We start from the raw sequence: 132,712 nt of genomic DNA, 5'->3' as shown, positions 1-132,712 counted from the left end.
TGATTATGCTTTGTTTTAACCATTTCAAAGTGTTAACGTAATGTCATGCATATGTACTTCTGCACCATTTTTGAATAATGGGAATGTATTTTTTTAATATGATCTCGTATGTTATTAAATTGCATCAGTGTCTTGTGTTTGTTAAAATGCAGCTCGTATACATCGACATTTTCAGAGTATGTGAACCCCTGTCTTCTGATATAGTAGTTGAGTAAAATGGGCAACAGCGCCGCCCTGTGGTTGCCCACCGTTCAGACTTGCTTTTCCCTCGGATCAACACGTAAATATAGATTCCCCTTCATGGATACTAGTTTGTTACACAAAATAGGGCAAAATATCAAGATAAAGAAAAATAAAGTGACAGCTATTTATTATCTTTGTCAAGATAATATTAATTGGGGAGCTTACTATATATCACTATCACTATACATGTATATATATAGAGAGAGGCATAGATATATCACTCAAAATCATGTAAACGTGTTCAAAATCATGTAAAAGTTTCCATGAATTTGTAATGGCGCAAATAGCTTAATATTCTGTTGTGTACATTTCAATAATTTGTCAGTAACTTTTATACAAATACCATATATATATATATATATATATATATATATATATATATGTGTGTGTGTGTGTGTGCGCTATATATAATATATATATATATATATGTGTGTGTGTGTGTGTGCGCTATATATAATATATATTGATATGATATGTATATTATATGTTCTCTTCGATGTAAGTTAGTAGATGTATTTTTTTACATTTTAAGTGTAATACAAGGAAATGACACCCATAATGTAAAATGTCTTCAAGGGAACCATCAAGGGATACTTAATGTAAAGTGAAGTAGTTAATAAATACAAAAATCCATGAATAAAGCAAGCAACCAATGAACAGTGGTGCTGTATTTCCATTACTAACCCCCGTCTCTTGGTTCTTATCTTCCAGTCCAGGCAGCACAAGACGCTGTGCACCAGGTGGCAGACTCATCCAAAGAAACAACCAAACTAGGTACACAGCTCTTCATACCACACTGCCATTACATATATGCATTTGGTAGAATTGGCATTGTACATTAAAACCGTAACACAATGTTTGATGTTCATGTTCTGTACCAGATTGCTTTCATTTGATCTGTAAAGCAAGAAAACCTGCCCAGGTGCATCTTAGTTCTCAGAAAAGCAGGATATTTCACTGTACTGTACATTAGTAATGCTCTCATTAGACCTCCTTTAGACCTAGGCGGGTGAGGGGAATATTCTGGGATGGATTCAGAAAGGGTGGTGGTTAAATGAAATGGAATTGGATGTGTGCTTTTTTTCTTTTTCTTGTTTGTTTTTTTGGGGTGGTTGTTGGTGTTTTAAGTGGAAATCCATTTCAAAGTAATTTGGATGAACATTCCCTCTGCAAAGGGCAGAAACTGAGGGAGTGGCCGTGCTCACGCTTATGTAACAGTCCAAATGAGTCATCATTGTTAAAACACTATAACCATAGAGACTGATTTGGTTTTTGGGTCGAGCACTCACACTATCAGAAGCCGCGAGTGTTGCCCAGCAGTAGGAAATGAGGTGACACTTATTTTACATTCGCTAATGCAGTTATTAGTTGTTCTCCTTCTGCGTTACCCCTGTGGGTTAACATGTTAGACTGATAGTGGTTAACCAAGACTTGTAACCTGCTCTGTTTCTATTTGCAGCTGCAGATGAGGCCGCCATACAGACTCAGAGTGCTATAGGCACAGCTGCCAGCAAAGCAACAGATGCCATCAAGGAATTTGGTCAAAAACTGGGACCTAAATGAGGAGGAGAGGAAAATGCCCCATAGTCGATTTTAATGGTACGACAAATCAAAATGGACTTGAACACAAAAAAAAAACAAAATGAGATTGAGTTTTTCTTTGTTTTGTATTTTTCTTAATTAATAAATATTTAGTAAACAAACCAGGCTAAGGATGTAACGGCATTGTTATTTTGCAACTGGACCAAGATGGGCGCGACTATAGCAGATTGATCCAGGTGACCTGAGAAACACGTAGAAAGCACTAAGTTTGAACATAGCTCTATAATCAGTGGAAAATATCCTCCTTAATACAGTGCTTGCTACACAGGATCATTAAAACAGGGAAAGAAAATCTGAGGAAACAATATCTGTGCTATTGCAATGATACATCTTTTATTAGGAAAATAAGCGAAGCAGAGAATATAGTGAAGAGGAAATCAATGATAACTAATTTGGTCTTTATATTTATATTTTCCGCATTTAACATTTAGATACACTTGATTTCCCCTGTCTGTAATATTTCAGTTTCAGTTTCTCATTTTTCAGACACGGTATTGGATTAAAAACCAAGTAGCGTGAAATAACTAAATCAGATCTATACATTGAGACTGTTGTGATGTCTTCTAAAGGCAACCAATCTTTAAATGTTTTTTTTTAAATCATTTGATGGAAATATGATTCCTTTATTTTGCATATTTGTTTCTACACACATATTAAGAGCTTTGACAATGAAAACAATACATATTTTAATACAAGCATGTGATTTCTCAGACAGCCATACAAGTTGTCATCCTGAATTTCAGGAGAGAAGTTGTAAAGAAACAACAGAAAAGCTTGGCAATAAGATTTTTGTGGCCAGGACATCAAAACCATTTTATGATACCCACATATTGGTGAGATATGTGTTAGTAAAACTAGCTGATCTTCTTAAAACTGTCTTGAAATGCATTACAACAGACCTAGTCAGTGAGAATGATCTCCTTCTGTCTGTTAAATCTCAAATTTCATTAATACCACAACTGTTTGCTTAAGACATGCCTTATTACAATTACTGAAATGGGAGCTGAAAGCTTGCAAACAAATAATTAAACTGATGCTGTTGTAGCATTATAGTGGAACATTAAATAGCTTTTATGTCTTTATTGCTTAAGGAAGGGAGGCTATCAACAGCCTTTCTTATGAAATTGGAAATCGCAAAGAGTGTCCATAAACAGTAAAGAGAGAGCATAGCTGTTCAATGCCAATTCAACTGGTAAATGGTATCTAACCATTGAAGAACCAAAATGTCACAAACATAATCATAATATAGTGTCTTTATCTGGGTTTATGATTGATAAAACTTGTGCTTACATTTGTACCTACCCAACCACCTAAAGCTGGGGAAACAGTTCCTCCAAAAAGGTGCTTAGGATGTTTGCTGGCAAGTGGACACACCCCAAAGCATGATGCAGTGCTGATACACTGCCTCGAGGTGTTTCCTTTCATTCCCCTTTTAGCAATCTCTTCGGAGAGCTTGAATACCAATTCCAAATTGCAAAGCAGAGCTCCTGAGCAGCAAGTACAACTCCGACCCACCACAAAGATAGAAAGAAGTAGGCGTAGACCTCCTTCTCCCTCATGAATGGTCTAGTTCATATGTACAAAAAAAAATATATAAAAAAAAAATCACTTGAGACCAAACACTACTGAAACACACCCACACATCTCCCCACGCACTCATACACTGAGAACTGAATAGTGCTGCATGTCGCTGCAGCATCGAGCTCCATTTTCACAGGTTAAACAGTGAGAACAAGATGGCTCGTGTGTGAGGTTTTTGCAAAATCCGTCTGTGTAAATCTGTACTGTAGGCTAAGGGAGACAGAATCATTGCTTTAGGTATCCATTAATGTATGTATTTGTTTGTTTAGCTAGCATTTTTCCCGGCGTATCTTACCATAATACTATTGCTATCTCCACTCATCCCCACCCAACACTCGATCATATCTCTACATCGCATTATATAGTGTATATTACACTAGAATACTAATTTATTTTGATTTGCAAGACGTGTACATGTTGTATACAGAGTTCATGGGATACTAAGTAAGGCAGATCTATAGAAACCTACACCCATACAATCCAGGAAACATCAAAGCTATCACAAATGCAACTTCAAAATGCTACTGAAAAGGACTGTAGTAGAAAGAACAAGTCACATACACCCTGGTTTAGATTTAGACTTGTGTTGTGCGTTGCTTTTTTATTTTTCTCTACTGTGTAGCTTATGTCATTGCAGTAAATATTTATCCATATCTACATTCTACAGTAACAGACGTATAAGCCATTATTTTAGCTTTGCTCTTGCTGACAGAATTTATTTCCTTTCGAAATGTTTCTGTGTTTTATTAGGTTGTTTTTTTTAAGATGCATATCAAACCTGCTACACAAGAGAAGGTAATTAATACTTCAAACATGTCACCTTCAAAATACACAAAAGGGAAGACTTAATTATAAAGTAAAGCCAACTGGAATGACACCTATGTAAAACCACAATAATTTCCACAATATAAACTTCAGTAAATACTCCTGCTTTTCATTGTTTAAACAGAGGATTACATTTTCCATATGAGATAAAATGGTAGATCTATTCCTACACATAAATAAGAAGGAATTTGAATTTACTGGTTGTACAGGCAGAAGTTAGATTAATTCACAGCTAATTAACATAACCCTCACTCCAGTGTGCATTACATATGTGTGTGTGTGTATAATTATATATATATGTGGTGTGTGTGTGTGTGTGTATGATAAATGGAAAATGTTGTAGTGGGAGTAACATTTGGCTTGAAAGTGTTTTTCTTTAATCAAGGAAAATCAGCGTTTGAGATCTGTTAAAAAACGCATATTAATTTAGACGTAATGTAAAAATTTAGTATTTGTTTTAATCTGAATTTATATTGCTGATTGAAAAGGGAATGGGTTTCAAATAACATCTAAAGTGACTAATGACTGTGACTAGTGGAAGTAGTGGAAAGGGTTTGTGCCCCTGAACCCTTGCTGTATTTCCTGAATTTCAAGCATGGAATAATTTCTGCATCAACATACTAAAACAATCCTTTGCAGACAAAGGGCCTCCAGTAAAGTATCTGAATGTTGTGAAACAGTCTGTTGATAGTACTTCAATATTGTTTAATGATTTTCCTGCACCATCTGCATTACAATTCTCATGCCTATAAACTGATCACCTCCTCGTGCCTCTAAGTTTCAGCTAACAAGTGCACTGGTTAGATGTCTGTATTTTCATTGGTCTGTCAATAGATCTATAGATAGGTAATTATGAACTTGGCTCCATATTGTTAGGTTTCAGATTCAACTACACTCCCAAATGTTGTAAGTGAACTGTAGGTCATCTCTGCAAGGTGGGAGACATTGAGCAATCCCTTACTGTTTTACCTTTTTATAATAAGCTTCTTAAAAAATGCACGACAGATACTCTAAAATGAATTGCATTGAGGTCTTTGTCAGTTGTGATTGTCTTTCTTTCAGAAATCGGTAATAAAAAAATATAGCCTGCTGCAATTCCTGCTCACATTAAATTGGAATTTCATAACAGACTGGAATTCATATGTAAATATATTTTTAAGTAGAAAACAGATTTGTCAGTAACTGTAAATGCTTTAGCCCTTTTGCAACATTGATTTGCTGCATTCAAATGTTACTATGTAAAGCCAATCAGATTACGAAATTAATAATTTTGCTCAGAATTTACCAGTTGATGTATTGAACCATAAATCGGCTGATTTTTTGTTGATTTATTCTCAAATATACTGTAATCCCCCTACTAGATTCCAAGTAGATGATACAAATTAATACAGTTTTGCACAGGATGTCCATAATTATTTGGACAGTGACACAATTGTCATCATGTTGTCTTTGTACGCCACTACAATGGATTTGAAAGGAAACAACGACTTCAAATCACTTGCTGAAGGTAAAACTGAAGACAAAATGCCCCAAGAACAAGCAGGATCTAAAGACAGCTTGCAGTGCAGGCCTGGCAGAGCATCACCAGGGAAGAAACCCAACATCTGCTGATGTCTATGGGTTCCAGACTTCAGGCAGTCATTGACTGCAAAGGATTTGCAACCAAGTACTGAAACTCACAATTATGTTAGTTTGTCCAAATACTTTTGAGCCCCTAAAACTGGGGGAGACCACATATAAAAATGGGTGTAATTCCTACACTGTTCACCCAATTTGGATGTAACTACCCTCAAATTAAAGATGAAAGTCTACGCTTAAAGCACATCTTGATTGTTTCCTTTCAAATCCATTGTGGTGGCATACAGAGCCAAAATGATGACAATTGTGTCACTGTCCAAATATTTATGGACCTAACTGTATATTCTGTCCGTTGCTTTTCTGTATAATGTAAATAGGAGATCAAACATCATATTAATATACAGTACTTATATTACTCTTGTCAAGAGCTATAATGTGCAACTACTTTTGATGTTAATGCATAGAAGAATCCCCCACATGTAACCACTGATGCTTTTAAAACAGGGAAAGTGAATCCAAAACAGATGTATTATTCACTTTGGGATGGATTTTAAAGCACACTCTTGGAAAATAAAGGTTCAAATGAATGAATTCACGCATTTACAGGGACCAGACATGAGGTTTCGTTATCCAGTGTTACCCTGATCCAAACCCCTTCCATTACAAAGACCAAGTAGGAACAGTAACAGAAACGATCTCTGGTTATTCCAAGTAAATCCACAATATCATACAAATGTGCTGTACCATTGATAATGAGCTTAATGCATCATAGTAATTACATATTACTATGAATAAATATGAAATGCTAATTTTAAGTTCCTTGTTTATTTAGTTGTCTTTATTTGATTGTGTTGGTTTGTTTGTCTAAACTCTCGCAGGACATTGAGTTGAGTTACAAACATGGAGGAGCCAATGCTTAAATGTAGATTCACTTCTCATCTACAGGAAGATTCACAATCCTTTGAAATGTAATTCCTCGCCGGTTATTGGCTAGTCGGGAATGAGACTCCGCCCCTCGGATGTAGACGCGCTGTTTGGCCCCGCCCCCTCGCAGGTGTGCCGGGAGCAGTGGCGGCTGCAGGGGCTTCCTGTGTTTGTTAAAATGGTAAATACACCGTCTACTTTAACAATTTGTAGATGGAGCATTGTTTTATACAAATAGCGAATTTAACTAATTGTTGAGAAAATATTATAGGTACGGGTTGTATCTCTGTCCTATTGACTTTGTTGTCCTCTAATTGCAGTGTTATGATGTAGCTGTACGCCTCTCTTCTTCAGATACAAACCCCAGTGCATAAATGCAAGTATTGCAAGTACTGTGGTTGATGTCGAAAATGCTGTGAAAGGTGGGGGTTTGGGGGTTTATTTTCTGTCGTTTGGTTATACTTAATGCTTAATGCGTTGAAACTAGAAGTTGTGGCGCATATACAAGGCATTTCAAATGTTTTAAGAATGACCTTTTTGTTGCTGTGCTCTTTTCTTTGTGTCGGGTGTATATGTGTGTGTTGGTATGTGTTTGATTTCCCTGTGTATCTGAAGCTCTGGTGTGCTGGTGTGGCTTTCTCTCTAGTTTACCCGCTCTTGATTCATTGCCTCGTTGGAAATCTCACTTCGCAAGGCTTACTGGGGTTCATGATTTCATGGTAGGTTAAAAACGTATAAACCTAAATATTTGAATCTGGTGTACAATGTCTAATTTGTAATTTGCATGGTTTTAGTTGTGCTGAATTTCGACTAGCCTGACAGGACGTGCTGTCTGGTGATGAAGAGTGTGGTCAGGCTGTGTTGGGTCCACTTGCATCGCATATTTTACATTTGTTTTAGCTGTGACTGAATTAAACATGGAGTTGATATTGTTTTTGTATTATTAAAAAAAAGCAGCCCATGTGGTTTTCCCCTGCGATCTGGACTCTCCTCAATGGCTGTTGGTATGACTTGGTGTAAAATTATGCATTCGGATGTATTTATTTTTCATACTCATCTTTCTGATGTATAATCTAATGCTAAATCGCTGCTAATTAAATGAATTTAATGTGCGTTTGAATGTCATGATTATGTTCTGCTCTTGCCTTAATAAACGCATGTTGAGTTTTAAACCTCTTGTTTAGGGGGCTGTACTGGCAGTTTTTTCTTTTGGCTGGAGAGTCTTTGAGCTGTTTAAGATGGGAGGTGTGTTTTTTTTTTTTTGCCCTGTGCTACCCCCTTTATAAGTGTCTCCATGTTTTCCCGCCAAAACACTTAGTATAGAAGGGGTTTAAGGGGCGTGGCTTCAATGTGTTTACTATAACCAGCAGCCCACTTCTCAGCTGAGCCACACTGGGTGCATCATTGGTAACTACGGCCAGTCTGTCTGGCTGTTCCCAATTTGGATGGCAGACCAGTAATTTACAAGACCCCTCCCAACCCTCCAGTTACACACCATTTCCATCACCATAGACACTGGACCTCCGTGCCCACCGTAGGCCACATGTGCTGTACCCTGCATTGCTAGAAAGGAGGCAGGTGGGGTATAGGCCTTGGGGTCCCACTGGCTACTCAGACCGGTACATGGGGGAATGGGTGGGGCTTGTTTTGATTGATGTATTGAAACCCCACCCCTTACTCACCCTCTATACTAAGTTTTTTGGCGGGAAAATCTAGAGCCACTTAAAAAGGGTGCAGCCTGTGACGTTTCCAAGAAACAAAGCGATGGAGCCCCTTTGCCGCAATATGGCAAAAACAGCGCACATCGCAAAGTCTCTTACACACGAGTCGCCACAGTTCAAGATCCCCATCGCAAAAACAGCACAACACTGGAAATAAAACTCAAAAACATTTGCAAAGCTTTATTGCAAAATGACAAATAAATACGATGTTAGGACTTTAATGCAGGGACAGTTTTGACAGCTCTAGTACAACCACAGAGTACAATGCATTTCAAATGAGCAGTGACTTGCCAAAATATCATCCCTGGACTTGATCACTTGCGGAGATCTGGAGCAGCTGGACTGCGCTGGGAGGAAATCTCAATAAACTGCGCATCCCCATCTGCAAAAACATCACCCAGTATGAAGCAAACATGCAAAGCTATACTGATCCAGAAAAACAGACCATATACACCATCATAAAACCATAAGATAGTTACAAAAGAATGGGTCATGAAAGCCACAAAAAAGTATAAACCTAACACTTCATACTATAAACGTGTATAGTTATTACTATACTGGCATGAATATTAATAAATACACGCGTTTACAATAAAGCTATATGAGACTATTAACCCAAATACTAAGACTGGCCAATGCTTTATTTATACCAGGACTGAACAATGCTGTGTTTATAGTTCAATTTACTGGAGAAAGGGTAACATCTTACATTTTACATTGGTCCTCATAGAAACAGTTTAAATGCAACATCTTTATTTCCATTATAGTAACAATATACAATGAAAAAGGTTACTTACTATCCCTCCGTATGCGCTTCCTCTCCCACAGGTCCTTCTCTGAAACGTGCTGAATAAAATAACAGTTTGACGGTTTTGCATATTTTAAATCTAATTTGCAATAGCTGCTGTACTGCTTTGTATTAAAATGTGTTATTTTAACACTTAATTTTAGATGTCCTTTAATCATTGTGCGCTTTCAAAATGTTCCAAAAGGGCTTTCATTTGTTAGGCACAACATGTTTAACATGTTAAAATATGCAATAAAATAATTCTCTCTAACGCATTTACTCGTGGCATTACCGTCTTATTTAATCAAGTCAACCATGCAAAAACAGAAATATAGCAATATAATGAAATGCTTGTAAGTTTAACAAATGTGTAATCTGATTGCAATGTAAAAATACAGCATATTAGTTAAACGATATTTTTCAACCACATATAACGGGCAAACTTAAGCACAAAATTAACAAGTAAAAGAAACAAAGGAACTCTCCTAAAAGTAATTAAATACAGCGTCTGCTGAATTGTTTGCATCAATAAAACAGGACTTTACCTCTTATTATTATTAGTAAATGTGTTACACTTTACTATCAGCTAATCTTCCCATATATAGCACTAAAATAACTAAATATAAAAAACAAAATAGTAAAACTGGGAAAAGAACAAGAGCAGCTTCATACCAGTGCAAACCTGCGCCATCTTCCCCGTTACCTGTCTGGGGGCGGGGCTCCAGGTGTGCGTTACATTCGGGGGCGGGGCCTCAGACGGATAGACACGCCTGCTAATTAAATTTTAACTTATGAAGGTCTTATAGTTTAATGAAAAGGCGCCTAAAATGAAAACTGTAATTGGTTTTTACTGAATAAAACGCCCAAAAAATAAAATCCACATCATTACAAGCCCTGAGCATTTAATCTACAAATTAAATTAGAGTGACATGCCTAGAAAACCGACCCCTTTTCCTTCATATAAATACTGCAATCCGGCCTCATATAACACATGGGGGTTAAATCAGTTCCATAGTTCGTTGTTACCATGTCAAACTGAATCACTGTAGATGTTAAGCTGGTCTTAAAAATCTGACACAGCTGATGACATAGCTTTAGTTTTAAAATCAGCCTGAATCCAAACATTGAGTTAAGTAGTTTGCATTTGTATTCTAATGTTGTACGACATTCCTTAATCGTGTTAATATCACAGAAAATGTTTTGAAATCTTCTCTGTCTAGAAAGTGTATACACTAAACCAAGAAAGCCTAGTGTAAACTAAAATATATCAGGTCAGCTGTCATATGAAATGTATTGTGATTTGCATCCTTCAGATCCCTGTTTAAATATGGTGCAAAGTTTTCTCAGCTCACTGCTGTAGCCTACGCAACATACCCAGCAAACACCTTAACTGATTCACAGGGTTTCAAGTGGGATTTTGTGACATAGTGGCATATGCAAAGGGTCTTGGATGAGCTGTGCAAATTAAGCACATCACTAGATTATTTGTTAATTAACATGAAGTTATTTTACAGATTATAACACAGGTGCCATGTTTCAGTATTTATGAGATTTTAAAGATACAGCGCCTCATGGCATGAACCTGGGAGCATAACACAGTGGTTTAAAGAGAATCATTGACTGTTTGAATTATTGGCCTCGGTTCCATGGAACAGAGGTTCCCAAACCATTTCACACTGCGGTATGGCTATTTGTCATATTAAAGTATCGTGCAACACCACAATACAAACTATACAGCAATTTGCATTTTATTGCATTTAAAACACACACGCACTCATGCAAAGGGGGCAAATTACCATTAGAAATGCAATACCAATACTGAACACTTGTACCATTTTTAATTATTCCCTTTATGTTTTGATGGATGTTTTTATTTGGATTTGAGATTACTGTGATAGAGTGCAGGATGAGATGTGCTACAGACCGGCACCAAATGTGCCAGCAACAGTCCACAGATCGGTGGTCTGGAACCACTGCCCTAAATAACCTCTGAGATGCAGCTGAATGGGGAATTGAATATATATACAGTATATGAAATATATGTTTATGTGTAGCAAAGGTTTTGCAGCAGGCATTATGACCCCATTAAATAATTTGTGAACAAGCACATTGTGTTATTTGTCTGTCATACCTATAAGTGTGTAAATTAATATGCTGTACAAATATATTAGGCTTCTACATGTGCTGCTTAGGACACACCTGCCAGGAGTTGGTGCGAAGTCTCTACTTCACTCTGAGCTCCAACTGAAAGACTGCAGGCTGAGTGATCAATAAAACCACATTCTCCAGTTAATATGGTGCAGGCACATCTGTGGCCAACACTAGGGGTCACTGGTTACCTGATGTGGGAGAAAGTATTAGAGGTCGTTCAAGCCAAATCTACAGCTTTTTGAACATGACACATGTTGAAATGGATGACACCATGATGAAATGGCAATGAAATGGATGACTTGGTAAATTGGCTGTGACATATGGTGAAGAGACTATCAACCAGGGGCCCACAAGTCTGCAAGGAAGTTTCACATGGGACTGACTGCAGCACAGAGTTCATCTCATTTAAGCTTTCCCCTCTAGGTTAATCGGCAAAGTAATTTGTAGCAGCAGGTCTTTGAACTGTTCTTCTAAACAGGATGCTACACATATCGGAAATATATACCTACATATATAAGTACTTATGGGCTGGGTAAAGGAATGTTCTAACACATGCATTGTTCAGCAAAGCAAATGTGTCAGGCAGCATTACTTGACCATGGCAAAGGCTATTCATCACAAAGACTGTCATTGCTTTCTTCCCCAAGGCCAGGTGCTTCTATTATATCTGCCCAGTGGCATTGCTGTGTTACCAAGGATCCTCCCTTGAAACACCCTCACACTTCCTGCACAGTGTAAGCCGGTCTGTAGATTCTCAGCGATCTGCTTCTTCCATCCTGCCATTAAATCCCTAATGAGAATGGGAACTGCTGCTGATAAAAAGCCCAGAAATGCATATATATATATATATATATATATATATATATATATATATATATATATATATATACATACTGCTCTTGTTTCGTGAGAGGATTTCACTTCATTAATCAATCCAGGTGTCCTGCAAAGGGACTGGTACATTAACACTCAGTTCACTGTAGAAAAACTAAAATAAACTTTCAGAATTGTCTTCTTCGAGTAGGGAAAAGAGCTACAGGGAAATGGTTGGATAGTTAGTTCACTAACTGCCTGGCAGTGCTGGAGAGTAATTTGCTCAAGGTATCTATGCTACTGTACGATCTATCACTACTTTTTCAGTAGCTTTGCATTAGGGAGCTACTTTTATTTTATTGTAGCTTTTAATGGTAGCTACTTCTAATCCATTTATTTAATTAATTTGTTTGTGAAAAAGCTCAAATAAAGCTTTTTTGGTGGTGGCGTCTGAAATAACTGACCTGACTGATAATTGCTGGGCTTTCAATTGATATGATTGAGAGGTGTGTAAGAGAAAATACATTTTTTGGAATGAAGGTAGCAGCGGACACCCAGCTCTGGTGCGGTAGTTGTAAATATGCAAGGATCTAAATTCAAATATATTTTTAAAATTAAATTCTCGGATTCCCAGTTTAAAATGTTGTTATGTTGCATTAATAATCGTTTTGAATCTCTGTACAGTTGAAGCTGTGAGATGAGGAACTATATGTTAGCATTTAAGCATCTTCGACATTTCTCCAGCGTCTTCAGGGATGGAATATTATAAAGTCAAAGCCCCTGCAAATGCACGTCATTCTTTGTGTGAAGATTCGATGACCTATGGAGATGTATATATTCAAAAGTGAAAAGCAGCTTCTGAAAGTAGCAAGCTACTTTTCAAAAGCAGCTTTAGCTTTAGCTAGCTCCTTTTCCCCCCAAAGTAGCTTGTAGTGTAGCTTTTTTGTTTTAGGAGTAGCTTGTAGCTTTATCCAACACTGCTGCCTGGTCTAAGAAAGTATCACCTCTCATCTCAGAAAGCTGAGTTGGTTGTGGTTTCTGATAAGCATGCAATCTCAGTAGAGTATATATATATACTATACTATATATAAATACTTAATTATTCTGCAGAAGGGCAATTATTTTAATTATCATTACCCCTCCCTGTCTGTTCGAATGTCATTAGACAGGACGAGAGAAGAGAATTGTATCTCAGCAGCTACCTGAGCCTGGCAGCTATTAATAAACAGACTGCTGAATTTCCAGCCCAGTAAAGGTGACCAGGAAAGTGAGCTATGACAACTACTTAATTGTTATTTCTGATTAATAATACATACCAAATCTGTGCATCAGAGAGACAAAAAGAAAAGCAAGAAGGAATAGAGAAGGATCCAGAGATTATGTGGGATATTTATATAGTGTGGTCTACTTGAATAAATTTTTAATGAGGTTTATAGATCCGTTTTTCCATTGATCCTTTCTTCCTGTTTCTGGAAACTGAGTGTCTTTGTGAGGCCTCAAAGACCAAGACGTGTGTTTAATTAACTCTTTTGGCCTCATGTGATAGTCTGGGGAGAATTGTTTTCCTCCAGAGGACTCCCTAGGAAGTCAGTTAGGAAGAGACCTAGCTAAGAAAAACAAGGAAATACATTGTGTGGATACATATAACAGAAATAATTGATGAGCTTAATACTAGACCATGAGTTAGTGATATAAAAAAAATATATATATATATATATATATATATATATATATATAGCCAAATTATAGATACGTAATCAAAAACACAGCTGTCAATACCTTCTAGGAAAGTTTAAATCCCACTTTCGTGTAATGTCTGAAAGAATGAGGAGCCCTGACTTCTTCCCTTTTGTTGTATGACCTACAAGGACATGTGTATGCGCCTAGGGAAAGAGTCTTTGTTTCACCAAATGCCATTTCTCCTTGTGTTTCAGCAGGAAAACCCATTTCAGTTCTGTAAAGACTATTTTAGCCCCAGTTCCCTTGAGGAAATGAGGAAATGGAAGAGCCTTGTCAGTCAGCACATTGTTCTGTTTTTAGATGCATTGCCACACCAGAATGAGTCCCTGGCTCTCATTACAGGACAGGAAGAAGGAAGTGAACTACCACTATGAAGAAGGGGTGGGAAGCGATAAAGCAATGTAATCATGATAATTATCCCTTTACTGTATTGATTGGTAGAATCCTGTGTAATTATTATGTTGACGAGTTTGCTTCAGTGTATACATTAGTCTAATAACTACTCACTCATTCAAATCCGCTCCTATGGCCTAAACACTAATAATACCCATTCTGGAAGAATAGAGTCTATTGTGATGTATTTTATTTAATTGTTTACTTCACAGATACATTTAAAATGACTAGTGACTTTTGGAAATGGGACACTATTTCTTGGCCTGACCTGACTATGTCACAGCGGCAACCCGGCCCCAAAAACAGTTACAAATGTGTAAACACGCATTTGCCAAACAAGTCCCCTGCTTCTTTTCTTTTAAAAATACAATTCTAGAATAATGAATTAAACAACTCGAAGACAAACTCATATCTGCAATGTATAATAAAACAAAGCCCAGTATTTTATAGTGGAGGAATAATGACTCCGCTATTCCTGTAATATTGAAATATATGTGAGTCATGCCGTGTATCTGCAAATGCCTATCAAAGCTGTTTTCACAATACAAATACACAAAAGTTTAAATTAAGCTCATATTTCAGTCATCATAACAGAAAAGGCTCAGAAATGATTGACAACTGCAATATCTGCAGGGTTCTGGGCTGTACAAGTGATACAACTTAATGCTTTTGAAAAGGGAGTGTAAAATAAAATCTACTTATAAAAATATATAAATCTAGCTGTTAACCTCATGGAAAGCAGGGAAAAAATAAAACTGACCAGAGATACCGATGTGTTCTGAAAGCTGTACATCCAGCATTTAAGCCTAGGCAACAAATTAATGCAAGCACATTGCACTCAAGCCTCCTAAAGTGCTTGTTGCTTGGAAATGATTAATCCTTTTCTGTGTCATTTTGTTTAATTCTGATGAGGAGAGTGGTTAAAAAAAGGCATTGAAATGTGCTGGTAGTCCAATCGAGCAGGAGAGATGTCCTAATGAATGCTTAATGAATGTATAGCTGAAATCAAACCACGGTGATGTCATTTCTGCAGTGTGGGGAGGGTGAACAATGTCAAGGCATGCTGGGTACATTCTGCCTGCCTGCGAACTGTCTATTTGCATATACAGACTGAGTATGTCACTTTACAGCTGTGTCATAAGGGGGTCCACAGTGGGGAAACTCGTGCTAATTACAAAATACAATCATTATCATACATTGTAGAACTGAACAAACTAAACAAAACAAAAACAAAAAGCATTGTGAGTCACTGTGGGATTCTGCTGTATGACAAATGTTTACAAGTGTAGACAAAGTACCAGTGTCATGATTTTGTTTGTAGCATAATGTTTTTTGTTTATATTAGGCTTAGGGCTATGCTAGGGTTTTAATCTAACTTTATATCCTTCCTTTCCTCATAAACCATAACAGCACAATAGGTTATTTTCAAAAATAGACATCCACACTGCGAGTACATCCACAAAAACCTGTTTGGCAGTCAATTTTATGTGGCGTAACCTTTGCTCATTACATGCAAGGCTCAGTTTGCGAGTCCATACTGCTGCTATAACTATTAATAGCAGTCTGTCACCAACACATTTGAAAGATGCAGAATAATCCCCAGAACCCATATAACCTTTGCAAAGCAACCGTCTCCACATAAATACTGATAAAAACACCAGTGGTTTAAATGCATCCTATGTGGACATGTCACCGTGGTCTCACACATTGAAGATTGCACATATGGCTTATGCAGTTATGTCCATTTGGCGGCTTTTAAAATAGGTACTATTAAGCCATGTAATACTCCTTCTAATGTTGGAAGTCCTATAAACAATATTCTCTTTGGATCTCAATGACTTTTAGATTGCAGTTATGGGACCCAGCACCTTGTTTGTTTTTCTGTATTTTGTAAAGTGCTTCCTGCTTTACAAAGTGCAGATAATGGACGGGTCAGAGGAACATGATCTATAGGCAACCGCTGTCTGCATAATTGTCAGAAAGTGTAAGCTTCATGAAAGTTACACTGTAACCGAGAACCGATTCCCATCTGCTTGAGATTTTCGGGATGAATAACATCTCTCTCTTTCTTTTATTTTTAGATACTTTTATCACTGCTGTTTACTCACCAGGCTCTCGCAAGGAAACATCCTCCAGTCCACAAGCCTGGTTGCTAGGGAACCGGTTTCTGAGGCAGCTCTGATTGGCTGAGGCAGGCCGTGTTGATGATGAAAATACAGCTGACAAAAAAAAACTGAGCGTTCGGGTCAGACTTGCGGCTCATGAAAATTGATCTGAGTCACAGAAACCCAGTGTCTTATTCAGCTGTCTTCATAACTAAGAAAAGAAACCAAAAAGTCTCAACTGATAGACATGTTTAAATATAAAGTAAAACAACAGATGCACAACTTTCGAGATTGCTAATGTACACAGTTTTAGCAGTGCAGTCTCTCTACACACAGGCTGCTTTTCGTCCTTGTACCCATTTCGTGTGGGGTACAGTTGAGCTAAACCTGAACCAATCATTCCTATATAATATTTGCTCTGGAGTATTTCTTCTGTTGCTGTTCTATAAGTCCTGCTTGGAGATAGCTTTTGCATGCTTAAATGAACTGCAGGTGAATAGTAGATTCTCCCATTGTTAGAAAAAAAAAAAAAAAAACATCTAACAGACCTTCTTTTGAGATTTCTATATAATGGGTAATATTGTGGTGACTCATTGCCTTTGTATAGCTGGCACCAGAAAGCCATTTGCACATTGGAAGAGTTATGTTCCTGTCATTGAGTTATTCATCAGAAGATGTACAATCAAGTAACCCAAGAAAAAAATATATATATACAAACCATCTATAAGAAGCATTAGCAAGCATAAGCTTTTGAAGAGATTACGAGGCTTGCAGAATAGCAAATCCATAATAAAAGATTTATCTAACAAGTGTTACGCATGGGTGCTTATTACCGACTTCATTAATTATGAACCATTAAAAAGGCTCATATTTGTGCCCACTCATTTTTGCAGCTTTACTTCACTCTTTGAATATAAAACCGCAATAAAAAGGGTATTTCATTCCCCAAATTCATGATGATGACTAAAGGTAAATTCAAGCTCCTTGGAAATATTCCATTCACACAGTTCATGAGGAACAATGCATAGAATTAAACCACATTTAATTCCACATTCTTTGTAAGACTGTAATCATCTAACACCAGGCAGGTCAGAACACAGTTGGGCCCTAGCTCTCTCTGTGTGTTAATTAAATGGTGACTGAAAGGAACATCTAAAATGTGACCCACTATAATAGGAGTTAGCCATTACGGGCCTACAGGATTCCCAGTTGACTGAAACTAAATCCCCATCTGCAATGAACCTGCAAGAGACCCAGGTTATGCTTGCAGTTTTCTTTTGAACTGCCATTATAGAACCTTTTGTTCAAATATATTGGTCAAGCAACCAATTTTTTGAGGTAAAGTTAACTTGCAAAATGGCAGAAAATGATCTGAGAAGCAATGACTTGACATGCATGTGTCTTCCATGGCACAATGGACTAAAACAAAATACACCAACACTACCACGGTTGAGTGTAATAACAATTGGCACTGCAAGTATGATGTGAGCTGGATCTCTCCAACGATGTTTCCCAGGACCTTGTCTTTTCATTATTTATTTATGCTGCATTTCCAATTTCAAATGTGCCGGACAGGCCACACATCAAAGTCTAAGAATATAGAGGGGTTGCACCGCAGCTCAAATACTACAGCTGCAGGGTGCATCAGCGGCAGTTGTGAATTGTGTAATGGGACTAACACAACATGTCTTGATTCACAGCAGATGGAGTGAGGTTTAGCCTCTCAACCTGCCTTGGTCAATAAAACGTACATTAATCTGGAATGATACTTAACAAATTCCAGGAATCTCCACTAACACAGAAGAACTGTTAATTGGAAAACAGCTGGGCTAAAATCTCAATCTGAGTTTTGTTATTTACATTCTGAGTGAATGTACACAGTATGTTCCCTGTAGTGACGGGAAACACCTCCTTCCACCTGTAACAGACTTTACCAGAGGAAAAGTGCAGCGTAAGGTTGTTTTTTGTAAAGGGCACCAAGATCCCCAGTACATACTGTTATATATCTGTGAGAACAATGACAAACTACCATTGATTTAATTATATGGTAAAGATTTGTACATCTACCAACACAGTGATGCATCATTTCATAATGAAGGGAGGACAGTAGTTCATGGAGTATATAATTGAAAGTATTAAATTGGCTTGTTCGTAGTCCCTTTCAATCCCACAGAACACCTCTGGGATGAACTGTAATAATGAATAAGGAAGAGACTTTCGAGATCAAATAATTTGGGTGCACTAGAAATTGCCATGGATTTACCCTATAGCTTCAGTTAATCGAATAAGCTTAGCTCAATCAACTGTGAACCTATGTACAATTCATACAAGCCATTCAATTGTAAATGTTTCCCGCTACCACCCTTTTTCATGTGGATAATATATCAATGCATTCAAAAAATATATAACTACTTTTAAAAGAGGTGGATGCATATTATGAACAGCAGAACATTGTAAAAGACTAAAACCGTGTAATTATGATTAGTCTGTCAGCAAGTATGATGGTATATATTTAGCTAGGTTATACTTCTGAACATTTATGGAGACAGAAATTGTTTCTTCGTATAGTGTAACAGCTATGCCAGTGCATGAGCAAATTATATATCAGTATGTCCAAATAAATCAAATGATATTCATCTTTAATAACCTTCTTAAAAGTTCTTCCAGAGTTCTGTTAATGGATCTGGTGATCATCTCATCTGTGCTGTCAACGAAAAAACACTCGATACTGCAAGACCTGTAATACTCTACTACCTATTCCTGAAAGTGTAACTCATATTTTATTTAGAGATGCTTTATATTCATCTTTTGAATGGATAAACAAGGATTATGGTGAAAGAAACCCAGCTATTATATCCCTCATTATTACTTAATATGGGAAATACATACTGTGTGTATGTATATGTATATGTGTGTGTATATATATATAATGCACTTCTTCGTATGTTTTACTGTAATAAAAATGGCATACTACCCACAGTCCCTGCCTGTGCTCATGTGAAAAAGTTAAACTAATGTTTCATTAAATGTTGTTCTGATTGCTTTCCTTGGTTTGTTCCTGTACCACATGCACTAATTAGACAATTAGACCCTATGTATTGACCATAAAACATCACCCAAGTTGGGGAGCATAATTCTTGCACATCCTGCATATGCTACACAACACTTCGAAAGGGGAGTACAAAGAGGCCGAAATATAAGGGTCTTATCCTCTGCCTGGATTGAGATGATGTAACATGAGCACATGCTGAGAGGTGGTTTGAAGGAAGAAAGGGTTTCATTGCCAGCTCAAAGTGCTTAGCTGTCGGCTACAAGAGGATCAAACTCGAGTTGCTTTGAAAATCTCAGTGCCATGGCTGAACAAAATGAGCAAGGCCATTCACTCTAAAAACAACATGAACCTGTATCTGTCAGTTAGATCCTGTTCAATTCCTGTTTGATTGGGTGCCTCGCAAGGGGTTTACTACTAAAGGTATGGGTAAGGATTTTTTTTTTAACATATTATTAATTAGTTTTCTTCTACCACCTCTTCTCCTCTTTAGGGTCCAAATGATTTCCCTGGCGATGTTGTTTGTAAGGAGTAGATTATAATTAGTCTCATACCCAATTTCTCATGCTCGCGCTGTTGAATGGAACAGCTTTCTAGTTACATAACGTAGGCAGAGTGCAAGTACAACATGTGGGGGTGGGTCTGGGGGTGGCTGCATTGTATTGTTTCATAATGTAGAGATGCATCATGTGAAACCACTGCAATCCAAAGCTAGAGATGCATTACTAGTATGTATGTATGTATGTTTTATATATATATATATATATATATATATATATATATATATATATATATATATATATATATATATATATATACATATACACACATACACACATAGTCTGCTTGTAATAAACATATAGTAGTGATGTAGTAATTTTATATATATATATATATATATATATATATAAATGCATGCTTACCTCTTAATGTAGTTCCAAATGGAACATACATGGGAGCAGCTTGATGTGTGCTGTGGTTTCATTTTGTAACCTCCTTAACAATAATGTATTAGGAGATAAATACATGTATGTTTCACCATCTACTACTTCTTACAACTTTCTATCATTTAGTGCTTTAGGAAAGAAAATATGGGGCTTCCACAGTTTGCTAATTACCACCCCAACGTCCAATTCAGTTTTCTTTGTTAAAGTTCCCCTAAAACATTCATCACATCTATTACACAACAATGCAATATCCATATGCACACAATCTTGCACTAAGTCTGTTCACTGTTTCCTGGCGAAAAGCATTGCTGGTGTAAATAATAGGACTATCTGTATGACAGCGCTGAACGACTGACCTGCAGATGGAGCACACAGGGAAATCTCGCCTCCATTCTTCCTTCGGCAGCAAACAGGCATCATCTGTACCTTTCACAGCTTCTCGGGGAGCAAATTCCACATTAGCAACTTTAAAATCAAGGTAATGCAACAGAGTTTTCTTGTATTTTATTGAAAACACTTTGCCTCTTCGATTGCCTCAATGCACTGGAGCTAGGAAATGTGTTTTCCACTCCACGCTTACGTTTCTCCATTATTTGTATGTAGCTTATTCATGTTCATTGCATTAGCATCTTGCTTTGCACCATCGCTTTGGTTTCGCAACTCGCCAGGTTTTGAAGTTGGACGCTGTAATTGTGTGCATGTCGCGCCTTTTGCCTTAATGTGTTATCATTCATTATTATAGTGTCTTACTGTGTAGCTCGGCATTGTAAGTGCCATTGCAGAACTAAAAGAGCAAGGCTGTGACTCATGCAACTCAGCGGAACTTGTTGATCTCTGGATGATACCGAAGAATTGCTGTTTGGGATTTTTTTTACCCTTATCGTTCTTAGAAATAGGTGAGACAAATGATTTTTAACTTTTGTCTCCGTATTTGCTTCCCCTGCCTCCTCCAGCAATTATATAGCTCCTGTTATACACTTTGTGCGTGTTTTAAAACAATTACAATAATAATAATCGCAATACTGTTAATATCAACTGCAACTAATAATAATAATAATAATAATAATAATAATAATAATAATAATAACCGTCATGACACATGCTTATTACATCTTCCCCTTTCGAAGAGCGAGCAGGATGTCACTGGTTTTACTATGTGTTTTTGGTAGCAGCTGCAGGAGTAGTAGTAGTAGCGTGTGCGCAGTGTGTGAGTAGCGCAGACGCTCTGGACCCTGTGCTTGGATGTCAGGCTCTAGAACCGCTGGATGTGGTTTCCAGGGAGACGCGGCCGCAGGCAGGGCTGCTCTGACCCTGTTACACGCCAGCTCTGCATACCTACTGCTCATACAAACGACAAACAGGGTAGAAATGCCCCGGATGATCAGGATCCCAGATCTGGACCCCCCCCCCCCCCAACCTCCCGACCTCCCAACCTGCTTTTGGTTTTTTTTTTTTCCTTCGGCTGATGGCTTAAGAGTTTTTTCTTAACTTACGAAAGAATACATAGGATTAAGTATATGTCAAATTCAACTGCAAATTACGAAATACAGACATATTCATTCATATATTATTCTGAAGACATTGCTTTTATTGGCAGTTTTGTGACTGGGGGAAGTGCGAACATGGTTTGATTTTCCTATAGTTTTATTGATGTTAACCTTTCGGAGGATTGGTGAAATCTTTCTTATCAGTTTGTACAGTGTATTATTATTATTATTATTATTATTATTATTATTATTATTATTATTATTATTATTGAATAACTTGAGGAAACCATTTTAATTGTCAAGTTAAAACATGCGTTTCTATAATGAATCTCTTTTCTGACGTGGGTACTTTTCATAGTTTATTTTAATGCTATGCTACAGACCCACCTATTTAGCATCATTGCAATTTTCAAGTAGATGGAGACTCTGCGTTTTGTACGTCGACTGTAGCTTCTAGAAAACATCTTTATTGTTTTGTAGTATAGATTACAAAAATACAGAATGGCTAAAATTATTAATATATGTCTAACTAGACATGTATTATACAAAGTATAATCATGAGTAGAAATGTATGAAGTGGGTTGGGAAATATCTCCATCTTGATTGGCTAGTTAAATTATGGTTACGTACAAGTAGCGCTTGCCACAAAAATATATCCCTATAAATATAAATATAAAAGAACATGATTTTTGAATTGTTATTTTGCCAAACTGCCATGTCTTGCTTGTTTCCATTAAATTGTTTAATTATATGCTAATTTGAGTGATTTCACCCGCTTTTTATTTACATAGCATTACATCCATATAGGGACTTATCATGCATATTACAAAAACATATGTAGATTGTTTGCATGATCAGTAATATATTGATAATTAAGTAATTCCTTTTAAATTTAAACAACTATTTCTGAAGGGAGTCTACATGACATATGGCACCAGTCCCAGCACAACCAACACCCTGTCCTGTCTTGTCCTATTGCTTGCATAATGTAATTAACAACCATATGGCTTTTTCTGTGGGAAGCTTAAGAGAGATATACCAAGACAGAGAATGAAATCATGTTATAAATCGGCAGGCCTGCATGGATATGGAATGCAAGTTTGTTTTACAGAAAATGGCCTACATTTTTGTGTTTTTGTTAACTGAAATATGAAGTTCATGTTTATCATACTTCAATCAACTACTTCAATTAATTTCTTAAATGAAACAAATCTGATAAAACACAAATACACTAAAGCCATCACATACTGAGTGATCAAAATCTTCTTTTTGTTTTCTTCAAATTACTGGCATTTGTCATGCTTTACATCTTTCAATGTCACTAAATTTAAGAGTTTAAGGACATTGATGTTCTGTATTATTGTATGCAATATAATTATTGTCTGTAATGTTTAGTAGATAACTTGTTTTGAATAAAGATAGATTAATAATAAAATGTTCTGCAAGTCGTTTGAAAAGAAAATAACAGAAAAAGCAATGTATATATACACACATGTATGTAAATGTGCATTATGTTTGTGTGTTCACAGGTTCTAGCCTTCTGAGAGACCATGAGAAGCAGTGTCGAGTGAGATGGGCAGTGTCAAAGATCTGACCAGCAACCTTCAGGTGTCACTCAACACTGGGGAGGGGATGGAGAGTCTCCTTGTGGCAGAAACTGGACCAAATCTAAGTTCCCATTCTTCCGAAGGAGGTGTGAGCTGTGAAATAAATTCAAGGGCAGAATCGCCTCACTTGATTGCCAGCTCTGAAGACAAAAACGCAGAAGACAGCAGTTCCTGTCAGCCTCAGAAAACCGGTAATAACTTCAGAGAAAACAGCGAAAACATGGAAAAGGCCTCCAGGCACCTGGAGCAAACCTCTAATGCACATACACAGGAGTCTAATGGGAAGCAATCTGGGCAGCCATGTCTTAATGAAGAGGCAGTACAAAAAGACACACCTGGTAACGCAGAAGTGACAAAGGTTGAGGCAGAAAATACCAGTTCATCTGCTGTACCAGTTAACAACCACACAGTCAATGACACCTTGAATACGTCCAGTTCTTTGCTTCCTAGGCAAACCAGGAGTACAGCAATAAAGGACAGTAAACTGAATCAACAAGTCATGGGAATAAATCAGGATCCAGCCATAAAAGTGACCAATAATGCCCCCGGATATTTAATAAAAGAAGAAAATATTCAAGAGAAAACATCCGAGAGAGATTCTCTGAATGAGCAGGAGAAAGTGAAGGGGAATGTCACTGTTTTGTTGGATGGTTCCACTGTGATTACAAATTCAAAAGCAATTGAACATGCTGAAAGAGCTGCTCTTGGCACACTGCACTCAGAGACCCGAAAACAAAACACAAAATGTACAACTAAGGCCCAGATGAGTTTGCAAGAAAACAACCAGGAAGCTACACTGAACAAGGTGCAGTCCCCAAAGACACCAGTCAATCAGGAGGTGGCTGTGAAGCCAGTCACTCCGAAGGATGAAACTATGCAGCCAGACATTAAAAGTGCCAGTAATACATGTCCCAAGAAAAACGCGAACGGAGATAAGCTGTCGGGACCCTTGAACGTGCCAACAAACTCTGGTCTGAAAGAATCCAGTCCCACACAAAAAACTAACCCAGTATTGCAGGTTAGTGTAGCTGATGAGAAAACCACAGACCCCTCGCACAACAAGGGGCAAACTGAGCAGAAACAATCAGGGGGGAATAAATTAAAAGCCCGATGTCTTAGTGAGTCTGACGCCAAGACCAAAGCCCTTGATAACTCCTTTAAGGAATCCAAAGGTTTAGCAGTGCCGCAGCCTTCTTTTATGTCTCCTCAGACTTTGGCTACCAGTACACAGCATGCTGAGATTCAGGTCAGCCTTGAGGTGCTCTGTATATCGGCAGCTACCAGCCCTATGACTCCTCCCGAGGGATGCGCAGCTTTCTTTTTCCCTTATTCAAGCGCCAAGGCAGCCCTGGCTGCTGCCGAACTGGGGAATATCAGCAAGAAAGACGCAGAACTACAGGTGGGTGAACAAATAGAGTCACGTTCAGTGGCCACTGCCCCCATGAGCCCACTGAGCTTGACAGCTGAAGCATCCTACCCAGAAATCCAGATAAAAGGCGTGACAGAGGATGACCAGCCAGAGCCAGTGAGAGAGGTGCGGTGGGATGAGAAGGGGATGACCTGGGAGGTGTACGGAGCCTCCATGGAGGTGGAAGTCCTGGGAATGGCCATCCAAAAGCACCTGGAGAAGCAGATTGAAGAGCATGGGAAGTCTCCCGCCCCTCAGGCCGGCCCTCCAAACTCGGTCGTCACCAGAACAAGTTCACTCAAGGGCCCGGTCAAGGCTGCCGCCGGGCAGGAGCTGAAGAGACGCCACCGAAACCCGTTCCGCGTGATGCTGCAGAGTGTACGGCGACCACGCTGCTGCTCCCGGGCCAACACCATCGAGTGACGCGGGAGGAATGCATCGCCTGCCGCCCTGGGTTTTCTCAGGACATGTTTTAGTCATCAGACTTTACCAGAAAGACTTATAGCAAAAGACAAAAAGGATATTTAGCGATAGTGTAATATACTTTGTCCTCAGTGGCAAAAGGATTGTGGTTTAGATTACAATCATCAACCAGGACATTTTATATGGCATTTTTTTCACAGTTGCAAAGAATATACATGTGAAATACATGTGGGATCAAGGAGGGCAGACTCTCGCACATTAATGCCGGTTTTCATAAAGTACGTATTTGAATACTTTGTGGTTTTGACCATTTTGGTTGTTTTGTTTTTGTTGTTGCTTTTTTATTTTTCTAAGTATTTTGGATGTCCAGTGCATTTAAGGTATACATGAACCTGCAGAAGCAGTATTAACATTTAACCTTTTGGACAGAGAATCTCATACAGTTAATGTCCTTCCATTTCAGCATACTTTCAAGTTCTAGCGCTGTGTTGACCTATAAGACGCGGAATGAACACTATTTTATTTGAAGGTAGCTTTACAAAACGGAGAAGAACAACGGACATTTTAGTTTGCTGACTTTAGGTATTCAGATTTTCATTTTTAACAGATCACTTGAGTTGAATATGATGTACTCTTCATGTACAGTTTCTGTGGTTTTTCAAGTTAAGTAGACAGCTTTAGTGGTTTGTTTTTACTATATATTCATGTTAAAGGTGTTAAGATTCCATGGAGATGAAGCCAGAGCTTGAGTTGCATCGTTTAGACTACGTAGCCCTCCGAGTTACTATAGATACTATTGTAAGTGGACTCAATTTTCATTTTAATTACACTGGACAAACCAGTCAATTCCTGACAGAAATAAACATGCTCACCATTATATAGGATCTTGTATATAGGAAAGCGAGGCAATCCTATGCGTTTATCACTGTGCTCGTGTTCCATGAAAATAGCCAATACTGTCTTACCTGTCCGCTTCGTTAATGGGTTTGGACCATTCGTTAGGAACATTCCTTGGAATCCCCAAATATCTGAAAGGAAGTTGCTGTAAACCTGGTCATTCCATGTGTTAATTACAGCAAGGACATTTTTAAAAATAGAATTACGTAGTTTCTATATATATGAAAAGGAAGAATCACTGCACTGTACTGCTTTGTCTGAGACAGCACCGTGGAGAATCGTCTTTATAACCGAGGGTCAGTTTCTGCTGACAAAAGACTGACAATAAAACTTACTGATACTCGCAGTAAGTGGCTTCACTAAGCAATTAAAGCTTGAAGAGCCATTCACAAGCATTACGTGAGTGACGGAGAGTCATGTTGGATAGCGCATTTCACACGGATGCATCAGAGCGGAAGAGGATACCTTTTGTGTTTGGTGACACAAGCTCTGTCGTAAGTGAACTCTCAATGTGAATTGTATTGAATTATTTTTGTTTGTTTTTCTTTTTCTCTCCTAATTTCTGTTTAAGGCGCACCTTTTTTCTTATTTACCACATGATTCAATCGGGAGTCTTCATTAGTCTTGACAGATTGAATTCTCCTTTTTTACTTACCGCTTAGTCTATTAACAGGTCTCTTCATGCAAAATATGTGGTGAGCTCTCTTTTGTGTTTGAAACCATTATCTGAATTTTACTGCTCTTGCACTTGTTTTGTTGTATCTGCTTAAGAAAGGCTCTGTCTTAAAAGCCTGGTAATGTGACCTCTGATCTTTTCCTTTTTAGATAAAGTCTTAAGTTTATCTTAGCTGTTAAATATCAGTCTCCCTGGACTATTGAAGAAAAAGTTGAATTAATTATTGTTTTGTATCGTTTTCTGCTTACATTTTTATAACCTGAAATAATCGCTGCCATCCAGGATAACTGAAACCCTCACTTGCCTAAATTAAATCTTATTAAAACCCAGGATGCCTGTAAGTGTATATATTCATTGGAAGGTTTTCATTTGTTTGAATTGAGGTGACATCAAATCATGTTTATTTAGACAAACATGAGATGTAAGTGGGATGATGACGGCAAAAAACTAGATTAATCCTGTTGTTAATCCTCAATCTCCCACTTTACCACGCCCCTGTATGTTTTTCTACTAATTTGAATGCTGTTTGCTGTTTGGAGATGTTAGAGGAAGCATTTGTTTTTCTGCAGATATCTTTGTCTTACATATATTTAAGTGACTTCTCCTGGTAAATAAACAAATAAGCACACATATTTCTTTTCGTTGTGATTGTTTGAGACGGACAAATGAAACAAGAGATTGCGGGGAATGACCGCCATACTTCTCAGTCGTTGGAGAGGGAAATCTTTCAGGGAATGGGAATCTAAAAAGAGATTGAGCTAACTGTCCCCTTTAAGTGACTCCCCGATCATCTGTAAAGTAATTAGGCTGATCAAATAGGTGAAAGTGGAGGGGTAAAATGTGATAACTGGAATGGAGAGGGGGATGCAAAACAAACTGAAAGACAGTGTCACAGTGTCTGGGTACTTTTAATTGTAACTCTAGCAAAACAGTTGGTTGAAAAAAAAAGGCTAGATATTTTGTATCTCTAATGTGTGGTGCATCACTGTAATGCATATTATAAAAGTGCACATGCTTGCGATGTAGAGATTTATATTTTACTCCCATCGACAAATCCTTGCGCAGGTTTGTGAAAAAATAATTCTTTAAATTCAGAAACTGTTGTGTGTACATTATGTGACACGTGGTTGCTATCCAGTGCAGAATGAAACAAATATACTTTAGATGCTCCAATCAAATGACAAGACTGAAGTTCAGAGAGGGATGACGTCACCATAACGAGCTCGTACACTACGGGCCCTGTTACCCAGTGAAACTGTATAAACCCCTGATATACTGCCTTTTCCATTAAGCATCTTCACTGCTGTCTATAGCATAAATAAATGCATGTATCAAAATATTTTCAAGTGATTTTATTAATAAGGACAATAAATGCACACTGATCTCATTCTCACAGAAATTGAACCATAAGATTAAGACAAATAATTAAAATACAATAGCAGAAGAAAAAAAATATCTAAAAAAACAAACCAAACCAAAAGAAAGAAAAAAAAGGATTGCACTTAACATACATTCATCAAGATATGCCAGGATTCCATTTAATCCATTCTGTATTTGTCTTTTTAACACATTTCTCAATTAACACATAGCAGCCAATGCTAGTAATAGGCGGGACTATCATACAATGCCTAGTCTAGTTTATCTAAAACGAAAAAGCAATAATCCCTGAGGTTTAAATGTCCACGTGCCCTTCCTTTGTGACCATCGGCAGCACTCCCAGTGCTTCCCTTCATCACAACACATTTGAAAGCTGAATTCCTAATATATTCCCTTAATTCAGTGCACAAAAGTCTGTAATCGCTCCTACGTGGATCTCAAAATCTATCAAGTCCCCTGTTGATTTGTACAGTCCATATTCCTTCTAACTCAGATTTGTTTGCCACGCAATTCTGCAGAACATACATGTATATCCATGAACATAATAAGTATAAATCCCTTTCCCAATTAATAAACAAGAGGTTTGGGAATTGAGTACCCCCCTCCTCTCATCCTACTATACAAGGTTTGTTAGGATAGAAAAATAACAGTTTGTTGCTAATGTTTATATATAAGATTAAAACATATATATATATATATATATATATATATAAGTATATAGGTAGATGTATATATATTGCAGATCTGAAAACTGTGATTGTATTTTTATATTATTTAATCTCATAAATAATGTTAAGTTCTGCAAAGTGGTCACAATATCTGCTTTTCTTCCTTAAGGTGTTTCACACTGCAAGGGTGACTATTTTGGCATGCTGCACTTATAGAGCACATTCAAAGTGTCCTCAAAGATGGAAGATTATTCTTTTTATAAATCTACGCAATGTGAAATGCCCCCGTTCACAGTGGCTGCACCTCAAACAATGAAACAATCAAGTACAGCGGGCATTAGTTCCTCAGAAATCAAACGCTTTCTATGCAGCTTCCAGGTCCAGCCACAATAAAATAAATGCATCAGTGTACCAAACAGAGATATAGTTAATGAGACACTAATTTACTCAAATCAGTATGTATCAGATGCTTCACATCATTGGCATGTTAATTGTGTGTAGCAGATTCTATGCAGTTAAAAAGTTACCTGGTGTGGTTTTTCAAAATGGAACAGGATATTAACAAAACACTATCCATGCCCAGCTGGAGTTTTTTTTTTTTTTTTTTTTTTACAAATAGACATTTGATCATCAAGAAAACAGGATATAAAAAGCCAGAATCTAAGACATGCTGCTAAAGGAAGTTTTTCATTTCTCAGAAAAAAAGCAAACGCACCTTTCATTTAAATAAACATTTTGCTTTGAAGGAAAGACATGTATACATACACAAATGTACACAGAAACAGACATTGTAGGTCATTCGATTATTTTGGTGAAATGAAAAAGCTTCACAAGTGGTATGATTTCCTTTTAGAAGTCAGGAATTAGCAGTTGGATGCTTCATTTGTAGGAGCTTTATATTTATAGGAACTGTAAGGATGCAGATATAACTGAAGGTGTTACTTAAGGGACCGCTTTGGTGCTCCATCTGCTCTGTGGTGGGAGTTACCTGCCTTTATCACCAGCTACCTCACAGATCAGTGGTGTCAAGTGTGGGGTTGGTGAAGGAGTGGGTCTCCTCAGAATCCCTCTTCTTGGTGAGGTGAGCCAGTGCGGCGCCAAGAGGCTCGATGTAGTGAGGTTCATTTGGATGCTCTTCATCCTCTTCCTCTTCGATCATCTGGTGGGAGACAACAGGTGCATTTACACCTCCACTGTGTTTGAGAATGGTGCGTTTACAATTCTGTCAGAAACAGATTTACACCCCAAGATAAAAAAAGACCCGCTAACTAATATTGTGTCTGTATTGTGTGGTGAAACAAGAAACCTCTGCACAACTATCTAGCAAAGCCATAAAAATAACCTCACAGTTCCCCCTCGTGGACCCCAGATTGGTTTTCCTTTGCTAGGTGTTTATACGTGACTTCAGCTTTACGAAGTACAAAAGTTTCTTAAAGTACGATGGTCTTATTACACATACAGGAGGCCTTTTTTTGCCAATAACTGTATTCAAATCTTGGTTTACCATCATAGGCATGGTGTCTTTTTCAGTCATGTTCATGTCGATGTTGTAGTCCAAGGAGTTCATGCTAAAAAATAAAATCAGTAAAATAATAAATATATATATATATATATATATATATATATATATATATATATATATATATATATATATATATAATTTTTCAAGAAAACACACTGGCTGAATAGTTAATTTGTGACATTGTTAAGAAATGACTTAATGACCAGACATGGTCCAGTTAAAGTATTTCAGATGTGTGCAATCTATTACTGTACCGTGAATTTTCAATTATGCCACTGTTAATGACAAAAGCATCACAAAATGGACAACATTTTCAATGCACTATAAATTGCATGTTACCATCTTTCAGAGTTTGTTGGGAAAAGATTATTGACATGATTTATATTTATATATATAAAAGGACAGTGGGGTGATTAAATGAAAAAGAATATCACCTTACCTTACTCTGTCAGCATTTGAACCTTCCTCATCAAATCCCAGGTCTGTAGCCGTGTCGATATTTAAATTTAACACAGGGTTAGCCCTAGAAAATAAAGCAAAGCAAGAGACTGAAATGCACTGAAATGTAACTAGAATATCTGTGCTCAGTACAAAATCTATTCCATATGACTTGTCCTGTAAATGAGAATTGTGAAAAAAGAAAAAAAAAATATATATATGTTAGATTCAGTAATTTCAGAGGCAGGATTTGTTAAATTTACAGTAGCCAAAACTAAATAAAAACAAACACTGATTGGTTTGCTTTAGAGAATGAAGAAAACAAGACATTGAGATTTAAATTACTGTTATACATTCATATGCACACCTCCACACACTTAAACGCATGCATACGTGACTGTTAACTGGAAACCAAATGGTCCATTTCATATCTTGAGGCCTAGAGCTCACCCTTCCATGTTGTACTTGTTGGTCCCAGGGACTACCTGTCCTGAGTGATGGTTGTTCGTTCCAATAAATGCTGTGGACTTCATTGCATTTGCTGCCTTCAATTTTCTTTTATAGCTGTGATTACAAACATCAGACATACATAAATATCATAGACTCACATGTTGTTTAAAACAAAAAAACAACATCAATTCATCAATCTGTTGAAGGCATGAAAATGACATGTAAGATGAACACTGGCAGGCTCTCCTTATGCTGTACAAGATTTTTATTTCCTGTGGTTTTGAAATAAAGCTCAATTTTCAATCCCATAACATTCAAAAGCATTGCTATAGTATATACTGGTCTGCATCTCCTAGTATTACCAGTAACCCACTGTTAAGCCCTAGACTAGTGTTTTATACCAGTATACAAGGGCATTAATCAGCTTGACTTTGAAACGCATCTGTAGTTCATACAGTCAATATTTTAGCTAAAACAAATATCTTGCTCGTCTTGACTTTGCAAACACCCTTTTCATATTTGTGTTATTTAAATACTAGTTAGTAGTCTTCTCTCCATCCCTCCCCCCACTCTTCATTTCTTTCAATCTCAGGCAACCCAGCTCTGAAAATTATTTTTTTCAGCTGCTAGTTACCATAGTGATGGAAAAGGCTTAGTTCCACCTACAGCAATAAACAGCATGGTAGCTTCATGTCAATGCTTGCACTGAAATGTTAAATACCTACTTGGATTTTTGCAGAAAATTAACAAAGAGGACATTTTATTTAATGTGCACAACATAAGTTATATTTGATCAAAAGGGAATCACCTGAGAGTTATTCTAAGGCACAACTGGCAGTATTTTCTAAAACTACAAGCTGGTTTGACAAATCTGAGTAAAAAGCATGGCTAGCTAAAAGAAAAATAGTAAATACATATAATTCTTACAAATGTATGTTACTGCTACACATAAACAGATACTCTGTACAGGTCACATATTCCTTACATTAAAGCAGGTTTAGTACAATGCAAGATTCTGTTTGTTTGGTTTTTCTAGCTTTTTTATTTGCTTACCTTTTCTGAGTGCAAACAAGAGATGTAATCATGATAATCAGCAATATAATGAAGCCTGCTGCCAAGCCAGCCAAGCCATAGAACATAGGATCAACCTCGGTCACTGTCTCCCCTGAATCCTGAAAAACAACAACATAAAGTATGAAATATTGTTCCTAACAGAAACATCACTTTTTTCATTCTACGGAAATCACATGATGTCATGCAGCAGGTTCATAAAGATGTCACACGATTATTAACTATGTAGTGAATACTGAACATCCCTCAGGAGTTATAGAGTTACACAGTAGACTTACTAACTGTCAGGCGTAATGAAAATCTGTAATTTACAGCTACAAAGAAATGCATTGAAGCAGATCACAAGGGTGCCATGGAGTATCAAGGCAATTAAATAATTAAAAGCCCCCCAAAAAACAATGGATAAAGAATTAAAGTAAAACTGTTTTTATTAATTGAATAGCCCAACCGCAAATCTAGAAGTCTCCCCATGCTTAACTCAGATCCATCTGATCTCTCTAGTATAACAGGTAATGCTGACTGAAATCCTATCAAAATAGTCTTGGACAAAACATACATACAGATATCTGGGGTTAGGTTAACCATTCTCACCAAAACTGAAATACACAGTCTTCACTCCCTTTGGATATTTTCATATTTTATTGTTACAATCTGACATTTTGATGCATTTATTACTTTGTTTTCCCTTTCATTTACACAAGCTACTCAACATGTTGAAGAGGCACGTCATTCTAGTGGTGAAACAACAGTTAATGGGGGAAAAAAATTAATGTCTTGGTTTAGGAAGTATTCGCCTCACCCCAGTTAATAGTTGGGTGAACCACCTTGGTCTCTACCAGGTTTGCACATCTGGGTCTTAAAATATTCAACAGTTCTATTTGGAAACAATTGTTCAAGCTCTGTCAAGTTGGATGGGGATCATTGGTGGACAGCAATCCAGTCTTTCCACAGATTCTCAATCGGATTCAAGTCTGGACTTTAACTGGGCCACTCTAGGACATTCACTTCCTTGTTCTTAAGCCACTCCAGTGTCGCTTTGGCTGTGTGCTCGGGGTCATTGTCAAATAATAAGCCAAATAATTCAATTTTTGTTACATCAGACCACGAATCATTTAGGACACATTTTCAGAGTCTCCCATATGCCTTCGCAAGTGAGATTTTACATGGACTTTATTCCGGAAATGGCTTCCTTCTTGCCACTCTTCCATACAGGCCAGATTTGTGGAGAACCTGAGCTATTGTTGACACATGGACAGGTTCTCCCATCTCAGACATGGAGTGAAGGAGGTCTTTCATAGTTGTCATTGACCCCTTGGTGGCTTCTCTGACCAACGCCGTTCTTACTCAACTGCTCAGTTTGGGAGGACGGCTGCTCTAAGCAGATTCTGGGTGGTGCTGTATACCTTCCACTTCTTAATGATCTATTGGACTGTGCTCCAAGGGATAAGAAATCCCTTTGAAATCTTTTTATACCCCTCCACTGATCTGTGAACTTTATGCTGGAGTTGCTGTGAAAGCTCCTTGTACTTCATTGTAGCATCTTTGCTTTGAATGCACAACCCAACTGTGGGACTTTACAGAGACATGTGCATTTAATCTGTAATCATGTGGACCACTTTTATTGCACACAGATGAACCCCATTCAACTTATTGTGTGAATTCTGAAGGGAATTGATGGAGTGTCATAGCAAAGAGTTTGAATACTTATCTAATTTTCAGGTTTTTAATTTGTATTAAATGCATCTTCATTTCAGGTTGTAAAGTAACTAAATGTGGAAAAGTCCCAGGGGAGTGAATACTTCCTATAAGGATTGTAAATAAATAAAATAAAATAAAACTCACAGGTCCTTAATTAGCTAGACACAGAAAGAAAGATTAAACGTTTCTATACTTACAATGTACTGTAGGCCAAATTGTTTAATGAGTACATTAACAGCCTGTGGATCTTCCTGAAGAATCCTTAACAAAGAAATGGAAATACTTTATATTAAGTGGGCAGAAAACACTTAACTATATATTTGAATCTATGTCATTTTGATATAAAAGGAAATAGAAGGAGATAAACCTACTCAACCTAATCACAAATATTAAAGCTAATATTCCAAGAATGTAATGAATTCTAATACATAAGGATTTAAGCAAATCATCCTAAAACAGCAAATGTTTAACAGCAATTCATGTTTGAAGTAATTCAGAGCAGAATATGTAGCTTGGGTAACTTACACAATAATGTCTTTGGGGCTGATAGCAGTCCCGTTTTGGTACACAAAATACGCCACCAGAACAGCATATCCTGAGTTTCTGTAAAACAAGAATTCAAAATAAATTATGTAGAAACATATACTCTTTTTATTTTCTATCTCCAGTGTTTATGGCGTTAAAGAAAAAAAAACCTCACTGACACTTTATTATATTGTAAAATAAACATTGAAATTAAGAAATACTGAACATTGCTGTGTTTTATACACATTCACCAGTATATTTAGTTTCTTAGGAAATAAAGTTGGATACATTGATCAAACTGCCCTTGTTCATTTTATTGGTCTCCTTTGCTAAATACAGATTGCAATATTGAAATTGAGATCTTTCTGTTGTAAATGTAAACGGAAAGGACTACATCTTTAACTTTGAATATAATCGTCCTACAATACAGCACAGAAATTAATTGAATTCAATCGCTTCCTGCCTTAACTTACCTTACGTCTTTAGTTTTGTCTAAAATATCCACAATATGAACTGTTGCTCCTGTGGCTGACATCAAAGTCCTAGAAACCAAAAAAGGGATTGAAAATGTCATATTAAGTTGCTGGCAAATACCTGGTAGGTCTTAAAGGGGAACATTCATTTTACACAATCCTGGCAAAGAAAATGTCTACATGTATATTCAAATATCAAAATAAAATAAATAACATGCATAATAAATATATCATGATAATGATGTATTCCAAACTTGGATATATACTATTGCATAACAACAACTCAGACCAAAAAGAGAAAATTTAAATAAATGAAAAATATGGAACTTGTAAGTGTAGTTTACACTTAATCCACTAGAGGGCTCTATTACTGCTTTCAAGTCAATCTGAAAACAGCATGGCTAGTAAAATTGTAATTCAGATTCTGCTCAAAGAAATGGCACAAACTGGAACAATGCAAGACAGTCAGAGCGAGTTTGTTTGTACCGTTTAATTGTATCTTCGTTGACCTTCATATCTGTAACCGTTGATTTAAACTCAAGCTGAACACGGAATGAACTGTCCACAGTATATACCTACAAAATACAAGTTTGATTTGTTTTGTAAATGGATATTTGTTTGTATAAAGTATTACATGTCAAAATGGAGACATGGAAAACATCCTTCAAATTGTTTACGTTACATATTTCCTGTAGCTGAGAACAGTGTTATCAGATCTGGGCTGTTATCTAAGCATCAGATGTCTGCTACATTTTTAAGATACTTAGATTATATTAATTATTAAGTTTCACCCTAGAAAATGATGTGTGTTGTGTGTTTTTGGGGCAACAGAATCAATCAGAGTCCCTATATTTATGAATTAATGTTAAAGTTCTAACTCGACAATCCAATCATTATGCAATTTTCCTATATATGAGAGAGTGTAAAAGAAATGTATACTATCGAATACTCATGCTATGATAATGTTGGTATATAACTTCTAAACACTATCTAAGGTCAGAAAATACATTAGTAAAACAAGTCACCTACATCAAGTTTAATTGTTGTGCTGTGAGATGGAGCCCCCTGGTCTTTTGCCTCCACAGTTATGAAATACCTTCCTTTTAAATTAATGTCCAGGGTTTTTGTCGTCCTAAAAATACATTGTATTTAGAGGCAAAGGTTACTTTTAAAAGTTACAAAACTGTAAGTACATTGGCAAAATGTTATACAAAAAACTATTTCTTCCCTTCCCTACATGATACAGCTTTAGCATTATTATTATTATTATTTGTATTATTATTATATTATGATCATCAACACACATCGAGACACATTCTTGAATTATAACGATATTGTAAAGCATTATATATTTAGATAAGCATCAATAAGCATGGAGCATTCAAAATAATCTTCACCAACTCTCCTGAACTTCCCTCTGCATTGAAGTGAAATAATTGTCAATTAATTTACTGTATTTGGTCATATTATGATGGTTTGTAATGATAAAGAAAATAAACTTGTGTAAACTTTAGGTCGCTCTGGATAAGGGCACCTACTATGAAATAAATTATACAAATGATTACTTTATTTTGTACAACTTCCTCTTTTATACATAAATGTTGACTTATTGACTTAATACATCATCGGTTGGCCTAGCCTTCTGCTACTTCCTGCACAATTTCTCTAACACAACCAAGGGAGAATGAAGAAAATCAGTTGACTTACTTTATGCTTCCTGTGTAGATCATATTGTCCTTATCTGCTGTCGTCTCAGCTTCAAAATAGCCGGCCATATCTTGAGGTCTTCCACTGACATCGTGGATGAACTCAGATTTGACAACACGAAATGTAATTGCTCGATTTACCCCAGAATCCCGGTCTGTTGCCTATCCAAACATTAAAACATAACAGATAGTGGTTAAGTCTTTGTATAGGGTGATGTTGCGTCATTCAATACACTGGGATGCAGCATTAGGCAATAAGCAATTGGCTTATTTTCTCCTTATAAGCTGTGGACAGGCCTTAATAAGAAGCAGAAGGCTGAAGAAGATAATGCCATATTTATATTTAAGTTTGTAATCTTTTTCATATCCTAGTTAGGATCATTTCCAAAATAAAATATACAAAAAAATAAACAAACAAATACATAAATACATCTTAACCCTAACTCCAAAACACAATTGGTGTGTGTAGACTGCATTTTGTACTCATACAATATGACGTTCTTTTGGTTGTTTTAAATAGATAAGCAAGCTGGTATCCAAATGGTGTGAATAATGAAGAATATAAGAGAAAAAAAAACATATGCAATGTGACATGCTGCATGCACAAAGTAAATAAAAGGGTTAATCAAGAACATTGCTTAAGAAAAGATAAATCAATAGAAAAGAAAATGCTTATGAAACATTAAGTCACTTACAGAAACTTTTGCAACTTCACTTTGCCTGGCAGCAAGTTCAGGCACCACAACTGAAGGGGAAAAAACATGATGCACTTTACTGTAAAATGACAGGTCATAGGTCGGAAATACATAAATCAATACACAGTCATCTGATAAGGTGAAGACAAAAAAAAACTATTACCAAAGAGACGTTACTGATATGATAAGAGAGGCAACATGTTTTTACAAGACAATATAAATCGTGGACCTTGCACACCTCTTAAGTGTTTCTTCTTTTATTATTATAATTATGATGGAAATTGTCTCCATTGATGGAGGTTATAAATGCTACAAGTGGTATATACTTGCTGTGGACATTTCTATACTTAATTCAAAGCAGACAGATATTAGTCTAAAAAACACACACATATAGAGCTCTGAAAAAAATTAAGAGACCACTCCAAGTTCAGAAATCAATGTTAAGTGGTCTCTTAATTATTTCAAGAGCTGTATATGCAATTTATAAACTATTTTAACATGCATGAAGAATACTGGCAGCATACCAAACAATGTGCCCGCTGGAATGAATTCAGGAACATTGTCATTGATGTCCATAATGTTGATTTTGAGTGTTCCTGTAACAAATAATAAAACGCTTATGGATCAACAGGTGCAATGGACCCTCACTGTCTGTTCCTTCAAGAACCAGATGGATGAAAATTGGGGGTTGAGAATCTACTAGACACCAGCAAGGAAGGATGAAGGCCTTCTCACAACACTTTAGTTAATTATGTGTTGCCAAATGTCTAAACAGTTCACAAATATTTGGAATATGGTCACTATCAAGACATGAATGCTTTGACTTGTAAATATATATAACATATCAAGCTTGATTAGAGATGTATGGTATTCAATCATAATCCAACCAGGTGCATGAAAATAAAACCCTGTCCTCAAACATCTCATTGCCTGTACTAATCACTCCAAATACTGAAACAAATTTCATACATTATGTTCACAGCCATTATTTACAATTATGATTTTACTTCTAAAGTAAATAGACCTGCTCTTACCTGGACTGCTGTGGTTTTTCCCTTTCTGCGTGAATTCATCCACCACCTGTATTGTCATCGTTGCTTCATGGCACATTTCATAATCAATCACAGATTTGTCGTTCACTATTACTTCTCCGTTGGGCATTAAGATGAACCAGGACTTCTCACAGGCTTCCAGCGTGAAGTTAACACAATTACAGGACACTGAGAGCAGCTCATAAACCAGAGAGTGCTTGGTGTCCATGTCAGTTCCCTTGATTTTCCTCAGCACCCCAAGTCCAGTCGTATTCTCTTTCACATTCAAGGGCTGCAAATCCTGGGGTGTGAACTGGGGGGGTTCATCGTTCACATCAAGCACGTACACTTTCACCTTCACGTTGTAGTTCTTCCGATCCATGTCAGCCGCCTGAATGGTGAGAGTGTAGTTCTTCACCGTTTCATAATCTAACTCGGTGTCAGGGTCCACGGAGATGCTCCCCCCGAACACTGTGGTGTTTTCCTGAAACGTGCGGATGATGAAACTTCTGAAACCTCCGTCTAGGATGCTGAAGGAGATTCGGTTGTAGTTTTCCATTTGATCAGAGTCTGAGGCAGACACGTTCCCCACATGGGCATCTAACAAAGAGACAAATACAAGTTAGTGATAACAAATCCTCACATTTATCCATTTGCCTTCATTCTTTATCACATGTCAATTTAAAATTGGTCTTCATTTCAGTATGATTTTTCTGCTGAATGATTATTACAAAAAAAAAAGTTTAAAGTCACTGAAATCATGTAATAATTGTCATCATCAACATTAATTATTTCTTAGCAACCATCCTTATCCAGGGCGACAGTTTACACAAGAAGCATTTTTAAGCATTACAAAAGTGCAGTAATACCATCAATCCTAAATAAAATTTAAAGCATTACAAAAGTGCAGCACTACAATCAATACAGAATACTATAAGCATACAGTGAGGGAAAAAAGTATTTGATCCCCTGCTGATTTTGTACGTTTGCCCACTGACAAAGAAATGATCAGTCTATAATTTTAATGGTAGGTGTATTTTAACAGTGAGAGACAGAATAACAACAAAAAAATCCAGAAAAACGCATTTCAAAAAAGTTATACATTGATTTGCATGTTAATGAGGGAAATAAGTATTTGACCCCTTCGACTTAGTACTTGGTGGCAAAACCCTTGTTGGCAATCACAGAGGTCAGACGTTTCTTGTAGTTGGCCACCAGGTTTGCACACATCTCAGGAGGGATTTTGTCCCACTCCTCTTTGCAGATCCTCTCCAAGTCATTAAGGTTTCGAGGCTGACGTTTGGCAACTCGAACCTTCAGCTCCCTCCACAGATTTTCTATGGGATTAAGGTCTGGAGACTGGCTAGGCCACTCCAGGACCTTAATGTGCTTCTTCTTGAGCCACTCCTTTGTTGCCTTGGCTGTGTGTTTTGGGTCATTGTCATGCTGGAATACCCATCCACGACCCATTTTCAATGCCCTGGCTGAGGGAAGGAGGTTCTCACCCAAGATTTGACGGTACATGGCCCCGTCCATCGTCCCTTTGATGCGCTGCAGTTGTCCTGTCCCCTTAGCAGAAAAACACCCCCAAAGCATAATGTTTCCACCTCCATGTTTGACGGTGGGGATGGTGTTCTTGGGGTCATAGGCAGCATTCCTCCTCCTCCAAACAGGGCGAGTTGAGTTGATGCCAAAGAGCTCGATTTTGGTCTCATCTGACCACAACACTTTCACCCAGTTCTCCTCTGAATCATTCAGATGTTCATTGGCAAACTTCAGACGGGCCTGTACATGTGCTTTCTTGAACAGGGGGGCCTTGCGAGCGCTGCAGGATTTCAGTCCTTCACGGCGTAGTGTGTAACCAATTGTTTTCTTGGTGACTGTGGTCCCAGCTGCCTTGAGATCATTAACAAGATCCTCCCGTGTAGTTCTGGGCTGATTCCTCACCGTTCTCATGATCATTGAAACTCCATGTAGCTGAGTAACTCTGAGGGAGACTGACAGTTATTTTGTGTTTCTTCCATTTGCGAATAATCTCACCAAGCTGCTTGGCAATGGTCTTGTAGCCCATTCCAGCCTTGTGTAGGTCTACAATCTTGTCCCTGACATCCTTGGACAGCTCTTTGGTCTTGGCCGTGGTGGAGAGTTTGGAATCTGATTGATTGATTGATTGCTTCTGTGGACAGGTGTCTTTTATACAGGTAACGAGCTGAGTTTAGGTGCACTCCCTTTAAGAGAGTGCCCCTAATCTCAGCTCGTTACCTGTATAAAAGACACCTGGGAGCCAGAAATCTTGCTGATTGATAGGGGATCAAATACTTATTTCCCTCATTAACATGCAAATCAATTTATAACTTTTTTGAAATGTGTTTTTCTGGATTTTGTTGTTGTTATTCTGTCTCTCACTGTTAAAATACACCTACCATTAAAATTATAGACTGATAATTTCTTTGTCAGTGGGCAAACGTACAAAATCAGCAGGGGATCAAATACATTTTTCCCTCACTGTACATCCTAGTTCAATGAGGTAACAGGTGCAGATATAATACAGTGGAGAGTCCAAGGAAAGTTAAAGGGAGGGGGCATAAAAAATGTCACAGTAAAACAATAAAAGTACTAAAAGTACATAAGTACATGGCAACATAAGGAGATATACTTAAATAAAGTGCATTGTAGCAAAAGTGTGAAAAACAGCTCAGGAGAATAAATTGCTGTATTACAGGTAAAGTCAGAACAGATGTGTGTTGAGTAAAAATCAATAATTTGTTTTGGCAAACAACACATTAAGTCTGCTTAAAAGGTATAAGTTATTGACCTAAAGAGAACATCAATCCACAGCTAAACTAGTCCAGCAGGAAAAATTCTCTGAAAAAATAAATTTGTTAATAGCTAGATTGTTCCATGAAAATAATATAAAGCCCACTGTTTATTATGACACACCATTCAATATATAGAAGTAAAAACATTATCTTAAAACTAAGGTGAATGTTATAGCACAATAGAAATATAATCAATAGTAACTCACCACTCTCACTTTCATTTACATAGAAAGTATATTTGCTTGATGTAAATATTGGTCCATTGTCATTAATATCCTAGAAGGGAAGAATACAAATACATACAAATTAAAAAATGTAACTAAATAAAAGCAATGTGTTAAAAAGTTAATATTGTCATATTATTTTATTACAACACATCCATTCATTTTCCAAACCACTTATCCTGGTGAGTGGAGCCGATCCCGGCAGGCATAGGGCACAAGGCAGGAATACACACACATACACACATATACCTACGGGGCAATTTAGCATGGCCAATTAACCTAACCTGCATGTCTTTGGATGGTGGGAGGAAACCAGAGTGCCCGGAGGAAACCCACACAGACACAGGGAGAACATGCAAACTCCACAAAGACAGCCACCCCGAGCTGGGACTCGAACCCGGGACCCCTGGAGCATCACCGCGTACAACACATTATGAATGGAATTCCATAAAGAAAGACCATTTAGTCATACATGCTGGTAAAGTGACTGATGTTACAGTGATACATTTATTTACTTTACCTCAACATTAATAGTCACGTTAACCAACGAAGAAAGAGATGGAGTTCCTAAATCATATGCGGTCACAATCAGATGAATTGCTCCATTCAGTGATGGTTTAATGTGCTCTCGGTCTAAAGGACCTTTGTTTTCCAACATTCCTGTGTTACTGTTGATGGTGAAGTTGTTACTGTACTCGCTCGGTTCGATTCTGTATCGAATGGCACTGTTGTTCGTATCTGGTTTGTCATCATCGACAGCCTATAGACGACAGAATACAAAAGGGTAAATTGCATTTAGCCAGCTTAGTAGGACTGATGTTCTTTTCCTTATACCAGCTTACTACAGCAGGGGTTTCTACACTGCATGATACACTAGCACACTTCTTTATGGATTAAGTATACTGTAGTGCATAGAGACAAAATGTGGCTTGAAAATAATATTGTTTGAGTTTACTTTGCTCTTATACAACATAATTTCAGTTAAGTCAAATCTACTAAATTAATGTGGTATATTACTGTGAATGCTTTACAAGGGAACTCAGCTCCACAGAGATCCCTAGTGGTCCGGATTTTGTAGTCAGCTAACACCTACTCCTATACTGCTTTACATGAATGAAACACTTCCATCTAAGAGAGATTCATAGGCAGCATACATTTTTAAAATACATTCGGAGTTGCTGCTGAAATCAAAAACTTGGACTACTTCTCAATTAAACTATTTCATTTCAGTGTGTCTTGTTTTGTTTATGTTTAAGTTGTTGAAGGTGTGAACCAATATTGCAGGTGTAACAGAGAGTTTTGGAAAACAAGTAACACCAAAAACAATAGAGGTTGCTGACCTGGATCGAAAGATGAAGATCGCTTCCTTCCTTAACATAGTCAATGTAAGCATCTCTGGTAATTTTGGGGGGGTTATCATTAATGTCAATGATACTGATTTCCAACACTGTCGTCCCTGTGTTATTTGCGTAGTCGGTTGCTTGCAAAGTGGGAGCCAAATTATCAATCTTTTCTCGGTCAAGCAATTGGTAATTCTTCACGTAAATAGTGCCATTGGTTTTCCCAACTTCAAAATATTGTAACCTGAGTAGAACAAGAATCAGTTATTGTTTTCAGGTACAATCCAGGGATGTCTGAAAATAGACAATCATCCATTTTGTTTATCATTTTGTAACGAGGGAAAGGAAATTATAAAAAATAAAACAGCACTTTACAAATGATTAAAGACAGCTTTTAGAAAATTGTACAATACAGCACCCTCACACGTTAGGGTTTATAGGATATGGTATTAACAACTGTAATTATATAAATATGATTATTATTATTATTATTATTATTATTATTAATAATAATAATAATAATAATAATAATAATAATAATAATAATAATAATAATAATAATGACACACTTACCCAGAGCAACTTACAGTTGTAAAAAATATACATATTTCAAGAACATAATATTGCATTAGACAGATTTAGATTGTACTTACATGCGTTCTGGCAGAAGTTTGTACGTTATTTGGTTCTTATCTTCTGTGTCTGGATCTGTAGCCTTTAACCATAAATAAATACATTTACTTGAAGCAAAAATTACTAGTATTTGAAAGAGCACATCAAATGTATAATTGTTTGACTACAGTTCAGCCCTTCTTGTGAAAAAGTGTTACTCTATGATATGTTTACTTTGATAACTATTGTTCTTGAATAGATTCATGTTCTAAATAAAAACTAATTTGATCGATTGAATTAAGCCAGCACATCTGTTTACAATACTCTGCACCATCAAAAAGAGCTCAAATTATGCAAAATCCAAATCTAATCACATTGCAAACAAAACCTACCGTGATGGTCGCAAGCATCATTCCATTTTTAGTGTCTTCCTTCACATCCAAATAATAGGTTTCTTTTGCGAATTCTGGACTGTTATCATTTATGTCTTTGACAGCTATAGTCACTGTGGCAGTGGAGCAGAAATTGGCAACTACGGCGTCACAGACAACAATCTACAAAATAAATCCACACTACATTAGCAAGAGTATTGAGACACAGCCATATAATATACAACTCCTCTGTAGTTACTTGCATGTAGTAATGCCTGTGGAAATCTTTTTGAGAGTTGCCAAGATCAAAACCACACCACACTTCCAGCAGTGTCTACTTCCTGTTAGAGGTGTTCTATGGGATTAATGTCAGAACTCTGAGGAGGCCTGATTCAATTATCTATTGATGATTAGGTTTTATAATCACTTGTAAAGTAATTGATCGTAAGTGGGTTTACCTGTCTTATCTATACAGTCATTCTGTCTTAAAGCCGTCTTTCAGCTAAACTGGGATAATTCTGGCACTGGATAAAATCCCAGACCTGTTAGATAATGGAGTTTGAACCCAATTTTGCACACGGAAACATCATATTAAAGTACGGTACCTGCACTTTCATCGTTGTTTTCTTCTCATAGTCAACTGAATTGCTGCTCTTGACTAGAATCTGCACTGCTGCCTGTTGCATAGCTGTGGTGGGTGAAACAGTGAAAGCGTCTTTGTCCTCTCCTTTCAGGCAAAAGTTGAATTTGGCATGGTTTCCCTAAACAGGAGATTAAAAGTAGATTCAATCAGAAAACCAATATCATTATAAAAAAGCATTATTCTTTACCACTTCAGCAATGTGAGCAGTTCTAATAAACAAAAGGGGGCACAGCAGAAGAGATTTCCACTCCTCCCTAACCTCCATATTACAAATGCGGTGCTTCAGAGTCTACTGCTTAAAAAGAGAAGTGAGCTGGATGCGTTTACAGCGAATCTGTAAGTCAGAGAATCACGGCAGGGAACAGGGGAAGTCTAATGCTATATTACTTTCTCAACCACGCGGTTTCCTACTTAATTCACAACATTTTATACATCCTTAAAATCACTTTCAAAATCAAGAATTGAAAGGAAGAAAAAGAAAAAAAAACTGACCATATCGAGGTCTCTGACCAGTATATGCATGTTTTCAACTGGGACACCTCTAGAGGAATGCTCTGTTATATCACCGGTGAAGCTGTTCACTTCAGAGATGCAGTCACTGTCGCTCTCTGTGCAGTTGTAGAACACAGGCTTGTTGTCGTTAATATCTACAATATTGATGATGACATTCTCAGTTGCTGTAGCTTTATTTCCGTGGATATTAAGGTTTTTCTCTTCAGCCTGAAAGGTACAATATTATTCAGTATGTAGAAATAACCCCATGTATCTTCCTTTGCCCATAACTTTATTTCAGCCAGATATGTACTTTTCACTTACCATCACTGTCAGATTGACAACAGCGTGTATATGTAACAGTGACTCCCGATCAATGATTTCATTCACAAATATAACCCCAGATGATGGATCAATTCTGAAAAATCCAGGTGCGTTTGTATCTGTAAATAAAAGGGGGGGGGGGCACTATTAGTTCAACACTTAGAGTATTGTGCAAAAGTTTAGGAAGACAGAGTAATTCAAATTTTAATAACCAAATCGGCTCGGCGTTAATAGATTATATTTATCAATTAACAAAATGCAAAGTGAGTGAACAGAAGAAAAATCTACATCAAGTCAATACTTGGTGTGACCACCCTTTGCCTTCAAAACAGCATCAATTCTTCTAGGTACACTTGCACACAGTTTTTGAAGGAACTCGGCAGGTAGGTCGGCCCAAACATCTTGGAGAACTAACCCCAGTTCTTCTGTGGATTTAGGCAGCCTCAGTTGCTTCTCTCTCTTCATGTAATCCCAGACAGACTCGATGATGTTGAGATCAGGGCTCTGTGGGGGCCATACCATCACTTCCAGGACTCCTTGTTCTTCTTTACACTGAAAATAGTTCTTAATGACGTTTGCTGTATGTTTGGGGTCATTGTCATGCTGCAGAATAAAGTTGGGGCCAATCAGATGCCTTCCTGATGGTACTGCATGATGGATAAGTATCTGCCTGTACTTCTCAACATTGAAGAGACCATTAATTCTGACCAAATCCCCAACTCCATTTGCAGAAATGCAGCCCCAAACTTGCAAGGAACCTCCACCACGCTTCACTGTTGCCTGCAGACACTCATTTGTGTACCGCTCTCCAGCCCTTCGGCAACAAACTGCCTTCTGCTACAGCCAAATATTTAAAATTTTGACTCATCGGTCCAGAGCACCTGCTGCCATTTTTCTGCACCCCAGTTCCTGTGTTTTCATGCATAGTTGAGTCGCTTGGCCTTGTTGCCACGTCGGAGGTATGGCTTTTTGGCCGCAAGTCTTCCATGAAGGCCACTTCTGACCAGACTGGTGTACCAGGGTCCCACTGTTTTCTGCCAATCCTGAGCTGATGGCACTGCTGGACATCTTCCGATTGTGAAGGGAAGTAAGCATGATGTGTCTTTCATCTGCTGCAGTAAGTTCCTTGACCAACTACTATGTCTACGGTCCTCAACGTTGCCTGTTTCTTTGTGCTTCTTCAAAAGAGCTTGGGCAGCACATCTGGAAACCCGTCTGCCTTGAAATGTCTGCCGGGGAGAGACCTAGCTGATGCAGTATCATCAGTGCCTTGTGTCTTGTTGCTGTGCTCAGTCTTGCCATGGTGTGTGACTTTTGACAGTAAACGGTCTTCAGCAACCTCACCTTGTTAGCTGAGTTTGGCTGTTCCTCACCCAGTTTTATTCCTCCTACACAGCTGTTTCTGTTTCAGTTAATGATTTTGTTTCAACCTACATATTGAATTGATGATCATTAGCACCTGTCTGGTATAATTGTTTAATCATACACCTGACTATATGCCTACAAAATCCCTGACTGTGTGCAAGTGTACCTAGAAGAACTGATGCTGTTTTGAAGGCAAAGTGTGGTCACACCAAATATGGATTTGATGTAGATTTTTCTTCTGTTCACTCACTTTCATTTAGTTAATTGATAAATATAATTAACATGTCTATTTTTGAAATCATTCTTACTTTACAGCATTTTTTCATACCTGCCTAAAACTTTTGCTCAGTACTGTACATCGGGTAAAAATAAATTACACTGAAATACACACATAAAAACTAAATTTTGTTATTTGTTTTTTTAGAACAGATTTTACCCTCTTTTCCATTTATCTTTGCATTCATCTTGTTAAATCAAGACATTGGAGGTAAGGTTCAGACAGGTCTGCACAGTAGATAGAAGAAAGGATCACTTACTCTGAATGCTAAAAATGATGTTGTCATTGATTCCTCTGTCACCATCAATGGCTTTCACATGAAACACAGAAGTGTCCTGAAATATAAAGAAAATAAAAACTCTCTCAAGTTGAGTTTTAATAAATGTCTAAGAATGTAGCCAGTAACGTTACATATCTTAGTCTTATCTGCTATAAATGCATTCCAATAAGACATTTATTTATAACCACTAATATCTCTAATTATTTTGCAGATTAAAAAACAGAATGTGTCTGTGGAAAGCATCTTTCACAGTAAGGACATTTCAGCAAAAACAACTCAGTTTGTCAAGTAACATTTTGTTTTGTAGATGCCCTGCATCAGATTCAATAGCTAGGGTTTGCTTCTTTTGTAGAAGACTTGTAATGGGCACAAGATGGACACAGGATAGATAGGTTAGGTTACAGGTACATTTATATATTTATAACATTTTAAAAATATTAACTATACAAATAATCCATCTGCCTTGTGTTATGAATAATACACAATTAGAGCACATGTAATCTCTGTCCTCTATGAATCAACACCCATCTCTATTACTAGTAACAATTGCACCCTGAGAATTCAGAATAACTGCTTCTGAAAGCTTGTTCAGTCTACTCTGAACTTCCCCCAAAAAGTAACCATTTCTTCCCAAGAGTCTTATATTCACCCTAAAATAATCTGATACTAAAACCAACGATAGCCAGGTGCTCAAGATCCTTATTATCAACTTTCTTTAGCATGCATCTCCCTTTATATTGAATAGTTTTATTTGTTTAAGAGTTTAAATGTGGCACTTACAACAGCAGCATGTTCATTAACCGAGGTCTGAAAAACTACATTTAGAAATTGTGGATCAATATCAGGGACGTCATCAACTGCAATGAAGGCAAATGTAGAGGAGTTCTGAAAAACTTCTTCCCCATCCAGCTGCCCACCACCATCCTTTTAAAAGAGAAAACAAGTTATGAGCAGTGAACTTGGAAATGCTTCTGTCTCCAGAAAAGACTCACACAAAGAAAATTAAATTGCCTTTTATTTCCAGAAAATATAACACAAACATATTGGACTAATAACACTACATGACAGCTAATAAAATGTTGCTTTTTATTTTAATGTCATCTTCCATTAAATTACTCTAATGACAGAGCACATAAGACACAAATTTATTAAACTCATGGTCAAAATTTGTGGTTGCCATAATTAGAACATTTTTAATTTTACATAACATGTCACAGTTATTTACTTACACTATTTTAACATAAACTGCCTGTATGGAGTATAGACTTACTTTTGCAGTGATCTTTAGTTGATAGAAAGTGCTTTTGCTAGTGTAGTTGAAAGGTGCAGTTAGTCGAACCTCGCCGGTTCTTGCAATTTCAAAAAGATCGGGGTCATTTGGGACAACCTAGGAAAAACAATTTAAAAAGAAATACATTTATAGATTATACAAAAAAAGCCGGTGTTTACTTTAACGATTTACTATAAATAAAAGATATAGACATACTATTAGCCATGCAAACATGAATAAAAAAAATGTAAAACCTGCATCAGGTCTCTCCATGTCAAACAAAACAGTCACAAGACATCCCGAACAAGATATTACATGTAACTCAAAAACTATTGGGATGGTAAAGGCATTTCCATTAGATTACCAGTTTGTCTTTTCTCTGTCATTGTGCATGTATGTATGCTTGTATGTATTCATACCTGCTCAATACTGTAATTTACAACAGCTGCTAATTGTTGGTCTTTATCTGTGGCTGACACTGTAAACAGAACAGTGCCTACAGGTGTATTCTGAAAAAAAACAACAACATGAAAATAGCTTTAGTTTTTGTAGCTAATTAAATATACATACAGAATAGACTAGACTGATAGATAGATACATCAATAGACAGAGCAATAGATAGGTAGATAGATAGACAGACATATACAACACCAATTCCGAAAAAGTTGGGACAGGATGGAAAATGCAAAAAAAAAAAAAAAAAGAGTCATTTGAAAATTCAATTCACCCTGTAATATATTGAAAACACATTATTAACACATTATTTGACATTTTACTTTGTGAATTTAATGTATTTTTTTTAAATATACACTCATTTCACATCTGATGACTGCAACACAGTCAACTGTTTACCACTGTGTAACATCACTTTTTTTTTTAATAACACTTATTAAGCGTTTGGGCACTGAAGACACCAGCTGATTAAGTTTAACAAGCGGAATTTTCCCCCATTCATCCATTATGCATTTCTTCAGTTGCGCAACTGTACGGGGCCTTCGCTGCCTTATTTTGCGCTCCATAATGCGTCACACATTGTCAATCGGAGACAGGTCAGGACTGCAGGCAGGCCATGCTAGCAATCGCACCCTCTGCTTACGCAACCAAGCGCTTGTAATCTAGGCAGAATGTGGTTTGACGTTGTCCTGCTGGAAAATGCAGGGACGTCCCTGGAAAAGACAACGTCTGGATGGCAGCATATGTTGCTCCAAAATGTGTACATATCTTTCTGCATTAATGGTGCGCTCACAGATGTGCAAGTTACCCATGCCATGGGCACTGACACACCCACATACCATGACAGATGCTGGCTTTTGGACCTGATATTAATAACAGTTTGGATGGTCCTTTTCCTCTTTGGCCCAGAGAACATGACGGCTGTTTTGTTCAAAAATTATTTGAAATGTTGACTCGTTGCACCACAAAACACGATTCCACTGTGCTACTGTCCATCTCAGATGAGACCGAGCCCAGAGAAGTCGGCGGCGCTTCTGGACAGTGTTGATGTATGGCTTCTGCTTTGCATAGTAAAGCCTTAACTTGCATCTGTAGATGCAGCGGCAAATGGTGTTGACTGACAAAGGTTTACCAAAGTATTCCTGAGCCCATGTCAGGATTTCCATTACAGACTCATGACGGTTTAAGACAGTGACATCTGAGGGATCGGAGATCACGTGCATTAAGAAGTGGTTTCCGGCCTTGCCCTTTACGCACTGAGAGATGACAGGATTCCTTGATTCTTTTAATTATATTGTGCACTGCAGAAGGTGAAATGCCCAAAATCCTACCGATTGGTCTTTGGGGAATGTTGTTCTCAAAGTGTTGGATTATTCGCCGATGCATCTGTTGGCAGATTGGCGAGCCTCAACCCATCCTTGCTCTTGAAGGACTAGGCCTTTTTGAAAGGCACCTTATATACTATGATTACACGATTGCCTCACATCACCTTCTTATTTCAACTTGTCACATTGCTATTAGTCCTAAACTGCCCCTGTACCAACTTTTATGGAATGTGCTGCATGCATCATTTTCAAAATAAACATTTACCTTAAAAAAAACTATGCAGTTGATTAAGTAAAACATCAAATACCTTGTCTTTATATGTTTTTGGTTTAAATACAAGTCAAAGTACATTTACAAATCACTCCTCTTTGTTTTTATTAGCATTTTCCATACTGTCCCATCTTTTTCAGAATTGGGGTTGTATATTATGTTAAGAAACTAAATTAATACAGAATTTGAAAACCATTGAGGAAAGTGATACTATTTCATGATATTAACCTAACAACATGAAGATCTCTTGTCACTAACAGTTATAGACAAGAGCTCTTTTAAGGGAAACACCCCTAGGTCAGAGTGCTCATGTGTACTTGAGGGTGGGGGTGTCATGTATATTGAATGTGTCAGTACCTGGAATTGTCAGTGGGATGTGAATTTGATAAAGAGCACACAATAAACATTGTTCAGCCTTCATCTTGCATACATTACAGGGAGGAAAGCTGAATTGTGCTAATGTCTTTTCACTCCAGACAAAACTATGGTCTCATCCTCAGATATTTTTTGCAAGCTTCCTTGTTTAAATAATGTTTTTCCATAAAACAAAAGACTAGGCATCACAATGGATCTAAATCTAGAGTACACATCTCTTGGATTAGTTTAAATCTGAACACTTAAGTGTAGCTCACCTCAGGAAATTTTTCATCATATGTGGCAGGATTAAAGATGGGTCGATTGTCGTTAGCATCCTCTACAATTATAAAGAGCTCTTTGCTCGCCTATGTAAAGAACAAAACAATTAGAGCAATGATAGATAGATAGATATATAGATAGATATATGTATACTTGGAATAACAAGAAAAGATAAGAAAAATACATGAATGGATTACAGAACAAACAACATATGTGACAAGAAAAACAATCAAAGTAAGTTATAGAATGGATATTGATGGGGAGGAACATTCTCCCTCAATAGGAAGACAGAAAAGGAAAACATGGCCTGAGTTAAGTAGAATAATAGCAAACACAGTTTATTGAGCTCTAACGAAGTGCTCTGGAGACAGCCAGGCAGGAAGACACATCTGAAGTTTTTCTAAAGAACATGCTAACCTATAGGAGAGTTCTCCCTCTGGTTGCAGGGCAACCCCATGATGTCAGTGAGGTGCCCCAAAACTTATCACATTCTTCTTGGTAATTTGACCTCTATATGACCTTAAAATAAATGTATGTTTATTCTAATACTAGCTACACAGACTCTAAACTGAGCATGGTCTACCTGGAACAATACAAAAAGCTGAAATGCACATACAGTGAGGGAAAAAAATATTTGATCCCCTGATGATTTTGTACGTTTGCCCACTGACAAAGAAATGATCAGTCTATAATTTTAATGGTAGGTGTATTTTAACAGCGAAAGACAGAATAACAACAAAAAAATCCAGAAAAACGCATTTCAAAAAAGTTTTACATTGATTTGCATGTTAATGAGGGAAATAAGTATTTGATCCCCTATCAATCAGCAAGATTTCTGGCTCCCAGGTGTCTTTTATACAGGTAACGAGCTGAGATTAGGAGGACTCTCTTAAAGGGAGTGCTCCTAATCTCAGCTCGTTACCTGTATAAAAGACACCTGTCCACAGAAGCAATCAATCAATCAGATTCCAAACTCTCCACCATGGCCAAGACCAAAGAGCTGTCCAAGGATGTCAGGGACAAGATTGTAGACCTACACAAGGCTGGAATGGGCTACAAGACCATCGCCAAACAGCTTGGTGAGAAGGTGACAACAGTTGGTGCGATTATTCGCAAATGGAAGAAACACAAAATAACTGTCAGTCTCCCTCAGTCTGGGGCTACACGGAGTTTCAATGATCATGAGAACGGTGAGGAATCAGCCCAGAACTACACGGGAGGATCTTGTTAATGATCTCAAGGCAGCTGGGACCACAGTCACAAAGAAAACAATTGGTAACACACTACGCCGTGAAGGACTGAAATCCTGCAGCGCCCGCAAGGCCCCCCTGTTCAAGAAAGCACATGTACAGGCCCGTCTGAAGTTTGCCAATGAACATCTGAATGATTCAGAGGAGAACTGGGTGAAAGTGTTGTGGTCAGATGAGACCAAAATCAAGCTCTTTGGCATCAACTCAACTCACCGTGTTTGGAGGAGGAGGAATGACCCCAAGAACACCATCCCCACCGTCAAACATGGAGGTGGAAACATTATGCTTTGGGGGTGTTTTTCTGCTAAGGGGACAGGACAACTGCACCGCATTCAAAGGGACGATGGACGGGGGCATGTACCGTCAAATCTTGGGTGAGAACCTCCTTCCCTCAGCCAGGGCATTGAAAATGGGTCATGGATGGGTATTCCAGCATGACAATGACCCAAAACACACAGCCAAGGCAACAAAGGAGTGGCTCAAGAAGAAGCACATTAAGGTCCTGGAGTGGCCTAGCCAGTCTCCAGACCTTAATCCCATAGAAAATCTGTGGAGGGAGCTGAAGGTTCGAGTTGCCAAATGTCAGCCTCGAAACCTTAATGACTTGGAGAGGATCTGCAAAGAGGAGTGGGACAAAATCCCTCCTGAGATGTGTGCAAACCTGGTGGCCAACTACAAGAAACGTCTGACCTCTGTGATTGCCAACAAGGGTTTTGCCACCAAGTACTAAGTCGAAGGGGTCAAATACTTATTTCCCTCATTAACATGCAAATCAATGTATAACTTTTTTGAAATGCATTTTTCTGGATTTTTTTGTTGTTATTCTGTATCTCACTGTTAAAATACACCTACCATTAAAATTATAGACTGATCATTTCTTTGTCAGTGGGCAAACATACAAAATCAGCAGGGGATCAAATACTTTTTTCCCCCACTGTATGGGTTACACAGTCTTGCTGCAACAGTAATACAAAAAATATATATTTGCCATTTAGAGAGGGCACTGTCTCTCATCAGATACCAAGATAAGGAAAAAGACCTAGAAGATGACCACATAGAAGATGGGAAGATGAAATCATACACTTTGCAGGTGTGACATGGAAAAGAGAAGCTGTAGATTGAAGAAAGTGGAAACATCCTGGGGAGGCCTTCAGCCAGCAGTGGATCGATATATACATATATAAACACACACACCTGCACACATAGGATTATGAATGTTTGTACATGGACAAATATAATTGTACATAGTATATAGACTTCACTATTTTAAAACAGTTACTTACCGTGTAAGCTTCATCAGAAACCTCCATCATTAAGGGTAATGTTTCCTTGTCCTTGAGGAGAAACACAAATTCATAATCACTTTCTGAGAACAGATCAAGTGTTTGCTCATTAAACATTAATGGAAAATTATGTATGTAAGTAACAGAGATATTACAATTCGTATTACACTATTAAGCATGTAACTAATTTATGCTTTAAAAATCGTTATACCAAGTAATATGTACCAAGTATGTGAGTGTAACAATTTACGTTTGCACTAAAGATTTTATATAATACTTCATAATAATATAATACAATATTTTAGGGAGATTTTTTATTTGTTTGTGGCATCACATACAAATCTTTAAGTGAATGAATACAGTAATCTAAACCTATACTGTGGTACCATTTTTTTTTTGTATGTATATATTTTTTTAAATATTCAATAGAGATCTCTGAAAAACACTAAAAGGTAATGAAGGCCTTGACATTAGATTCTATTACTCTGACCAGTTTATAACCAGTAACACTTACTTCCCTGTCCAGGAGAGACTTCAGTGTAACATCTCCTGTGTCTGGATTGACAGTAAAGTACATTGCGTTGACTCCAGAAATCCTGTATGTTAAAGCTCTATTTTCTGGGTCTATCGCACATATCTTGAAGGCATAGTCACCTAATGTGCAAAAGAAAACTTGTATTATTTTATATTTCTGTGACAGAGATTTCTTTAAGAACAAAAGAGGTGTAAAAATGTGGGTAAAGAAAAACAGATCGTCAAGAGAAGTAATTTTTGCTCAATTCTTAGTTATACTAAATGCTGGCTTTGCAAGTGGTGTGTTTCGTTTGGTGGAAAAGGTGTTTGACAGTAGCCATGCTGAAAGTTGCATTCTTCCCCAGTATGGATTGTTGAACCTTTGACTATATTGCATCTATGAGAAGCAATACATCTTTCAGACATTGAGATATCCTTCTTGCATAGACTCTGTTCAGAACTTGGACTATGGCCTGCTTACTGGAACCTTCTTTTAATAGGTTATGAGAAAACCAACAATCAAGGCCTTATGATAAAATAACAGAGGGGTTCAAAACAACAATGTTGCAAAATATATGATTTAAGCAGTAGCCTTGACTACACAAAACTCCTATGGAAAATGTGCTTCTAATAGCAACTTTCCTAAAATAAGTTAAACTCAATAATTAACAGTAACATAATAACATAATTCATATTTTATCTGAATCAATTTATGAGGAGATATGAGAAAACAGGCACAATGAAATGAAAGCAGATAATTATTTGATTTAAAGGGAACCTGATATTGAAAAATGTATTTTATTATTATTGAGTGTGTGTTCTTATGTGTGTGTGTGTGTGGGGGGGGGTATTATATATATATATATATATATATATATATATATATATATAGATATATCTACACACACACCCCCACACACATTTATTAGGCTGTATGTGGAACGGGACTCCAAAACTAGATAAAGAAAATTAGACATACCAATCTTTAGGTCTTCGCGTAAGAATTTTGTGCTCATGTCATTGCAGAAAGTTGGCATCAAATTCCCAGCAGCTAAAACATTTTAATGAGAATAAAAACATGAGATAAAATGCAAACTGAACTTTTCCTAGTGGATCCAAAAATGTCACAGGAACTTGCATGTATTGCTGAACAAGTTTATATAATCTGCAATTTCCTGACATTTTATGTATACACCCTTTTAAAATTGTCTACATCATGTTGCTTATGTTTAGATGATTAGAATTCACCTCACTGTATTTTCCAGCAAAAATGGCTTATAAGAGGACTTCTAAAAACCTGAATATAGTTGATGGTGTGAGCAAAGTTCCCTATTTCTGTTCTCTGTTCATTTGAGTTTTTAAAAGCCCATTGAAAATTGATTGGACATTTATAACTGTGTAAATAATTTCTCACTGCAAAATTCCTTTATATCTATCTAGAGTAATACTCCTTAAAAACGGGTCTGCTAGATGACAGTTCCCTTACACACCCTTTGTATTGGGTATAGAAACGTTTATATAATTTGTCCCAGTGTGCAGCACTGACCATCCCTATGTAAGCTGAGACTCATCAGTTACAATAGTTCAGATTAATACATTTTTTAGATGTGAATATTTCCATCTTTCTTCTTTAATGTTATGAAGTAAATCACAGTTCTGCTGAAAGTTTTGGGACAAAGCGACCAAACAAATCAAATTGGTGGAAGTTTCACTTTATTCTTAAAGCACATTAAATTAATTTTTCTTTGGAGAATAAAAAATATGTAATTATAAATTATTATGGTCACTATATAAGTAGATAAAGGAGGATATGTTCTTGTATTCTGTTTAAAATTATTTGGATAATATACACAAATGCACATACCCAAATTCATTTTGATTCTGATACAAACCCCCCACCCCCGATTCCTTCAGTAATAATACAATACAACAATACTCTTGTTTAGCATTTTGGTTGAGTTTTGTGATTCTATTGGCTTTCTACACAACCACAGTAATACTTTATGATTCCAGTATAGAGCAGGTACAACTGTAAGAGAAAACAATAAACCTTTAACACAATTCAAGTTACAATATTGTGCTGTTTTCTTAATTGGGAATACATATTTGGCTGCATTAAAATGGTCATGTTTCCATCTTTTTCCAATTCTTCTTATTAGTAGTATTATATCAGTATACAATTAATGTAATTTACATTTTAATTGCATACTTATAAATCAGCAAAACCCTATTTGCTAGACTATAATTATTAAATCCTTTAAGACAGCTGTTAACCATATTTAAAGATTCTTGGTATTGTTACAATAATAACAGAAAGCATCTAAAATAAATAATTTTACTCACCTTGACTGAAATATGGTAGAATGAGCAATACAGTGCTCATTATCCTGAAAAAGGACGCCATGCAGGCTAAAACAAACCAAATAAACTGCCATTAGAGGCCAAATACAGCATGATATGCCTTTCTTTAGCCAAGCACATCTGTCACTCTGTATTTTTACTGTAGCTTTTGACAAAAAGCCTAATTATAAAAACATAAATATTGACAAAAGCCTAAATATAAAAACCTAACACATTATGAATTTTGTACACAGGAATTTCTTGAATATTTAGACATGGCACATGCACCTTCATCTTTATGGAGGTTTATTGTCCTTCCGCCATTTCCTTAGCTATATCATTCAGTGTTTTAACTGCACTGGTCTAAAATGTCCACACCACTCAAGGCCAACAAGACCCTTGTCTTAAGGGTGCGTCTGGAAGAAAACCCTTCCTTTTCAAAAGCACAAAGTACTGCTGTACAATGCATGTACTTTTGGGGAATGGGATGTTATTTTAGTAGTTATTTAACTCTCAACTGTTCATGTCCTCATAAATCAGAATTCTGATCATACACATCATCTGCCGTTGACCTTTTCCAAAGTATGTAGTGCTCATGGCCCAGTTTTGTTCTATGGAATATTGTTGTGTTTGCTTTTGGCATAAAAGTATGCTACAGTTGATAAACTATCAACAAGACATCAAAACATATTTATAAATCTCTGAACACCAGATGAAGACATGGCACTATACAAAACAAATTTCTCAAAGACAGTTTGGGGGATCTTTTACTTTAACAGGTTCTACTTTCCAAAAAGCAACTGTTACTCTACTGGGATACAGTGAATGCTGTTGCTTTAATCAATTTGTAAAACTTTATAAACACAACCTTTTCAACATTGGTGTATTTAAGGATCAGGCCATAAATAAGCTGACGTTAATTCCTAGAGACTTGTCACTCCTAGTGGCTGATCCCACTGTACAATTAACAGATTTGTTGTTAAAATCTCATTACATCTGAAAGTGTAGTGACACCTCCATGGGAAGCTTAATGTCTTAAGGGTTTGTTTATTTGCTTTTCACTAAAAAAAAGGTCTGCGGGTACTAGAAATAATAATCAAGACTGAAATATACCTACGCAAATGTACACCTTTGATCATATCTGTTAATACTTTTTTGTAAAATACAACTTTTTAAAATAATTTTATGTATAAAGTAATTATCATATTTATAGAAAATAAAATGTTTGTCTCCTTTGTTTCTTTAATACACCTTATCCCTCCTCTTCACATCAGAAAATGACATATACATATAAAGAAACAGCACACTGTTGAAAGGGAATCTACCCACCTGCCTGAAGAGAAATGTATTTGGATCGATATAGGCTGATGGTGATTATATATATATATATATATATATATATATATATATATATATATGTATGTATGTGTGTGTGTGTGTGTGTGTATATATAAAATTTAATTAAATAAAATATTAACACAATAATATTCAAAAAACAGTGTCAACACTGTGTAATTATCTAACAATAGTTTATGCCAGCAATTTGGGATACAGAGAGAAGCAAATTTTTTGCACAGTGATGTGAAAAACAAAAAACGCATTTACATATAATTATTTTGATTACTAACAATATACTACAAGTAGATAAACCAAAGTTTAGACATCAAAAGCACAGAAAAGGGTCCACTCACATAAGCGACAAGTTCTTCTTGCAGTGGATTCCTGGGTGTGCTCCTCTCAATGATGGGAGAGAGGATTGAGACAGACCTTTGCCTTCTTCAACGGTAATTAAAAGCTTTGGCGATTATCGTCGCCTGGCTGTAAATGTGAATCATTAACAAACAGTGTGCAGGACAGTCCTTGATCTAATCTGAAAGAGAAAAACCCTGTTCACTTTCCCGTAACACGATAACTATTAGCAGTTGTGGTAGTAGTCAAATAATCTATATTTCCATATTTCCACAAACCACTAAACAAACACTATAGACAATTATAACTTTTTCTTGGTCACATGGAATTATATCTCTTCATGGTACTGACTGTCCCTTACATTTGAATCAGGCACAGTTAGACAGGTTGCACAGTTAGAGATGGCTGCGTGTGCCATGACAGCACTTTCAGTCTTTACATCTGGAAGACACAGAACCGTTCAATATCCCCTTAGTACTGGTAAGACAATAATCATAGGCCCTTGAGCATGGTGGTAAATAAAGAGACAATCACTACATGTTTGACTTTAAGTAGCAGCAGGTTTCTGTTGATCTCTTCCAGCAGGCCCACCTGTAGTCATTACTGCTCTGTCTGATGTATAGCACTAAATGAAAAAAACTCGTACCTACAGGCAAGATGTTTTCTTCTGTTTCTTTCCTTTAAACTCCCATCTGGCCTTCTTCAACAATGTAACTGAAGCACACTGTGATTTTCTGTATCACCAAGTGAATTCTTAAAAACCCTCTACCAGCGCAGAACCCTCCCACTCCCTCAAATGGACACTAACGAGCTGTTCCAATTATAACCCCCCACCAGGCACTCCTTGTAATTATCATAATCCAGACAAAGGATAATCTACTCTGGACTGTTTTTCTTTTTTAAATAACTTTAATAAACACAGGGCGGGCACACAAAATGACTGCCCTACATCCAAGTTCTTACTGAAACAAAGGGGGCTGTTGTGTTCCCCTATTCGGGCTTAATTAGGGAAAGTGCAGTCATCTGGAATGTGGACTAATTAATACATTCAGACCAATAAATCCTCAATGTCTGGAAAATCGATATGATTTTTTAAAGTCTTTTCAACAGCTCTGGACTTTGTTGAAGTTAGCTTAACCTATCTTAACTGTTTTATTAGACCCTTGTTTACATCCTCAAATATTTTCAACAAAACTGATAAACATTGTACTGAGACTCCCAAGATACGGTTTAGTGTGTGAACACTTATACAAGGAAATATGTACACATTAAAAAAATGGCCACAGAACTTTGGACTTTTTATTTTTCTTATTGCTTCTTCTTAATCAAGATAAACACGCAGGCACAAAAATATTTTCATCACTTCTAGGTGGAGTCAAATATTATGTGCTGAGATTAAATCTGGAAATTGTTAGTGCTGTAATTGAGTTTATGCTGTGGCTAAAGGGCAATCTCAATCGCAAGCAATGTTGTATTAGTGACAGTACAGATTCAAAAGCAATGACAACTGGAAATTACGTAAATGCTTCTATCAAGACTATAATATTAATCTCAGCAAGTTGAAGGGACAGTGCAACAGCATATTGGCAAACAGAGCAAAGTATATACTTGATTATTACTCATTTATTATGGAGTTGTTACACATACAATGCACTTAGTAAAACAGGAAGTTTATTTGTTTTGTTTGTTTGTCCTATCTTCACTTATTGCTTTTTAATGTATACTTCCAGGCATTCTTTTGATGTTATGGATTCAATTAAAAAAAAAAAAAAATCAAACAAACAGAAAGAAACATGGTCAATTAAGAAAAGGACACATTTCTATTAAAACAACTTCTGCAATCATGACAGTAAAACCAGTATCATGTATTGAACTTCCACTTCCATTTTCTGCAAGGGTCCTCACTTTACATAAAGCCCACAGTCAAAAATATATACATAAATCAAGTCATAAACTTCATGCCACAATTATTGTGTTGATAAAAGAGACTTTGAGTTAGATCAAATCAAAATGTTGACCTACCTGCAAAGAGAAAACTTGTCAGAAGCCGCTTTCTCCTACCTATACATCAAAATACAGGTACATGTTTGTAATTTGCCACTTTTGGGTAGAGTCAAGTTTTGTCAAAGCCTTCATTTCATAGTCCATAAAAGAGGACTGTAAAAAATAAATAAAAAAGAACAGTGAGGACTTCAATGTGTGTGAAAAGTGTTCCCAGACTAAATTAACGAAGGAGTTTAGTTTGAAGGCATAAACCACAGAAATTGTCATTTTGAAAATATATTGTTGCAATACTATTACAGATAGACACTAATATTTATTTATTTAAAATCAACCTCCTGAGGTATTAAACTAAAATTACAATTTAAATATTTATCTCACACGCACAGGCAACTATCTTACTCATTGCTTACAAATTATACATGACTAATTATATGAATTTAATCTTTCAATGTGTTTATCTAAATAGAGCTGAAGTATTTTTCCAAGATTTCCCATATTGTTTTATGAGTCATGACACTACATGATGAATTACCTGTATTTTGTTCGATGTAATGTGCTGAACTTGTGATAGTGGTGATGCAGTATCTGAACTCTGTACCTGTTCTTTATTGTGCACCGTCATTTAATTGCTTTCACAAAACAAATAATGTATTTCTTTCCTGAAAGGATGGGAATCTGAGGTTTTGCTCAGCAATGGACTCTAATTCACAGACCATGTTATACGGCACAGAGATTTGGGATTTCCCAAGGTTTATGAACATATAAACAGAGTATCTGAAATGTGTCTTTTATTTGAGGAATATAAATCAGTTCAGTCTGTTTCGATTGTTATTATTATTTCTTTATTAACAGACGCTTTTATCAAGGGCGACTTACAGTTTACACAAGAATGTATTTTAAAGCATTGTTGACCCACATTTTATATTCCACACAAAGCTTAATTAGTCACCTCATGCCAAGTCTGAAATTCCTACTGCCCTTCTATGCTGATTTTAACAGACTCTTGAAGTTCAAATCTGGATTGCATCTTTGATAATGCCTGGGAAGCAAACACATTTTTTTCATTGCTCTAATTTCAGCACAGTAAGGCCAAAACACCCAAAGTATTAAACTGTCCTAGCTGTGACAACACTCAGAATGCATATTCATTTCAATAGTGGAATAAAAATAATATGAATAAAGCTTAAACTAAAGAGATCTATTGCTGCTAACGACTTATTTTACAAAATAAATAAACATAGCATTCAATATGGTACTGAAAGCTTATTTTACGAAAATGTAACTGAAAATGTCATTTGCACATGATGTGGCACATTGTCTTAATATATTAGGAGCAGCGCTTCACTTTTTCCACATTTTGTTATGTTACAGCCTTATTCCAAAATGGATTAAATTCATTATTTTCCTCAAAATTCTACAAACAATACCCCATAATGACAACGTGAAAGAAGTTTGTTTGAAATCTTTGCAAATTTATTAAAAATAAAAAACAAAAAAAAGCACATGTACATAAATATTCACAGCCTTTGCTCAATACTTTGTTGAAGCACTTTTGGCACCAATTACAGCCTCAAGTCTCTTTGAGTATGATGCTACAAGCTTGGCACACCTATTTTTGGGCAGTTTCTCCCATTCTTCTTTGCAGGACCTCTCAAGCTCCATCAGGTTGGATGGGGAGCATCAGTGCACAGCCATTTTCAGATCTCTCCAGAGATGTTCAATCGGGTTCAAGTCTGGGCTCTGGCTGGGCAGAGTTGTCCTGTAGCCACTCCTTTGTTATCTTGGCTGTGTGCTTAGGGTCATTGTCCTGTTGGAAGATGAACCATCGCCCCAGTCTGAAGTCCAGAGAGCTCTGGAGCAGGTTTTCATCAAGGATATCTCTGTACATTGCTGCATTCATCTTTCCCTCGATCCTGAATAGTCTCCCAGTTCCTGCTGCTGAAAAACATCTCCACAGCATGATGCTGTCACCACCATGCTTCACTGTAGGGATGGTATTGGCCAGGTGATGAGCGGTGTCTGGTTTCCTCCAGACATGACGCTTGCCATTCAGGCCAAAGAGTTCAATCTTTGTTTCATCAGACCAGAGAATTTTGTTTCTCATGGTCTGAGAGTCCTTCAGGTGCCTTTTGGCAAACTCCAGGCAGGCCGTCATGTGCCTTTTACTGAGGAGTGGCTTCCGTCTGGCCACTCTACCATACAGGACTGATTGGTGGAGTGCTGCAGAGATGGTTGTTCTTCTGGAAGGTTCTGCTCTCTCAACAGAGACATGCTGGAGCTCTGTCAAAGTGACTATCTGGTTCTTGGTCACCTCTCTGACTAAGGCCCTTCTCCCCCGATCACCCAGTTTGGCCGGGGGCGGCCAGCTCTAGCAAGAGTCCTGGTGGTTCCAAACTTCTTCCATTTACGGATGATGGAGGCCACTGTGCTCATTGGGACCTTCAATGCTGCAGACATTTTTCTGTACCCTTCCCCAGATCTGTGTCTCAATACAATCCTGTCTTGGAGGTCTTCAGACAATTCCTTGGACTTCATGGCTTGGTTTGTGCTCTGACATGCACTGTTAACTGAGGGACCTTATATAGACAGGTGTGTGCCTTTCCAAATCATGTCCAATCAACTGAATTTACCACAGGTGGACTCCAATCAAGTCTCAAGGATGATCAGTGGAAACAGGATGCACCTGAGCTCAATTTTTAGTGTCATGGCAAAGGCTGTGAATACTTATGTACATGTGCTTTTTTTGTTTTTTATTTTTAATACATTTGCAAAGATTTCAAACAAACTTCTTTCACGTTGTCATTATGTGATATTGTTTGTAGAATTTTTAGGAAAATAATGAATTGAATCCATTTTGGAATAAGGCTATAACATAATAAAATGTGGAAAAAGTGAAGCGTACTTTCTGGATGCACTGTATGTGCGTGGGAAATACTACTTTGTTGTGTTTGTGCTGCCCCCTTGTGAAATTAATTTGAATTACATAAGAAACATTTACATTTTGATTATTTATTCCTGCAATGACCTCCAAACATTCTTCAGTAGCGCTAAAGACTTTGTGTTTGATCAGAGGTGAAATATAACATTAACCTTGACTTATTTAGACAATACTTTTTTTTTATTAATAAGCACATACTTGACTGGAATGAAAACAGAAGACTTACTCTCCAGGACCAGGTATAGAGCACCAGCATAATACATTTAAAAAATCCCCAAATAAACAAAACATAATTACAAATTCTGACATGTAGGTTATGTTTGTCTGTAAGAACATTGTGCATCCTGTCATTTAAGTTAGCTAAACATCAACTACTATTTATATTTAGTAATTGATGATTACAATGAATTTTTATCATCTTTTTTAAATTACTAAAATCTTTAGATAATTGAAATGTTATAATCTAGTGTCATACTTCTGGCATTAATGTAATACCTTTAAAATAATATTCCTTGATAATACTTTGGATGGTGACTTCAGTAGAGTTACAATTTCCCTCCATATTGTGATTTCTTGGACTGAGATTGTATATATTGAATCAAATGCATTCTCATAGTCGATAAAGCCCAGGCTGGAGTACACTTGGAAGAAATGGAACACCATTGCAAGGAAGTCTAACCGTTTGCCTGTAAGTATTTGACCAATGCATCTTACCAGGGTTCACTTATGGCTCCGAAACCTGTTCACAAAATGTAAACATAAACCAGAAACTGGAAACAACACAAAGAAGCATGGAAAGATGTATACCTGGAAAAACAAGAAGAGACAGGAAAACAAATAAATGGATCTGAGAACAAAAAAAAGTAATTGAAAGAGTGAAAATGTTAAAATGCCATAGGGCTGTAGACACTGAAAGAAGCCCAAAGACGGACAAGAGATGCTATAGAATGGATCCCATTATTTAAAAAAACACAGAAGAAGACCACATAAGTTTTGCTGGCAGGACCTGATAAATAGACGCTTCTAATGAAAACAAGTGGAATATAATCCAGTGCTGATTATAAATATATTCTATTAAGACCAATTTACAAACAATAATGCCTAAATTACACTCCTTTAGCAGTAATATGCACACATAACCAGTTTCCTTCTGTTTTGAGTCCATTGTTGAATATGTAGGTGTATGTGCTGCCCCCTTGTGGACGAAATATTTTTAAATCCCATAAATGACTGACTCATCTGTACCTGGACCAAAATGGTAACAGCAGCAAATCAGTCAGAGACGAACTTATTTCACTGTACTAGAAACAATGCTGCCTGAGGAATAGTAAAGTTTTCCATTGGCCATCAATGAGAATGATTGTTATTTACAGTTATCACATGACAGTTACTAAATGCCAAGGCTGGGTCTTGGCTCGAATTCATGCAATGTGCACAGCTGTCTTCCAATATCTGCCCATTGCCCCAGTATTTTTATAGAGAGAGTACAGCTGATCTGGGGCTAAACAGAATGTAGATAGTGATCTGGGTTCTTTAGGGAGGGAACTGCATAATTCTTAAGTGAGCAATCTCACCTGCCTATGATAACCATCTTCAAGGCAAGGCTTTATTTTATCTTTTTCCCCCCACTTAGGACAGAGCTACCAAACAGCTCGTCCTCTAGTGCTGCAATGCTTCAATGTTTTCTCCACCCTGATTTCTCAAGTCCTCGTTTTACCTAATTACACATGTGACTGCCCACAATTAACTATCACTCTTGGGTCTTTATAAATCTAACACATCTTTAGTGCATAGATGTTCACAACTAGACATGTCTCTGTCCTAGGCACTGTACATAACAAGCTGTACAATTAAGGGGGAAATATTGAGTTGGAAGAGACATTTTTCAGTTCAAAGGGAGCTAAAAGTGACAACTATTTAGATCCATCTAAGAGACCCTCAATTGTTATTCTTTGTCTTCATCTTTCATCATCTTTAGTAATGTGTAGCGATTCCATGGCATACAATATTTCAAAAGCGGAAAACCCATGCAGTAGCCTTCCACAGTAATACCTGAATACCCAGTCAAATACTTCTCTTTCATGTCTTCAGCTGTGCTTTCTGTCTCCTCTGGTTCTGCACATCCCATTACCTCCCACAGTCAGTACTGAAACCGTGACAGAGCATCCCCAAGGGACCCTGCATAGTTGTCAGAAGCCATAGACCCGAAATTACACACAGCCTTAACACACCACACAAACTATTACAGAGCCCAAGAACAACGGACATAAGTCGTGGGCCAGATGACCTGACATTCTCCCATTGGATTGAGAGGTTCCACAACGTCAACTGCTTACCTTGACTGAAAAACAGGTTGAACCAGGTGAAGACCATCTGTGCTGAACTTTCTCCTCCTGGATTTAGTCGCTCACCATGTTCCAGGCCCTCATCAGGCAGGTAAAATCAGGTGAACTAGTTGACAGGCAGCCAGAAGGATGACTCAAGCTGATGGTCAGGGTATTTGGCCTGACGCATAAACAAAGCTGTGCAAACCAGGCTGAAATGGATCTAAGATAGGATATTTGTTTGTTTACTATTACATAATGTTGTGTTTTGTTTTTCAGAATGGGAAGTTATTTGTGAGATGCACCAGGACTCCATTTTGGGTTCAGTTCAAATTGGCATATATATCATATATTACCGCACCATGTTGCAGACATTGATAATGAAGTTGACATTCACTAGGACCTTTCCAGACACGGATCAATATGTTGCCAACAATAGCAGCAGCAGCAGCAGCGTGAGCCCGAGACCCTCCTTCCACCTGGGTGGGCTTTTTATCTGTCTCCTCCAGGGACAAAAACACTGTACAATCTGATATGATTTACCACTGCTCTGCCAAATGATCCTAAGTTAATTTGGCTGAGATTTGGCACGAATAGCTGACACCTGCTAACTTGACTTAAAAAGATAAAATCATAACAGATAAAAGACTAACAAAACAACAACGTCATTTTCCGGGTTTTTGGGTGAAAATTAACCCTGGAAACGTGTGCTGCCTGTGAGAAACTTTGGGAAGCAAGGGTCAACTTCTCTTCTACATCTTAAGTGAATATCCTTTTTTTATAGGCTAGAGATAGTAGACATTTACCATTGCAGAAAGGGTTAAAGATGTCATTATAGACGAATGAAGTCAAGACGTGTTGGTTTCTTTGTTCTATACAAGTGGATGTGTGGAGGATGGCAAGCCGAAGCATGTGAAGGTCTTTTCCATGTTTGCTTTCTAACGCAAGCCAAAATCACCTTATTTTTCATTTGGATTAAATCCACATACATTACTCAATCCCTGCACAGCTCAATGACCTTGCCACTACCTACAAGAGGTGCTGGTCGCCTCAAAACGATGACGTAATACATTTCGTTTGTTCCCAGATTACGCCAATAAAAAAACAATTTCACGTGAAGCAACGACCAATCAGCGCCTGGCTACTGCTGCGTCATGACACTGATGACAATGACGTCACCGCGGCGCAGCTTCAGTGTATGAAGGCAGGAGCAGCCGATGCTGTTTCAATGTTACACACAGTTGTACAGAGCAGCGGAGGAACAAGTAACAAGGGGACAATCACTCTTACATAAGCCTGAGTGCATCCACAGCGAGGAGCGCGTTTGAACGATTGCACGCAGGTCCGAGGCACATGTGATCCGATCAGATAAATAAACACAAATACAGGGAAAGCTGATTTATTTTTGCCAAAGCACCATTTCAACACGAACTGACCTATATGAGTTTGTTCTTGGTCAGCGAAACATGACATTGGGGAGGTGATCTTTGGACACGCTCTATTACCATAATTACGGTAACGATATCCTTTACAGAGGCGGCTCTCTCAAGTGTTGATGGCGAGGGGGTGAACCTCCAAACAGACGCATCTTATACAGGACCAGAGACGGGGTGCGCTGGGTGTGCCCGTGTGCGGATGGGAGCCCCGTGGTGATTTAGATGAACGTTTCCCCGCCAAACCGACCCCAAAACGCCCCCCTCCCCCGCGGGTGAAGGCCGGGCCAGCGCGGCCCCCTCTGCCGGCCGAGGTGGTGCGGCCCGCGGAATGTTCCATTGCCAGGACCAGCTCAAGAGAGGAGCGATGCACTGAAAATATGAAAGAGATGTGAAAGGGATTATAATGGGAAAGATCAAGGAATAAAATGCTTGCAAATTAACAATCAGGTAACCGATCTGGGGTTATTTTCTTGCACTGTTTCGACACGTTTGCAGGATTTCACTTGGGGGATTTATCTGCATTTATTTGCAAGGCATTAGATTGGAAGAGGTTGGCATTTTTGCTTTTCTGTTTGTCTTTTTCTCCCCAGCTTTCCAGCCCCTCCTTGTTTTGTATGTTGTAATGTTTACATTCGGCGTTTAGTGAATCGGATCTGCACACTGCCGTGATCTCCTTAAATGTGTTGCATGACATTGTCCTGCTTATTTGTATGTTTAATGTAAAGGACTGGGCGGAACAGCAGCTGTTCAAAGATGCATTTGTCTCCCTCTCTCTAGAAATATTCCGGTCTGCAACATTGCAGTGTTTTTCTCTGCATTGGAGCAGGTAGACAGAGAGGCCTGGGATGGTACAAGTGCAATAACATTTACATATGAAACAACTCGTATGACAACAAAGAAAATAGGAGGAACAGAAAGGAAAGTAATCTAAAATGCATTAATGCTTCTACAAGGTGATTTATTATGATGATGACTGGACTGGCACACATCGAAATGTCGGTACAGTCAAACTACTGTATTTGCGATTTTAATGCCAATAATAGACATCTGCATGCACATGGACATTATACTGCAAGTGCATGTTTTGTACTATGTGTAAATAGCATTCTTGTGGCATTTTAAGTTTCCTACCGATTTAGGTGCACTGTAATAGCAAAACATGTATTTCCGTTTTGTATATGTTTAAAAATAATCTGTAGACTATTACAAACTGTAAGAGTGTGTTTTGATTTGCCTCTTATATAATCCCTATGTCAAACTCCCTCTGCAGAAGCTGGAGCTTATGCAGGGAAGTTGGTACAGTAGAGATTGTAAAGTCTATTTTTTTTAGGCCTATCTTTCTGATTTGTTAAAGAGATCCGACAGAATGTGCATACCGAAAAAAATAAAAGGATTTTAACTTGGTAATTGCCATGTTAAAATCCAAGTTCTCAGAATTAAGGATTTGGTTAGCTTGTGACTATATGTTGCCATCTCCTGCCCAGCCATACTTCAAATTAATATTTTTTATCCTAGGAATGGATGCATAAACATGATCTTGCTTTGGTGGGATTAGTAATAGTTGTGGGTCTTAACTTGTAGCACAGCACTAAGACATTAATTTCCAAATTTTAAATGCACCTCCTTCAATGCTGATGAATTGAAAGTTTCATATCATTTTTGGTTAATTTTGATAATGGAAAACAAAACACTCATTACAAACTGCTTTTGACAATTCAAGTTCAGACTGAGGAAGATTCAAAAACATATAAGAAATATTAGTCCGTAAGCTATTTTGAAAATACCAAGAGCCTGCTAATAAGGGAGATCTAAAGGAAACAACTACATACTTCATGATTGCTGGGCTTCTATAGGTCTTTTTAGTTGTTGGGCTTTGGGCACTATTTATTTATATAATGCACATTAGTAATCTTATACAGCAGTTCTAAAACAACTTTATAGGTCTGTGAAATGCATGTTTTGAGGTTGGTCATTTCACAACGCAGTACTGGCCTGACATCCTTGAAGTACAATGTGGAGTTTTGCATAACTAGTGGAGTATTGGGTTTTAATAAGAGTGAACAGTGAAACAATTGGAATACTCCATTCTCACAAGGGGATGTCTGCCGAGATTCAGATCTTGCTTCAGCACTTATTGGAGAAGACCAGTTTAATTGCAGTCTGTTTATATTTTGTGTATGATCCGGAGAGGAAACACAACTGTTTAGGATCATAGTTTGTTCTGTGATCTCACACAGCCTTGTTCCATTCCTGAATGTTACACTGTGTCTGGTGTAAAGGTATAGATTGCATCTGAAGCGGGTTGTTGATTCTAATCCTTGTTTGTAATATATATGAATGTTAGTCACTTCCTCCACTATGAGAATTTTGCATAAGTGCCAACACTTTTTTGCTTCTTTATGAGTGATCTCTCAAGGAGTGGCCTAGTAGTCTTTAGCTGTAGGCCTTTATCTCTGTCTAGGCCTGTTTCATAAAAGATTGAGTCAGATTCTGCTCTGTGTTTGCCTTGTAGCTTTGAGTAACTAAGAATTGTGAGCAATGACATGTCATTTGGTCACTAACTTTGGACCATGCTAGAGTAAGTCATTAACATTTTTTTTTTAGTTTTGTGCTATGGAGCAGGGTTATGACGTATAAATATTTAATTTAGACTTTGTTTAGCTTTGTTTGTCCGCTTAAATTCTTAAGTGAATTTTAATTGGCATGGAAATGACTCATTTGACTCTCAGAGTTTGTCAAATTTGTTCTATTATACCCCTCTTATGCAAAGTTGCAAAGTCACAGGGAATGCTTCTTGTTTGTGTTGGGGTTAAACATCATTGGAGCTGGTTACATAGGGATTGAGTCAAATGCCATGAATTACAGACTGAATGCAGTGAAATGTCCATTCTGTGTATTTCAAAAATACACTGATAAAACATGTGACCTGGCTGAACATCCTACAGAACACTGAACAAGATTAGGGTAAAATAAATCCAATTTACAACATGAAACTAAAAGTTAATGTCATTAAAATGGTGTAAAATGTCTTTCAATCAGTGCTTTGGTAGTTGTGCCTTCCAAAGTCTTGTTGTCTGTGTAGATTTTGGCCACAGCTTTTGGAAGATCCTTTGAAAATGAAGACCAAGCAGTGGAAACTTTGTCAGTGGCCTTTTCTAAACTTACAGTGGGGCTGAGTTGTTTAGGGTAGTTGACTCTTACCAGAGTCTTCAGGTGATTTGCTAAAAGTGATGCAAGGATGCTGGAGATCAGGTGTCTTTCCAGTAGTAGGAATTGCCATAGGCTTTGACATTGAAAATGACTGGAATAGTGATTACACTTGGGTGTCAACACTTGTAGGATAAGGGGTTTTAAAATGAATATGTGACCGAAGATATCTGGGCAGTTCATCACCCGACCCCAGCAACTTCTGCCCTCACTTCCTACAGAGAGGCAATGTAAGTCCTCCAGGGGATGTTTTGTTTTGCTTCTTCATGGGATCATATGGATTTGAAATGTGATTTCCTGCTGTTGTTGAAATGAACATTAATGTGATTTATTTCTATTGTTTAGGATGATGTTGTGAGTAAGACCCTGAAGGATATCTACTTTGGCATTTTTGGTCCATACGTTTGCGTGAAGGACGACCTTAGATTGAGGAATGTTTAAGCAGAGCAAATGTACTAGCAATTTTACTCATATGGACATAATTACAACATTTTGGTTAATTGGTATCAGATTCTAAGTGTGGGAAATGTCTGTTCAATGGAAAAGGTGTAAGGACTGGATGTTTTTTCTGTACATCTGCTCTGTAGAGTTATAAATAGCCCCAATGCTCTCAATGAAATGCTTTAACATGTTAAATTGGTTATTTTGCTACCTAATGCTCCAACATATGTATCTTAAATCAATCATTGCAATACGAATGTATAATAAAGACTAATATAAAAGTGACTGATTGTATTGAACACTTCTGTTATATTTAAATACCAGTGTTACCTAAAACGAAATATTGGAATAAAGCTTAATCTTTTTGACTGTTTGTTTTGAATGGAAATTAGGTTATTACAATAAATCAATGAGGCACCTTTTTCTCAAGTTGTAATCAATAGAATTATTAAGACACTGCAATCATAGGGAATTATAAATATTCTACCTTTATTATTATATTGTTTTCAAACCAGTATTTCAAAGGATCACTTCTTGTATTCTTCTGTTTAAATCTTATCAGGCAGCCTTCACTTTTTTTCGACAATTGAAAGCTTTTGCAGAGCAGCGATTCAGTGGTGTGGCAGATACAGAGCACAAGTAAATTAACTTTACACCTGCATTTGTGTGGAAGACACCCAGAGGACTGAACCAGGTAGAGAGATGTGAACCATGCATGCACAGTAGTTCACTCAAAGCTGAGAAGCCTCAAACAGCTGCTCTTGTTTTCTCAAACTACACAAATAGACTTCTCATTGTGTAGTGTAAAGTGCAATATATATATTGTGATGCCGTGCTGGGTGGAACCGTGGAAGCGCACCCTGAACTGCCCTGCACCTCCCTGGACCCCAGAGGAGGCAAATTACCGGGGAACACCTGGTCAGCTGTTCCCTCCGTAATTGTCGCCCTCCTTGATAAAACAGGAAGCAACAGGCTTCCTGCGGAGGAGAGGAAGGAGGACAACTTGAGTGAGTGAGTGAGTAAGAGAGATAGAAGAAGAGCAAAGACGTTTGGATTTTAACTTGACTACTGCTTGCATTGATTGTTTTCTAGTGTCTGTGATCTTATTAGTTCTATAGTTCAGGACCTTTTTATGTGTTTAGTAGGCTCGAAAGGAGCTGGGTTTTGTTAGTTCAATGCAAACAAACTCAGTTCAACAATCAGATGGGGAGATCAGAAAAGGGAATCTGTGGCACATAGAAAGACAGTACCATCACTTTGTTTTGTCTAAGTTGTACTGGACAGCAGCTGTCCAAGCTACACTTTGTCTGATCTAGGTGTGTGAATAATGCAGAGTCAAGAGTTTTTGGGTTGGGTTATTGCCCTTTGCATCCCTGAACAGGTCCATATATATTAAAAAATATACAGAAGACATTGATGAGGAACTTTTCTTGTAAGTGGAAGGCCAGTTGGATAGAAGATATGTTTTTGGTTGTGTGGTAAAGGCCCAGAATTACTCTTTTCCAAATTGAAGGTTGTGGGCTGTTTTGTCTGGAACTAAAGTGCTCTCATATTAATAGATTACTCACATAAAACTTCAAATACTGCATCTAATAACAAGATGACTTAAAAGGACTGGTAGAGTAGATCAATGCGTTGGCTTTCTAACCACATGACTGGGCTTGGATGTTGCAAAGTGCTACAGAGCTGCAGTTCCATGAATATTTATCTCCATGTCCTGTACACAGTTCTGAGACATCGAGAGACACTTTGACTTCCTTTCCTAGTCCTCCTTCTCAATCCTGGAGAATGTAGCAAAAAAATTCAGCAAATAGTCCAGGGAGAGAAGTGCAAAGTAATTGTCCAGGAACTGTTAAAACTGTAGGATTTTGTTTGAAGGTAAATGATATGTGCTGTAATTGTCCGTTTTGGAAACTAAAAGTGCAGTGTCTGTTATAATTTGCTCAGCATAATTGCAGAGTATATTAATTCCTAATTTATTTGTTTTAGTAATTTATCTGTCCCTGGAACAACAACATAAATAAAACAAAACAACTTTACTGTATTAACAGATTTTCAGAAATTAAAAAGCCTATATTACTGAAATAAAATGAATTTGTGAGAGATACTCAGACTATTTTAATGCCACCATCTTATTTCAGTAGAACTGCATAGAAGCTGTGGAAGCTTAATTAATGAGATCCCAAAACCATTTATTGGAAAGGTTAGGTAGACGGAGGTTCATCCCTCATAGACAAGAGGTATGTGGAATGATTCATGGGAAATTGTTGGTGTTGTATTGCATAGTTTTGTTTTTTTTAACTGCCCCAGTTATATATACGCAGTACCTTTTTAATTAAAGTGAGTTTGATTAACTGTCTTTTTTTTCTCCAGAAGTGTAAGGCAACAATTAACTGTTCCTTAATCAACACTGCTGAAGACAAGTGCTGCAGTGACACCAAGCTAGTGTCTGATTAGGATGGTATAAACATGTGCCAAATTTACACGCAGCCAGCAGTTAATACCAACTTCCGTCTATTTTTGAGAATTGCAAGAGGCATTATACACCCAAGGGGGCTATAGTCTTTTCCTGCTCTGGTATTGTCTGTCTTTCAGAAAAGGAACCGGGTAACAGTGTGAGAAGGCCATTGCTCTTCAATTTCAGTGTCTTTACTTTGCAGGAATTGAACACTTGAGTGTTGGCTTGAATGTGTATCTTGGGGTTTTAATAAGGGTTATTAAGTTATTTTATTTTTTATCTCTGTTTGTTCAGAATGCTATACTATTTTTCCCTGTGCTGAAGAACTAAGGTGATCAGACTCTTAAATGTAACCAAGTGAATGTAGTTATGGAGCCTATGAGGTTGGCAAACACTGTATGCCATTGTGACTACGATTAAGCCATGGATTATTTTGTAGTGCAGACTTGCTCATCTAGGTGAATATATTGTTCAGTTTGGAGGTTTCAAATCGATGTGTAGGTTCTTCAAAGGGATGCCCCACAAAGTTGTAAGATTCACAGATGATAGCATCATTATTGGGAGGTTTTTATTAAACCTACACATCTTTATCAGACCTGCCTGTACACATTTATTCTTATCACATACAGGAAAGCAAGGGATTCATGTCTCATTTTACTGCTGAGAACTTTTAAGCTCAACCAGGAACATCATTACCTCACCCCAGCAAGCTGTGTGCGCTCTTCAGCAGAACTGTGACACTCCACAGGCTTAATAAGGGCCTGCTGTTTCGGAGCCCACTGTGTCTGCCTCCTTTTTACTTTTTTAGAACAGAGCTCAGGGGCTCAATTGCTTTTAGCATTAGACTCCATCTGCCAAAAAGTGCACCTGGGTCAAAAGCGATAGGCAGTACTAAACCAATTAGGACAGTAACAGGGGGTGAAAGAAGATGGCATTTTGTTCTAGGCCTCAGTATTCAGTTGGACTGTGGTGCAGGAACTATGCTACATGCATAATGAATAAAAGCTTGAGTTTGATTTGAAATAAAGACAGACCGTTAAATGGTAGGTTACAGGAACCCCCTCTCACAATTGTATGGGTATTCAACCCTGTGCAAGTTTACCATGGTCAATCATGATTGTATAATAATCAAAAAACAACAACAGGAAAAACCATAGAACTCCACAGTGAATAAAGGATATATTAGTGCAAACCCATAGTAAAATAATTAAATCATACTGCACATTTTCCATAGCAAACTTTCATGAGAACAGGGGCAATAAACTAAAGGCTGTTAAGGAATTGAGATAACAAGGGAATGGCACAATCTTTGTAAACTTCTGGGGTTCAAAAATAGTTAAAGAGCTTTACAAAATTGTTTTACATTTCCCAATACAATACATTATTATTATTTTTTCTCCTGGATGAAAGGAGTTGATTGTAAATGTACGTGGAATGGTATGTATTGTGTTTGTTGTAAATGTAGCCTAAACCTTAAGATAACGGCTTAATTTATGATCTTTTTTTCCCTCAAGCTTTTTAAAATGTGATCTATATACTTGCTGTGTGAATTTGTCTCCAGTCTTCAATTCAGTGAGTTTGAGAGAAAGAATGAGTGTGTAAGACATACAGGAGAAGCACACTTGAATGTTCACAGATTGTTTTAGTCCAAAAATGTGGGGAAAAACTTGCATAATGATGATGAGGAATGCCTTGGGGAAGAATTGGATGCAAGAGAGAGAAGCAGAATTGCAAAATAAGTAGATCACTGCAGAATGACTTGGGTGACATAAAACATTATGGCTAAAGCAGTTCCTTTAGCACAATTGTTATATTGCAGACAAAGCAGCTATTGTTTGGGAGAACAGGACAGTCTGATGATCTCAAGCCTGCCTAGTTTTGAATGAAGAGAAGCAGGCATGAATCAGACAGTAAGGATAGATACACTGCGAGGGGTGTAGGCGGTCCAGACGTACTGGGTCAAGTGGGGTTTAGGAAATAAAGGCAAAAAAACTGCTTCATACCCATCCAGCCCATCGTTTTTATGTTGTTGTTTTTTAGAGAGACGGTAATCCTTCATATTGGATAACCATGCTTTATAAGATGTTTATTTTTTATTTTTTTTATTTAGGTAGCAACAACAAAATAGTGTCATAACACCAGGCGATAAAATGAGGAGACAACTCGTGCAAAATGCCAGATTTCAGCTTGAAAGTGCCCATTATTTTGGCTGTCTCAGAAAGCTCCATTAGGCCTTTAGGATTGTGTAAAATGTACGAAAGATGATCGTGTCAGGGCTACAGCAGCAGAATGTGACACTGTTTGTTTGTTTGACATATACATTTTGTAACATGGAGTAACAAAATATTAGAATACTTTTTATAGCCCCCCAGGTAATAGCTTGAGACAAAACTTTGCTGTAAGCCAGGCTAGTATCATGCATCATCTTATTCATCTATTTTAAACCTTTTATTATTATTGTTATTATTATTTTATTATTATTTAGGCCTATATCTGTTTGAGTGGAAATCAGTTGAAATTATGTTCAGCTCAGTTCAAACCTTATCTGTACTTTTTGGTTTTTAATCTTAGTTGGAAACATTGCCACCTTAGTAGGTAAGATTCTATTATCAGGAGAGAAAAAAGCAAACCCCATATGTCTAGGCTAGTTTTCTTTTGTTAAATTATTCGACATGGACCTAATACTTGCAGCCTGTCCTGGTTATGCACTCCACATGTTGCAGACACTATAATTGTGGTACTTCAATCCAAAACATATGGAGCATTTCATGTAAAGTCATAAATGATGGTAATTAAAAAATATATAAAGTATATTGTACAATGAACAAAGAGGAACCTTGGATCAAGGGTACAATTTTGAAGCAGCGACACCCACTGCTTTTCGAGATGAGAAAAAATACTAAACTTTTAATTTGTGGTGGCTGGGGGGGCGGTCATTAAGTCATTTCCAGCACTGATGTGAAGATTTTCCCAAATACTAATCTTCTTTTGCTTTTGGGAGGTTTATCAGCCTTGTCTAATGAGACAGCAGCCGTTATAGGCTCAACACCAAAATACAATTCTCTTATATACTGATCAGGACTACACAGCATTATAAGATCCCTAATATATTCAGAAAACGAATTCCAGCATGGAACAGTTCAGTTTTTTTTTTTTTGTCTCCCTTTGCTTTGTTAAGCAGTGTTTCTAATGTTAAAGTTAATGGCCTAATGTTTTCTTTTACACTAAACAATCTAAACCTAAACCTTTTATAGTCAATTAATATTGATGCAATATGCTCACAGGCAAAACATCTATTTTGAGGTGCCTGGGGATGCAGTAACTAAAACAGATGGTCTACAATTCTAAACCCAGATGACGTCTCAATTTGTTAATCAGAATAGGAGTTTCCTGGAATTAACTCCTCACCCTCACCCCAACACAAACCCTTTTTTGTAAATTTTTGTGTGTAGCCTACTTTCAGTCGTTGTGATCACGGACCAGAGAAGATTGCATTTTCTGTGGCTTCCTTTGTACATTAAACAGAGCTGCAGTGGTCTTCTCTGGACACCTAGCAAATGTACAAGGAAAGAACAACACAATTTGTGCAATCTGAAACTTAATTGAGGTCTCAGATTGGAGTCTGCTTTTTATTTTATTCCCCTCAGTCACAATTTCTAGCAGATCTTTCTACTTAGTGAGGTTTGGGATTTATGTCATGAAGAAATGTTGTTGCATCCATTAATACTTTATTATTTCCTATTTGAAATGCACTTGGAATTCAACTGCAATCTGATTGGCAAGAACTGAAATTCAGGACTGATTTGTTTCATCTCACCGTCTTTTTATTCTGAATAATAATAATAATAATAATAATAATAATAATAATAATAATAATAATAATAATACAGAATTAGTCATTTTAATAAGGGGGATAGAAAATAATACTTGAACATAGTCAATTCTTACCTCTCAATGGGGTGCACAGACTGACTAGCAGTAAACTAAAACAGAATACGTACACCAGGATTTCTATCTCATGATAATCCTTGAGAACACTATTGTTTACAGAAGCTATCCACTGAGGACCTCATTAAACATGAGGTATCATCCCATCTCCCCTCTGTACCATTTAAACCCTATTCTTTGGGTGAATTTAAGACCTTGGTATCTGTAGGCCAGACAAAAAAAAATCTATAAAAAGAAATTCTCCGATATAAAGAGTTTGTTTCTGCTTCAGTTGAGGAAATTATTATTATTAGTTCTGCTAGATGCTTGCTATTCAGGTATACTGTACTGCTTTATCTATTTTTCCTGTAGTTGCCACATCTTGTACTGTTTGTGTAACTTATTGCATGATATGCCTTCACCTATTTTTCTGCATCTCATACTTCTTGCATAATGTCTTGGGTTATGCTCTACAGTCACCAGTTTTGTGAAATTGCAGCACTATGTAGGCCTAGCTTTTGCACAATGTCCTTTATTTTTCTTTACCTCAATTCTGTGTTTATAATGCAGTTGTGTGGTTCGGTAAGGAGTTGCCTAGCATTAACGGCATCAGAATGCTTGCATGCATACATCAAATTGATTGATACACTGGTCACCTGCAAAGCTTATTGGCAAACAGTTATAAGGTTAGCCTATGGTCAGTAGCATACTGACCCTTCATCCACAGGTTGCCTTCTCAATGCAACATTATTGTCATTATTATTTTGCTTTTATTGCATTTCCTGTTTGTGCCCTAACACACATCCTAAATCTTTGTTACCATCTCTGTGTTTTACAATTGACACAATACAAACTCTTTACTATCTCTTGCCTGGTTTTCTCCTCACATACTGTCTCTCTTAGATTTCAGACACTCAGATATTCTTCCATGCACCCATAAGACTCTTATCTAATGCTCTTTTGATCAATCATTATGGTTTAGTGTCCCTGTAGGCATGTGTTTACATGGTTCTCATCCCAACACTTCTGAGTTTTGATTCTGCCTGTCATACTATATTTTTTGAATATGTCCCTTTACTGTTTGCTTTGATGGACAGATTTTATGTGAAATTAAAATCAGCAGGAAGCTGAATGACAGGAACAGATTAGCTTTGCTTTATTTCAATCAGTTTTTTATTTGCAGTTTTATTCTTTGTGTCTATAATATTTTATATATTCTGAATGCTTTTTTTTTCCTTTTATGTATCTGCCAATTGTGTACTGTACTACATTAAGGAAAAAATGGGCTTATACATCTTCAGAAAATGCCATGCCTGAAGGAAAACTTGATGCAGTCTACTTCAATTATACATCTATATTTCCCTTCTTCAATGCTCATTGTAACTATCATGCAGTCTGATAAAGGAAAAGTTAAACTTATTAAAAAGCAAATGGTTTAAAAACAGTTCACTAAAGTACAGGTTAATACTAAGATAAGGAAATCTAAACTCTGAGATCAAATGCATTAAAATGTAAATGTGAATAACATGTATTTATTGCTAATGCAAATGTTACCAAAACGAAGTGCAAATATGTTACTTATTTTACAACATGCATTTAAATACCATTTAATTGATTGGCACAATGTATTTTTTAGTATAATGAACTTGGCAGAGCAGATCATCTCTAGCGGTATGCAAACCTGTGTCTTGCCTTAATAATTCAAAGGTGGACAAGATGGAAAACGGATGCAACTGATTGAGCTGAATGGATGGCAATTGATAGAGATGTGGTTTGCAGGACTTCACTGGATGAATAGGGATCAAACAGGTGAATATAGCCTTTACATCTTATTGAAAAGTAATTCAAATGCATATTCTATCGAATATAAATCCCAAATATTTTGCATATTCGAATATCAAATGAAATTCAAAATAGTTCACTTCCTTTTTGGCAAGTACATGCAAATGAACTTGACCAAGTGCGCCATAGCAAAGAAACAAAGTACTGTACCCGAAGAAAATGGATACACGTCCCAAGTCTTTTACCAGTTACTACCACAAAACTACTGGGCGGTGTATTGTTACTGTTGTTTATGATGCTGAGAATTGGATTATGCAACAGGAATTGAATAGTTTGTGCATTGTGTGAACACGAAAAGCCCGTGTCGCTGCTTATCACAATAGACGTACACGCATGCTCACTGATACAAAAAAGTGTTTCTTGGTATTCTGTGGCATAAATCTGGCATGTTCTTCGACAGGCTCTGTTTGTGTCTTGTGCGCTTTCAATGGCCAGCTGTGTGATTACAAACGACTTCGCTAAGCCGATACATAATAGAAATAATACATACATGACAATAACGCGACCCGCTCCACACAGTTACCTGCGCGTCCCCGGCAGCAGTCGGACGAGTCGGCGCGCTGGGGTAGGGGGGGAAGGGCCTCGGCGGAGGGCGTGGCCTGGGCGGCGGGCATGCGCAGTGCCGCCTGGGCTCCGGAGAAGACGGGCAGCACGAGGATGCGAATGTTGTGGGTTTGAATCGTCGGTCGGATGAAAGGAGCCGCCGCCGCCGCCGCGAGAGCCGCACGACCCCCATTGTCTTAAAGACGGACCCGGGGACAAACACACGTCCTATCTCGTAACCGGGGCGCGTTGGCACTTCGCACTGGCGACAGAGTTGGGAGTTAAGAAGTATCAGAAGTGACAAACAAAACAAACCCAACCACCCAACAAAAGAAACGGGACGATCGGCGCTGTATTTGTCCCGTCGGTTGTGCGTTTAGGCAGAGAGAGAGAAGGGGGGGGCACATGCTTTATCGTCGGACACTCCGGGTCGTGCATTTGTGCCACTGATTTGAAATCTCTTAAGCTGTATTTATTTTTGGGAAACCCATTGTAAGAGCGAGCGGAGCTTTTGTCAGATGCATCTGTCTTCCGGCCACATTTCAAAACCCCAAATCCCCGAAAGGGTAAGTACGAGAGCTGTCTCACTTTGCTTTTCTCTTCCACGTTGGAAAAACACAACTTTCTGTGCAACCTTAAGATGATGTCTGTGCGTTTTGTGCCTGTACTGTACAGTGTGTTGTGATCGGTCGATCCCCTTTCAGAGTATTATTTTCTTTCCACTGATGTGATCCATAACCATGCACTCTATTTTTCCTTTCAAGCGACCATGTGCAATCAGTCTGTGTTAACAAATGTGTTGCTATTCAACATCACTGCAATCCTGTCAACCATCTTCTCCGAGCCCAAGAGGCTTTGTGTTCACGTCCTTGTTGACCGGATACCCCGACTGGTTTGATTGCTTCCGCTGCGTTTCGGGTGCCTTTCATTTTTGACAATCGCGATCTTGTTGAAATGTTAAAAGACAATACGGCTGCAGCTGCTCTACACGTGTTTTCCAGCCTCTGCTACCTTTGTTGCCTCTCTGAGCGAGTGAGCTGATCAGGCGGTGTCAGATTGAAATATTGCCCCTTTCTCTCTCGGAGCAGCCATCGGGGGGTTGATTGCGAAATTGTGCAATTTATAGAAATGCCTTTTATATATATCTTAATCTGAATGGGAGTGTGGTGATCTGATTTGATTGCATTTTGAACCGGGCTTTCTTTGTGCGGCTCCTTTTGTTATTGCTTTGTTTCTGTCTGAGCACATGGCCTGCCTCCTCTGTCTGCAGTTAAAGCTGCAGTGCCCTATTTTTCAGAGCAGCTTGTGGTAATGGCTGACACTCACATAACAACAGTAGTGGGGAGGGGAGGACAGGAAATGGTATAAAAGCTAGTGGTGGTGTTAGTTGGGACCATCTTTTGAAACGTGTTCCCCTATTTGCAAAAAACACAAGATCTGAATTGTCAGTAGAGCAGTCTAGTTAATTTTCCCAATCCTAGTCATGACACAAGGAGCCAGACACCCAGACAGACGCTATCAATAGCACTTGGTTTAGTACATTTTTCATCATTAGAAGGCATTTTAGATGGTGTTACTGACGAAGCACATCATCTTTTTTGTAATGACAATGTAAGCAGTTTGCTCACATTTGGAAGTCAGTGCATTTGAGCACAATTTTGAGGATTTGAGAACAATTAGGTTTAAGATGTGAAGTTCTATGCACAGCTCATATAATACGCTTCAATCTCCATCTCTTCCTGTCTCACTATACGTGTCCTTCAAATAAAACTTATAACGATAATAAAATATGTTGGTGATATTCTATGTTATAGGCTATAACATGTCTACAATAAATTATAACTTAATTAACCACATTATTTAATCTGCCTTGAATGCATGCCTCAGATTGGTACACAAGTTAACAGATTGAAGCACCTTGCATGTATTGTTTTGTATCAGTGTGTAAATAAGTTTGGCTTTATATTTTTAAATGATTTTCCCAAATTAAATGGAATGGTAAGACTTCATTAAGCATTTCCCTTATACAAATATTTCCCCCAGTTTTTAAGGGCATTTTGTTTATTTACTGGAGCTTATCCATACATTTCCTCCAATCTTGTTGCTTTTCCCTGAAAATAATAAATAATCTCTGTAAATAATAATGTGTTAAACTGAACAGATGTCCAAACTATTGATCACTGGGAGAAGAAGCTGATCTCATATAGTCACCACTGTAACAGATTGAGGAGTATCCTGTTTCTCTAAAACAAGGGTAACCAAACTCCACATTTCAATAAGGATCCTGGTTTAAACCATCAAGAAAGGAATAATTCAGTTAAATTAGAGTGAAAGGTCCTCTAAAAACTCCACCTAGCTCCATTAAACACAGAACAGATATTGACTGATTGTTATTTTCACATTTTATTTCAGGGTGAAATCTTTCCAGGCTTTTTTGCAGACCTGGTCCGTCTTAAAAGACCCATAGGGCCTGACAATTAAAAGCGAATGCAAAGGAATTAACTTGAGTCAGTGATTCAAAGTTTATCGGGCCATATTTGAAAATGCTAATTTGTCAAACAAAGTGTAGGGTTTTATTAGGTTTTTAGAGACTTTCACTCTTGTATGTATAAATAATTATGTAATATAATCAACGTGATTGATGCCTTCAGCTTGATTTAAAAAAACATATATCAAAATGTGGGTATGGCTAGAAAGTACTTTATTCTTATTTTACACATTTTCCTGAATTGTTCTCAGAACTAAGATATTGGTGAGGGGTGGGAATACTATCTGTTCTATAAATTAGATTGGCATAGTATTTTCAAATCTGTGCACCGTTTAAAGTAAGTGCACTACAGTGTCAGATAAAGCATTACAATTGTCCACACCATTAACAGAACAAGATTAACAAAATAATACAGCATACTTCAGGTTTGTGCCAAAAGGACATAACAGGGTTTCAAATGTAAGAGAAAAGTCCAAATGCAACCCATTCAGTTGAATGTTTGCCCTACCTTTAACGTTATGTAATGGTGAATAAGTCCATAAAGAGAACCATGACATCCAATGTATAATTTTTGTGTAATCTTAAACTGAATACTGGTGCAGATCGGCAGAAGGAGGCCCAAAGTGTTAATGCTGAAGAATGACACTCAAAAGTATTACTCTTCCTCCCGTGTACATTACATGCTGTTGACATGAACAGAGTGTTCTTCTATATAAATGACCGCTGTTTACACCTTGCAAAATAATGTCAGAACCTGTGAACTATTCTTTGTTCTTATTCTTTGTTCTTGTAGGTGAATGTATCGGCTAGTGGCCATGCTTGTTTTCAGAGCAATCAAAATAAAAAGTTGAATTACTTTTTAGTTATTAGGTGAGGACTGAGTAGTGAGTGTCTATTTGTTTCTGGGTGGGAGTTTCTTTTTGTAAACTTTACACAGTGTTATGAAAAATGTTTAGAAATACCTCTTCAAACAAGCAAGAATGGTGGCACTTTTTTATAACTCCTTCTCGGATTAAACATTTTCTAAATTATTTTGACGGGTAACAGGTGATGCCAGTTGCCTAATTCAGTTTGGATGAATCGGGGTTGTCTTGGTAAAATGAATATACCTTCTCCCCCTTCTGATTGCAATATATCTTCCTTGATGCACTGTGGGATAATGCCAGATCAGATATTCCTTAATCCTTGTTTCAGGAACTTTTGCTATTTCAGTTCAAAGTGACCTAGTGTCTTCAATAACATTGAACCGTTTTTTTTTATTTTTATTTATTTATTATTATTTTTATTTATTTAAAGGTCAGACGGGTGTAAACATTAGATTGGTTAAATGTAAATGATGTAATATATAAAATGCACTATGTGTCAATTAGAATGTTCACGTGAATATTGTTGCAAACGTGATTGTATGTGAGCTCTTTCCGTACTGTCCAGGTGGTAGTGCAGATGAGCAGTCGGGTTGTTTTGTTTGTGTGTGTTTTGGATGTAGCAGGAAAGGTAGAAGCCTCTTGACAGTGATTTCTTGAAAAGCACAGTCCTTTGAGAGCTACAAACCGGGATTATTCTCTTGCTGTCATCAAACACAGCTGCGTTCCTGCTTCTATACTTAGTTACATGTTTATTATTCCAAATAGAAATGTACATTCTTTGAGGAATTAAAAGGAGTGGGATAAGTACCATAGACTTGTGCTATCTGACTTGGAAATACAGCTTATATTAAGAACATGTGGTGACTTTGAGTTCATGGGCTGTACTGGAACTTTAATTGTGCTCGCTCGTCTTTCTTGCTAAATGCGAGATCTGGCTAAAATCACACAGCTGTTTCATATTGCTAGGTCATGGTTTGGCAATGCAGGCTTTGGTGGTAGATCAAGTTTGTCATTTTGTTTTTTCTCTCTGTTCCATTGCAAAAGTCTGTCAAAAAGCAGTATTCGCATTCAGAACAGGAGGAAGACAGGCACAAATGTATAATATATTTTTAAGGTCTTGCTGTCACTTATAGCAAGAAACTTAAATTTGACCAGCTATGTTCGGTTTTGGATGCTTTATAATCAATAAAAGCAGAGCAGTCCCACTGTAGTGTCGCATCAGCAGAGTTACATCACTGATTTATGCAGGCAACTAGCATTTCTGATCCAATGACCCTGGACACTCTCCGTAACGTTTCCAGTGTTGAAAGGTGGGTAAACTGGATAACTAGCAGTAAAACTAGGGGTTGCAAATATGTATTCTCTGTTAGAAAATTGACTAATGGCATACTGAACATAAAACCTGATGTCTGAGCTGTGATAAATATATATATATATTTTTTTCCTTTTGAAGTTCTACTCTGCCTCTGAATGGAATCATGCAGTAGAACTATAATTACACAGACAGGCCTTGTAAGTGCGGGACTCATACAAAAACGCAAAGATTGTTATTAAATTTGAAGCAGGAGGGAGCTTTGTGTCAGAGGTATGGCAGTTGCCTGAGGGAGCCCGTGTCAGAGTGCTGGAGGTCAGTGACGTCACCAGTCTCCTGCTGCAGTGAGCTGGGAGTGTGCTGGCTGACATGCATGCTTTTGCATATTAATAAACCGCTCCAGAACGTGAGAAAAAAACAAACAAGAAAAAACAAGTCTTAAATCCATGGTTGATAACTTAAGCATCATTTGTATTTTTTTGAGGAAGTCGGCTGCTCATTAGACTTTAAATAGAACGTCATAAGATCTTTAAATATGCTGCAGTTTAATGATTAATACAGTAAGGGATTCCACAAGGACCTTCTTAAAGATTATTAGTTTATACACTGCTCAACCAATGTTGCACTTGATTTTATCAGACTTTGCTTCATTGCATGTTAATTTTATTTTTGTATTAGTTCTGTTTTAATTACTTTTGTGATATTTATAATGGGTTTGCTTGGGGCATGTAGCCTATTTCATAAGGGAATTATTGTCAAAAATGGAAAATGCTATTCTGAAGACCCTTGATCTTTTAATTGTAAATGCAGGGTACATTTCACAAGTGTCTCGGCTTGCCATTAAAGTGACTTGTTCAGATTTCAGTGGGGTACCATCAAGATAAAAACTATTTCAAAGAACTTAGGGCAAAAAATAGTCTCCTTGCTCAAAACTAACAATCTTACATTTCATAATATGCATGCAAGGAACGCTAATGTCTGACAGGTATTCCTGTTGCAGGGCAATGTGGATCTGATCTTAGAATTTATCAGGTCAGATAACGATTCTGTCTTTGTGTTTGACCCCTTATTCATCAGCAGGGCAGTAGTAGATCTTTCAGATGCTGCTCGTTTAAAATGTTCACAGTATATAGGTTACACAAAAGTATCAAATTGATTGGGATTACTTGATTTTGAAAATCCCTTTGACCTACATTTTGAAGGAGATCAATAACGCAACTATTAAGAATGGAAAGGGCAGTTGTTTGCACACATTGCATATTTTCCCCACCTTAATAACTACAGCTATGGCATTTCAAATCTGATGTTCAGTTCAAGGGCCACAGATGTTGGGGAGTCTTACTGAATGAGGGTGGGACTTGTAAGGCTGAGAGAATGAGTTGTTACACAAAAGTGTGAATCGAGAACGAACACTGCAGCGATGATGGGGTTGAAGCGTGGCTGAAGTCTTCCCTCTCCCTCTCCGCGAGTTAACGTGGAGATGCTGTTTCGTTGCAGAGTGAAGACAATCCGAGGCTGAGACACAAGTGCCTCTAGCACGCTGTTCTCCCGCTCCTGAGCGCGACTCGCCCCCCGACGTCACCAATGCGACCATGGGAAATCGCAGTGAATAGGCGGCCACCAACAGCCCCCTTCAATCAGAGGAGATTCCCGGGGGAGCCCTGCAATACCCCAGCACATCTCAGGAGAAGGTGAGCAAAGCCGTGCTTTATAGTTCTTCTGTCCAGCAGAACAATGTAACATCTTTTTTTTTTTTTTTTGTCTTCCCCCGTGATAGCTAGAATGCCTTACAATAAACACGTGGATTTACCTTTACGTCAAACCCTCAGTGCACCAATCAGAGTGAAATAGAAGCTACCTCACTGCAACATGTAGAATGTCTCCATTTACAGGTTTGCTCCCTAGCAATTCCACTTACAAAATGCTATTTATACTGCAGAGACAATATTTAGAAGTCACACACCACCATTTCCATTAATCATTAGGAGTTTTATGACTTCCATCTTCTGGTCGTTTTTACATCGGTAGTCTGTGCTCTGTAAATGCACACAATGCAAGTAACATTATTGCCAGCATGATGGCATAATGAGGACAGCATGAGGGATACAAGTTGCCTTCAGGGAGGGTGTTAAATATTGAATAGAAGTCCCAGGCAGTGCCAGTTAATGAAGATGGTCACAATTACTATAGCATACCTGTATCTTTACAAAAGTATCTAATGACTAGGGTAAATCAGGCAGCTTTGAGGGTCTTGTGGTTGTCATTTCACCTGAACATTTCATGATGGAACCTATTATTGGCAAACTGTATATGAGGTTTGGCTTCCAAATTTGAACCGAGCAGTGGCTTAGAGAGACTCGCCTGCCGGTTTGTGGCCCTCCAGGACCCTGGTTGTCCAATGTTGGTCAGCATCTACATCTCTTGTAATATGATGTATGTGCATCTTAGTTTAGCATGTCTTTGTACTAGATGCGGGGATGAAATCTGACTGGGCCCTGTGAATAAGTGGTGTGGAGTGTCTCCCAGACTGACACTGTTCACAAGTGCGGTGTTCCACTTCAGCAGTGAGAGCGGCTCCCTGAGATTTGGCAGCCGCCCAAAATCGAAAGGGCATCTGCATGCAGCCAGGAGCTGGATCGTTTCTACAAGAGTACAGGGTGCCAAAATCGGGCTTTGAAAAACCTTATCTGAGCAGCTCCTTCGCCCGTTTCCGGGGATTGCGAATGTTTTTCGTTTTTCTGCTCTTTCAAAAACAGAGATGAGAAAACAAACGTGACACGCTTTGCTTAAATGCAGGGGGTCAGTTTAATTTGATCAGCAAACTGGGAGCCAGACAGAATTTTGGGGGGGGTAAACTAGCCTTAATTAAGATTGTAAATGTATTCATTTCTGCTGTTGTCACTTTGTTTCATTTTGGAGTGTTGGCTGGCTGTGTTTTCCACTTGGGCTGCGCGGCCACTTTGTTAATTTCAAACTCTCCTTCAGTACATCCACTCAGAGACATTAGGTCGATCTATCTAAGATAAAATATGTCTGAGAGAAAGCGGGGGTTGTACAATAACAATGGAATTGACTGAATGCATGTCATGCAATGGAAGTAAAAAATGTAATGTTTCACAGCTCCATTTGTAGTCATCTTTGGTGGTAAGACTACAGACTTTCTACAAAACTGCATAAAGTTGTAGAGTGAAATATTTCAGAATCTTTGCTTTTCTGAGACTTTGGTGCAATTAAAATTTGACTGAAATCATTCAAACTGCTGTACGGTGGAAGTTATGGGCACCTCTGAGAGTTTTCTTAGGGAGTCAGGATGCTGTTACTTCCATGACTTATTCCCTGCTTAATCCTCAGGGTTGACTGCTCAGTACATCCTACTTCACTGTTTTCACACTGGCCATAAATACAAGATCGAATGTGCCTCTGGGCTAGATTTGCTGTCCTTTATTTTAAGACTAGCTTAGTACTGTGCTGGAAGTTTGTCTCTGTGCCAAATTATATACTATTCTTCCCCTGGAGCTGGTTTCAATACCAAATTAATTAGTTCTATAATAAAATCAAACTTCTCTTGAATGAGTGCGTCATGCCAACTATGACATTGGTAAAAAGTAAAAAGGCTCTCTCCTCTTTCCATTGTGAAGAAGTACATTAAATCATATTTGTGAGTGTCAAAGGTAACCATTGTTGTCTTAGTGGATGGGGTTAAAAAGGGGAAATGTTACTTGGCAGCTGGACTGTTGTCTTTATTTCAGATCTGTCGATACATTATTGCATCCTGCACTTGGTGTCTAGAAAAAATACATTTTGATGTACATTGGTTGAATGGAATACAGATTTTTTTGTTTTGTTGATGTTGGCTTTCTGAATTCGACAATAAAACAAACCAAAAACGCTTTTCCTTATTCAGAAGTGAGAACTCTTCTACATTTGCAAATAAAAGGGTATTGGGAATCAAAATGGTGGAAGAGTTTGGAATTTCAAGAGTTCTTGTATCCGTAAGCTGCTGGGAACTCAATGCAAGCCCCCTGATGGCCACCTCTGGGTTGTAACCGTTGTTTCTCTTCTTGTCAACAGCCCTCCGGTGAGACGGCAGTGGGGACGTCGGGACAGACCCTTATTGCACAACTCTTTACACCAGGATGAGAATTTCCACCACCCTCTGTTCTCGCAGCATCAGCAGCAGATCTCTTTAGATGAGTCCAGAGCGTACAGTCACACCAGCGTACCGCCACGAATGCTCCACCCGGCCGCACACCCCCCTCAACAGAACCCCATCATGGTCGACCTACATGAGCAGGTAAAGGGTGTAGGGCTGGGCTGAGGGGGGGGGGGGTGTTCTTGGCCTACGTTGTAGAAATAACTCAGGATTGCTAGAAGAATAGTGGGTGAGTTGACTGTGGAGAGAGGGAAATGTATATATTGGCATTGAAAACGTAGATATTTTACTGTTTGTTCACCTTTCAAAATAAAAATCTCAATTAAAATGTTATTTAATTGACATAGATGCTGCTTTAGTGATTTATTTTGAGACTTAGCACGTAATTTTAAAAATGTTTCCCAGAAGATATTGATTTTGTATAACATTTTGGAACCTTTGCCCAATAAATGATTGACGCCTAGGACTGAGGGCTGTAATGAGAAAAATGTGGTACAGAATGAAAATGTGCTGTTAATAAATACCTAAAGGCTTCATTTCTCTGTGCTCCCTTCGATGCAGAACTGTGCGTTTGGTTCTCATATGTGTGTGGGTGCTGTATTTCTTCTAGATGCACCAGGGTCCAGTCCCAATATCATACACGGTTACCACGGTGACGACCCATGGTTTCCCACTCCACACCGGCCAGCCTATCCCAGGGTGCAACACTCAGCAGCTCCCAGCATGCTCGGTAATGTTCAGCGGACAGCACTCTCTGCTCTGCTGCCTTCCGCCTCCTGTGAGTTTGAAAAGGAAGGGCCGGTTGTCAGTGAAGTCCTTGTAACGCATTCCCACCACAACCCCGCTTTCCCTAGACCACTTCAGAGCCAGGCTTTGATACAATAGCCTGATTTAGAGTATTGGAAGTATTCCTCTGTCCCTTTTAATATGTGTTCTTACACTGTAAAGTTGTAAACCTTTACAGATGTAAATGCAGTGAAACTGGAGAAGCCTTTGTCTTTTACATTACTGTTACTGTCTGACTATTTTAAACTCCGTGTTGATGTGGACGGTAATGTGATTTTTCTGAACAAAGAAGCAAATGGTGTCATTCTATCTTAAGTGTCTTGTTTTGGATTTTTTTCCCCACACATCTGTGGAATTGTTTGGATTTTATGATATTTAAGTGTTTTTAAAACTCATACGAGGTCGTAATTGGACCAGGTGAGCCGTATTACTCGGTGCCGCACTTTCACTCCCCTGCTGTAATATAGATTGAAAAAATATTAAAACCTCAAGGCTATTTAAATTTATTGCATATATATTGAAAATGGTTGGTGGTTAAAAAGTAATTCATTACTTATGAAAGTCGTAAAACTTCTATATAGTTCCCGAGTGGATGAAACAATAGCCATTGCTATTTCTCCGACTCATAAATTCAACCAGAAAGTTAGTACTAAAGGGGGTCCACACCTCACATACACAATAACCGAGTGCCTCCCACATGAGCCCTGCGTTTAAAAGCGTTTACCTCAGACCTCCCCCTTCACTGTGGAAACCAACCTCGCTATTAAATTGTTATACTGGATTTATTAATAATTGCATCTGCTACTTGAATTTTCTTTTCTTCCGTTTATAACTTACCCTGGTTGTCTGCCAAAATACAGTACATGAGAACAGACGCTTGCAGACACCTGTCCTTTAATGAAAAGTGCTTTACATCATCAGAAATGAGTGGTTGATTTGGTATTTTGTGCTGAACCAGCTGCACAATGGCTCTCCAAAATGTTCCCAGTTCATTATCATAATGCAGATCCTCACATTCTGAGAAAAAAGTGCCGCTTGGTGGGGGGGAAAGGAGTGTGACCGATGCATGTCTCAAGATGAATATAAAGTTTGACTGATCGTGGCCAGTCATTTTCATAGAGATGGTGGAAAAGGCACAGGCTTCTGGTGTTGAAAGTAATCCACAGGTGTTCTGCTTTTTACTGAGGGGAAAGACGATCCTTACAAAGACCCCGTATTTTGGATTAGACTACTAGTTCCTCGTTCCCAATATGCCAAATTCATCTTAATGAAGTAGACTAGATGATGTCCATCTTGCTGTTGATTGCCTTCATCCTGCCGTCCATCTTTCTGATGAGCCGTTTCTTTTTCATTCTTCCAGCTGATCCAAGCCTGTACAATGCAGCACTTGCCAGTATCTTATCAAGCCTTTCCGCCTCTGATCTCCAGTGAACATTTTATACTGCACCCCCCTCCGCCTGTACCTCCCCACCAGCCGCCTCACCTCGCTCCACTGAGCCAGTTCGTACCTCTGCAGCCCCAGCACCCGCGCATGGTGAGTACCCAGCCGTCTCCCGCCGAGAGAGAGCAGCATTTTTGGCCTTGCAAGATCCTTCTCGATCTTGTGTGTGACCGGGAACTGTTTTTGTTTCTCGCTTGCTGCACGGGAGGATCCAGATTTCCATTGAGGGTGTTGTTTTGAGGGATGGTAAACTGGCAGACCGATGGGCAGCTTTGCAAGTGGGCACAAAAGCAGATTCCTGCAGTGGGAGAGGAGGCCTTGCCCTGTTGCCTGGGCTGCTCTGTGTTTGCTAGTTTGAGTAGTGAATGCTAACTGCTTTTTCCCCTTCCCTTAAGCCTTTGCAGAGGGTAGAGAATGAAGTGGAGATGAGAGGGGACCAGCACCCTGTAGGGGGGTTTTCCTACCCCCCCACCCATCACCCACCAGCAATGCCTCCATCTGTCCCCCTCCAATACCTCCCTCACGACCCCCTACACCAGGAACTGCCCTTCGGAGTGGTGAGTGGACAGAGTTTGTGATTTTGTTGATGCCAAGGTATACAGTGACAGTCAGGATGGAAGTCTGTAGATGTTTTTTCTTCTCATCAGGCGTGATATTCCTTACGCAATCTTTGCAGTTTGTCAGATCTCCAGATTGGTTTTGTTTGTGTGGTATAGCTCCTATTTTTTATTTGGTCTGTTTGGATGGTTCAGGAGTTGTTCAGGGCTTTGTTTTGATATTAATGAGAGACTGAAAAACATGAAAGCCACATCTAATCTTCTAGACGACTAATGCCAGACTCGGAGGTTGGTTTTAAATTGGGACTGGTTTAACGGCCCATTATGTTTTGTTAGATAAACCTTGTTGTGGCATCCAATTATACAGTCTAAGATCTGGAAGGCAGCCAACTGTTTACTCTTTGGGATTCCACAGAAAGGCTAGTGTTCCCATATATGACTTTGGGATGTTTTCAAGATGTATTCTTCCCTAAAACAACAAGACTTGATTCTTGTGATGGGTAACGCGTGTGTTTTTCTCTCCAGCCATATCCCCACGTGTTGCCACGGCGTGTCAGCGGGCAGAGATACCGGCTACAGCAGCCCCTGCCACCTCCCCCGCCTCCGCCACCCTACTACCCTAGCTTCCTGCCATACTTCCTGTAAGTGTCTAAGGCAAGGGGGTGGGGGGTACTGGCAGTGTATGTGTGCAGAGACAGTGCTTATACCCTGAGATGTTTTCATCTGCCTGTAAAAAATAATAATAATACAGTCTTCTGAGGCTAAGATGGTATACAACCGTGAACCCTGAATATGTAACACCTTACACTGCAGAATTGTTTGTTAAATCAGTTTGCCCAAGCCCTGTGAATTTTGTTCACCTCTTTTTATGTTGAGCACACCCTCAAAACACTTGAAAAGTTTATAGAAAATACCTGCGCAAGGTAATGGAGTAACCAGTGTCAAATTGCGACAAAAAGACAGCCGAAGTGTTTGTCAGAGGTGTAGTGGGCAGCCATTTTCTCTGTCTCGACAGCTCAATGCTTCCGGTGCCTCCGACTTCGGTGGGGCCCGCAATCAGCCTGGACCTGGATGTCGATGATGTGGAAATGGAAAACTATGAGGTCAGAGCTTTCCCTGTGATACGTCAGCTCTCTACTCCGCAGGGCCCTTCTCTCACTGTTTGTTTTGTTGATTTTTGTTTTTTATTTGCTTTGAAATTCAGTAGTCTGATTTACAAGTTACTTCCCCCTCCTAAAGTAAACTACACTAGACATAGTAAAAGGGTAGGTGACAGAAGAGCTGTAGCACCAGAAACATTGTCAAGCTGAGTGAATATTTATTGTATATTTATTTATATATAGATGATTGAAAACTGTTAACTTATTTTTTCTAAATATTACCACCTTTTTTCTTAATAAATATGCCCTATATATGTAGTCGGTTTTTGTTTCAGTTGGAAACACAGTATTTGCTCCTTGCATATATAACTTTAAATGTTTGTAACTGAAATGTTCATGATGGGGCCTCCAGGAACATTCTACGTAAATCCGACTTGACGTAGAATGTTCCTGGAGGCCCCATCATGAACATTTCAGTTACAAACATTTAAAGTTATATATGCAAGGAGCAAATACTGTGTTTCCAACTTACACAAAAACCGACTTCTATAGAAAGTTGCAAAACGGAACCCTTACATAAGTCGGGGAATATCTGTGTGTGCAATAGTTACATACGTTTATTTATTACATTCAATTTTATACAGGGCTTAGATCTTTTATGTTTGGGTGTCCATTTTCAGCTTTGCAGTATTTTTAAATTCTGTGTGTGGCTTGTCTTTCCCAGGCATTGCTAAACCTCGCTGAGAGGCTAGGAGAGGCCAAACCTCGCGGACTCACCAAAGCCGATATAGAGCAGCTTCCGTCCTACAGGTTCAACCCGGAGAACCACCAATCTGAACAAACTCTGTAAGACAAACCTTCTGTTCCTTCCAGACAAGCTTAGACAAACTGAGAACAGCCTGAAATACATAACGTGTATGAATTCCTTCAATCGATGTTTACTGGATTGAGATTGTTGTGCTCCCCCTTTCAGCAGTTAGCAGATATTGAACGTATTAATTTTACTTCATGGAAATTGAATTGTCTTGTACTTTTGCCAATGAACAGATGGTAGATCTCTGCGCAGCATTTAATATTCTAGGAAAACAGCTGAGATTTTCATCTGTTAGTTGAAGATGCTGAAAAGGAAATGTAGTAATACTGTCTCTTGGTTTTTTCCCCACCCTCCAGGTGTGTTGTGTGCTTTAGCGATTTTGAGACTAGGCAGCTACTTCGAGTATTACCCTGTAACCACGAATTTCACGCCAAGTGTGTTGACAAATGGTTAAAGGTAAGCAGTTTATTTACTTTTGGTAATCAAATGAGGACGAGGAGCACTCAAGTGACCTACTCGACACAAATATTATCAAGCGGTTTGTTCTGTTTTGCAGCTGTAATTAGGAATTCCCAACAGCAGGGCAAAGAATTGGCTTTTCCATTGTGAATGGAAAAAGGAGAGTGCTGTAACCCTAACATACTGAACATTTACAGTGCCAATTTATTCATTTCCCGCCTTTGTAGCTTAGAAATCTCTGCATACATCATCTAAGTGTGTGGGTTAATGCATGATGTAAACCTATAGACTTATTACCTTTTGCATCAGATACTAGAACCTTTTTTAATATTTGGACAGATCAGAATAGTAAGTGACGAGGATTAATAAAAGTGGTCCATGCCTTATGGATTTATCATTTTAAAAATCAAATCGCAGGAAGTAATCAGTCTGGGAGAAATTAAAATTGAACTATGAGGTGTAAGAAGCGCTATTAGTTTGGCATATGAGTCAGTGCAGGATTAGTCAGCCACAAGAGGCGCAAACAAACAAACGGACAAAAGCAAAGAAAGCAACTCCTATTGCTCAGGAGATCATATGTAGTAGTTTGAGTTTAGCAGCTGCCCGCCTCCCTGATCTGCTGCCCTCTTCTGTCCGTTTCCTGCTAGTTCTGGTGTTTAATCCTGAGAAATATCCCTCTGCTGTGCCGGGGGTGTTTTTGGGGTGGAGTGGGGGTTCTGTCCATCGATTTTAACTGCCATCTTGTCGCTGTCTTCCAGACCAATCGCACTTGTCCGATCTGTCGAGCCGATGCTTCAGAAGTTCACAGAGACGTGGAGTGAAACCTTATTCTTATTCTTCGTTTTAACCAACATGAAAGCAGCACAATAAATGGAGACCGTTCCATTGGAGACACGGGAAACCTACCGCCTACCCCTCCGTGTTCCCTGGAAAAAAAACAAAAAAAAAAAGAGAAAAAAAACAACAAACATCCTTTTTTCCCCTCCCCTGAACAATAAGCAATCTAGGATCGTGTTTGGGGCCCTGTTTTACCTCTGCTGTGCATCGTGTGCGTTTGATGAAAGCTACTGCCTAGTATAACCACATAGCCACCGAGTTCTGGAGTTGTGTTGTGTGTACTTCTTTCGATTGCCCTTGTGTTTCTGATACTCCAAAGATTTAACATGTAATATCTGTTGTTGTGTTTTAACTTTGTTTTCGTTTGAACGGTTTCTTCGTTTTTTCTGTTCTTTTCGTTTCGTTTTCTTCTCGATTCGGTTTTCTAGTTGATGCTAGAGTCATTCCAAGTACTGCAACAGTAATTCAAGGGAGTGTGGGATGGGGATGGGGTGGGGGGGGGGGCTGTGAGATGGTAGTGCAATCGGCAGACTAACAAAGGAAGGGGGCGGGGGCAGGAAAAACGAAAAGAAACAAAACTAAAAAAAAAAAAAAAAAAGTTTGGGCTGTTGGAAAGAAACTGGAGCATTCCACTGACCTGAAGGAAAGTCTTACTTTAAGAGGTGCATGTTTGTATAGGTGATGGGCAAAGTGACTTGTTGTTAATAATGTATGTTACGCAATAATGTATTTGATATTTTCTTTGTTTTGTTTCTTCTCTCCTTTTTTGGTTTTCTTTTTTTAATTGCCGAATGCTATTGTGAAAGTCTAATTTGCAGTGGTAGAAGGTGCAGTATCGTTTTAAGGCCTGAGGTATAAAAAATATATATACACAATATATTGCTAGGATTGGGGACGATGGACGTACATTCATTTGGAAATTCCCTTGTCGGTTTATGAAAACTTTCTAAGGAAGCCCCCACACCCCCTTTAACGGACAAGAGTCCAGGAAGAGAATTGCCATCGTTGCTCTGGAAGAGTTCGCTTCCCTGCAGAGCCGGCAGCAAAGAAAGACATGGGACTTCACGGCTGTTTCTCTACCGCTGCTGCCGCCACACAAACGCACCGCTAGCTGGCCCAACCTTGGCCGAACACTGCTCGCCCTGTTTAGGGAGCCGTTGCTGTGGATGGCAGCTGTTTCAGGGCGTGTGAGCATTTTGCATGGACTGTGGATTTCAGAAGAGCAATATTTCAATCAAGAACACCGACGTTTCAAAATCAAAAGGAAATGCCAGGTTAAGCGAGAGCCCCAGGTCGAGCAAGTGACATTCGTCTGCCATTTTGTCCCGGTGGTTGGAATGGGGATGGCAGAGGTGGTAGTGAGGGACAACCACAGGTGACTTCCGGAGAAGCTTGCTTCGTGGCGTTCTGCAGAAAGCAATATTTTTTGCGACGAGTGCCGATTTTAAGTGGAACACTTCTTCCCAGTGTGGGGAGGCCAGGTTTTTCCTTGTTCGTGAGCCAAATATTCAATATACTCTTCTAGTTTTCAGCTCTGCCTTTTCAAGACCTTGACAAGCACAAACGTATTACTTCTCTTTAACGGAACAAATAATCTTTGTGTCATTTCCACTTATTTTAGATTCTCAACAGTTTTTAAATGATTTGATGGTTTTATCTTATGGAAAAAGAAAAAAAAAAAAGTGAAGTACTAACATGAGGCATGTTAGCGGAGTATGTTCTGTGTTTTAGGAAATTTGGTTGTATCCAGAAACCCTTGTGTAAGAGGTATAAAAAAAGATTAGTGTTTTTAAGTAGCTGTGGAGATATCGGCTTAAATTTATCATCTTGTTTTGAAGACCGAAGAATGTTTAAACAACTTGAAAAGTATTGCATAAGGTAACCCTGTGTTTGGCAACATTAATACAGCAGCGAGTTCAAGATTATTCGACAGTAACAAACACAAAATTCTGTGATTTAAACTTGGAGTTGGATATGTCAGCTCAGTAATGCACTGGACTTGAATCGGACCTTAACGTAATCTGGCAGTGCATGAATTATTAAATGGTTTCAGAGGTCTTCTCAAAATCCTTTGTATGTAATGAGGACCCATTGTAATGCTGCCCCACCTAGCACTTATTGGCAGTCTTTACCCTAAAGATGGAGATGTATTTTCCCCTCTTGAACTGAAATATACACTGGCACAGCTGTGTATATAGAGAGCTTAAGTCTCAAGTGACCCTTTATCAAAAGCCATTTAAAGGAGTTATCCCACAACTTAGATAATGAATCTATATCTATATATATATACATACATATCTGTATGCCGGTATATGTATATATAAACCTTTCCTATTTTAATATTGTGAATTTTGTGAGTTTTAAGAGATTTTCACTCAGGGTCTTTCAGTTAATAAATGAAAATAAAGGAAAACAGTCAATTTCAAAATGGGAATGATTCCATGAAGGGGATGTCTTTTCTTTTTTTTTGATTTATTTATTTTTTTCTTCCTCTGTGTGTTTTCCTCAGGCCGTATATAGGGTTTATAATGCAACCAGTTCAACCTTTATTTTTTGTTTAGTTTTTTTTTTTCATTTTGCAGAGAGCAATGGATATCGCATCTTTTAAAGACAGGCATGCAAGCAAAAAAAAAAAAGATTTTAAAAGTTTAAAAAAATAGAAAACTTATAAATAATTTTTAAAAAAGAGGCAATGTGTCACTGCAGCCCATCATCAGAGTGTATGTTAATCTAACTGTTAAAGGTCTGTTTCTGTGTTCTTGTATTTGAATGATATATATACACTGGTCGTGTTCCTATTTTAAATGTGTGCCTTTGCACACACTATCCTACCTAAACCACTTCCAAACTTATCCTAAAGGTGTTTGCATGATTTACAAAAAAAAGTGTGTATTTTGAGTGAAAGATATCTAGAAAGGGGGGAACAAAATATTTAAATGTGCATAATATGCATGCATGTCTGACCAGCTCTGGACTGGTTTTTAGCTAGCTCTAGTTGGCTGTGGGTTTGGGTGGGGGGACTTTGTGCTCAGCTGATAACTGCCATGCACTGTACTGCACACATTTGTAACACACTTGAAGGACTGCAAGATTTTATTTTGGTAGTAGTCGGTCACCATTCGGAGGATTTCACACTGTTAGGACTCCCGATTTAGTGAAACATACCTGTCGAAAATTGGGCTCACAAAAGGGGTTCTGAAATCGTCGTGTTGTCGCTCTGGTGACTGTAGACGTGGTGAATGGGGAAACTTAGATGTTTGAAAGCCATATAGTGAAATTGGTGCTAGATGTTCTATTGTAAGGTATGTTGCTACATTCACATAGCGGAATGCAATAGTTTGCTATGGAACTAACATGTATTTTAACAGCATGCAGAGCTAGTGCCCCACAAAACATGGTCTGCAGTCACCAGAACTTGAAGACACATGGGCAGAAGTGAGACACTCAAACGAAAATGCAAAACGCCTTAACTTTTTTCAAATGCCAATTTTCTCGCTTCCGATTTCTATTTTAACAAAACATTGCCAACCGTATCCTCTTATATTTTCATTTTCCCCTCATAAAAAGTCCAAGTAATATTTTTAAGCTAGCCTAAAACAAAATGGAAGTCTGTAGCCATATACAATCCAATTTAAAGACATCCAGCATAGGTTTTCTTTAAAAAAAAATAAAAAAAAATGCACAACTGGCTTTTTGTAAAACATTTTGAACCCCTTCTGTCTCTAGAATAACCAAAAATATTGGAAGCTTTTACTTTACATTTTAACTCTCTTCTGAATCTGATGGTTCATCGAACAGTCTGGTAGCTCAAGTGGTTTGTCTGTTATTGGCCGTTTCATTTTGCTGCTATCATCATAGCTGCTTTCAAGAAGTATCTTCTCCTAATGCATATTGTTTTTGGCAATTTGAGATAATGGTTGCAATCATTGTAAATGAATAGCTGTATTAAAACGGCATTTTTCTTTCTTTAATCACACAACGGAAAGTCTTAACCTCGCATTCCTTTTATCGTTGTAAGCGTTAAGTCCTGTTTTTAAAATATATTGCTTGGAAACTGTGTGTGTGTGTGTGTGTGTGTGTGTGTGTGTGTGTGTGTGTTGGGGAAGGGGGGCAGCACATTTCTTAGCATTGCCAAAAACGTAGTGGCCCAAAACAATGATAGTCAGGTTTCTAACGAGCCATCTTGTGGCTCCGCACAGCATTTAGATCAGTAAAGTTCTGTGCACAGATAATACTTATTCAGATCTAATACCACACTGACACGATTGTGTTCACATGTTTGATTGTATGGAAAACTAAAAATAGAATCTTGTAGTCTTTCAGTGATCCAATTAATTAATAAATAATCTCACAGCTTGTGTGGTGCAAAATTTATTCCAATAAGCAGCTAAAATTCTTTAGGACTTGTGATTTGTTGATTGCTCCGTAGATGCCACTGATTGTTTACCAATGATTTTTGCTGTGGTGGGATAGTGGATTGTTTACTGTTATAATACTCCTTGACCCCTGGGCAGAGCTGGGCTGAGCTCTAGGCAGCCTTTCTGAAAGGGGTCAGGGCACGTGTTCTGTGTTAGGAAGATATTTTGCTTTGGTACTTGCACATTTACAGTTACCTCATTTTTGCCATGTTTGTATTTGAGAAAAAAAAAAAGCTAATATATATATATAGGAAAATGGTTCTTAATGCTATAATTTTTTTTTCATTCCATTGGAATCATATTGTTTGTAGCATTTAACATATAACTAGTTATATTGTATTATATATACATCTGTATACCGATTGAAATTTTTAAGATTTGTACTTTTTTTAAATGAAAGTTGCTAGTTCTGCTTTACCGAGTAGTGCAATCATATTTTTTTTAATTGTTGTGGCTGATTTGAGAGGGTTGTTCACTAATAAATGTATGATGTATACCAGTATACATAGGAGTCTGGTCTTATTCTGGTTGAAAGAATTCTTGCTGTAAAATAATAAATAAAAGGGCTGCGAGATGGGGGTCAATCTGCATTAGTCAGTTTCCTTTTCCTTATTCACTCACAGAGTAGTTCTGCTCTTCTCACAGCACATCTGTTTCCATGTAGCTCTGACTGTTTTGGCACTCCACACATTATTTTCCCATACATTCTTCACTTTTTGACCTTACTAACACGCATCTCTATTTATTTTGCTTTGGGGGAGCAGCTCCTGCTACTATCTCTGAATAGGTCCAGCTGGAGCTCCTATTTGATATACTGTTCTGAACACATTACAGTTCACAGTCCTGGATGCTTTTTACTTCCCAACTCAAATTTATCTTTAAATACCCCCTCGCCATATTAGACATTCCGCTATGATGTGATGGTAAACTAATTCTGACTACCCTTGGAAGGAAACTGCTGTAAACACTAAAGGTTTTAAAGTACTTCCACCTAGGGTAACTGATTCACATGAATTGTCGTGGATGGGCAAATAGAAAGAATTGATGGGAACTATTATAATCAATGTACGAGTTGGATTCTTCCTCCCATATCTGGAACCATCTGGATTTTTTTTCCATTCTATCAGTCCAATCCAATTAGATTCCTTACAGAAACAAGTTAAAGATTGACATTATCTTCAACAGATCACATACTGTAACAATGTACTGTGCCATTAATATCCAATGCAACTAGGGGTCCCTGGAATTGGAACATTTCCCCTTTTCAGGCAAATTCTGTTGTTTGGGGTTATAATTCACTGCCTGCTGTAGGTTCCTCTATTGGAGATTACTATAATGTACTATTTAGCCACTTCAGTTTCCATAGAAATAAAATCGATTGAATATACAAACAACTGCAGGGAATGTATATATTCTTTCTTTAAAATACTGTAATGGCTCTCAAATTCATTCCAATGTAATGTGTATATAATCTTTCCCATTCGGAAGGATAGAGCTGGCTGCCCATTTCGTTTTCGGGAGATCCTATCATACAGGTGAGAAGCAGAGACAGTAGTTGCAAGGATGGACTTAATTTAAGCAAACCTGTCTGTATTATAAACAGTCCCCACCGATGACAAGTTTCCCCAACTGTTATTTTTATATTATTTCAAAAAGTAAAAAAAAAAAAAATCCACACAGAAATTTTAAAAGGTTTAATTTATAGTTGGAAAAAAATTACATCTTAACATGACCAGCCCATTCACATATTAAAATGGCAAAATAGGCATCTATGTATTACCACAGGCACACTATAGGCGAACTTGTACTATGCTATATAGGCTAGAACCACTGGTAAATCCTGTGGTATTGTTTTTATTCATTTTGTTTTAAGAACTGTAAGCAGTCCAACTCCATTATATAAACACCAACCCTCCTTTGGTCTTTTCATAACATATACATTTATATTATTAAACTGGGATTGCATAAAAAAAATATTAGGCATATGGTCAGTTCTGGGCTTTAGGAGATGAAAAGTTCACCGTAACATAATTTTTTTTGCTTTTTCAATTTATAAATATTTCGGCCTTTTTCTTTACACAGAATTTAAACACAGAGTAACTTGGCCACATGTCCAACATGGGGGGGTGGGGGGGGTCGGAGAAAAAAAAAAAAGTTGGCTCGTTCGTTCGTATTCAGTGATCCCTTGTGCGCAATAACCATAAAACAAACCAAAAAAAACATAAAAAATACTTTCCACGTTTACGGTGAAATGGGGTTTTTATCAATCGTCCGTGAGATCTTGTACGAACAGAACCTCGGAGCGGCTGAGACCGGCCTCCTTCAGCGTGGGGGGGTTGGGTTGAGCCTCTGTCGGGAGGCAGGGCAGGACCCGGCGTGGGAAGTTAGTCACAATCTGAAATTTCTCAGGAGTTTCTTTCAAGGAAAACAAGAAGTCGTGTATCACCTGGGTGGAGGAGGGGGACACGAGGGAAAACATTTTTAAAATGTGTCAGCTGTTGGCACCGACACGCACAGCAGGAAACTCCAGGGGTTTTCCTGGAAACTAGGCTTAGACCTTCCTCTTAAGCACCCCGGGCAACACTACACACCCCATAAGACAGATCAGGGACAGCAGACTACACAAGCTTCCTGCTGATCTTACCGTTAAAGACTGTGTGAACAGGAATCGCCTCTCCACCCGGGAATCATTAGGCAGTTTGAAGACTATTTTGACACTGTCAGGATCGTCCAGGGGTGGCTCCGGGGGAAGACATTCAGACTTGCGCTCCTTCTCTTCCTGCAGTGTCTAAAACCGGACACACTTGCTGTAGCACATGACCATTTCTTTTACAATACGGATCAGCAGAACAGAACTCAAATAGACATTTCAAATTCCCCAGAGGGACACACAAGTCTCTTATAATAGCAAAAGAAACATTACACCTATACTTCAAATGTTTCGATTCAGGCAATATGAATAATTTTTAATAATATACAGTACTGTGCAAAAGTTTTAGGCAGGTGTGGAAAAAATGCTGTAAAGTAAGAATGCTTTCAAAAATATACATGTTAATACATTATATTTATCAATTAACTAAATGAAAGTGAGTGAACAGAAGAAAAACCTACATCAAATCCATATTTGGTGTGACCACCCTTCCCCTTCAGAACAGCATCAATTCTTCTAGGTACACTTGCACACAGTTTTTGAAGGAACTCGGCAGGTAGGTCGGCCCAAACATCTTGGAGAACTAACCCCAGTTCTTCTGTGGATTTAGGCAGCGTCAGTTGCTTCTCTCTCTCCATAGACTCGATGATATTGAGATCAGGGCTCTGTGGGGGCCAAACCATCACTTCCAGGCAGGCCCAGCGCCAGCTTAAACGCTCTGGGGGGGCATCCACGTATTTAGGCAGGGCCCATTTTGTAAAATGAATTAAATCATATTCTTTACCATTTTACTTCCTTACAATGGCATTACATATGGAAACAATCAATGACATATGATTACAATACAATATTATATACAGTTCCTTCTGATTTTATTATTATTATTCTTACCACCACATTAGCTACAACGTAGCGTCTGAGTCAAGTTGAGTATTTGAAACAAATAGAGTGAGCAGCTCTCTACAATGCGCAATACACAGGTTTACATATACACCAAAGTATCGTACAGAAAAGGAATGTACATATAATGCTTACATTCATCGGATTATTCAAAATTACGTCATTAATTCATACAATAATTCGTACTAGTGTTTTCTATGGGTGCGTTCACAACATGCAGACTTTCACAATTCTGGCCAGAATTTTCACAGATTCAGAAGACTGATCGGTAAAGTCTGTGCAGAATAACAAAAGTATGCGTGTCATGAATGCACTCTATATCTACAGTCATAGTGTTGACAGCAGCCACCCCGCCCCCTCTGTTTGATTCGTTGTTGTAGGAGATCCCTTGTTTTGGGAACCAATAGGGCTTGTTACCATTAAAAAACGTGGCAACCCTGGTTTTGAAACACCGGTAGTAGTTCGTATACATTTCACAGAACCAAATTGCGCTTTAATTATATTTTGCTTTTTTTTTTTTATGGCAATTTAGAATCAGATACTGGGGGCGCACTGGATCTAAACTGGGGGGGCAAGGCCCCCTGAGGCCCGTCCATAGCGCTGGGGCCTGCTTCCAGGACTCCTAGTTCTTCTTTACGCTGAAGATAGTGCTTAATGATTTTGGCTGTATGTTTGGGGTCATTGTCATGCTGCAGAATAAATTTGGGGCCAATCAGATGCCTTCCAGATGGTATTGCATGATGGAGAAGTATCTGCCTATACTTCTCAGCATTGAGGAGACCATTAATTCTGACCAAATCCCCATCTCCATTTGCAGAAATGCAGCCCCAAACTTGTAAGGAACCTCCACCACGCTTCACTGTTGCCTGCAGACACTCATTCCTGTACCGCTCTCCAGCCCTTTGGCAACAAACTGCCTTCTGCTACAGCCAAATAATTCAAATTTTGACTCATCAGTCCAGAGCACCTGCTGCTATTTTTCTGCACCCTAGTTCATGTGTTTTCATGCATAGTTGAGTCGCTAGGCTTTGTTGCCACATCGGAAGTATGGCTTTTTGGCTGCAAGTCTTCCATGAAGGCCACTTCTGACCAGACTTCTCCGGACAGTAGATGGGTGTACAATGGTTCCACTGTTTTCTGCCAATCCTGAGCTGATGGCACTGCTGGACATCTTCCGATTGTGAAGGGAAGTAAGCATGATGTGTCTTTCATCTGCTGCAGTAAGTTCCTTGACCAACTACTATGTCTACGGTCCACAACGTTGCCTGTTTCTTTGTGCTTCTTCAAAAGAGCTTGGGCAGCACATCTGGAAACCCGTCTGCCTTGAAATGTCTGCCGGGGAGAGACCTAGCTGATGCAGTATCATCAGTGCCTTGTGTCTTGTTGCTGTGCTCAGTCTTGCCATGGTGTATGACTTTTGACAGTAAACGGTCTTCAGCAACCTCACCTTGTTAGCTGAGTTTGGCTGTTCCTCACCCAGTTTTATTCCTCCTACACAGCTGTCTCTGTTTCAGTTAATGATTGTGTTTCAACCTACATAGTGAATTGATGATCATAAGCACCTGTTTGTTATAATTGTTTAATCATACACCTGACTATATGCCTACAAAATCCCTGACTGTGTGCAAGTGTACCTAGAAGAACTGATGCTGTTTTGAAGGCAAAGGGTGGTCACACCAAATATTGATTTGATGTAGATTTTTCTTCCGTTCACTCACTTTGCATTTAGTTAATTGATAAATATAATCTATTAACATGTCTATTTCTGAAAGCATTCTTACTGTACAGCATTTCACACCTGCCTAAAACTTTTGGACAGTACAGTAAAAAAAAGGGCCATTAGAAGTTACCCTTTGCCTCCTCTCCTCCGCTAGTACATTCTGCCTGGCCATCTCCTCCTCTCTTCTTCTCTGCTCCTCCTCCTCCCTCTTCTTCCTGTCCTTCTCTTGGTCGGCACGCAGGGAGGCAAGGTAGGCTTCGTCCTGCTGCTGCCTCAGTGCCTGCGTTTGGTTCCTCTCCTCTCTGCCCACAGACAAACAAGAAGAGAAGATAAATACATATAATTCTTTCTCAGAAAGAAGGCTTTGATTACGTTTCATTTGAGATGCAGAATGAAAGAAAAAGAAAAGGATTCTTATCACTGATTTAGTCTGACTCATTTGTCCTCGGTCCCACTGTGTAAAAACAGAGCGGTGACATGAGCAGACAGCTCTGGATGAGAAACCAAATCTGTAAACTCCAGTCATACACATTCAGAAGCAGTGACGTAAAAATGCATCCAAGTTCACATTTCTATGCAAACAATCCCACTCTAGATTACCTCTCCATTCGTTCGGACACCAGGTATGTCTGATTGGCTTCCATGATGAAGGTCAGCTGGTTGATGAGATCCTCGGGCTGGATCAGGCCTTCTAGCCGTCCCACTACGGTCATCTTCCTGTCCTTCAGCATGATCATGGCCAGGAAAGGGTAGGTATTCTCTCGCAGGGCCTGAGACACTACACCAGGAGAGAAGAGAACTCATTCAGTCGTACCTTCAAGTCCCAGCTGAGGTGATCTTCTGAGAGGGCATATGCAGAACAAATTGCAGCACTCGACACTGCTGTACTTAAAGCAGAAATTCACATCCTGTGTTCATAAATTATGTATTATTAAGCTGCAGAACTGAATAGCAATTTAAACTATTTTTCGTCCTGAGAATTTGAAGAAACTCATCCAGAACAATCCTGGTAATATTAAAATGAACAGTTTTCTGTATTGTGCTAGAGAGATTTAATAAAATAGTAGTAATAAAAGTAAAATAGGAGCATACCTCTGTAACCTTCAGGCCTGCTGGAAGAACAAGCCCAGAAAAGCATTCTAGCATTAACGAAATTCAGAACCTCTTCTGTGCACAGCGTGTTGCTAAACCATGAAGACAGAATACCATTTTCAGTAACAATGAGGAACAGATATCATTTGAAGTGCATAACCTACAGTAGTTTCTCAGGTTCTGTATGTTGTTCAGACATCATTGTTTTATACATGACAGCTGAGAACATAGGATAATCACCCCAATTATGCAAAACATTAAAGATTCAATTCAATACAATAATGCAAACATTATTTCAACCCACTGGGTATAGCCTTTGATCCCATTTCTGAGGGGAAAATAAGCCAATTATACTTCATGATGGCAAAAAAAGACCCCAAACAATCACTGAGGGAAAACAAAATAATGTTCACCATCTAATATATCCATGCCCCTTTAAATGTAAAAAATGTACATTTCCATTTAACAATGACAATCAGACAAACAGCAAGCAGTAGGTTGTCACTAACTGGCTAACGGAAGGTTACCACAGTCATATTATGACAGTAGGATCTCTATATGCTCCTATAAGTTTGTTTTGATCCTCATTTAAAACACCAAGCTGCCACCAATTTAAAGAGCAGTTGATTAAATTGCATCCATATTTGATACCCCACTGTTAACACAAATTAAACTGACAAAATGGAAAATCATTTCATAGCATTAACAAATCTGAACGTACCGACAGAACTCATCAGTGTCTTGATGATCATCTCCATGAAGGTAAACCAACAAAAAGCGAAGTTCACGTTTGGCATCATTTAATGCCTGTGTAGAAAACAATCATCATTAGTTTGAATAATTCTCTTCCTCTGGGAATTGCTTTTTCAAAGGCTCCACCTTATTATTATTTTTTAAAACCTTCCCCATCTTGCAGGCTGATGACTCAGTTATTTGTAGTCAGAACTCTTGGCAGTAACACCCACTGCCAGTAAATTTCTCTCCGAGGTCTAAAAAAAGCCATTCAAACTGTTTGTTGTGCTTACATTTATGGCCAGAAAAAGTTCAATGATGCATGAAACAAAAGCACGATAGTGCGGCCTACTGCACAATTTCTTTTTTTCAAATTAGTTTACTATAAACTTGGGAGATCATCCATTACATTTTCCACAGGGGCTGATGCAGGAGAGCTGAAGATAATTTGGCCAACTCAAACCCGCAAAACTGGCAACACACTTGGGAAATATAAACCAGCAATATCTGAACTCCTGAAATTTGATTTGTACCACATTTACTTTCAATTTTTAGATATTCAACGATTGATTCACATTAAGAATTACAACCCACCTGGCTATATGTTCCCTGGTAAAACACTGGATGTGATCTACCATACTTCTCTTCAAAACTATGAATAAATGAAACCACATCGCCTACAGGATCTGTAACACGACCACGGGGATCTGGCCTTATAAACCTCAGAGCAAACCTGAAAATAAGAAAATGAGCATATGAACAATAAAAGGAAGTATTTTTTCTTACAGCATATTGTAAGATAAAATTCGATTTTGTCTGTAGAGCTACCTGCCAAGAAGGTTTATGCATATATCTTACGATCTCTGTTATGGAAAAGAAGTGCTATGCTTAAAGGGAACCTGTAGTGAAAAGTAACACAGACAGGAATTTGACATGTCAGGGAAATCCTTTTTGGCACGTCTATATTGGCATCATGTCACACTTAAACTTGAACATTACAATGATTTTGTATACACTCCCAGCTGATTCATACGAGTGCAGACTAAAGCCCTGTTCACACTGGCAGTTTGAAGACACTCAAATCCAATTTATGACGGATATCTGACGCAAATCTGATTTATTTAGTGACTCAAGTCTGAACGTCAAATACGATTTGTGCCCTCTCAGTCAGTCTGAACTGCTTTTTCCGTCAGTCCGTATGCAACGCGATGATGACATCCTACACTGCACAAGATCCTATTGTAATGACAACTAGCATAGTCAAGGCAGTTAAGACTCAGAAATCCAATTTTGTCACGTTAATATTGTTTGAACTGTCAGTATTAAAAAATGGTTTTGAACAACAAAAAATGATTTGAGCATTAAGGCCTGCAGTGAGAACAAAGCTATAGTGGCTTCTCTCTGCCATCTGTACCCGGATTCTCCATCACGATCAATGATCGTGGGTAATCCACACAGTGCTTCTCACATGACATGGTTCCACATTACTATATTATTTTTCTATTGACATTATAATGCGTGATGAATAAAATGTGAAAAACGGGTTGCCAGTGTCAAGTTTACCGAGTAAGCATGCTGGCAGACATCAAGGTTTTCAGCAACCTGAAGACACCTCATCCTTTGCAAGGAAAAGTATCTTGTAAGCTAATCAATATTCAAACTTTGAAATATATTGATATGAATGGGTAGATTTGTTACAAAAAATAAACATTGATCACAGTTTTTTGTTTTGTTTTACCTGAAGATGTCCAGTAGTGTGTAATACGTAAATCGGAATGGAAGCATTATTAAATAGTATCCCCAACCTAACAGACCCTGAAATGAACAAAAAATACAACATTTAATCACACAAGCTGCAGTATATGTGTAACTCTTAAATGCAAATATGTAGTAAAGTAATTAATCGCACTAAATATCAGCACAATAGATTGAGATGTATTCATTACTCTGTGCTTCTTGATTTTACACAATTTAGAACTGTACAGCAACACTTCTGTGCTGGGAGAAGCAGAAGCAGATCTAAAAATATTTAAGTATCAAACAGGTTCAAATACGTAACAGTGATAAGTGTTCCATCTCTATAGACATTTGCTTACTCTGGGTTGCGGCCTTGAAACAATGTAGCTATAGACTCTGTTGTCTGCGGTGTTGACTTGTAGCGGTCTGGAGGGGGGTGGGTTGAACACACTGGGTACTCCTTCCTGTTCATTGAGTCTGTCCTGTACAGCTGCCTGAAAGGAGAGTTGGCATGACTGAAAATGAAACTGACATAAGCAGCTGGGGAGGTGTGGGGGTGCATTAGCAGGATTTATTTGCTCTTTTATTAAGAGTAATGAACAAGTATGAACATGCTCAGTTGCAGCATTGTTCCTGCTAGAATGGCATTTATGTAGATGCACTTATGCATATGGATGCGTTTAAGTGCTTTAACACCACACATCCCTCACTAATGAGGATTCAAATAATTTAAAATCTCAGCTCAGATCCCAGAATGATGACTAAGCATGAAATACAGCCTCAAATAAAAGTATTCCACACAATCAAAGTTTCCATCGATGCAGGGGAATCTGGATTCAATCTCCTACAAACACTGGACATAAGACGAAACACCATTACCTTTAAAATTACAATTTCAGAAGGTGTGGGAAGATGCATTGTGGACAAAGCTTGGAAGAAGAGTGGACTAAATATAAATTAAAATTAAGTATTTAACAGCTGTAGAAAACTAATAAAGGTGCCTCAAAGAGCTTCTAACAATTGCAACTGCTATCTTGCTTTGTTTCTCTCACTGTGTATGAGTATATATACATATGCATACACACAGACAAAGAAAATATTAAATTTAAGACAAGTATTTTCTGGCAAAGGCACAAACCTTATAATATGCATGGAAACAAAACTAATTATATTTCAAACAAAGCATGTCTTGCTGCCACACTAGCCTTGCAGTATATCCCCACATCAGCATGCTGTGCAAGACATACTGAAGAAAGTCAAATTTAGCTTCAAGCCATTCTTATGATGTTCACAGCATGTGACACCTCCCAAATGAACAAGAATGCCAGCAACAGCCTTTATTCTATAATGTATGCAATTTTTTTTAAGCAAAGATGCACAATTACAAATAAGTACAATAGGCTTTATTAAACAGTGTTTATAATATATAAGGTCCAGTTCTTTACTAGTGGTAACTATCATGGATGTTACATATATGTCCCCATTCAGAATCCAGCTTCAATACAATATAATATAGGGAATATGAAATAGCAGAAAAGGTCATTTTACACATCAAGCTTTAAAAAGAACATACCTCAATATTCCAATTGTGTTGTTCTAATGTGCGGCGACACTGATCCATAGACTCTATGCCAGTTAAGTCCTGAGAGACAGAAAAAAACATATAGGCTACTAAGTTCGTCTAAGCAAGGTTGTAATATTAAGTCCAGGGTGCAGAGCTTCATCTTCATCACCAACCCACTTGGCCAGTATGGTGAGTCATGGCCAGCTCATCTAATAGAGGATAGACCTTCACCAGTGAACAGATAATGCTGGGAAACGATACATTATTGATAGGCACTGACAAGCCAATGGAAAGACAAAGCCATAGAGGTTTCAGTCATCATGATTCTTCAATAAATGAAAATCCAAATTGAAGACAACATAATGGCCTGTCAATTCCAGAGGAAATGTCATTTTTATGATGAATATAATCCTATGTCAGTTTAAACAGTCTGATGCAAGGAATTAAACAGATACACAAAGACCCGTGGTGGCTATTGTCCTGATGCTGGAAATGTGCTGCTCTATAGTATTGTACCGCACACAAGGACATGCTATATCATTAAACACAGAGCACATGCAGAAGCTGCGAGAGTTACACATTAACTGGCATAGAAACACTGTGTCAAGCCTTTTTGTTGCAATTGAAATGACTTTCATTGTACTTCAACTTTTGCTTTGTTAAAATCATCATGTAGCTTAAGGCACATAACAACAGGTCGCAATCAGAACACGGGTTTCATTCCTGGTCACCTGAAATCAAGTGGCATCCAGTCTGAATTTAATTAGCTACATTCAAATGGCAGCATCAGCTATTGGAAAAGTTGCGATACTACTGAGGCACACCGATGACCTGTTGAAATTCCCGATCCTGATACCGGGTGCTTCTGAAAGCAGGAGACTGAAAGGTTATTTCCAAAGCTGTACGAGATGAACCAGTCGTTAGCTCCTGGGATGAAATTGTAAGTTTGTCCCCCCGCCCCCCCCCACACCTCCCCTGTCTGGTGTTAGAAATCATAGTTTTTGGAAGAACCATCGGCGTATATCTGCTTTATGTGCATTGCAGTGGGACGACCCTCTCGTTCAGCCCACAGTTTCTCCAAACTCATGCTTGCTCATTACCTGAAACTGCAGGAGTTTCTCAGTCTGCTCCTGAGATAATTCCTGTTCCTCTGGCGCCGCCATCTTGCCTCACCAAACCCCGCACCGAGCACACCGGAACTGACGTTACGCCCTGACAGCAGGAGGAGGTGGAGGACAAAATACTATTTCACTTGGCGTTGAACGATAAAATTCGAAAGCCAGAGCCCAGAGCAATTATTCCTTCCACCATAATGTCTACGTGTTGCAGGATGATATACCGACAGACGTGCTCTGAAAAGGAGAAGGGTTTAATTTCTACTTCCTTTCCCGTAGAAAGACTTTTGTTGCTCTACGGCCCCATTACTGCAGTTAAACGGAAAAAGTCAGGGGAACAAAACATCCGGTAACGTAACGTATCGTGACGTAGCGTCGGCAGTCCAATCACAGCGGCCGGCCGACGTGCCCTGATCACGTGTTTTTAAAATGCTTGTCAAATAGCAAAAATACTCGTTTTCTTCATGAACGTTTCCTGGTTGTCTAATGTCTAAAAGTCTCTGATTGAATTTAATAAATTGATATACAAATATAAGAGGCAGTTCTCATGTTCATATGCTTCACACATATCATGTATAATGTATTATTAGTACACCTAATTTTAAATTATGCTAATGTGACCCCCACGACGTCATTTCCCCGTGACGTGGGTCGCATTCTTGTCGCGCAGATGCCCGCAGTTCTGCGCAGATCTGCAGAATCCCGCCGATCCCATTGGTGGAGCCGCACGCCCGCGACCTCTCTTTCCTGTGCGGGCTGCAGGGGAAGTGCTTGCTCAGGCATTAGGAAGTGTTGCGCTCAATCCCAGTCCCCGAGTGCCACCGTGAACACGCCAGACAGTGCATTATTGTTCTCTTTGTGCCCTGCTATACCCCCAGAAGATGGCTGACGACTTCGGATTCTTCTCCTCGTCTGACAACGGCGCCCCTGCGACGGAAGAGGACCCGGCGGCGGCCTTCCTAGCCCAGCAAGAGAGCGAGATCGCCGGGATCGAAAATGACGAAGGATTCGGGGCATTGGAAGGGGCTGGGCAGCCTCAGCAGCAGCCTCCGCCGCAAGCTAATTACGGTGGGCAATGCTGGTTAAAGCTGTAATTAAGCATGATGAGTTCAGGGAACGCTAGGGATAGTGGGATTACACGTGGGCTTTTCCAGTCGTTCTCCTGAAGGCGCGACCGACAGTCATATCGTCTCCATTGTGTGCAGTAGATCTAGGCTGTATTTTAAAGAAGAGTAATCGTAGGCATGATGAAAAAGAATAGTTTCCCTGCTGTGATTGCTACACTACCGATATTAAAACCATATACAATGTAATGTGATGCCTATATAACGATTCAATGCAACACTCAGTGCCTGAATAGAAAAGTGTTTGATCAGTGCATGCTGCCAGTGCTCGCCTATGGCTGTGAAACCTGGACACTATGTACGAAATAAAGCAACGTCAATTAATCTGATCATCAGCAGAAGTGCGTGACATCGTTGAAAGAGTGAAAATGTTTAAATGGCAAGAAAACAGATTAAAGATGGTAGGTATAGAATGGATCCCAAGAGATGTAAAAACACCAAGGAGAAGATCAGATTAAAAAAAATGGGAGGATGACATTTTGAAGACTTGCTGTGACCTGGAAAATGCATAGTGAAGGGACCGTTGTCACCTCTTTATAGTATAACTATAAGTTGTCATTAAATCTACAACTCGGATGAACGACAGCAAAAACAATCCCTGTTCCTGAGGATGGAGCTAATAATCTGTTTGCCACAGACTTCTGAATCTTTGTACTACATTTTGTTAAGTTATGCTGTTTAAACAAAGCTAAGTCATTAGATTTGGGGCTGTTGAAATGGACTTTACTGGATGTCCTTTTCCTTATCTCAGTGTTTCCGCTCTGGGCAATGGTTTAAGCATTGAAAGATAATCTTGCTTATGATAAAAGGGAAGCAGAAGTTGGGATAGCATCAGCATTTGCCAAAAAGCCGTCAAGATGGCAAAGAATAGTCCCCTTAAGCATTGCTGTGTTGGAAAGCCCAGGGAATGGGAGAAGTCCAATCAAGACGTAACTTCATAACCCATGTGTTGTAACCATATGGCACGCTTGCCCTGTTCCAGAATAACAACGTGGAGAAAACCACACTGTATCTGGTTGTGGTATGAAGATCACTTTTGTAAATTAAACCTGTGTATGTTGAGTGTTTCTCACACTAGGTTATTTAATGCCAAAAAATAAACCATTACGGTATTGATCATTGTGTTCTTTTTAGTACAGTCGTTTTTTCAAGGATCACCTTCCATCAGATTCCAATAACTTTATTTACTCCTCAAAAATCAAGTGTATGGCACTCTGATGATATGTATGTGGTGTGAATGTTTAATGTTCAGTACGCCTGAAGTGATTCGTTTTCACTCCAAGCCTGCCTAATAACAGGAAGCAATTTCATCAGCCCTAATGACGCCAATCCCAGGATAGATGTGAAAATAGTTTGACCTGATTTTCGACTCGTAGGATCTCTAAGCATATCTAATGCTGGTAATGTAAGCCATACTTGCATCATTAATAGATTTAAAATCTTTTAAAAGAGTTCCAATACCAATTGTCTGTCAACAAGAAATTCCTCTTCTAAGGTGTAGTCTGTACACGTTACAGTAACTTTGGGAGGTTCTTCTCTTCTCTTCACTAAGCTGGTTTGACAAAGTCAGTTAGACTAGCTCAACCACATTTTGTAGAGAGATCTTTACAAATGGTTCTAATTACATTTTAAATAACTTCTGTTTCCCTAATTGGAGTTGCTAGATTCCCTCCTTAAGGGCACTTAATGATGATTTATATTAAACTTATAAAGTATGATTATTATATCTTAACATATATTTGAGAATTGATGGAAAACACTTCTTGACATGGATGTTTGAGATTAATTCAAGCGTAAACAGATGTAAGGTGATTTCAAAATTTATTTTCAATCCATTCAGTTGTCATCTTTTTCTTTGTGAATGTAAATGTGATCTCGCTTGCCTTTCTTGAGGTTGGGTTTCATAAGCTGGTTAACATCCTAACTGTTGCAGACTCAATTTTTTGTTTGTTGCTGACTAAGTTATACCCATATATATATATATATATATATATATATATATTACTGAGTTTGCTTAGTGTTGACCCAAAGACCCTCTTGACAACAAAATACAGGCCTTGTTTTGATTTACTATTGTCTATTTCTAACAACTCCATTTGACTCCACTGCCAATAAAGTGTTTTTGATATCACAGTCAATAATTTCCAAACGTTCTAGTACTCAGTGTTACCTGTATAACTGTTATGAAAATCAATCTTTTTTGTTTTTGTTATTTAGATAGCTTTGGAGGAGACGTTTCTACTGCAATAAATGGAGATATGTTTCAGGTTAGTATGCTGAAATACAGGGTTAACTGTTTCAGTTCACCAATTGTTTGTTAGTATTAGTCATATTGATACAGTTGTTGTAACATGAGTGGTGCTGCTGAATTGTTTTTCATTGTTAATATGTGAAGACCAGATTGTATTTCTAACTATGTACTTCTATCATATGGGATTAAACAATTACGGCTAGCAATTTGCTGGAGTTAATTACACTGTGTGAAACAATATCTATAATGTTAATGGTAGTTTCTATTAATAAATTGTCATTCTGGAAACATTTTTGTATGTAGTACTGAAAAGAACCCTAATATATGAAAATGAGAAATGTATAACTGCACCGTATGTAATGACCCATAAGCTTTTTCCTTTCCTCTAACATTTGTGTGTTTAATTTCTTACAGGAAACTAACAGGAAATGAATAGGAAGGGGAAAAAAGAGCTGAGATTTATTGTAGCTCAGCACAAATGTGTATGACGTTAAGTACATTTAAAAAAACATACACAAGAAAAGCTTTTCAGTATTCATTTATTGAAAACGTGCTTATTAAATGGCATATGTGGTATGTAGCCACAGCACACATTATAACATCATTTTTAGTAGAGCGTTGCTCCACCCAGTGGAAACAAACATGTTTCCCTCTAGGAGAGACTATACATTTGACACTGTCTCTGTCCTGCCTGGTTTCAAAACAGAATACTGTTCTGCTGGGCACATCTTATTACCGCTCACTTAGTCTACTCAGGGGGAAACAGCTGTGCAGTCATAGGGTTACTTAGTGTTCCTTATTCCCTGAGGTCACTATGGGGAGCTGTACCCTCTGAGTAGCCGATTTTAAATAAACATTGTAGTGAAGGACTTCACATAACTGCAGGCTTAGTGCTCAGTCCCTTAATTATGTGCCCAGCTGAGACCACAGAAGGATATTTATCTCTTCTCTTAACTGTATATCTCGTTTATGACTGGACTCATTAACGCAAACCATAACAAGTTAAGCTATAGGAAAAGTAGGTGAACACATTCTAGGCCTCTGCTGAGAGGAGTGAAGTAATGGCTCTAGAGGAAAAAGTTGACAGTTTAAGTTCTGGTGAATTCCCAGTCTGGATAGCTTTATATAGTAGCTCATTTTCATCTTATTTTCAGAGAAAGAAACAGAATGATTTCTGAGGGGAATTAAGGGTAACACTGAAAATGGCCGCTGTTGTACCAGAAGAAGAAGGGTGTCATTGTATAATCATCATATATAGGATTTCATGTGTTTATTTTTCTTGTTAGGTAATGTTAAATGTTCAAGTCTGCCCTCTGAAGGATTGTGCAAGCTCTCTTCTTTAACGAGTGTTAACCTGACAATTATGATCTTTCCATATCAAGTCACTTCCTGTTAGTCTATATCACATGATGCTGTGACCTCATTTGGAGATGTGAGACAATCCCAGTGTGGGAGTTTGAGAAGGCAAGATGCTCATCGTGTCTTTAGACGAAGTGTGTCACTGTGCAAAGTGAGCTCAAGAAAGCTTTTTCCCTCCAGGAGGCCAACGGCCCCACTGACAGTTACGCTGCGATCGCGCGGGTCGACCAGCAGAGACAGGAGCCCGAGAGCCTGCGCAAGTGGAGGGAGGAGCAGAAAGCCCGGCTGGAGGAGCTCGGTAGGTCAAATTACAGCATAAAACCCCTTTCAAATGATTGATTGTGTGGAAAAAAGTTTGCACTTAGGACAGATCTGGTCAAATTCGCATATGCCGTATCTCCAATGGATGTGTACCAGTGATCACCTCCGAGCATGGTCTGCCCCTGACGACTCTGCACGAGCCTTTTGCTGAATTTTGCCCTTCTATCTTCTCCCGCAGACTCGGCATCCAAGGCTGCGGAGACGGAGTGGAAAGAGAAGGCCAAGAAGGAACTGGAGGACTGGCACGTCCGTCAGAATGAGCAGATGGAGAAGAACAAAGCCAACAACAGGTGCAGTTGCCGCGGCACTTCCACGTGTCCCTACAGATGTAACAGCCATGTCGGAGTGTTAGAACTATATTCGAGTAGATGATGAGCCCCCCAGGCAGGCTATATGTGTCCTGGGTGGAAAGTTGTTTTTTTTTCCTGCTGAGATTGAGCAGACTTAACCGGGAATTAGATTCAATCAAAACGTCTCCAGGTTCTTTCAGAGGCGCAGAAGGCTGAGTCTCTGTTGGACAATTCAGCTGAATACGTTGTAGATGCAAAGCTTGTTCCAGTTTCTGGTAGTATTATTGTAGAAACTCTTTTGCAGTATTTAACTAATGCTACTGACTATGTATAATTTTCCTTTTCTTAAGTATAAATAGAGAGCTGGAGGATTAATGTGCAACTTTTCCTTTAAGGCAGCTTCTAATGAGAGACGTTGGTCTCTGTGTTCTCCTCTCGATTCTCTCGTATCATTTATCTCTGAACTGTTCTGTGGGATTGAGGTCAGTTCTTTTTTTCATTTTGATCACAACAAAGACCTGACACAAACCAGTTGGAAGATTAACTCTTATGATTTACGTCTGCAGTCTCATGCTGCCTAATAGGGGGCATGCATGCCAGCTGCTTTCCGAGCTTTGCCATGCTCTCCCAGTATGACACACAAATCAAGGATCGAGAGAAAAAAATAAATGCAAATCTGCTTTCGTATTTGGGTTTGGATTACTAGATGAATCTTGCAGATTGTTCTATTAGTCAGCGCTTTGTCTGCTTTACAATTTTGATATCAGACTAGGATATATAGAAAAGACTATCTGCCTAATTGCTGGATTTCATTACAGACATGCTTATTACTGTGTTAATATTGACCAAAAGCCCCCAGAGCAAATGTGAATGTAGTCAGTTGTGTTATGAGAGTTATTGAACACAGTCTCCATTTCATTTATGAGCCTTTCATAGTTTCATCCTGTGCCCTCATACAGTCTTAACTGTTGATAACAATCCTTCACTAACAGACGTCTTTTCATTGAAGGGATGGTGGTAAATTCTGAAACGTTTCCCCGTAAATGCTTCGGTGTAAACTTGTTTAACCTGCAGTATCAGATTAACTTTGATTTACTTCAGTATCTAACACCCAAAGTATGAAGAAACAATGTCAGAGATTATAATAATACAAATATAAATTAATTAAAACTGCTTTACAGTGAAGTGTGCATAACTTGAAGGCCCTTTCCTACGTATAAATAAATCTCTAATAGTTAGCAGCTGTTTAACTGAGCTGTTTATCCTTGTACTAACCACAACCTTCTTTTATATTTTTCAGCAGACTCTCTCCAAATCTTGCACGGTATCTGTTTGTAACTATGAATCTATATTTATACTACTCCTGCAGTAACGGCAAAGTCCCACTATGTGTTCCCTCTTAACTTTGAAATCTGTGGCCTGCCTGTTTTGAAACTGACTCTATTTTCTCTCTTTCACCTCCTTGATCCCTCTCTCCCTCTCTCCCTTTCTCCCTTTGTCTTTCTCTGGACTAACCTGCATGTGCACTAGGATTGCTGATACGGCTTTCTACGAACAGCCCAACGCTGACGTAATAGGCTACGTGTATGTTTCCAAAACCTTTCCTCTCTTCTTGTTAGGAGCTTAAAATGACAAGAATCTTTGTTTATAGCAATGCTTGCTAGAGCTAGAAAAAATAGTCCATATTAGTTGTAGTCATGTTAACTGAAATTGAGATTCTATTATACTTTTACTATTTTTTAAACTGTATATTATTATTTAAGTCCTGATGGAGGAAAGAAAATCAAGCTAGTCTAATCGGGTGTCGGGTGTTTTCAGAATCTGTATTTTCCACGATATTTTGAAAAAGCACAAATAAATCTGAGCAGAAACAACCACGTTGTGAAGAAGATGAGAAATATAGCATTTAAATATTAGAAATGTGAGTCAGGCCGGCTTACACAACATCCGTTTCCGGTAGAGTAGATTCAAGAATTGTACCTCATGATTTATTTTTGAATTTGTGACGCAATTCTTCCTCTATTCAACAAAAACTTGAAAGAGTCCAGAGGTCATCTGTTATAAATAGTCTTTTTCTAAATAGGGGTCAAACAAGAACAAGGTTGTTTTTGTTTGTTTTTTTGTTTGTTTCTAAGCTTTCATCTCTCTTATTTCATGCTACTTTCTAATTGTCTTATAGAAGAAATTCAATTATTGCATTCATCTGAACATTCCACTCTTGCATGAAGCTCAGTTTGGGATCATATTATCATCTGATTGAAAACTCATGGCTACTTTCATCGATGTGCATAAATCATTACGTTTGTCAATCATTTGGGTTGTCTACTGATTTGATTCCTTTGCAATGGACATGGTCAATATCCTGCCCCAATTTGTACCCCACAATATGTAGTGACTGTGTAATTTAGGAACATGATGCTCCCTTATAGAGGAACCTCATGTTCTTGCAAAAAAGTGCTTTTCTCAGGTAGCGGAGATGTTGCATGTCCATGGCTTGTGTGCATTTGGTTTTTGATTGTTCATGCATTTCCCTCAGTGTTTCCTGCTACCCTGTCTTCACTGTGACCTCCTATATTAAATGGGACTAATGGACTAATTGGGGTATCATGTGAAAATACATGTTTTGTGTTCGTATTCACAACACATTTTGTGTCCCTGTTTGAACGATCCACGTCTTGCAGAGTTTCTATTGGGTAACTCCAGGTCCCTCGCAGTATAGTGGGTCAGATGCATTTTTCGGCTTATGTTGAGGGGTCCCTTTTGAGATCTGGAACACAAGATATCAGAAATAGATCGCCTACCATGACAGTGGGATAAATACCACAAAACTTAAGCCTACACATGAATAGCAAATTACAGACCTTTACCCTACCCTTGATTTTACAAGTAGTAGAAAGTTGCTTCTGACTATAAATGTAATTGCCATGGAGTACAGGTTTGTCCTTTTCCTTGCTGTTTGTTTGTTGTGGTGGCTAATATACAATAATTTAAATGACTAAGTATCTGGCTCCCAAATTCTGTTACTTGGGAGGTTTTATTTTTGATATCATCTGTGTTCCTCACTTCCAAGAGTGCCAGAGTATGTGTTTCATTCTTTAGGTTTCCCTTTACCTGGTCATGCTTCTCACTGCATTTGGCACAGCTTTAGCATATATACAGTAGTGCTAGTGTTTACCTTTTTACTCCTTTCAGAAGTGCGTTATGTTTTTGAATGCATGTGAGTGTGTATGCTTGTTTGTGCCAATGCCTGTGTTTTTGTATGTATGTATGTTTACATACAAAGATACATAAGATAAAGCTTCAGATCTTGGATAATAGGTGATCTCCAAATTACAAGGTATAAGACTGATGTGCCAAATCTTCAAGAAATGAATAATGTCAAAACACACTTGAAAATAGGGCCTTAACCTCTAAATCAGTTATTTTAAATATGTAGTACCATTTCTCTCAAGAATTAGATAATGTGTACTAGTTTGCCAATCACAGGGATTTTAGATCAATGTATTTACAGACACATAGGAATATCCAGATGTATTCCTAGCCTTGCTGAAGTGGATCTTCAAGTTAATTTAGCAAGAAAACGCAAGTTTTAGCAGGTGTACACTCCTGAATGAATTTCATAACTTTAAACATCGTACAAATCAATAGATAGACTTCAGCAGGGTTATGATTCAATCTTTTGGCTACTGTGCATATATTCAGATGCACCATTGTCCTGCTCAGCAATAGCCCTTTATGCTGTTTAGCTGTAAATGTACCTCAGAGTGGAAGGAAATGATTGAGAATTGATAATTCTGGACAAATGCTAAGTGCTAAGGGAAATTAGTAGATTTTAGGTTTGTTGCATGTGAGCAGAACTTAGTCTGCGTGTCTGTGTGTGACACGGTGAATGTGTGTTGTGTGGAACCAAATGCTGAGCCCCCAGACTGACGGAGAACAATCTATGGTTTCCTCAGGGCGTCGGAAGAGGCCTTCCTCAAAGAATGTGACGAAGACACCCCGGGGTCAGAGTGGGAGAGGGTGGCACGGCTGTGCGACTTCAACCCCAAAACCAACAAGCAGTCCAAGGACGTGTCTCGCATGCGCTCCGTGCTCATAACCCTCAAACAGACGCCTCTGGTGCGCTAGGCTGGAGCTGCCATCTCTCTCGGCCGCCCACTCACTCCCCAGTTCCCCGAATCACGCTCTCTAACTCCTTTAGTAGTACTAGCTATACTGCCTCGTCTTTGTTGCCTGGACCAAGGAAAGTTAATCTGTTACACATGTTTCTTTCAAGCACCTTAATGTTTTTCTTTTTGTTTGTTCCCTTCACCTAAAGATGCAGTATTCTTTTATTTTTGAAAGAAAGGTTGCTTTCTGCAGTAATTCACACTTCACAGCCTTCTCCCTTGATCTAGTCTACGAACCACATTAAGAAATTATTCTGCTGCAGTTAACACAAGCTGCATTCAGACACCGTGCAGATGAGGATCGGAGTCCGCAGTCTGCCTTTGAATTGCTGCAGTTGTAAAAGAGAACACGGTTGTATTCCTAACCAGAGGGTGGAGGTGTTGTACATGAAATTCATGCACATTTCCTCCAATTGAGGTCCCTCCCCTCCTTGAATTCATTACAATCTGCGTTGTTTACTTGTATAATAATCTATTAACTGGGAAAATGTGCCTACCATCCACTTCAAGTTGCCAATGCACTGCTGCCTGATCTTTATATAGTAGTGATATACTGCATCTTTAAGTGTTTCCTTTTTGACACACTGTTTTCTCTCCAATGTACTGTAATTCTTGTCTTTTCAATTCACCAGTGCCATAAGCTGCTGTAGATGCTCACATTTTGCTGCCTGTAATAGGATTGGGATTGATGCTTTATAACAGTAGGTTAAGTGTGGTACTGTTGCTGTTAACTAGCTTAAGGTAAGACAGCATAAGACCCAAGAGAGAAACTTTTTTATTTTTTATTTACAGATTAGTGATTTTTTGCAACTGCCCCCTAAAAAGAAAACGCACCTTTTTTATGAGTCCTGGCCTCAGACACTGTTCTGCTTCTATTTCAGTTGGCTGCTTAACTATATACGCCTGTCATCCTTATTTTCCAGGTGATAATGTTCTTTACATCATTGAATTTTGAAGATATACCTCAACTCTGCAAACAAAATGTTACAAATCCTGGGTTTTCAACAGTCTAATGGATTTAAAAAACACAATTTCTCAAGAGGTCCCAAAAAAATGTCCCTTTCTCATAATTTCACGGTGGCTTGTTCTTTGATACCAAGTTTCTTAGATTTGAAATACAACAACACTGCTTGTCAATATTGCTTTTTAGTGAGGAAAATCTCACGGTTGGCGGAAGAGCTGCATGCGTAGATGTTGTGCGTTGTCTGTCACACCACAGAAAGCGATTTTTTAAAACAAATTCGATGAAGAAAATAAAAATTGATGTCCTTCTCAAAATGGAAATTGTTCTCGGACATCATGAGACTGGCTTTGATCATGGAGACTGTGGGTAGCGCAAAATAAAACCATCGGCCTCTTGCCAAGGTCTACTTTATCTCCTTTGAAATGGCACCGTCCACTGATCAGGGTCTGTGTGCTTGAAAAACACGGGTCTGCTGCTAGTCCCTCCGTCCGCACTGCATGTAATGCCTTGTTGTATTTGCCAAAGTATGGTAGACAAACTTGGTCTTTAACCAACCCCCCACCACTCCACACAAACACACACACCACTGTCTCACACTTTACTTTGACCTAGTTTTGAAAGCCGATTCACCAATTACTTGTAAACCACTTTGAGTGACCTTTAAAGGGCTTTTACATGCATATTATCAGTAAGTTGTGAAGCATTTTCATTTTCTTACAGGAAAACCTTTTGACTTAAGAGTATGACATAAATAAGCGTTTCTGTCATAGGTCTAGCTGACCAGTGTGCCGAGTTGTGGTCATCTTTGTAGTATTGTGATGCTTCTAGTCGAGATATGGTATTCCCTACAGGGAGAATATATACTACACCAGTGTAATGTTGTAGAAAACACAATGCTGTTATTGAACAGGTCTGTTTGCTATTACTATAGGATAGTAAGATTACACCTAGAATCACCAGACATTGTCAAGTGTTTTTTTAATGTTCCCATATGTCGTATTTTGTGGCCTTTCCAAGAACCTTGCTCCTCTACTGCCAGAAAATGAGTGCCTCTTCAACCCCAAGACCTGCTTTTCTTTTTCGGACAATTTTGTTTTCCTTCTCTTCTTGCTTTTGTGTTATAATTCCCATCAAATGACTACAGCTTCGCAGTGCATCACAAACATCACCAGGGAATCTTCCTACTGAAAATGTATTTCCAAAGCAGGAAGACACAAGCGCATGCTCTCTCAGCCTTCATCCCCCCAAGTTCTGGTTTACATATTTTGTACTCATCCTCACAGTCGAAAAAATGTGAAATCAAAAGCAATGCTAAGAGTGTTCAGTATCCATCGACAAGATTTCCGACCACATATACTTAATGAGGGGGAACTTCCCTATAATGTGGAAGAACAAAATTGGTTCAGACACTCCATGAAACTAAACTGCAAGTGGGATGTTTATTGTTTACATTGATTTTGTATTTTGTATCAGAAGCAGCAGCCCCCCCCCCCCCCCATGACACAATTCAGTTACCACGGTTTCATTTGCACTTTCAGTTTCAGTCTTCTGAATATTAACGAGGAAGAACTCTCCGCAAGAGAACTCATCTCTGGAATTCACATTGGATTCTCTTCATGTTACTGTCTCGTACGCTTCTGTTGCATACATGTATATTTGTGCATGAGTATATATGGCGTAGTTTGAAATGCATCGGTTTTAGAAAAAGAAAACTGTTACCTCTTACAAAAAGAAATTAAAGCTGAATTATATATTAACATCTTTGTTTTGCGTTTCATTTGCCATCTGTATGAGCTCCATATAGAAGAAAAGTGTATTGATTGTCACAGGATATATTTTGAAAGCTTAGTGTTAAATAAACAACAAAGTTGTAATAAGATAATTTACCTGAATGTTTATTAACTCACAATTTTACAAGAGCAGGAACAGTTTAAATTAACTGCTAGAATTCCCCACCCCTCTTAAGATAAATTAACAATCAAGGTCTTGTTGAAATGGAAAATGTATTTGTATCACTATCTGCTTGAATGTGGTGGCATACGAATACTGTAACAAGACCGTGATTAACCAAGGAACCAATCAATGTACAAAAGTGCTTCTGTATTACTGAGATTGTATTAACAGTGTAGAAAATCTTAGCATACAGCAGTACAATTAGTTTATTCAGACTATTCAACAGCTGTATTTATTATTTGCAGTAATATTGCCTATGTGTTGGGAATACAGTCCTGGCTGGAAATTAATTTGAAGGATAGACACGTCTTTTATTTGAAGGTACATTATGTGATTAAAAGCAGTTCATGATTTGTACGCTATGGTCTCAAAGATCAGTAGATACTTCCCTCGCAATTAAAATTGTAATTTTGAATTTTACTGAAGGTACAACCCATATTTCAAAATAACGTTTTGGCATGGATACATTTTATTAATATTACATTTACAGTCATTTATAAGGGGCAATGGAAACATGGAGGAATCCAGCGATGCCAGCTTTCAGCAGTGGTACAATCTGAAACATTTTCTCAGAACACATCATTTGAAAGTTTAGGTTACAGGAAAACCTAAGTTGCAGGCACAAGATTATATATAAATTAAACATTTCAATCAAGTTTTCCCTTTGGTACTACTGGTATTTGAAAGCTTAAATGTTTCCGTCTATGTGCTGTTGCAACTGCTTATAATTATCTACAACACTGTGTCTGAAATTACTCTTCTCTTACCTCAACAATAAGCTTAAATATAGCCTAAAATGGCTTACATATACAAATCATACCCATCAGCTTCAATGTTGTAACATGTAACATGTATGGATGCAAGGTACACCATTGACTGTAATTCTCAAGACAGGTATATTTATAGAACTTTAACAGTTGCACAACATACAACATATTTTACCATATTTCACCAGAATAAATAAATCCGTTATGTGAACAGCTACAAGTGCACCGCAAAGTCTGAGGCTTCTGTATTAAGGGAAGTCATGATGTTGGAAACCAACTTATTTTAAGGCATTCTGTATCCAAAACAAAAATGCTTTACCAAAAGAAAAGAAAAAAATAGATGTGCCTATAATTCCTTAAAAATAAATCGATCTAAGCCACACAGATTGAAGGATCTGTATCTTTGTTCCCCATCATTACTATTTCCTAAAAGAAGAATCAGGGCAGGAGACAGCAACCACCATGGCCAGGCATGTCCCCAAGTCATCCACGATCACTCTTTCCCATCTGGCACATCTGTTCAGTATCTGGGCTTCAGGGCTGTCGCCGCCACACCCACCAGGATAGCCACTACAGTGAAGCCCTGGGCAAAGATACGCGCCCTCATGGACAGCTGAGACTGGCGAGTCTTGCCGTGCTTGAAGGCAATGAGTCCGTAAGTGAGGGCTCCTGCTGTCCCCAGGCAACCTGGTCAGAAAGAATGAACACACACTAGAACAACATGTGTGATTATGCCAACGTCTGGGAGATCAAAGGCAAAATTCACAGCATCTGGATGAAGCCATCTCTGCTAGTTTACTCACAGATTGTATGATCACAGATTGTTTTCTTGGTCATTTTGTTTGCCTCATTTTCACAGCACATGGATTTATATTATGATGCAATACTTGACACTGTATGGAAAGACTACTGTATATATGTCTCTAATAATGTGTAAACATGTAAAGTAAATGGTCCATATTTGACTTTCAATGTATTTTTACAAACCCATTAGTAAATGTTATAGTGAGGGTAATTTTCTTGGGTCTCAACATCTAGGACATCTCCAAACACTTTCTTTACTGCCTCAATTGATATTATAATATTTAAAAATAAAAATAAATGCTTTTGGTTCAGGAAATACTTCCTTAGTCCCTAGACAGGATTCTGTGGACCGGTTGCAATAGCAAACCGTTTTGAGATGGTAGATTAAGGAGATTTCAGTCGGGCAACACTGCACACAATGTAAGCAACCATCTCAGTGTAATTACACCACAGCACACATTCCTTGCCTACAACACATTTGTACAGAACAGCTGTGTTGAAGCACAACAAGAAAAATCTATTATTATTATTATTATTACTAGTAGTAGTAGTAGTAGTAGTAGTAGTAGTAGTAGTAATAGTAGTATAAGGTCAATCCTGAAGATTTAATTCTTAATTTGAAGGTTCTACATACAGTCTAGTACTGACGAGCACATATAGGCTAGTATTTCACTTTTAGAAAAACATGCAGTGTTTGAAAGATAATTAAACAATCATTGCACTTTTTAAACTTCACAATGCATAATAAATCGATCTGAAACAGGTTTCGTGTTAGGTTTTTAAAGCATCCTTAGTAAACCTGTGTCACTCAGGTGATCTGTACTTCCTTAAAACGGAGACAATCATTCCCAGAGTTATGTTCGCCAAGCACAGGTCCACTGAAGAAGCTGCGCATTTGAAATGCATATATGCATATACATAAGGGTGTGTAGATATTGTAAAATGACTCAGTCAATCGCTGTTTGTTCTGCTAAAGACTATAATTGACAATGTCAAATTAAAAAATTATGTAGAACATGTAACTTTCATTTACAATGTATACTAAAACCTAGGATACCATGCATTTGGGATATGTTAGTAGCAGCGACTATATACCTATTCATCGTGACACAGCATCAACGGTGTTTATGTCCTGTAACGCAGATTTCCGCAGATCTGCGCAGCTGCTCTAATGGGATTGGTGGGATTGTGCAGATCTGCGCTACACGAACGCGACCTATGTACTTATATAACTCACCTATCGGCACAAACGGGTTTTCCTTCGTCTTTCTGATGAACTTATCCTTGAATCCTTCCTCCCTGGGCCTCGGCAGAGGGGTGAACCCTTCAATGACGGGAGGCTGGGACAGGTCAAAGGCTGCTCCGGGAGGAGAGGTTTTGGACGCCTGATGCCCTACAGGAGTTGTTGCCGCCGCCATGTTTGCAAACAGGAAGACGGGAGGATGACAGCTCCGTGTGCGCTCAGTTTTTGGAATCCAACGCTGGTCGCTTCCGTGCAGCGCAGATTTCGTCAGTGCTGCGCAGATCTGCTCTGCTCCGCCAATGGGATGTGCGGGATTGTGCAGATCCGTGTGGGACTGCGGAAGTCTGCGCTGCACGGACGCCGCCCTGTCCTGAGCGCAGAACGCGTGAGAGGCGTCTGATTGGTTGCTTGCCTTTAGACCGCAGGACATACATCACGAATCTGATTGGGTTATTTACTTTTTTAAGGCGGGACTTAGCACTAGGTTGAAATTCTTTCGAAGGAATAAATGGGGACAAATTTCCAAACGTTATCCAAACAGGCAACTGGTAATGTAATTAAAATATATAGCATTTTATATATTTACATTGTAACCAGTCAGATGCATCATACGTGTTGGAAAGGACTTAAACACAACTACATGGACATTAGTTAGCCACGTTAGTAGTTAGTAAATATTGGATATTTATTTTGCTTTGTTGTGTTGTTTTAGTTTTTCTGGCTACTGGGATGTTGCTACACCAATCAAACATTATTTTCTAGTACTCCTGTTGCTGTTGGGCAATTTTCATCTCGTCTGGCCAGAGCACCCAGTTGTAATCCCAGTGCCAATGCCGTTGGTTGCTCTCAATAAACCCTTTTTTCATGCAACCCTTCCAAATAGACTATTGACATGGAGGTGGTGTCTAATAATCATCTTCCTCACTGTCTTATTTTGATTAGCAATGTTTGGGGAGGGACCTGTTTCACTGAGTAGTTAGGCTCAACAAGAAGCTAGAGTTTTGTTTCCAGGTTTGTTTTATTTTCACTCCAACAGTATAAGTCTTCACCCCACAGGGACTGGTCCAGGACCGCAGGTATATACGGGAGAAGCGCCTCTCCCTTCTCCCATGTCCCCCCTATGTGAATATGGAAAGGTTGGACACACTTGGCCCTCATCAGTGAGGTGTATATAAAAGAAACGCACACACTGATGCAGTGCATGGTACCAACGGAGGAAGTGCAGGACGGTGAAGGTGAGCTGTGAGTGAAGGAGTCTGTGTGCCCCTCCTTCCTGGTGGCTCCTGCCAGAAATCCCTTCAGGCTGCCCCATAGGAGCCATGTATAATTACCCTGTTATATAATGTATGAATAATACAAAACAATGAAAAAGATCTTGCAAGAGAACTGTTGCCTGCATGATTTCACATGGAGTCGAATGAAGCCAGTCTTGGACAGATCTGTTCTCCCCCAGCTGTGATTAGGCAATATCATCTTGCGTTACAGTCGCTCTTCACCTGGTTATTGCATTATCACTCCTTGTCTCCTGGTTAGTTTTCTCACCTGCTCCTCATTTCTTCTGTTTATTAATTCTCTCTGTTTATACCCCTTTGTTTGCCTACTGTTCCTAGTGACAATCCCACGCCTTTTCCCTGTGTTAGTCTAATAGTGTTTCTGACCTTAGCTTTCCTTTTTTTGACCTTTTTCACTTACGTTTCCTGGACCTCCTGTTCTGCCCTGTTCCCTCCACCTTTGACCCTTTGCCTGTTTATCTGACCTGGCCTTTTGGATCTCCCTGATATACCTGTTTGCTGGCCCCTGACCATCTGCCTGTTCCTTGATTTTCCCTGTGCTCTGCACTAGGGTTCACTGCTCCTAGCGACCCCCCAACAACACAGTTATACATTATAGGCCTGGTTTTCAAATGAAAGTTTTTTTTTCCCTACAATAGATTCTTCTTGTAGATATTGTGGTTTGGTTTTAGAGTCTTGTATGCCTTTACATTTTTCAAAGAAATTGAGCACAGCTGCAAATATCATGCAGTGTCAATCTAATGAATGTTCTCTTACACTTGAGCCCAAATGCACACAATACCCAAACTGGGCTTTAATAACTGATCTACCTTGCCTGTCAATCTCTGTGCACTACATAGCACATACTATACCAGACTCACAAATCCTAAGAGATCTCTTAGTCATCTGAAGATTGGAGCTCCACATGTATCCCCGTCACACTATTTTTTTTTTTTTTTATGAAATGGAACAGAGAAGGTTGTCCATCCCTGAATGCTTAAATAACAAAAACATTAAACGTACAACGGGCACTGTCACCTAAAATGACTTGTTGGAACTTGGGGGTTAACTGTGTATTAACAGCTAATGCTGCATTTTCAATCAATGAAAGCGATGAGGGACAAGGGGGTGAAAAAATAATAACTTTTAATAACCCATGTTCTCACAAAAACATTTTTTTTCTTTTGAATACATTTATTTTTTTCTTTAATACATTTGTATAACCAGGAATCAAACCATTCATGAATCTAAATTGAAAAAACACAGCGACCTGTACAGATAGATATACCTGCAGTAAATACAGACGGGTGACAAATGAAAGCCTGAAACCACTGCCTTGAGGTGTATGTTTTCATTTGTTTAAGGAACAGTATTTGATAAAGACATTTTGAAATAATAAAACAGAGGTTGTAAGACAGTTTAAAAGTTAACTATGCTCATACAGAGTGTGTACATTAAGGTTAATGATGAGGCCTGCCTGTAAATACTAGTGACATTACAGGGGAAGCCGTGCATCTTCAAGTGGTGATTTTCTCTGTGTGTATGTGAGGTAAATTATATTTTATGACATTTGTTTTATTCTTTCTAAGTTAAACAACTAGATTCAAAGGTCTTCTATCATGGTCCCTGCATTTATGATGCGCTGGAAGGCATATTGGGCACCGGCTAGTTGATATGTCACCAAAACAGGTCCTAGATGCTCTGTCAGTCGCAGTGAAATTCAGTACCTCTCCAGTTCTGGAAACTCTTTTGTGTATTTGTGCAACTATGCCAGTTATGATAGCAATGGAGCAGCGACCGTTCAGTGAGTAAATGTCGGTTGATGTGTGATTTTTCTCCAGATGTGTTCCATAGTGATGTGTGTTTGGGAAGCAAAGATGTCTGATTTGTCCAAATCCGCCTGCTTTCATGGAGAGTTTGAGCTCAGTTTTTCATCTTTAAAATGACTTCCAGTGACAGCTGGTAGAGCATCGCTGTACTTCGGGGGTTTCACGTGAGCAGACGGGTGAGGCGCAGAGCCAGAGGAGAGTCCATGCGTGAGGCCGGTCAGCACCGGCCGGTGTGGGCAGCGGTCAGAACTCCAAGCACCGAGACGCTTCGGTGGGCTGTAGTGCAGCGCAAGCCGGAGGAGGAGCCCCTCAGATGGGCGAGATCTCAGGTCCATGACAATTCGTCCCCCACAATTCGTCACGTGACAACCTATTTTAAGTAGGCTGCAGCCCTCACTGCCAGCTGTTTTGACTAATTGTATGAAACTTAATTATTGGGGTTCCATCCATCCATCCATTTTTGAAACCACTTATCCATGTGGGTCGCGGGGGACACCAGAGCCGATCCTGGCAAGCATAGGGCCCAAGGCAGGAACACACCCAGGATGGGACGCCAGATTATTGGGGTTATAGTCTCAAATTAATGTATCAATTAAAAACATACATTATAATAAATAATACAAAATAGTTGTTGTTAATTGTTATAGGGGCGAACTGACGTGTTCCCCGAGATCTCCAGGGCAGGAGCAGCAGGCTGTGTTTACCAATCTGCTGCAAAGTCAAAGTCTTGGAACTTTTCCTCCTCCTCCCCAGTGAGGACCCTGGGTGTCTGAGGCGGAGTCAGGACTGGGGCTTCTGCAGTAAAAGCTATGTCAAAATTGCTGACGTCTGCGCTGCCTTTAAGGGTGGGTACGAAGGGAGGCTTCACCTTCTTTTCCAGAAGCCCTTGCCAATCCACACTCTGAAAAGAGAAGGAAGAAAAAAATGGATAAAGGATAAAGTGGAGCCACCTTAATGTGAAAGAGCGGCCATAAAACAGACGTGTCCGCCAACATACTCTGAAGAAGGGATGCTTCTTTACTTCCTCTGCACCGCGTTTACTGGCCCCAAGGCGCTTGCTGGGATTTTTCTTCATGAGCTGCAGAGGATTCAAAACAAGAAGGAGACGCACGTTATTCTCCATCAATGGACTTAAAGTTGAAACATTATGTTAAAGATAAGTTCTCTTAATTCGAACTGCAAATGAGCGTTTGTGCATTGTTATTGTGAGCCTCACTCCACTGCTGCACAGTCACTGGGTATTCCTCCAATTGTGTAACATTTAAATAACAGTGACATCCATTCACTATGGTTGGTAGCAAGATACCGAGGGACAGACTGGAGGAAAAACTTGTCTCAACAATAAATAACCCTGGCATACAGACCTTTTTCATGATGAAGATGGACTCTGACGAGAGGAACCCAGGATACTTCACATTCATGTGCACAATATTGTGAAGCACCTGGTTTCTATTTTCACCCGGGAAAGGAGTCTATGGGCACAAGAAGAAAGAGAGGAGAGCACATTAAAGGGTTACTCCAGACCCAAACTTTCAATATTCACATTCTGAGCTCGGGAATGCAAAAGCCACACACACACAGATCTTGTAAAAAGTCAATTCACACCTTAGACATGACTTATTAAAGCAGATCAATTATAGACACAAAGTCTGCAATAATGGAATCCTACTGAAAACCAAACCTGGTTAACAAAACGTCCTGAAGGAGTTGCTATCGTAACCTGGCAATAAAGGTGTGTTTCGGTTGTGTGTGCATGAGCGATCTGTATGAAATAAAATACTAATGTGTTTCAGCTTCTGCAACTATAATGTTAGGTTTTCAAAAAGTCTAATTAAGTCCTCAAGGATTGAATGAAATCCTACCTGGCCCTTGGTGGTATAGATTTAACTTTGCCTTGATGGCACTCAATAAAATCATTTTTATCACAATGAAACCATGAGAGGATCATGATCTTACCTCAACAGAGGCCTACTGCTTTCACTTTAATACTGCATTAGCTTATATATGAGGCTCTTGAATGGCTGAACCAATAAAAGCTTTCGCTAAGAGCAGTTTTCTCCCTGAAATCCAGATAATGCCTCAAGCTGTGGCACACAATTGGCCAAAAGTCACAGAGATTCGACAGATTAAAAGAGTGCAACAGTTACCCCTGTGACTGGCTTGTGGACCGACTACACTACAGCCTTATCGGGAGACGTTTAACACTTTTCCAACTGAAGTCTTAAATTTGAAGTTCTGTTAAGAATACCCACCTCGCCAACCAGCATCTGAAAGATGACCACACCCAGCCCCCACCAGTCCACTGCCCGGGTGTACGATGATTTGGTGAGGACTTCTGGGGCGTAAAAGTCTGGGGTGCCGCACATTGTTCTAGTTCGGTCTTTATAGCCCACACCTAGCAAGGAAAATTAAGAGGGTTCAGGAAAAATATCACATTGTAAATTAAATATAAAAAAAAAAAAAAAATTATACATAAAGTGCTCAACCAGGAAATCAAGAATTTTAATGTACCTTCCTTACACAGACCGAAGTCTGCAATTTTGACATAGCCAGCTGCGTCAAGCACCAAGTTGTCCAGCTTTAAGTCCCTGGAATAAAAATACAGTATAATCACTTGCAGAATTGCAGAATATAGACAGAGCCTGCCAGGAACACAAGAACTATTCCCCTGTCAACAATGAACAGAAACATACATTTCTCAAACTTGTTGCATTCAGGTACATGTCTGCACTGATTTTAGGACATGACTTCTATTATGAGGACTTGTGAGTGTCACAATAAATAATTTACAAAATCTAAGAGAAATTCAGTGGGTGAATAGTTTAGGTTGGGTTTGATCTCAGTGAGACTAGATTTTTTCTTGCTTGTATATTGTACAAATGGCTGATGTGTGATAACTTACCTGTATACGATCTTCCGCTCGTGCAGGAACTGCAGGCCGTGCACCACACAGGCAGCAGAAAATCTGTTCAAGAAACGACACCAGCGACACAAAAAGCAGTTCAAATATTTGTCCTCTTTGGTTTTTAAGCTCGGATTGCACTCGAGTGTGAATGAGCCGACGCAGACACTCCAGCAACCTATGTTATTGGATCTAAAAGACAATACAAACAGACACCAAAAACTGTCAATCTGGTCAACTGTCAATCTGCATACCTTCTGTAATAATGTAAATGATTAGTTGTGCTTTGTTTTGTTATTCAGAGGTTGTGTGCCAATGGTCAGGAATAATAATGTGCAATAATTTCTGAATATATAGGTACACAGTTCTGAAAAGCACCTCAGGTATGACATCATTATTTTTACTTCTACCAAGATGGACGATTCACTTACAGAGCCCGGGGCTCTGGAAACACTCCTGCTTGAATGTGCGTGATGAGGTCTCCCCCCGCAGCGTACTCCATAACGAAGCATACATGAACCTCCGTCTGAACGCAGGCGATCAGGTTCACCAAGAAAGGGTGCCGCACACTGCTCACGGTTTCCAAAATCTTTCTCTCACATTGGAGCCTGAGGCGAGACAAAAGACACACAGCATGTGAATATACATTCATAAACAGCTTGGCTGAATAAGTCCAGAGATGCATTAAAATGGCAGCTTTCCTTCAGAGTAAGAAAGTGAAAACAGTCACTGAAGACCTTGCTAATGCAGTGTATTTGTGTACATCATTAAAAACATCACTAGGTTTGTTTATCTTTGCTCAGCTTTCAAACCCAGAAGCCTCAATACAATAAAAATGAAGCCATACCTGTCGACAGTACCATTGGCGATAATGTCTCCTTTTTTCAAAGCCTTCACCGCAACCATTTCTTTGGTCACGACGTGCTCGGCCAGCAGCACCTGTCAAAGCAAGACAGATTCAAAACTGTCAAAAAAGGTCAAACTCCACTCTCTCGCCCAGGATCAACATTCACAGCACAAACATTTAGAAATACATCCTCACTAATGCTGGGCTTTAATAAGTCACAGACAATGTTTCTGTTAAAGGTTAAAAAGTGGAAATAATTTCACAATTGTCCACAAATATCTTTTTGGGAAACTGGCGTCGAGCAAATATCTGTTCTACACATTCTCGACTGAATCACTGATCGTTTCGAGTCGCCCCACATTATAACAT

At 38.5% G+C, this 132,712-nt stretch overlaps 7 protein-coding genes and 1 long non-coding RNA gene across 15 annotated transcripts in view; 4 read left to right on the top strand and 4 right to left on the bottom strand.

Annotated features, from left to right (window-relative positions):
* The first annotated feature begins 6,869 nt into the window (after positions 1-6,869).
* LOC136762767 (uncharacterized) lies at positions 6,870-7,980 on the top strand. The gene is made up of 4 exons (XR_010820888.1): positions 6,870-6,934; positions 7,074-7,175; positions 7,400-7,472; positions 7,548-7,980. It is a non-coding gene; the product is annotated as an uncharacterized LOC136762767 (long non-coding RNA).
* A 12,456-nt stretch (positions 7,981-20,436) lies between these two features.
* On the top strand, positions 20,437-27,286 carry gprin1 (G protein regulated inducer of neurite outgrowth 1). Its single transcript, XM_066716582.1, has 2 exons — positions 20,437-20,937; positions 23,476-27,286. Exon 2 carries the CDS (start codon positions 23,519-23,521, stop codon positions 25,382-25,384), a length of 1,866 nt encoding a protein of 621 aa, XP_066572679.1. The 5' UTR covers positions 20,437-20,937; positions 23,476-23,518; the 3' UTR covers positions 25,385-27,286.
* A 1,008-nt stretch (positions 27,287-28,294) lies between these two features.
* cdhr2 (cadherin related family member 2) lies at positions 28,295-58,544 on the bottom strand. The gene is made up of 32 exons (XM_066716581.1): positions 58,391-58,544; positions 56,703-56,768; positions 55,339-55,410; positions 54,361-54,500; positions 53,847-53,897; positions 51,310-51,399; positions 49,048-49,137; positions 48,629-48,745; positions 48,139-48,282; positions 47,338-47,413; positions 45,437-45,555; positions 45,113-45,340; positions 44,583-44,738; positions 43,999-44,160; positions 43,648-43,709; positions 42,995-43,238; positions 42,175-42,414; positions 41,637-41,706; positions 38,615-39,211; positions 38,105-38,176; positions 37,581-37,630; positions 36,887-37,047; positions 36,209-36,311; positions 35,666-35,754; positions 35,180-35,248; positions 34,707-34,784; positions 34,379-34,442; positions 32,466-32,584; positions 31,413-31,526; positions 30,964-31,047; positions 30,507-30,570; positions 28,295-30,161 (listed from the first exon to the last, which is right to left on the bottom strand). The coding sequence occupies exons 2-32, from the start codon at positions 56,761-56,763 to the stop codon at positions 30,012-30,014; spliced, it is 3,936 nt and encodes a 1,311-aa protein (XP_066572678.1). The 5' UTR covers positions 56,764-56,768; positions 58,391-58,544; the 3' UTR covers positions 28,295-30,011.
* An 8,874-nt stretch (positions 58,545-67,418) lies between these two features.
* Positions 67,419-99,241, top strand: rnf44 (ring finger protein 44). 5 transcript variants are annotated; one of them, XM_066716577.1, is made up of 13 exons: positions 67,419-67,537; positions 67,868-68,043; positions 78,831-78,932; positions 85,672-85,865; positions 88,246-88,468; positions 88,938-89,105; positions 90,474-90,647; positions 90,950-91,111; positions 91,637-91,752; positions 92,127-92,214; positions 92,936-93,057; positions 93,382-93,481; positions 94,243-99,241. In XM_066716577.1, exons 4-13 carry the CDS (start codon positions 85,759-85,761, stop codon positions 94,303-94,305), a joined length of 1,323 nt encoding a protein of 440 aa, XP_066572674.1. In that variant the 5' UTR covers positions 67,419-67,537; positions 67,868-68,043; positions 78,831-78,932; positions 85,672-85,758; the 3' UTR covers positions 94,306-99,241. The 5 variants fall into 5 exon arrangements, with proteins under 5 accessions (XP_066572674.1, XP_066572676.1, XP_066572677.1 ...); XM_066716579.1 differs by lacking the exon at positions 67,868-68,043; XM_066716580.1 differs by lacking the exons at positions 67,868-68,043; positions 78,831-78,932 and having other exon boundaries at positions 88,938-89,057.
* Positions 99,242-100,418: 1,177 nt separating this feature from the next.
* On the bottom strand, positions 100,419-110,601 carry faf2 (Fas associated factor family member 2). The gene is made up of 11 exons (XM_066716569.1): positions 110,235-110,601; positions 109,144-109,212; positions 107,930-108,064; positions 107,572-107,648; positions 106,428-106,566; positions 105,823-105,908; positions 105,102-105,193; positions 104,610-104,787; positions 104,140-104,311; positions 101,384-101,527; positions 100,419-101,185 (listed from the first exon to the last, which is right to left on the bottom strand). Exons 1-11 carry the CDS (start codon positions 110,295-110,297, stop codon positions 101,003-101,005), a joined length of 1,338 nt encoding a protein of 445 aa, XP_066572666.1. The 5' UTR covers positions 110,298-110,601; the 3' UTR covers positions 100,419-101,002.
* Positions 110,602-110,979: 378 nt separating this feature from the next.
* cltb (clathrin, light chain B) lies at positions 110,980-122,484 on the top strand. Of its 4 annotated transcripts, none has more exons than XM_066716570.1 (6): positions 110,980-111,317; positions 113,591-113,640; positions 115,164-115,281; positions 115,483-115,594; positions 117,125-117,178; positions 119,551-122,484. In XM_066716570.1, the coding sequence occupies exons 1-6, from the start codon at positions 111,131-111,133 to the stop codon at positions 119,720-119,722; spliced, it is 693 nt and encodes a 230-aa protein (XP_066572667.1). In that variant the 5' UTR covers positions 110,980-111,130; the 3' UTR covers positions 119,723-122,484. The 4 variants fall into 4 exon arrangements, with proteins under 4 accessions (XP_066572667.1, XP_066572669.1, XP_066572668.1 ...); XM_066716572.1 differs by lacking the exon at positions 117,125-117,178 and adding an exon at positions 116,898-116,918 and having other exon boundaries at positions 110,981-111,317; XM_066716571.1 differs by lacking the exon at positions 117,125-117,178 and adding an exon at positions 116,895-116,918 and having other exon boundaries at positions 110,981-111,317.
* A 642-nt stretch (positions 122,485-123,126) lies between these two features.
* On the bottom strand, positions 123,127-125,725 carry higd2a (HIG1 hypoxia inducible domain family, member 2A). Its single transcript, XM_066716574.1, has 2 exons — positions 125,489-125,725; positions 123,127-124,134 (listed from the first exon to the last, which is right to left on the bottom strand). The coding sequence occupies exons 1-2, from the start codon at positions 125,667-125,669 to the stop codon at positions 123,968-123,970; spliced, it is 348 nt and encodes a 115-aa protein (XP_066572671.1). The 5' UTR covers positions 125,670-125,725; the 3' UTR covers positions 123,127-123,967.
* Positions 125,726-129,266: 3,541 nt separating this feature from the next.
* Positions 129,267-132,712, bottom strand: part of LOC136762697 (serine/threonine-protein kinase N2-like) — a 4,521-nt gene continuing 1,075 nt past the window's right edge. Inside the window, exons 4-11 of the mRNA XM_066716261.1 lie at positions 132,344-132,435; positions 131,928-132,104; positions 131,497-131,559; positions 131,106-131,182; positions 130,847-130,989; positions 129,959-130,066; positions 129,592-129,672; positions 129,267-129,495 (exon numbers count right to left, since the gene is read on the bottom strand). Of these exons, the coding sequence (XP_066572358.1) occupies positions 129,295-129,495; positions 129,592-129,672; positions 129,959-130,066; positions 130,847-130,989; positions 131,106-131,182; positions 131,497-131,559; positions 131,928-132,104; positions 132,344-132,435 (942 nt within the window). The 3' untranslated portion in view covers positions 129,267-129,294. The remainder of the gene's footprint in view (positions 129,496-129,591; positions 129,673-129,958; positions 130,067-130,846; positions 130,990-131,105; positions 131,183-131,496; positions 131,560-131,927; positions 132,105-132,343; positions 132,436-132,712) is intronic.

This window comes from Amia ocellicauda, chromosome 11, assembly GCF_036373705.1.
Source record: "Amia ocellicauda isolate fAmiCal2 chromosome 11, fAmiCal2.hap1, whole genome shotgun sequence".
In the NCBI taxonomy this organism is placed as follows: Eukaryota; Metazoa; Chordata; class Actinopteri; order Amiiformes; family Amiidae; genus Amia; species Amia ocellicauda.
The sequence above is the reverse complement of the archived record's forward strand: the minus strand, read 5'-3'. Positions and strand labels throughout refer to the sequence as shown.

What these genes read in the sequence shown, in the direction of transcription:
- cltb (XM_066716570.1), top strand. Translation starts at nt 111,131, where the DNA reads ATGGCTGACGACTTCGGATTCTTCTCCTCGTCTGACAACGGCGCCCCT. An exon ending in TAAATGGAGATATGTTTCAG is followed by an intron (nt 113,641 to 115,163) that starts GTTAGTATGCTG and finishes TTTTCCCTCCAG; the next exon opens with GAGGCCAACGGCCCCACTGA. An exon ending in GCTGACGTAATAGGCTACGT is followed by an intron (nt 117,179 to 119,550) that starts GTATGTTTCCAA and finishes TGGTTTCCTCAG; the next exon opens with GGCGTCGGAAGAGGCCTTCC.
- cdhr2 (XM_066716581.1), bottom strand. Translation starts at nt 56,763, where the DNA reads ATGGCGTCCTTTTTCAGGATAATGAGCACTGTATTGCTCATTCTACCA. An exon ending in TTTCTGATGAAGCTTACACG is followed by an intron (nt 51,400 to 53,846) that starts GTAAGTAACTGT and finishes TTCTTTACATAG; the next exon opens with GCGAGCAAAGAGCTCTTTAT. An exon ending in AACGAAGATACAATTAAACG is followed by an intron (nt 35,249 to 35,665) that starts GTACAAACAAAC and finishes TTTGGTTTCTAG; the next exon opens with GACTTTGATGTCAGCCACAG.
- rnf44 (XM_066716575.1), top strand. Translation starts at nt 85,759, where the DNA reads ATGCGACCATGGGAAATCGCAGTGAATAGGCGGCCACCAACAGCCCCC. An exon ending in CCAGCACATCTCAGGAGAAG is followed by an intron (nt 85,866 to 88,245) that starts GTGAGCAAAGCC and finishes TCTTGTCAACAG; the next exon opens with CCCTCCGGTGAGACGGCAGT. An exon ending in AGCCCCAGCACCCGCGCATG is followed by an intron (nt 90,648 to 90,949) that starts GTGAGTACCCAG and finishes CCTTCCCTTAAG; the next exon opens with CCTTTGCAGAGGGTAGAGAA.
- gprin1 (XM_066716582.1), top strand. Translation starts at nt 23,519, where the DNA reads ATGGGCAGTGTCAAAGATCTGACCAGCAACCTTCAGGTGTCACTCAAC.
- faf2 (XM_066716569.1), bottom strand. Translation starts at nt 110,297, where the DNA reads ATGGCGGCGCCAGAGGAACAGGAATTATCTCAGGAGCAGACTGAGAAA. An exon ending in ACACTACTGGACATCTTCAG is followed by an intron (nt 106,567 to 107,571) that starts GTAAAACAAAAC and finishes TCTTATTTTCAG; the next exon opens with GTTTGCTCTGAGGTTTATAA. An exon ending in GACACTGATGAGTTCTGTCG is followed by an intron (nt 105,194 to 105,822) that starts GTACGTTCAGAT and finishes TTCATGGTTTAG; the next exon opens with CAACACGCTGTGCACAGAAG.
- higd2a (XM_066716574.1), bottom strand. Translation starts at nt 125,669, where the DNA reads ATGGCGGCGGCAACAACTCCTGTAGGGCATCAGGCGTCCAAAACCTCT. An exon ending in AAACCCGTTTGTGCCGATAG is followed by an intron (nt 124,135 to 125,488) that starts GTGAGTTATATA and finishes CTTTCTGACCAG; the next exon opens with GTTGCCTGGGGACAGCAGGA.